The following is a 144,179-nucleotide window of genomic DNA, read 5'->3' as shown; positions in this document are numbered from 1 at the left end:
ACCCCCTTTCAAGGTACTTTACTTTCTTCTGTTGGAAAATTATTATAATATACCAGTTTTGTAGTACAAGGCATTTTGTTGCCACCAGTTAGAAAATTGTTGCCCTAGAATACAAATCTATGATGTTTCTGAAGTGAATGTTGCCTTTAAATGTAGCCCTTCACACAGTGCACCACTTGCGCATCTAAACATGGCACCCTTGAGTGACCACTGATTCATACGGTGCCTTATGGTTTAGACAAGCTTTCACGAAAACGATGTAATTAGCCTTCACCATACCCTGTAAAATTCGTAAAAATAATTATCTTAATTGTAGAGATGAAGCAACTGAGGCTCCAGTTGTTTAACACATGCCAAAGATCACATAGCAAGGACATGGGAAACCATTCTGAACTTTGACTTTCATTTATTATAATTCCTATTCCTTGAATTTCATATCATTTGTGATATCAAGTGAATGTCTCCATGATTTCAGTCAAGTCATCGATAAAAATGTTCCTAAGGTCAGGCCTGCTAGAGGAAGAAGGGTGTCTTTTGAATGACTACTTCATGCCAGAAATTTATTTGCTATAATCCCAGTCTCTTGAGAAAAGTCATGATATCCATTTTACAGATAAGGAGACAGATGGGTTAGTAAATTGCTCAAATTCCCAAAGCCATCAAATAGTAAGTGCAGAGGTGGACTTTATATCCAGTTCTGTCTGAGTTCAAGACGCTGTTTTTCCTTCTTTACACCATTCCATGTCTCACAAGGTAAACCTCAAATAGTTCTGGATTTTGGACTTCCTATTATTTCTTATAGGTCAGTATCATATTTTGCTTGTGCTTGGTTGTCTCCCTCCTTCCACCCTTCCTGAATATCATTTTAAAAATCAGAGTTAAATAGAGCCTGCAATTGTAACTGTTTTTTAAGATACACACCTCCCCTGCCCCCTTTGGTGAATATTTGCAATTATGAAATCAGAATTCCTCTCTTGAATACTTCCCAAGAGTCTTTTTCCATTTAGAGGACTACTTGCTGATTGATAGTAGGCACTCAGTGAAGATTTTTAGAATTTAATTTAAGGATTCCCAGGGAGCTAGCATACTTGATAAACCTTATAGCCACAGGAATTTTAATTTTATTGTTGCTAACATTTATAATTTTTTTTTAACAGATTATTTTTTACATTTATTTATTTATTTATTTTTGGCTGTGTTGGGTCTTCGTTTCTGTGCGAGGGCTTTCTCTAGTTGCGGCAAGCGGGGCCACTCTTCATCGCGGTGCGCGGGCCTCTCACTGTTGCGGCCTCTCTTGTTGCGGAGCACAGGCTCCAGACACGCAGGCTCAGTAATTGTGGCTCATGTGCCTAGTTGCTCTGCGGCATGTGGGATCTTCCCAGACCAGGGCTCGAACCCGTGTCCCCTGCATTAGCAGGCAGATTTTCAACCACTGCGCCACCAGGGAAGCCCTGTTGCTAACATTTGAGAATACATTTTACTTTTTAATTTTTTTTTTGTTTTTGTCAGTTTTTTAAACTGAAGTATAGTTGATTTATGATATTATATTCATTTCAGGTGTACAGCATAGAGATTCAGTATTTTTACAGATAATACTCCATTAAGTTACTACAAGATAATGGCTATAATTCCCTGTGCTGTGCAATACATCTTCGCTGCTTATCTGTTTTATTTATTTTTTTATTTATTATCCATTTTATACATATCAGTGTATATATGTCAATCCCAATCTCCCAATTCATCACACCACTCCCCCCCAACCACTTTCCCCCCTTGGTGTCAATACATTTGTTCTCTGCATCTCTGTCTCAATTTCTGCCCTGCAAACCAGTTCATCTGTACCATTTTTCTAGGTTCCACATATATGCGTTAATATACAATATTTGTTTTTCTCTTTCTGACTTACTTCACTCTGTATGACAGTCTCTAGATCCATCCACGTCTCTACAAATGACGCAATTTCGTTCCTTTTTATGGCTGAGTAATATTCCATTATATATATGTACCACATCTTTATCCATTCATCTATTGATGGGCATTTAGGTTGCTTCCATGTGCAGGCTATTGTAAATAGTGCTGCAATGAACATTGGGGTGCATGTGTCTTTTTGAATTATGGTTTTCTCTGGGTATATGCCCAGTAGTAGGATTGCTGGGGCATATGGTAATTCTATTTTTACTTTTTTAAGGAACCACCATACTGTTCTCCATAATGGCTGTATCAATTTATATTCCCACCAACAGTGCAACAGGGTTCCCTTTTCTCCACACCCTCTCCAGCATTCATTGTTTGTAGCTTTTCTGATGATGCCCATTCTAACTGGTGTGAGATGATACCTCATTGTAGTTTTGATTTGCATTTCTCTAATAATTAGTGATGTTGAGCAGTTTTTCATGTGCTTCTTCGCATTCTGTATGTCCTCTTTGGAGAAATGTCTATTTAGGTCTTCTGCCCATTTTTTGATTGGGTTGTTTGTTTTTTTACTATTTGAGCTGGATGAGCTGTTTATATATTTTGGAGATAAATCCTTTGTCTGTTGATTTGTTTGCAAATATTTTCTCCCATTCTGAGGGTTGTCTTTTCATCTTGTCTGTAGTTTCCCTTGCTGTGCAAAAGCTTTTAAGTTTCATTACGTCCCATTTGCTTATTTTTGTTTTTATTTCCATTACTCTAGGAGGTGGATCAAAAAAGATCTTGCTGTGATTTATGTCAAAGAGCATTCTTCCTATGTTTTCCTCTAAGAGTTTTATAGTGTCTGGTCTTACATTTAGGTCTCTAATCCATTTTGAGTTTATTTTTGTGTATGCTGTTAGGGAGTGTTCTAATTTCATTCTTTTACATGTAGCTGCCCAGTTCTCCCAGCACCACTTATTGAAAAGACTGTCTTTTCTCCATTGTATATCCTTGCCTCCTTTGTCATAGATTAGTTGACCATAGGTGCATGGGTTTATCTCTAGGCTTTGGCTTTCTATCCTGTTCCACTGATCTGTATTTCTGTTTTTGTTCCAGTACCATATTGTATTGATTACTGTAGCTTTGTAGTATAGTCTGAAGTCCAGGAGCCTGATTCCTCCAGCTCCGTTTTTTTTCCCTCAAGACCGCTTTGGCTATTTGGGGTCTTTTGTGTCTCCATACAGATTTTAAGATTTTTTGTTCTAGTTCCGTAAAAAATGCCATTGGTAATTTGATAGGGATTGCACTGAATCTGTAGAGTGCTTTGGGTAGTATAGTCATTTTCACAATATTGATTCTTCCAATCCAAGAACATGGTATATCTCTCCATCTGTTGGTATTATCTTTAATTTCTTTCATCAATGTCTTATAGTTTTCTGCCTACAGGTCTTTTGTCTCCCTAGGTAGGTTTATTCCTAGGTATTTTATTCTTTTTGTTGCAATGGTAAATGGGAGTGTTTCCTTAATTTCTCTTTCACATTTTTCATCATTACTGTATAGGGATGCGAGAGATTTCTGTGCATTAATTTTGTATCCTGCAACTTTACCAAATTCATTGATTAGCTCTAGTAGTTTTCTGGTGGCAACTTTAGGATTCTCTATGTATAGTATCGTGTCATCTGCAAACGGTGACAGTTTTACTTCTTCTTTTCCAATTTGTATTCCTTTTATTTCTTTGTCTTCTCTGATTGCCGTGGCTAGGACTTCCAAAACTATGTTGAATGATAGTGGTGAGAGTGGACATCCTTCTCTTCTTCCTGATCTTAGAGGAAATGCTTTCAGTTTTTCACCATTGAGAATGATGTTTTCTGTGGGTTTGTCATATATGGCCTTTATTATGTTGAGGTAGGTTCCCTCAATGCCCACTTTCTGGAGAGTTTTTATCATAAATGGGTGTTGAATTTTGTCAAAAGCTTTTTCTGCATCTATTGAGATGATCATATGGTTTTTATTCTTCAGTTTGTGAATATGGTGTATCACATTGACTGATTTGCACATACTGAAGAATCCTTGCATCCCTGGGATAAATCCCACTTGATCATGGTGTATGATCCTTTTAATGTGCTGTTGGATTCTATTTGCTAGTATTTGTTGAGGGTTTTTGCATCTATATTCATCAGTGATATTGGTCTGTAGTTTTCTTTTTTTATAGTATCTGTGTCTGGTTTTGGTATCAGGGTGATGGTGGCCTCAAAGAATGAGTTTGGGAGTGTTCCTTCCTCTGCAATTTTTTGGAAGAGTTTGAGATGGATGGGTGTTAGCTCTTCTCTAAATGTTTGATAGAATTCATCTGTGAAGCCATCTGGTCCTGGACTTTTGTTGGAAGATTTTTAATCACAGTTTCAATTTCATTACTTGTGATTGGTCTGTTCATATTTTCTATTTCTTCCTGGTTCAGTCTTGGAAGGTTTTACCTTTATAAGAATTTGTCCATTTCTCCCATGTGGTCCATTTTATTGGCATAGCGTTGCTTGTAGTAATCTCTTGGGATGCTTTGTATTTCTGTGGTGTCTGTTGTAACTTCTCCTTTTTCATTTCTAATTTTATTTATTTGAGTCCTCGCCCTCTTTTTCTTGATGAATCTGGCCAGTGGTTTCTCAATTTTGTTTATCTTCTCAAAGAACCAGCTTTTAGTTTTATTGATCTTTGCTATTGTTTTCTTTGTTTCTATTTCATTTATTTCTGCTCTGATCTCTATGATTTCTTTCCTTCTGCTAACTTTGGGTTTTTTTTGTTCTTCTTTCTCTAGTTTTTTTGGGTGTAAGGTTAGATTGTTTGAGATTTTTCTTGTTTCTTGAGGTAGGCTTGTATAGCTATAAACTTCCCTCTTAGAACTGCTTTTGCTGCATCCCATAGGTTTTGGATCGTGGTGTTTTCATTGTCATTTGTCTCTAGGTATTTTCTGATTTCCTCTTTGATTTCTTCAGTGATCTCTTGGTTATTTAGTAACGTATTGTTTAGCCTCCATGTGTTTCTGTTTTTTACGTTTTTTTCCCTGTAATTCATTTCTAATCTCATAACATGTGGTCAGAAAAGATGCTTGATATGATGTCAATTTTCTTAAATTTACTGAGGCTTGATTTGTGACCCAAGATGTGATCTATCCTGCAGAATGTTCCCTGCGCACTTGAGAGGAAAGTGTAATCTGCTGTTTTTGGATGGAATGTCCTATAAATATCAACTAAATCTATCTGGTCTATTGTGTCATTTAAAGCTTCTGTTTCCTTATTTATTTTCATTTTGGATGATCTGTCCATTGGTGTAAGTGATGTGTTAAAGTCCCCCACTATTATTGTGTTACTGTCGATTTCCTCTTTTATAGCTGTTAGCAGTTGCCTTATGTATTGAGGTGCTCCTATGTTGGGTGCATAGATATTTACAATTGTTATATCTTCTTCTTGGATTGATCCCTTGATCATTATGTAGTGTCCTTCCTTGTCTCTTGTAGCATTCTTTATTTTAAAGTCTATTTTTTCTGATATGAGTATTGCTACTCCAGGTTTCTTTTGATTTCCATTTGCATGGAATATCTTTTTCCATCCCCTCACTTTCAGTCTGTATGTGTCCCTAGGTCTGAAGTGGGTCTCTTGTAGACAGCATATAGATGGGTCTTGTTTTTGTATCCATTCAGCAAGCCTGTGTCTTTTGGTTGGAGCATTTAATCCATTTACATTTAAGGTAATTATCGATATGTATGTTCCTATGACCATTTTCTTAATTGTTTTGGGTTTGTTTTTGTAGGTCCTTTTCTTCTCTTGTGTTTCCCACTTAGAGAAGTTCCTTTAGCATTTGTTGTAGAGCTGGTTTGGTGGTGCTGAATTCTCTTAGCTTTTGCATGTAGGTAAAGCTTTTGATTTCTCCATCGAATCTGAATGAGATCCTTGCCGGGTAGAGTAATCTTGGTTGTAGGTTCTTCCCTCTCATCACTTTAGGTATATCATGCCACTCCCTTCTGGCCTGTAGAGTTTCTTCTGAGAAATCAGCTGTTAACCTTATGGGAGTTCCCTTGTATGTTATTTGTCATTTTTCCCTTGCTGCTTTCAATAATTTTTCTTTGTCTTTAATTTTTGCCAATTGATTACTATGTGTCTCGGCGTGTTTCTCCTTGGGGTTATCCTGTATGGGACTTTCTGCGCTTCCTGGACTTGGGTGGCTATTTCCTTTCCCATGTTAAGGAAGTTTTTGACTATAATCTCTTCAAATATTTTCTGTGGTCCTTTCTCTCTCTCTTCTCCTTCTGGGACCCCTGTAATGCGAATGTTGTTGCATTTAATGTTGTCCCAGAGGTCTCTTAGGCTGTCTTCATTTCTTTTCATTCTTTTTTCTTTATTCTGTTCTGCAGCCGTGAATTCCACCATTCTGTCTTCCAGGTCACTTATCCATTCTTCTGCCTCAGTTATTCTGCTATTGATTCCTTCTAGTGTAGTTTTCAGTTCAGTTATTGTATTGTTGATCTCTGTTTGTTTGTTCTTTAATTCTTCTAGGTCTTTGTTAAACATTTCTTGCATCTTCTCGATCTTTGCCTCCATTCTTTTTCTGAGGTCCTGGATCATCTTCACTATCATTATTCTGAATTCTTTTTCTGGAAGATTGCCTATTTCCCCTTCATTTAGTTGTTTTTCTGGGGTTTTATTTTGTTCCTTCATCTGGTACATAGCCCTCTGCCTTTTCGTCTTGTCTGTCTTTCTGTGAATGTGGTTTTCCTCCCACAGGCTGCAGAATTGTAGTTCTTCTTGCTTCTGCTGTCTGCCCTCTGGTGGATGAGGCTATCTAAGAGACTTGTGCAAGCTTCCTGATGGGAGGGACTGGTGGTGGGTAGAGCTGGCTGTTGCTCTGGTGGGCAGAGCTCAGTAAAACTTTAATCCGCTTGTCTGTTGATGGGTGGGGCTGGGTTCCCTCCCTGTTGGTTGTTTGGCCTGAGGTGACCCAACACTGGAGCCTACCGGGGCTCTTTGGTGGGGCTAATGGCAGACTGTGGGAGGGCTCACTCCAAGGAGTACTTCCCGGAACCTGCTGCCAGTGTCTTTGTCCTCACGGTGAGACACAGCCACCCCCTGCCTCTGCAGGAGACCTTCCAACACTAGCAGGTAGGTCTGGTTCAGTCTCCTATGGGGTCACTGCTCCTTCCCCTGGGTCCTGATGCACACACCACTTTGTGTGTGCCCTCCAAGAGTGGAGTCTCTGTTTCCCCCAGTCCTGTCGAAGTCCTGTAATCAAATCCCACTAGCCTTCAAAGTCTGATTCTCTAGGAATTCCTCCTCCCATTGCCGGACCCCCAGATTGGGAAGCCTTACGTGGGGCTCAGAACCTTCACTCCAGTGGGTGGACTTCTGTGGCATAAGTGTTCTCCAGTTTGTGAGTCACCCACCCAGCAGTTATGGGATTTGATTTTATTGTGATTGCGCCCCTCTTACCGCCTCATTGTGGCTTCTCCTTTGTCTTTGGATGCGGAGTATTTTTTGGTGAGTTCCAGTGTCTTCCTGTCAATGATTGTTCAGCAGTTAGTTGTGATTCTGGTGCTCTGGCAAGAGGGAGTGAGAGCACGTCCTTCTACTCCGCCATCTTGAAGAATGTAAGTCTGCTTATCTATTTTATACATGGTAGTTTGTATCTCTTAATCCCATACCCTAATTTACCCCTCCCCCTTCCCTCTCCCCACTGGTAACCACTAGTTTGTTTCCTATATCTGTGAGTTTGTTTCTGTTTGGTTATATACATTCGTTTGCATTATATTTAAGACTCTACATATAAGTGATAATATACAGTATTTGTCTGTCTGACTTATTTCACTCATCATAATATTCTCTAGGTCCATCCACATTGCTACAAATGGCAGAATTTCACATATGAGAATACATTTTAAAGTCCTAATTTCCTCCATTTACTTAACATATATACCATGAAATGAGGGAATTAAAAGTGGAAATAGCTTTAGTGATTATTTCACCTCCTTCTCGCCTTAATTTTACAATGAGTTAACTAAATCAAAGGGATTAAATTATTAAACCAAAAGCATGCAGCTAGCTAGTGAAGACATCAACATTAGAATATAGAAATATGGGTTCAATTTAATAGAGATAAATATATCTGAACTTTAAAGCTAAAGTGGACATTTGTTTTTATTGAAAGCCTGAAATCCACTCCTCCTTCTTTTGGTAACAGAACCCTATTTTTTTTCTTAGAAAATTACTCTTCCCCCACTTTCAGTTAAAAGGTTGAGTTGTGCTAATTCAGTCTCCAGCTCCACAGATGGGCATGTAACACAGGCCTGACCAGTCAGAGTTGTACATTCTTTATTTGGTTCAGAGATGGGCATGTGACCCATCCAGAGCCAATGAGACTCAATCCTGGGATTCCCGTTGGCAGGACAGCATCCTCTGGTTACTGAGAGGATAGGACACTAGCCTGGAACTGCAGGCAGCCGTCTTGCCATTTTAAGGGGAGTATTGCATAATAATGGAACATCATAGAGGAAAACAAAATCCAGAGATGGCAAAAGACCAATCCTGAAAACACTGAGACCCGGGATCTAGATGTGTCTGAAGTGTGAATACACTTGGACTTTTCAGTTATTTGACTAATCACTTTGTTAGCCAATAAATCATCACCCTGTTTTTTGTTTTGTTTTTTAATTGCCTAAGGATGCTTGAAATGGGATTTCTGTCATTTACAACTAAAAGAAACAATGAAAATGTGATCAAAAGCTAATAGATAAGGATAGGATTGGGGAGACATGGCCTAATAGTTATTTGTATGGAAGAGGCTCTTAGGAGAAATTCTTATTCATATTAATTTAAAATTGTTTTCTTGAAATAGATGACAGTAGGTCTGAGTTCTATACTGAGGGGCCAAAAGAAGTAATGTAAATTTACTTCTATATGGCAGGGATATTTTTAACTTCTAGAAACAGCGATGATATAGTCTCCATCTACAATGCACTGGTGATTTCTTTCTTGGAAAATTATTTTCAGTTTTGTGTAATGGTTTTTAAGAGAGACAGGGACATACAATAGTTTCTCAGGAGGGGGGTAACTAAAATAGTATGGGATCTTAAAATCACACCGTTATTGAAGGACTAGTTTAGCCAATGGAAAGGAAGGCTTAGAAGAGAAAAAAAAAAAAAGCTCTTTTCACAGATTTTGACCCCTGTCAATTGGAAGAAAATATTTTTTATTTCATTTGGCAGAACTAGGAATAGTGGTTAAGAGTTTTGGGACAGCAGATTTTAACTCAATATGAGCAAAATTTTTAACCAATATGCTTTTTCCACAGTGACTGTCATGGGTTACATATGAGCCCCATGTATTTGTTATTTTCTTGGAAGAACAAACTGACACAAAAATGTTTCACTGTTTAAACAGAGTCCCTCCCCCTTCCCCAGTTAATAACTGAGAGCAGACTGTGTTTGTCTGTGCATCAGTATACTGTATGGTCGGGGACAATGTTAGGTAAGGGTGTTATATGTTCAGTACATGTATGAATAAAATAATTGTTTTTTTAAATCTATCTTCTCATTTCAAAAACAATGTTCTACCTGTCTTAAGACTCTGTGAATGATTATATAATTGACTTCAGTTAGCAAAATATTAACGTATATGTCTAAGCTACAATGATAAGTATTGCATGGGCCAAAAAGTTTGTTCAGGTTTTTCTGTAACACGTCGCCCGAATGAACTTTTTGGCCAACCCAATACATAGTGGGACCTGACCTCTGTCTTCTAGGGAGGAATTAAATGTAGCCGTACTCAATTTCCATATAATTTATACAAACTATTCCTATGTCCTGTCACGATGTATCATATTGATGAGTTTACTTCCCTCAATAAAGCACTTCAAGGAGAAGTACTATGTCTTCTCAGATTCCATATGAAAGTACTGGAGGTTCTAGCCAGCTCAATAGGATAAAAAAAAAAAAAGAAATAAAAATATAAAGATTAGAGAGGAGGACATAAACTGTAACTTTTAAAAGAAGATATGATTTTCTACTTAGAAAAATTGGATCTATATACAAATAAATAAAATGAATAAAAATTTTAAAAGGTTGCTATATATAAGATGATAGATCAATTACAAAAGTAAATTGCAGCAAACAGAATATGTAGTGTAAAAAAAAAAAGAGGGCTTCCCTGGTGGCGCAGTGGTTAAGAATCCGCCTGCCAATGCAGGGGACATGGGTTCGAACCCTGGTCTGGGAAGATCCCACATGCCGCAGAGCAACTGGGCCCATGAGCCACAACTACTGAGCCTGTGTGTCTGGAGCCTGTGCTCCGCAACAAGAGAGGCCGCGACAGTGAGAGGCCTGCGCACCGCGATGAAGAGTGGCCTCCGCTTGCCACAACTAGAGAAAGCCCTCGCACAGAAACGAAGACCCAACACAGCCAAAAATAAAAAACAAATAAATTAAATTAAAAAATGAGAGAACATTTACAAGTGCAAAAGAAAATATAAAGTACCTTGAACAAATCTAATAAAAATGATCAAGGTATTTCAATAAAACTTTATTGAAAATATCAAGATCTGAATAAATTGAGAGAAATACAATACTCATAGAGCACAAGATTCTATATGTCATAAAGATTTCAGTTCTCCACAAATGAGAATTTCTCCACAAATTGAGAAAGAAATTCAATACAATTCCAGTCAAAACCCAAGAGTTTTTCATGAAACTAACAAGCTGGTTCTAAAATTTATATGGAAGAAGAAGGTCCCAGATTGTCAAGATGCTCCTGAAGAACTATGTGGTGGAACACATCATACCAGGTACCAAGGCTTTAATACATCAACTGTAATTATGACATTGTGGTATTGGCCCAGAGTAGACACAGAGACCAGTGGAATAAAATAGTGACCTTAGAAACAGATCAGCACAAAAAAGAGAATTTGATATATGACAGAGCTGGATCGGTGGGAAAAATAGGAACAGGTTGATAAAAGTTTCTGAAACATCTAATAATCCATATGTAAAAAATGAAACCTGAATTCTATCTCACATCATACCCAAGAATTAATCCTAGATGAGACTTAAGTATAAAACAAAATTTTAAAAAGCTTTAGTCAACCAAGATGTCTTTCAGTAGGTAAATGGATAAACAACTGTGGTGCATCCATGCATTGGAATATTACACAGTGATGAAAAGAAATGAGTTGTCAAGCCATGAAAAAACAGGGAGGAAATTTAAAAGCATGTTGTTAAATGAAAAGAACCAATCTGAAAAGACTACAAACTGTGGGATCTCAACTATATGACATTCTGGAGAAGGCAGATCTACAGAGGTGGAGATGCGGGAGGGAAGGATAAATAGGTGGAGCACAGAATATATTGAGAGCAGTGAAACCATATTGTTTGAATATATTGAGAGCAGGAAAACCATATTGTTTGATACAGTAGTGATGGATACATATCATTATACATATTTCAAAACATATAAAATGTACAACACAAAGAGTGAACTCTAAGGTGAACTATGGACTCCCAATAATAATAACGTGTCAGTATTTGTTCATTAATTGTAACAAATGTATCACACTAATGCAAGATGTAAATAATAGAGAAAACTGGTGGGGTGGGAAGAGAGGGGTTTGTGGTAACTCTTTGTACTTTCCAATCAATTTTTCTGTCAACCTAAAACTGCTCTTAAAAAATCTATTAATTAAAAATTTAGGAGATAATAGAAAATAAGCTTATCTGTGAATTATGGGTAAGATAGATTTCTTAAATAAGATGCAACAATAAAGAAAAAGGTTGAATATGTGACTAAATTTAAATTAAGATCATTTACTTAAAAACACCATGAAAAGAGTGAAACACAGGCTACAGCCTGGGAGAAGATATTTGCAATAATTATGACTGAAACATGTTTAGTACTGCTATCCAGAACATATAAAATACTCCTAAAAATAAAACAGAAATAGATAAAACACAAAACAAATTATAGAAAGATTGGCAAAAAGCATGAATAGATATTTCAGAGAAGAGGACACATGAATGGTCCCTAGACAAATAGAAAGATGCTAAACTTCATTACTAATAAGAAAAAATAATAAAAGGACCTAACCTTCACCAGTCTGACAAAAACTTAAAAGGCTGTCAATACCAAGTGTGTTTCTAGTTTTTTTTTTTTTTTTTTAGCTTTTTAAGGAACCTCCATACTGTTCTCCATAGTGACTGTATCAATTTACATTCCCACCAACAGTGCAGGAGAGTTCCCTTTTCTTCACACCCTCTCCAGCATGTATTTTTTGTAGATTTTTTGATGATGGCCATTCTGAATGGTGTGAGGTGATATACCTCATTGTGGTTTTGATTTGTATTTCTCTAATGATTAGTGATGTTGAGCGAAGATGCGGCACATATATACAATGGAATATTACTCAACCATAAAAAGGAACAAAACTGAGTTATTTGTAATGAGGTGGATGGATCTAGAGTCTGTCATACCGAATGAAGTAAGAAAGAGAAAAACAAATACCATATGCTAACGCATACATATGGAATCTAAAAAAAAGGTACTGATGAACCTAATGGCAGGGCAGGAATAAAGACGCAGACATAGAGAACGGCCTTGAGGACACGGGGTAGGGGGAAGGGGAAGCTGAGACGAAGTGAGAGAGTAGCACGGACATATATACACTACCAAATGTAAAATAAATAGCTAGTGGGAAACAGCCGCATAGCACGGGGAGATCAGCTTGGTGCTTTTTGACGACCTAGGGGGTGGGATAGGGAGGGTGGGAGGGAGGCACAAGGGGGAGGGATATGGGGATATATGTATGCATATAGCTGATTCACTTTGTTATACAGCAGAAACTAACACAGCACTGTAAAGCAATTTTACTCCAATAAAGATTAAAAAATACCAAGTGTGAGTGAGGATGTGGAACACTGGGAGTTTCATACACTGCTGGGGGGAGGGCAGCTTGGTACAACCACTTTGGGAAACAATTTGGTCTCATCTTGTAATGTTGAATGTGCATTTAGCTTATGATCCAGCAATATTCACTCCTAAATCTATACTACAAAGAAATTCTTATCTATGTTTACGAGGGGTTGAGAATATTTATATCAGCATTGTTATGGTTTTATGTTAGTGGTTTTTTGTTTTTTTTTGGTATTTTAAATTTTTATTTATTTATTTATTTATTTATTTATTTATTTATGGCTGTGTTGGGTCTTCGTTTCTGTGCGAGGGCTTTCTCTAGTTGCGGCAAGTGGGGGCCACTCTTCATCGCGGTGAGCGGGCCTCTCACTATCGCGGTCTCTCTTGTTGCGAAGCACAGGCTCAGTAGTTGTGGCTCACGGGCCTAGTCGCTCCGCGGCATGTGGGATCTTCCCAGACCAGGGCTCAAACCCGTGTCCCCTGCATTGGCAGGCAGATTCTCAACCACTGTGCCACCAGGGAAGCCCTATGTTGGTGTTTTTAAAAGCAAAAATCTGGAATCCATTGTTTCCAGATATCAAACGAACCAGATAATTTTTAATTAATTTATTAATTAATTTATTTTTGGCTGCTTTGGGTCTTCGTTGCTGTGCGTGGGCTTTCTCTAGTTGTGGCGTGCGGGCTTCTCATTGCAGTGGCTTCTTGTGTTGTGGAGCATGGGCTCTAGGCACCTGGGCTCAGTAGTTATGGCATGCGGGCTTCAGCAGTTGTGGCTCATGGGCCCTAGAGCGCAGGCTCAGTAGTTGTGGTGCACAGGCTTAGTTGCTCCGTGGCATGTGGGATCTTCCTGGACCAGGGCTCGAACCCATGTCCTCTGCATTGGCAGGCGGATTCTTAACCACTGCTAATGGTTAAATTGTTAATTTGTGATAATTAATTGTTAACTAATTGTTAAATTGTGATATAGTTTATATAAAGGAATACCACACAGCAGTGAAAATGATTAAGGTATTTTAACCACATCCCTATATGGATGAATTGCAAAAACCTTTTGAGTGTTAAAAAAACCCACAAGGAATGGGGAATTCTTGTACAGAGGTCAAAACCAGCTAAACCTAACAATTATGCTTAGGGATATATACATACATGTCAAAGTTACAAAAAGAAGCAAGTACATACTTAATATAAAATTCAAATAATTGTCACCTTTGTGAGATGGTAATTCATTGAGAAGGGACACATAGGACTTTTTACGGCACTGGCTTTCAAATATTTTGTTCACTTATTCCCCTAAAGAATTTTGAGAAACTGTGTATTTGTTCATACATTTTAAAATTACCATCTAAAAATGTTCATTATAAGTTGAAAGAGTTGCAAAGAATGTAATTTCCAGTGTGTTGTAAAATTTGACATTTAAAAATAAAACTGTCATGTCTTGCTTTTAAAAGTATTCAATAAGATATAAAACTATAATAATTTTATACTATTACCAACAACCATTTAAAACATACATAAACAAGCTCTTTAACTTGTTAAAGAATATGGGGAAGGGGAGGAGGGATGAGTTAGGAGTTTGGGATTAACATATACACACTACTATATATAAAATAGATAACCAACAAGGACCTACTGTATAGCACAGGGAACTATTCGATATTTTGTAATAACCTATAAGGGAAAAGAATCTGAAAAAAATAGATATATATTTAGGTATAACTGAATCACATTGCTGTACACCTGAAACTAACACAACATTGTAAATCAACTCACCCTCAATAAAACAAAACATTAAAATATGTAAATCTTCCCTTTTTCTCTTTGAATAATATTTCTATTCTACTTCCTCCACAAGCTTTTGTCCTAATATATCTTTATGATTGAAACTCTTCTCTTGATTATCCTATCATGCTTATCCAAAACAAAATATGCGTATAAATGTAATCTTAACATTTATCTCATTTTCTGAAGTCATAAGGCTCCAAGATTAAAAAACATTACCTTTGTAATTATTATTAGTACCCACTTTATCAAAAATTCTTAAATATGTTATAAATGTTGACAAATAATCATTAAACACAAAAAGTAAAATTTATTGGAAATCCTTTTTTTTTGCTTATTTATTTATTTATCTATTTTACATTTTACTGAAGTATAGTTGGCTTTGGAAATAAATCCTTTTATAAGAAGAATCATGATCTTACTTCTTCTATGCTTTTAATAAAGAGAATGGTTTATACTGGTAATAACTGGTGGGACTAGCAGTTATTTCATATACTTTTTAAAAAATTATTATTTATTTATTTATTTATTTATTTGGCTGTGTTGGGTCTTCGTTTCTGTGTGAGGGCTTTCTCTAGTTGCGGCAAGCAGGGGCCACTCTTCATCGCGGTGCGTGGGCCTCTCACTATCACGGCCTCTCTTGTTACGGAGCACAGGCTCCAGATGCGCAGGCTCAGTAGTTGTGGCTCACAGGCCTAGTTGCTCTGCGGCATGTGGGATCTTCCCAGGCCAGGGCTTGAACCCTTGTCCCCTGCATTGGCAGGCAGGTTCTCAACCACTGCACCACCAAGGAAGCCCAATACTTTTTTTTATTAATAGGAGATAGAAAATAATAAACATTTCATAGGATGAAATAATATGAGGATTCACTGTAATTACAAAACATTCATAATATAATTGATAAAATGGGTTTTAATTACTACATTGAGTACCACATACCAAAATGGAAAGAAGTTACATAAAAATTTTATCTTTGGATTTTACCCAAAGTTATCCTGATATTTTTGGCAGTCCCAGAAAACATTCCAGTAACACGGAAAAGAAGCAGAATCATTCTGCTTCTTCAGCTGATCAAGATGTTTTTACTTCCAGCAAATGACACACCCTAGGAAAGAGTACTGAAAATAGCTGAAAAGAAATGCTTGTTTTTAAATATATGAAAAAATAAAGCCCAAGTTTTCAGTGTTGAGCATTTCTTATCCATGCTTTCTTTGTTTTTCTCTCCCAGGACTCTTCCTCATTCTTTGAAAATAAACTGGGGAAGAAAGGTAGAAAATTATCATTGCCAGCCCCATCCTTATCACTACCATAGATCTGATTTCAGAACATCTTGACAGGAGCCACAATACTTGATTCTAAAATTCATGCTTTACCATTGACAGAAATATGCATAAAATGGGAAACACAGAAAGGCCTGTGGGTGTATGGTACCTTGCTTAATCCTCAGGAGACCTGGCCCATTTGGAGATGAGAGGGGTTCACACCCAGGACCCTGGTGCACTGTGAGATTTGCAATGGGTGCTTTGGTCAAGTGGGAGAAGGACTATTGGGAACTCAAGAGTTCTCAGGCAAATTGGGTTTAGGAAGAGTATATATGGAATTTGGGTATCTAGAGATAATTTACTTAAACTGGTGGATGCTTAGGTACCCCCAGAAAGTCCTTATGTACCTGAGTTGGGGTGGGGGGGTAAGGGCGGTACAAGCCTTGGTTTGGAGAGCACTGTTGATGGTATTCCTGATGTTCTATTTCTTAAAAGAGTTGTGGGAACATGCATATATCTTTAATTTGGTTATTTTAATTTAAATTATATATATATGTGTGTATATATATTATTACATTTACATATATAATGTATCTCTCAATAAATATAGTTTAAAAAATCTACAATGGTTGCAGGGCAGTTTTATTTCTCATCCACATACATGGAAACTGCAGCCCAGGAAGACTGAATTCATAGCTGTGACAATTGCCGGAAAATCTAAAATTTTCACAGCTGGCAGGAGAATCTCTTTCAGGGAGAAAATTATCTTTATGTAGGAAAATAATAAGTCCTTTTATAGGCTGGATTTTAAAGAGCTTGGAAGGAAAGAGATAGTTTAATTGTTTTACATTAAAAAATGAGGGAATTCAGATAAACCCTCACACATATGGTCAAATGTTCCTCAACATGGATGTCAAGACTACTCAATGGGAAAAGGACAGTCTAAGATTGTGTTGAGAAGCTGGAAATCCATCTGCAAAAAACTGAAGTTGGATCCTTATCTTACACCATATCCAAAAATTAACTCAAAATGGATTAAAGACATAAATGTAAGACCTAAAACTGGAAAACTAGAAGAAAACATAGGGGAAAAACGTTACGACATTGGATGTGGCAATGATTTTTTATATATGACAAAAAAGCACAAGTAACAAAAGTAAAAAGGGAGAAATGGGACATCAAACTTAAAAACTTTTGTGCATCAAAGTACACAATCAACAGAGTGAAAAGGCAACATACGGAATGGGAGAAAATATTTGAAAATCATATATCTGATAAAGGGTTAATAGCCAGAATATACAAAGAACTCCTACATCTCAACAAAAAATCAAATAACGTGACCAAAAAATAGGTAATGGGCTTAAACAGACATTTCTCTAAAGATGATGTAAAATGGTTAACAAGCATATGAAAATGTGCTCAACATTACTAACCAGCAGAGAAATGTAAATCAAAACTGCAGTGAGATTACCTCACACCCATTCGGATGGCTACTACTGAATAAAGACAAAACAGAAAATAACAAGTGTTGGTAAGAATGTTGAGAAATTGGAAGCCTTGTGCACTGTTGATGGGATTGTAAAATGGCACAACTGCTATGGAAAACAGTACGATGGTTCCTCAAAAAATTAAAGAGAGAACTACCATATCATCCAGCAATCCCACTTATGGGTATACATCCAAAGGGTTGAAAGTAGGGTCTCAAAGAGATATTTACACACCCATTTTGATAGCAGCACTATCACCATAGCAAAGAGGTGGACACAATCCAAGTGTCCATCAACAGATGAATGGATAAACAAAACATGGCCTTTACATATAATGAAATATTGTTCAGCCTTCAAAAGAAAGAAAATCCTGTCACATGCCACAACATGGATCAACCCTGAGGACATGAAATAAGCCAGTAACCAAAAGAAAAATATCGTATGATTCCACTTATAGGAGGTATCTAAAGTAGTCAAAGTCATAGAAACAGAAAGTAGAATGGTGGTTACCAGGGGCTAGGGGGAGGGGAAAGGGGAGCTGCTTAAAGAGTGTAGGCACTCCTCTGCTCAAATCCTTGCAGTGGCTCCCGATCGAAATCAGAGGAACAAACAAAGTTGTTATGATGGCCCCCAAGGTCCCCATAGGCTGGCTCTGCATACCTCTCTGGCCCATCTCCTCCCTCTCTCCCCTCAATCGCTCTGCTCCAGGCTTCCTGGCAGCCTGTTGTTTCTCCACTCTGCCAGGCCTACTCCTGTCTTTGGGCCTTTGTGCTAGACAGTTCCTCTTTCTGGAATATTCTTTGCCCAGAAATCTGCCTGGCTAACTCCTTAGCTGCTTTCAAGTCTTTGTGTAAACGTGATCTTAATGAGGTCTACCCTGGCCACCCTATATAACACTACAACATATGTAACCTGCATATACATATCATATACATATATACATATATATATATTTAATGTTTTTGTTGTCTTCCCCTGCTAGAGTATAAGCTCCATTGGGGGAGGTATTTTTGTCTGTTTGTAGTTTAGAATAGTGCTTTATAAATAACAGTTCCTCAATAAACATCTGCTGAATGTCAACTCAGTCTTCAAAAGCAAAAGCCCTGTTTCCCCAAGTGAATCTGGGGAATGTTAATTCTGAAGGATGCACCATGAACACACAAAAAATGTCCTGTGGTCAACGGAGCTTGATGTTCCTTTCTTAGAGACTGCCAACAGGAGCGCCTGCTAGTATGTTTTTGAGATACTCTGAAATAATTGACCAATAATGATGGAAATTGTTTCAAAGTAAATGAAAGTTGCAGAAATGGCACAATAGGAGTATAGGAAAGGCTTAGGGAATAGGGACAAATACCTACTTTAGTCCTATAAATAACAGACTACAGTGTACACTCAGCATTTAGGGCTGGCCAGCCTAATGTGCTGACACGGAGAGCCACACAGGCTCTGAACAACAGACTGGGTCATGAGGATTTAAGTGAGAAGTCATGAGGACCACTGGCTGCACTGATTGCCAGGAAACCATCCATCCCTTCATTCTAAAGCACTGTTGTGCTTGACACTATCATTGGGCCTAGGAATCAGGCAGCAGAACAAAGAGTGAAGAGTAAGGTAAAAATATGAGTTGAGGGAGCGTCCAAGTGGCCTCTGAGATGAATATGAGATCTAGGATTAAAGGATTAATGCTGGGCAGCTCCCTGAAGCCTAAGATGGCAGCGGTCTCAGCAACGACACCCACAGTGGGGCTGGGGCACGGGATGGAGAATATCAGGACACCCAAAGCATATCAGGACACCAAGCACATCAGGACACCCAAAAGAAGTAAGAAACAAAACAAAACAAAACCCTCTGAATATCCGACATAGATAGCATAGAGCTTACTTAAAAACGAAGTACAGTCGGCCCTCCGTACATATAGTTTGCATACAGTACTACGTTTTCCATCAGCACTAGGTTGAATCCGCGGAGGTGGAGCTCGCAGATAGGAGAGCCTACTGTAAGACTTGTGCTTCCACGGATTTTGATGTCTGCCGCACGTCCTGGAACTAACCCTCCCCGGATACTGAGGGACAACTGTACTTGACTTCTACAAGAACTCCTTAGGCATTCAGCCAAAGCCTAGCGATTTTACAGAGTTCCCTAACTCATAGGAGAACCAAAATAGCAGTCAAGGCAGCAACAACCGAAATATGAGAGGAGATTGAAACACTAGAAAGTAGACAGAGTAATTGAAAAAGCTGACCCCTTTGGGCGTAGTTTAGTGTACGGACAAATTCTTGACAAGCCAGTGGACTCCCAAGACATTACTCTATTGCAGGATGGGTGCTTGACTCATCAGCAAAAACTCAGTAATGGTCACGAACTCCATTTAAGTATGCAGGGACATGTGCGATCCATTTTAGAAACCTCTCCTTCCCCAAAGACTAAAGTTAAAAATAAAATGTTAGCTTGTAGAGGGCAAGCTCCGCTGAGCAGAGTTAATTAATATTTTTTGAACAATTACTTGATGATGGGTTATTTCATATATAATTTTTCCTTCAGTCCTTACACCAGCCAAAAGAGACGGTAAGTCTTATTTCCACATTATAGAGGAGGAAGCGGAGACTTGAAGCAGATAATTGATTTGCTCAAAGTCACAAAACTAGTAAAAAGCAGTACTGGTTTTCAGGTCCAGTTTTGCTTTGCTCTAAAGGCTGGGTTCTTTAGATTTTCATTACCTGTTTCTCTTCTACATTTTAGCCTCCAATCCTGCCCACTCAGAAGTTGTGCAAAATCGTATTTATAAATATTGTTCTGTGTATTTTTAGTTAATGGTGTTTTGTTAGCGGGATTTATTTCTGCATTTGTTTATCCGTGACTAATTTCTGCTTTGTATTTCTCATAACTGGTTTCTTTCAGAGGTTGGCATATTATTTTGAATTCTTTTGTCTTTAGACATATCAGCATCTCCCTGATGTAAGTACAGAGGTTAGCAGGCTGAGAGGATTTGTGTTGATTTATCTTGAATGACTGAATGATAGTATTCTCAGGGGAAAATGTTATAGTATGCAGCAGTAAGAGCTAAAACTGGTAGGTGTTCAGTTATATTAATTTCTTAATTTTCTGAACATGAACAAATATAAAAACAATGTTTAACTGTGACCTCAACTCAGGAAATACGTTAGGCAGGTAGGAGGTAACAGATGCCCCAAGCAAACGCAGAATGGTTGAGCTAAAATGTGACGGAGTAGGGCACTGATTGCAAAATCTAAATTCCCTACGGTTTTGTGTGGGTGATGCTTAAAGAAACTGCTTAAAAAGCAAGAGTGATACCCATCGTGGGTCAGTTCAGACCATTCTCCGGATCAGATCTCAAATGTTAGGCGTGGGGGCTTCCCTGGTGACGCAGTGGTTGAGAGTCTGCCTGCCAATGCAGGGGACACGGGTTCGGGCCCTGGTCTGGGAAGATCCCACATGCCGCGGAGCGGCTGGGCCCGTGAGTCACAACTACTGAGCCTGCGCGTCTGGAGCCTGTGCTCTGCAACAAGGGAGACCGCGATGGTGAGAGGCCCGCGCACCGCGATGAAGAGTGGCCCCCACTTGCCACAACTGGAGAAAGCCCTCGCACAGAAACGAAGACCCAACACAACCATAAATAATAAATAAAATAAAATAAATGTTAGGCGTGGAGTTAAATGTTCTATGCAGGCAACAGTTTCTGCTGTTTTCCTGAAGGTGGACTCCTAGTATAATAAAAAGATTTCTGTGTAATAAAAAGAACAATGGAATAGCCAAGTTTGAATCCTACTTTTGCTGTTTACCAGCTGGATAAGCTAGCTGCAATTTACCAGAAACTTCGTATTCTTGTGAATAAAAATGGAGAGGGTGATGACATAATAATAAAAGTGATAACACCTGCCCTTTCAACCTCATAGAATTGTTGGGAGGCTCAAAGGGGATGTTATAAATGAGTGTGCTCTGTGAATACACAATATCATTACACGAATATGTGGTATTATTATTATGGTATTTTATTTTTACGTGGGTTATGTCATTGTAGATGGTTTTAATTAGTTTTTGTCGGTGATTATTTTTGATTGAATCATGAGAATTTATCTTCTTGAAGGGTTACACCTTTGTAAACTTTGAGGCTGATTTTAATTCAATTTTGTTGTTTGAGTATCTTTGGCTGGGTCTGGATTGGCACGAGACTGGTGTTGAATTTTTATCAGTCGACAGTATCATGCTGCCTCCCTGAAATATGCCAGATCCTTTGTCAGGTCTTTTTGTCTGGCCTTTAATTTTAGGCCAGTCATCAAGATAAGCACTGGGTCTTCTGGTTGACTTCACATTCTGAGTACAGCTTCAGAAAGGAGATTGGAAACTTGACCTTGATATCAAGCCTCATCCTACGCAGACAGAAAACAGGTGAGACGGAGTGCCTGTAGTATCACCCCAAGCCACCTCATTTTTGAACAGTAAACACAGTGCTTTGTCCGCAGGAATGACAGGCCTGTGGGTGTATGAGTGGGCCTCTTGATAAAGAGAGAAATGTTTTGTTTTAGAGGAGGCAACGTGGCATAGTTAGTGACTGAGTGCCCAGGTTCTGGAATCAGGCAGGCATGTTTTATTCAACCTCCCTAAACACAGCCAAGATACTTAAACTCTCCAAACTCCAGACTTCTCATCTATAAAATAGAGATTATAATAACAACCACGTGGGTTATTGTCACTGGTAAATGAGAGAGCTTTTTAAAAGGTATATCTAACATGTAATAATTATTATTATGAATTGACCTCTGATGGAAACAGAGATAAAGGGGAAGGAAAAGAGTGATGAGTCCATGGTACAGCTCTTATACATCTTAGAATCATGTCCCATCCTCCAGAAGCCAGCTGAATTAACCTATAGTGTAACTGATCCAGTCTCTTGATGCTGCATCACCTAATAGTTCTTTAACATTAATTGTACTACAGTATCAGTAAAACAGAATTATTAAGATTTAAGTTCTGTGATGTTTTGTTTTCAAGATCTAAGCGTAGTTCCTCCATTTTTAAGGGAAAATTTTAGACTAGATGATAATCTGTGTTTTGTTGAGCAGAAGAAAATCCGTGTAGGGCTAATCTTCTGTTTTTAAACCTACACCAATGTGAAGACTAGTTTTTGAAGTCTGAAGAGCATAGCTTTGTGGAAAATTATGAGTGGTCTGAGCATTTGCTTCATAAATACTACCCAAACTGGCCGACTTTTCTTTTCTGGCAGTTCACATTTAAGTGTTGATTTTTTTTTTTTTTTTTTTTTTTAACAATGCTTTCAAGCTCCTTCTGCCCTCAGACACCTCATGTAAGCTGTCATTTTGCTCAAGATAAGAGGAACATTGCTTCAATTCTGGTCAGTTTCTAGAACTGTGTGATATTTAATGAGCCTGTCTAGCCTAATTGATCCTCAAGCATATGTCTGTGTGTGTGTGTGAGAGTGTGTGTATATGTATGTGTGTGTGAGTGTGTGTATATGTGTGTGTGGTGTGAAAAGCAGATTGTCATCTGGTGGTGGTGGCCTCCTATAAAATCTCCATGGGGACAGGGAGTGGTGGGGTCATGTTTTTTGCTCCTCAACAGGGGACATGAGTTGAGAAACTCTGGCCCGGCCATTTAAAGTTCTGTGCAGCTTTTTGGTGATGAAACTCTTCCAGAAAGCCAGGGTGAGGCCCAGCCTTGGAGGGGAAGTTGTTGTGACTGTCTGACAGGCCTTCAGTTGGATTTGAAGCTGGAGGCCACGTTGATGACAATGTTAGTTCTGCCCCGAAGTTACTGGCCCCCTGTTTGGTCGGATTCTCCACCAACTAATCCGTGGCTCTGTGGCAACTACCAGCTCCCAGGAAACTACTGATGCAAAGCTTTGGGCTTGGTTACCTGGTGAAGCCTAGGGATTGACACCAACTCAGTTTTCTTTGCTTTTTGTTTTTTCCTACCCATCTGATTTCCTGCTTTCCTGAAAGCCTTCTTCATCAGCGAGCATACAACAGTTCTTGGAAAGGATCAAGACTTTATGATTCTCAAAACCTATTAATCAACTGAAAGTTTTCCAAGTGCCAGTGATACACTTGGGTGTCTGAGGACAGAGAAGTGAAGGGGCCAGGTACCTCTTTTTAGAACCGGTTCTGGCAAAAGCTGATCAGAATGCACATAACAGTAGCGCCGTTTCTTACAGGGGTAAAAAGAATTCACAGTCCAAAGGGCCGGACATTAATGGTCAGAAGCTAGCAGTCCTAGTGTCTGCGCCTGTGAGACACAGACCGTGTCAGATCAGGGTGGAGGAAACTATATCTTGCCCACAGGCTTGTAAGGAGAGAGAGGAGGCTGGGTGCTGGGGTGCTGGCTGGAAGCCCTGGGGTGTCCTTGGGCTTCGAGCCCCTGGCAGATTAACCCTTTGCCGCAAGGACTGCGAGGGAGAAGCCTTGCAAGGAAAGCGCAGGAAATCTTAGCCGGCGCGGGGACCGGGAGGGCCGGGGTGCCGACGCTGCGGCGGAACCAGAACGGGGTGGGGTCAGGGTGCTCCCTGGCGCAGGGAGCCCGCCGGGGTGACCGGGGTGGAGGTCGTTTCTTGTGGCGGGGAGGGAGGATGGGGAGCTCGGGAGAAGGAAGAGCAGAGGCTCCTCCCGCCCCCGGGGCCGCGCGCACCAGGCGCCGGGCTAGGCGGCGGCGCCCTTGTCGTCGCTTTCCCTCTCGGGTCGGCCCGGGCAGGGCGGGCCGGGTGGCGCTCGAGGGCCGGGCTCCGAGTCCCCACTTTTCCTCCCTCCCTTCCTCCCTCCTCCCGGGCAGTCCCGGGCGGCCGGGCCAATGAGCGGCGAGAGGAGGGCAACGGGAAGCAAGCGCTCTCGGCCGCAGCCCTCCTGCCGCGCCCGCGGCCACTGCGCCAACGCCAAGTTTGCGCCCCGAGAGTTTGCGCTGGGTCGCGTCCTCCGGCTCGCCGCTCGGTCCCCGCGAGCCAGGCGGCCGCGCGGCCCTGGAGACAGCCGCCCGCGCGCACTCGGGCGGGAGGACGCCGAGCGGGGTGGCGCGGCCTGGGGCCGGGGCTGCCGCCTCCCGAAGATGCAGGATGGCAGCAGAGCCTCCTCCCAGCCTCTCCTACCGCACCACGGGCTCCACCTGTCTGCACCCGCTCAGCGAGCTTCTGGGCATCCCTCTGGACCAGGTAACGGCGGGCGGGCGGCCCGCGGGAACCCTCCCCGAGCCGGAGCGGGCGTGAAGCCTGCGGGGGGGGTCGGGGGGGGATGTTATCTACCTCCGTCCCCGCCCCCATAGCAGATTTCACTGCTACAAACTAGACAGGTGGAGTTTTGTTTGTTGGTTTTCGATTGATGTTTTTCTCCTGTAAGTGTGAAAAATATTGGTTTACCTTGCACAGAAGGTTCGAATAAACTTTTTTTGTTTTGTTTGAAGTTTTGGGTTTCCTCGTTTCCTGTAACCCAGGGCTAAAACATTCTGATAAATGACTCAAGTGTTTCTTTCATCAGTGTAGTCAAGTCTTTATTATTTTTAAGTTAGGTGAACCTACTTAGAAACTGAACCTGAGTGATCTATAAGCAAAAGCCTGTAGCTTTTGAATGAGAGACCTGGGTTTTCGGCAGTGAGGCTTGTGAAATCGGGTTGACAGTTATTTTGTACCACCTGTGATCAACATCGGCTAGGGAGGAGGGACACAGGATGCTGTGGTTTTCCGAGGGCCTTAGGTTATTCAGTCAGTCTACCCTCGGGGGTCCAGGCTTCCTTGTAGGACAGGTTAGTGGGAGAAGAGAGGCACTGTTGCAGGTATTTGGACCGTCCAGCAACTGTCTGCTACCATTAAAACTGAAAATGGCAGCACACAACAGTAATTCCAGGTACGAAATTTTCCCGAGGGTTGAGGTTATCTTAACCCCTTTTCTTGTCTCTTTAGGTGCTGCAGGCTAGATAGGCCCTGTATTTAGCAGTGAGTCAATAAGTATACAGTTGACCCGCGAACAACACGGGTTTGAACTGCATGGGCCCACTTATATGTGTATACTTTTCAATAGAAAATACTACAGTACTGTACCGTCCGAGGTTGCTTGAATCCGCAGATTCCGAGGGACCACAGATACAAGGGGCCGACAGTAAATTATAGACAGATTAACCCCTATGTAGTTCAAGGGTCAGCTGTATGTTATTTAAATGGAATTGGGTAAGGCATGCTGGGGGAGGCCCCGCTAGTGATCTTTTAAAAAAATTCTTCTTTCCTTCAAACAAGGGTCTCCCTGCTGCTCTTTCCACTCACATTCCCTCAGCAACGAGGAAGTGAGACCTAGATGTTTCCCTGATCCAGATGCTGTTTACTGAGCCACCCTCCCACCTGGCTCCCTCTGAGCATCTGATTCAGAACTCCACCTGATCTGACTGTCGGCCGTCAATTGTCAAATCCAGACGGTCAGGAAATTGGGAGAGGTATCAGCTGCTAACGCCTGTTCTTGTAGTGAGGGTGTAGTGATTGCCAGGGACCTGCAAAGGCAGAAATAATAGCAAATTCTTCAGCCCTGAAATGAAATATAACTCAGAGCTGAATTTCCTTCAGGGGAGTTTGTTGGTACTTACCCCTCTACTCTCCATCACAATTTATTTTAATTGCATTTTCCATTTTCAGCAATTCAGCACAGCTAGAGAGAAGAGGAATCCAGGGAGGTTTTTTTGTATGGAAAGAGTTAGATTGTTAATGAATCCCAGAGATCGGCGACTGAGAGGTGCCTAGGATGATGTTATTAAGTGCTTTGTAACTGCGTCCACCCTCATCCTCCATCTCCTGGATTTCTGGCAAAGGAATTCTGGTTTTCATTTATAAAAAAGAACAAGAGAGCCTGTGGGATGTTTAAGGCTGGAAGGGAGGGATTTCTGGGATGAACCGAAGGAAAAATGTGGGTGATAGGCAAGGAAGGAGCACCTGTGATCTCTTAGATTTTAGGAAACCCCACTGCCCTCCAGCAGGGTCAAATCTAAGCGACTCTCGGTGGAAGAAGCACTTAAAGGGCAATGCCCCAGCTGGCTCATTTCAGGCCGAGGGAGAATCCCAAACCATAAATAATGTGGTTTGAGGCTAAACTGTGGCTTGAGAGTTTGGAAGCTTGATGTGTTTTTCTCCCTCGCACTTTCAAGGGCTTTTTAGTTGTTAGACTGACTTGGGGGTAATTTGTGCTCTGCCAGAAAACTTCCTTTATGACTGCTGGCTGGTATTCTACCCTCCCGGAGCCTCAGTGTCTTCACGTGTAAAATGGGAGACGACAAAAAGACCTACCTTTTGGAGTCGAGACATTTTATATAGATGTAAAATGCCCTATGGTTCTTGTATCAGACAGGGTCCTGGCAGGAAACAATTCAACTCAATGGATAGCAATGAAGAAACTTTCATGAACTACTTAGAGAGGTGTGGGTGGCATTAAGGGAACCAATAAAGGATGTTCAGGTACCAAGACCTGGGCAAGGGAAAGGGGAGAAAGTCCTGTTGCTAGGATACAGGGGGGAAGTAGAGAGAGAACCGCAGCCCTTCTGCTCCCCATCCCCTGGCCCTTCCATCTCTTGCAGTGGCCCCCAGTGTGTGGCTGGCCTGGGGCACCTGGGCGATGTGGTCTGCAGGGGCTTCCCCTGGGGCACAAAATTGGAAAGAGAAAAGTGGAGCCACGTCTGGAGGACAGTCCTAGGATAAGAGCCCAGTCCGTGATACATGTTTGCTCCTGGCCCATTAAAGAGTGACTTTTTATTGGCCTGCGATTTGCTAACAATGATAAAACATATACCTCAAGTTGCCCAAGTGGTTCTTCATATGCCACTTAAAGATAGTGAATCCTTTTCTTAATGTCTTAACATTTCACACTTATATTTGTAATTTCTGTATTGATTGCACTTGTGAGAATGTCTTTGGCTTCTGGGTCTCCCTGTGTCAAGTTGTTTATTATTTGCAAAACCTGAAATATCTGTTGAGCATTCTACCATGTGAGTGAAGAACTCTTTTTTAAAAAATTTTTATTGGAGTATAGTTGATTTAAATGTTATGTTAGTTTCAGGTGTACAGCAAAGTGAATCAGTTATACATATACATATATCTACTCTTTCTTAGACTATTTTCCCATATAAGTTATTACAGAGTATTGAGTGGAGTTCCCTGTGCTGTACAGTAGGTCCTTATTAGTTATCTATTTTAGAAATAGTAGTGTGTATATGTCAGTCCCAATCTCCCAATTTATCCCTCCCCCAACCCTTTCCCCCTGGTAATCATGTTTGTTTTCTATATCTGTGACTCTGTCTTGTAAATAAGTTCATTTGTACCATTTTTTTTAGATTCCACATATAAGCGATATCATATGATATTTGTCTTTGTCTGACTTACTTCACTCAGTATGACAATCTCTAGGTCTATTCATGTTGCTGCAGATGGCACTATTTCATTTTTTTTTTTTTATGGCTGAGTAACATTCCATTGTATACACGTACCACCTCTTCTTTATCCATTCGTCTGTCAATGGACATTTAGGTTGCTTCCATGTCCTGGCTATTGTAAATAGTGCTGCAATGGACATTGGGGTTGCATGTATCTTTTCAAATTATGGTTTTCTCTGGATATATACTCAGGAGTGGGATTGCTGGATCATATATATGGTAGCTCTATTTTTAGTTTTTTAAGGAACCTCCATACTATTCTCCATAGTGGCTGTCTTTAATTATTTTTCATCTGATTCTTCCATTTATCTGTTCTGTTAGCTTATGGGGGGAGCCTGTGTGCAATTGTGACTATACTCAGGAAAAGTCTATGGTTTTAGTTTCCAGGGACTTTTACTAGCCTGGCCTCCTCCTAAAGATGTTAAAAGCAAAATCATCTTATTTAATTAGAGACTAGAGCACAGCAGTTCAGATCCAGAGTATAGGAAATGGATGACTTAGGGGCCTTCACAGGTGCCTCACAGATGAGTTTGTTGAAAACTGCGTTTCTAGAATGAGTTTCTTTCGAGCAGATGTGGAGCTCGGGCAAAGAACTGAGGGTGACTATTTTGTTTGATTTTTTTGTTTAAATCATCTGCTCATGCCCTCTCCACTCTGTTTTGGTCGTGGGGTATGGCATGATCTCTCTTTAAACTATCCTAGCCTTTGAAGTTTGCAAAATTGACTCAGCTACCAGGATAGACGCGGTAATACTGACATTCCTAATTTGTGTGGTACACGGTCATATCCTAGGAGCTGTGCAAGAGGAGAAATTCCTGGCTTTAAGGAATTTGCAATTTGGTGGTGGGGAATGCTGAGTGCCAACGCTATTTTTACCAACTGGAATCCCCCAAATTTGTTTTTATTTGCATAAACTATCAATTCAGTATGAAATTAGGATTCTTTGTCTGGATTTCGATTCCACCACCACCCCCACCCCCGCCCAGTTTAGCATCAGCAGAAAAAGGGGCAAAGGAAAAGTAGACAAGGAGATAAGAATCCAGGAAATGGTTTTTGAGATTAAAGCAGTCCAGGTTTAGGCCTATTTATGTAAGCTTGTGTTACAGTTTAGAAGGCAAGATCAGTGAAGACCAGCTCTGAAGGCCTGACCCTCTCGACTCATGGTGATATCAGCAGTGGGTTTTGGTGATTCCACCGGGGCCTCTGACCACAGTTTCTATACCTGCCTGGAGCTTTCAGTCACCTGGTTGGTTCTTTTGCCTGTTCGTGGAAAGCCCAACCCTCAATTTTCTCTTCTTATCTAAGTCTTGCCCTTGGTTAAAAGCTCAGCTCACATTCCACAGTCATTATTAAATCAATTAAATATTTATTTAACACTAGTAGTGCCAGGGACTTGGTCAGGTCTCAGAAATAAAGGGATTAAAAAAAAAAAATCAAGGTTTCTATCCTTGAAGAGTTTATACGCCCATAGAGGAGACAAAAGACCTATAGAAGTGCTATGTCCTCACAGACCTATGTAGGTACTAATAGAGGTTTGTAGGTGGTACCTTAGTGGAACAGAGAAGGGAAAGCCACAGGACACCTTGGACTCTTGTGGAATTTACTGTTTACCTTTGACACGGTTTATATTTGACACTTGACACAAAATGTTACCTTATTTTGTTAGGTATCCTGCCTGGTTTATAATACTGAGTTTCAAACTAATTTAAAATCTCCTTGAAGTCTAGGTTTTATCTATCCTGGTATTCCAAGCAAGTAGTAGCGTGCTCAACAAATGCTTATCATTAGTAGCAATATATGTCAATGCTAATGATATACATTATCAGACTTTCATATAGAATCTTGTTTTTAAAGTGGAGAGAGATGGATCTTTGTGGGAGAGGTGGGGAGGGTCCTCTACCGAACATTCCCCCTGTTGGTGCTGCCTCCAGGCTGTACTCTTGGGTTTCTGACTTGAACAATCTACTCTCCACCCTGGGGCTTTCCAGCTGACCCCAGCTCAGGATGCATATGGCAGGTCACAGAATGTCCGTCCTGCAGAGATCCAGTTCATTAATTTTTTTGGCCTCAGTAGTTCCTACAAGGCTAGGTCTCCTCTCCCCACTTAATTTCCTTTTCATTGTCTGATAGTGAAATCATTGGCTTATGGGAGGAACATCATTTGGTTAGACTACAAACAGCAAATACTGAGTTTCTGCCGTGTTCCAGGAATTCCTGGGACTGGGTGAGGCTGCTACCATTCAAACATGAATAAAATAGGGTCCATCCTCGAAAAACTCATTGTTGGGTGGGGTGGGGACACAGAAGTCAAGAAGTGTTGCTCCTGTGTGGTGTGGTGCCGGGGCCAGCAGCATCAGCCTTGAAACTTGTTAGAAATGTTATTCTCCGCCTGGCACCCTGTCTGCTGCTCTGGGGGCAGACCCAGCCAGCGGGGGATTTAATGAGCCCTCTAGGTGGCGCTGGGATGCCCAAAAGTTTGAGAACCACTGCTGTATACAGATAATTGGGATACAAATTAATTAAGTGCAGTGGAAGTGGGGGGCGGGTGGGGGAGATGTGGTTGTCAGAGAGCATCTCACAGGTGGGGAGGACCACGAATCGGGTCTTGAAGGCCAAAGAGGTATTTGTCAGGCAAAGTGGGTAGAAAGAACAGCACGTACAGAGGTGGGGAGGTGTGAAAGTGTGCACTTCATTCAAGGAACTGAGTCCACTGAAGTGGCTGGTGAGGCTGGTGAAGACTTTGGGACTCTAGGTTGGGGAGGGAGGCCGGGGTCACATCATGAGGAAGCTGGGAGGCTCTGGTGAGATGTTTGTACTTCATCCTGCAGACCAGGGGGAAGCAAACTATGTCTATAAAGGGCCAGACAGTAAATATTTTCGGCTTTGCAGGCAGTACAGCCTTTGTTGCGACGACTCAACTGTGCCATTGTGCCGTGAGAGCAGCCATAGACAATATGTAAATCGTTGGGCCTGGCTGTGTTCTCATGAAACTTTATTTATGGACTGAAATTTGAATTTTATGTAATTTGCACATGTTGTGAAATTTTCTTCTTTTGATTTTTTTCCCAACCCTTTAAAGATGTAAAAACACGTAGTTAACATGCAGGCCACACAAAACAGGCAGGGACTGGATTTGGCCTGAGGACTGGAGTTTGAGACCCCTGTTATAGACTGATTTTCCTCACATTTGGTGGATGGACCATCACCAGTGTCTATTGCCAAATATGCTTCTGGGATTTGACTCAGACCTAGTGAATCCGAATTCATATCCAAGTGATGGGGCTGCCCAGGTGATTCTTGTGCTACCTGAAGTTTAGAGGCATTACTGCCATCAAAGGGAAGGCATTGAAGGGTTTAAGATGTGAACGGATTTTCATTTCATGAGGTGGGGCAGGAGGTCATGGCTGAAGGATGCAGGGATGGAGGTGGAGCGGGGGCTTTTGACAATGAGTGGGTGTTTAGAGTAGTCTTTATGGGGGAGCAGAGAATGAGCAGCCTGGCGTCAGTTTAATGGGTTGCTGAGTATAATCAACGCCCTGAAAATCAAAAATTTCAGGATTTGTGCCAATGTGTGGTTTTTGTCTTTCAGCAGCTCCTTCTAGGAGCGAAAGTAAAATAAATAGCTGGACGTGTGCAGGGAAGGTTGTTGGAACGTTAAGAAGTAAGGGTGTTGCAAGATGCTGACAAATAGTTGGAGGTGATGGCAGTGGAAAGGGCAGCATTTGGAGATTGGAGGGACTTTGAGGAGCAGGTGCAGGGGAAGTGAGAGAGCCGGGGGCCGGACTATTTAAGTTGAAGATTCCTAGTGAAGCTTCCCTGGGCAAGGATGAAAGTCAAGGTGTGGACATGGGAGAAGGGGTGAAAGTCAATTCAGTTTAGCAAGCCGCGGAACTGGGGGATTTTTTTTTTTAGAAATTTTAAAAAAATTTTTGGCTGTGTTGGGTCTTCGTTTCTGTGCGAGGGGCTTTCTCTAGTTGCGGCGAGTGGGGGCCACTCTTCATCGCGGTGCGCGGGCCTCTCACTGTCGCGGCCTCTCTTGTTGCAGAGCACAGGCTCCAGACGCGCAGGCTCAGTAGTTGTGGCTCACGGGCCTAGTTGCTCCGCGGCATGTGGGATCTTCCCAGACCAGGGCTTGAACCCGTGTCCCCTGCATTGGCAGGCAGACTCTCAACCACTGCGCCACCAGGGAAGCCCAGAACTGGGGGATTTGATTGATCGTCCTCCTAAACATTGAAGCTGCCCAGGTGACTGGGGATGTGGGGTGGAGAGAAAGACTCTGTGGTACCTAAACTCTCCAGGAATGTGGAGGTAGACTGGTAGATCCTGACAATGAAGAAGGACCAGAGAGGGTATGACAGGCTCTGCTATCAGGCACTCAGCCAGCCCCTCTCCAGGGCGCATCTCATTTAATGTTAGGACCCTGAGTGGGGTCTGGAGGTAGGTACTTCCTGGCTGGAAGGATGGTGCTTCTCAAAGGGCGTTGGAAGAGCTCTGTTAGCCCCTTTATCAAAGGAGGCAGCAGCTGAGCCTGATGAGCGGGGGCCAGCCTGCTCTGTTCTTTCAGTCCCACCACCCCCGTTCCCTCCAACCGACACCATCCTAGGGCCCAGTTCACACTTGGCACTACTTAAACACTTTATTGAATAAATACAGTACCAAACAAAATGCGTTCAAATGCTTTCTAAAGAAGTCAATTTTAAAGGTCTTTTATTCAGGTTAATGACAAACACAGTAAAGACAGATACGCTACTTTCACATAATTGGCTGACTTTATACAGCACTTATATCTTTTAGTCCACAAGTATATTCTAAAATGACAGAAGGATGGTGGAAGAAAAATGGTCCAAAGCAGCAATGGGGGAATCTGGAAAAGCAGTGACTTTCTTCTCTCTCCTTGCCGTTTGTGGTGGTAAAATGGGAAAGCAAACGCGTGGGGGCGGACAGTTCTCCCGCAAGGCTAAGAGCGGAGGGAGAGAGCTGGGAAGACACTGAGGCTTCCGGAGCAGAGCAGAGGGAGGGCTTTGAGGAGGACCTCGGCAGTGGGAGGGAGGTCGGTGGTGGGAAGATAAGTCGTGGAGGAGGAGGAGGAAGTCGGGAGCCCATGACTGCAAGCCTGCGTGCTGGGCAGGAGGCTCAGGGATGAGCGGCAGGGTGGGTGCTTGGCAGGTAGAGGTGTCCCCTGGGGGCCCAGAGCCCTGGTAAGGCCGCGGCCAGCGACTGACCCTGAGCCTTGTGGTCCTTCCTGGAGCTGCACACAAATAGGGTGGGCAGCCTGGGAGCTGGGCAGGGGCACAGGCAGGGCTCGCACCCACGACTGCCTCTGCAGACTTTGCTCTAGTCACTGACCTGCGTCCCAGCCACTGCTTCCCTGGGCACTGTACCATCAGCACAGCGGATGAGTTCTTTCCTGTGCCTCAGATGCACTGCGTCTTTCACACCTTCCAGCTTCTGCTCACACTTTTCCCTCTCCCTGACATTAGTCCTCATCCTCATTTCCTTTTTCATCCCCTCCTGTCTGCTCTCTGTAACCCTGGCCTTGCTCTCTCCTCTCCCCTTGTAGATCATCCCCCCGCCTCCCCCAGGGCCAAATGGATCCGATTTTATTTTCTTTGTTTCTCCATAGCACTCTCTCCATACTGTATGTGCTTCTTTTTTTGGTGGGAGGGATTATGTTTATTGACTTTGTATATGCATATCTACTTGTCTGCATATTGGTTATGTGTGTGTTTCTGTCTTTTTTTAAAAATTGAAATATATAGTTGATTTACAATGCTAGTTTCAGCTGTAGAGCAAAGTGATTCAGTTATATGTGTATTTTTCAGATTCTATTCCATTGTAGGTTATTACAATATATTGAATATACAGTACATATATTCCCTGTGCTATACAGTACATCCTTGTTGCTTACCTATTTTATGTAGAGTAGTTTGTATCTGTTAATCCCATACTTGTAATTCATCCCTCCCCCCCTCCCTTTCCCCGTTGGTAACCATGAATTTGTTTTCTATGTCTGTGAGTCTGTTTCTGTTTTGTATATAAATGCATTGGTATTATTTTTTAGGTTCCATATATAAGTGATATCATGTAATATTTGTCTTTGTCTGACTTACTTCACTCAGTAGGATATACGCTAGGTCCATCCATGTTGCTGCAAATGGCAATATTTCATTCTCTTTTCCCGCATGGTGCCTCTTACTTTATGTCTCAGATACTTATCGTCTTTCTGCCCTGCCTGATTCTGAGAGGCTTCTCTCTGTAGTTGCTTATGGAGCACCGGATGCCAAATATTGGGCTAGAAGGGGGATACAGAGGTTAATTAGGCTCTCTGTCTTCTAGGAGACAAACCAATACGCACTTGGTAAATTACTTTATTACGTGTAAACTCTTGTAAAGCAATGTGCTCAATGCTCCAGAAAATGTGTACACACGGGCCTCAGCACTCCTGGGCCTGTCCTGGGGAAGGTGAGGGGAGCTTCCTGGGAGCTGCTGCTTTAGAAGGAGAAGGGGAAAGTGCAGGGGTGAGGCCTGGTAGGACAGGCAGAATATGCCAGGAAGAGGAAGCTGTTTGAGCAGAGGTACTGAGGCCGAGAAAAGATGACCTTTCTTCTTGGGCAGTGAGCGAGGCTGGATCTTAGTCATCTTGGTATGCTTATTAGTACAAAGGAAGAACTAAATAAATTTGGTTCCATTGAAGTGGAATTTTATTTACATAATTTGCACTGGAATGGATGACTAAGTGATGATAAAATTAGGAGCCAATTCTTTTTACCCACTGGTTAGGCCTGTTTATTATTTGGACCCTACACTTCAGATTGAATAGGCCTAATTTCTGATTTGAGAGTTAATTAATGGCCCAATTACTGATAGTTAAATGTGAATCTTGGGTTGTTTAAATATAAAATTCTCCATTCCCGTTTTCATTATGTAGAGTTGATAGATGCATTACTTACCATTATAAAGGCAGATATTAATATCATTTTTTTGTCCAGTTGTCTCAAGTGTGTGTGAACAACACGTACAAATTTCCTTTTGCAGTTTGAAGTCAAGTCACTTATATATAAAAAGTGCTGTATACCCAAGTACTCCCAAGTGTTTTTGAAACATGGCCTCTGAATTACATTTATAAAGAAAAATTTCATGGAAAGATTATATCTAAGGAGATACAATCTGGAACTATCTTTTTGGAGCAGCAACTTGTAAAAAGAATTCAGTTTGTGTAATTTAATAACAGTATTTGGTTGTATGCTTTTCAGAAGCTTTCTATTTTAAGTAAGTCAACCCTTTCAGTAAACAAGACAGAGGGAAAACTTGCTGCAGTCTTGTTAATGACAATTTCTAGTAGTTTTGCCAGGATAGCCGAAGGATAGAGAATAATCAGAGGGAAAAGTAACTTCAAGTAGTTTATACGGGTTAAAAATGTGCTTTATTAAAAGCGCACTATCCCATAGGGCTTAGAAACGTGATCATCTGCCACAAGATGAACTCATTAACCCATTTTAGTTAGCCAAAAGATATGCACTCGGTTAATCATTTACCAACTTCCTTATAATAGTGGGGCTCTGCCTATAACTTTGTTATCAGTGGTTAATCTTTTTTTTTTTTTTTTTTTAAATATGGAACGCTTCACGAATTTGCGTGTCATCCATGCGCAGGGGCCATGCTAATCTTCTCTGTATCGTTCCAATTTTAGTATATGTGCTGCCGAAGCGAGCACGGTTAATCTTTTTTGAAGTATGGTTTTGAAAGTCCACACAGCATAAAAGGAGCTCTAAGTGTTGAGTTAGGACTTCTGGCTGGGGGATGGTGCTGGGGATTTCGCAACCATCATATTATTACAGATATTCCATTCTCCAGCCTATTTACCAAAACAACAACACAAAGCTCGGGTTTGAAAGCCTCATTTGAAAAAGGAGCAGGGGTACTGGAAAAGTTTTGTTCAGGGAGTTCTAACTTCTTATTTCAAACGAGTCATTAAAAAATAGAGTGGTTGTCTCCCCCTCACCCCCATTTTTGTCTCATCCATCATTCTGTACTTCTCATTTGAAACAGTCAGCAGAGGTATACAACACAAGGTTGCTAAGGCCTAGAGGAAGTTGCTAAATTCAAAAGTCATTTTGTGAAATTTCATGAAGTGGTTTAACTGTGAGTGTCACTGGGTTGAGACTTCTTTCCTCCAAAGACTTTTTTTTATCCCTGGCATTATTTTTTGCTCTACCTTTTTAAAAATTTAATTTCATTTATTTTAAATATTTATCTGTTTTAATTAAAAAATGTTTGTGTTTGATTAATTTTTTTGGTTTTTATTTTTTATAAATACAGTTTTAAAAAATGAGTTTTCTGACTAGGTAGCTTATGTACTTAGTATCAAACCACAAGGCAGAAAAGGGGGTATAATGAAAGGTCAGTCCCTGTGGTGTACGCCCCCCTCACGCCCCCCTCACGCCGCCCCCCCAGTTTGCAGCTGCTCAGATCCGCTCCCCACTGGCGGCCAGTGGCATCCTTTCAGAGGTAGGCGAGGCAGCCATGTACACAGAATCTTTCTGTCTTTTCTGACACAAACGAGAGTGTACGGTTCTTCCACTCTTCGCCTTTTTAAAAAAACTTAACAGTGTCTCTTAGGGATTGATTCATATCTGCATCTACAGAGTTCTTGTGACGTTGACTTCCTTTCTGTCTTTTCTGAGAGTTCTGCTTCTCTGCTTCCAGGAACGGCCTTGTCCTTTAGCAAACGCTGAAAGACGCTGGTGGGGGTGGGTGATGGGTTTGGGGAGGGGTCTCCCACATTGGCATGGTCCCCAGGAACATGGAGAACATGGGGACCATGTACAGCGGGGCAGGTGGGGCGGCGGGATGATTGCTGAGCTCAGGGCGAGCAGAAGATGGGCTTTGCCTCCGATTTCCCCGGGAGGGAGAGCGTACACTCTGGACTTAGGCATGAGGACGTTAAAGATTCCCTTTCCCTTGTGCCCCAGGGATGAAAATGGCTCTGCCTCCTACTGGCCCGGTGTCAGCAGAATTTTTGGTCTCTCCATCTGCTGGAAATGATGCTCTTTAAGCCCAATGCAGCTCTAGAATTCTGTGATTCCAAGATCTTCAACAGGAGCAAGGAAGGCTTGGTTTTAGATCGTAAAGAAACACTTCTTGAGGGCAAAGCCCCCCTCCAAGGCTTTTTCTTTTTCTTTTTACTTTTCAGTGGATGTAGCTAAAAGGATTGTATCTGTATATTTTCCTTTCTTGTTTCTCCCGGTGAAATGTGTGCATTTCCATGCATGTTGGCTGAAGCAAATTGACCTTCAGGGCTCTGGAATCTCTCTTCTTCCACCTCCTCATTAGAGTAAGGTCAGAACGCCTTAGGAATTTGTGTGCTTTACTCTGGAAATAAGACCATGTGAAAAAGAGCTTCTGTTTCTTGTTTACTAGGGATGTTGAGCTGGTTTTCCTCCCTTCTCAGTTCCAAAAGAGAATTGCCCATTCACCCCCAAACAGTAAGTGTTAACCTGCCTGCAGGTTATTGAACAAAAGGGAAGCAAATCAATTTGTATATGAAATTCTACTCAGAGAGCTGTTTTCTACACATCATGGAGGGAAGAACAAAAAGATTTTTCATTTTCTTAATGTGTAGGGTCTGGGGGTGGAGTTTACAAAAAGAGTATAATAAAGGACTATTTTGTAATCTCAGCCTTATCGAGTTAACATTTACCTCAGTTTTACAGTGGGCCTAAGTTACAAAACTGAAGTTGACTTATGTGTTTATCTTTCTACTGAGGTATTGAGAGCCTTTATAGATATCTTTATCTGATGGCCAGTTTTGTTATCTTAGTTTGAAAGAAGGGCGAAAGGAGGCTATAAACTAAAAGTAATCATTTCATCAAGATACCAAGTGGGGCCCAATTTCACTGTCATAACCAATAGTGAATTATGACTGTGCATCTTAGCTAGTGGAAACGGCAGAGAGAATTAGAAAGACGGTAGTGGGCTGTAAAATGATTTAGAAATTGACCACTTACAAGTTTTTAGGAGAGCTGGAAAACCATCTCTTGTGTGCTTGGCAACCCTCAAATATTTATTAGAGTTATATGTGTTGAAATTTGATTCTCTGTTGCAAAGTTTCTAGATGATATGGAGAAGTTAGAAATGAGCAGGAAAAATGGTTCTAAGAACAACTGGACTGAAGGTTCCTAAACAAAAAAGGAAATGAACTTGAGTAAAAGAGCTGACAAAAGATGGCAAGAGCCACAGACTGTGGAGTAGCTGTCAATGAGGACCATAAAATGCCGGTTAGGTAACCATAGATGGGGTATGCCACTGATGCGTCTCATTTCCTGAAGAAGGCCTTGAACTTGATGGCCTCAGAGAAGTCCTTTGTTGTGTCACTTTGTAATTATCCCTCTTTAGCACGAGTGAAAATACTAAGTGTCTCACCAATATTTCACGAAGCGACTTGCACCTCATCTAAGGTTTGCCCTTTGCTTCATAATAATAGATCACATTCTATGGTAATTAAAAAAAAAAAAAAACCAAACTTATTTTGGAAAAATTTAAAATTCACAGAAAAACTGTACTGATAGTACAAACAGTTTTTATATATGCCTCCCCTGGTTTTCCTCAATGTTAGGTACACTTGTCAAAAGTAAAACATCAACACTGATAGATAACCATTAAATAAATTCCAGACTTTTTGAATTTCACCAATTTTTCCACTAATGTCCTCTTTCTAATCTAGGATTCTGTACCTTACAATTCACCCATTTCAAGTGTACAATTCAATGTTTTTTTAGTATATTCACAAGGTTGTATAACCATTGGCATAACCAAGAGAAGTCTCAGGAGACATGACAAGTGAATGCAATGTGGTGTCCTGGATCGGGTCCTGGAGCAGAAAAAGGGCATTGGGTAGTAAGGAAATCTGAATAAAGTATGGGCTTTAGTTAATACTAGTGTATCAATAATGGTTCATTAACTATGACAAATGAAAACTTTATATGTAAGATGCTAATAAAGGAAATAGGTTGTAGGATATATGAGAACTCTCTGTATTATCTTTGCAATTTTTCTGTAAATCTAAAACTGTTCTGAAAAATAAATTTTATTTAAAACATGATGCTTTTTACTTTAAATCAGGGATTATTAGTTGTGCTATGTCTGTGAACATTGGGACCAGCGTGCTTTTAGAGAATTTTCGAGTCAGAAGAATGGAAAGAAAGCACACAATTACACTGGTATGTGTTTGTGCTTTAGATTCACTTTTGCTTTAAAGTCAGATTTATTAAAATCATTGCATGCATCTAAGTCACTTTCAGTAAAGATATAAAGGACTTTTGGTTCATCCTGAATCCTCAGGCTCCTCATCAGGTAATCTTCATGAATGAATAGTTGTTTAGTAAGATAAATATTTCTCTCCCTGTAACATCAAACAGCAGAACCACCCCTGTACAAAACTCTCCAGGCATTTACCATTGCTCAATGAGATATTTCCTCATTGTTTTGACCATAGAAATACTATTCTGCATCTCAGTTGTCCATTCAACAGGACCATTCTGAGTGTATATTGCTTAAGCCACAAGAATTCATGCAAAAATCTTCTCAAGGGATTATGGAGTGCAAGCTGTAAAAAGTGACTAAATTTTAGACCCAGGCTGTGTAATGAATGTTTGTTTCCTTCTGAGTTCTGTCCTGTGAACTTACCTTGCTCTAACATAGTAGGAACAATGCTGGAATAGACTTTGAAGAGCTGGGTTCTAGGCTTAGAGCCAGTCTTTTGTAGATGTGTGACCTTGGACAAGCTATTTAACCTTTCAGAGCCTGATTCCTTATTTGTAAAATAAGCTAATATATATACATTAGGGGTGTTTGTGTATTTCACATGAGGCAGGTGATCCATAGGGAAGATTTTAATAAACTGCTCAGTAATTATGTGGATGTTGTTTGCTATCATTTCCCCATCACCACCTTCATCACATTTTTGAAGCTCATAGGCAAAAATCCTCATGTCATAGCACTGAGCTTAAGTGAGGTGAGTGTAGGTGGCGTTTGCAGGGGAAGTTGGGTTTTCAGTTAGAATCTGGTGAAGAGTAAGAAAGACTCGACTTTGGGGATTCTATGGGATGAAGGAATTTCATACTTCAAGGCAGAAAAGATGGGGCAGAAGAAGGCAGTGAGTAAAGAAAGGAGTGACAGCTGGAAAGAAAACTTTTTTTTTGACTGTAGTGAAATGGGAAGGTGGGGATCCAAGCTGAAACATTAGTAAATTTAGTGAACCCAGGAAGTGAGAAAGAATCTCGCATAGGAATGACTCTTTTTATCAGGTAAACATTACCTGTGTTGGAATCAGATAAGGTGAGAGGGAAGGTGAGAGCTTTTGAACCTAGTTCCTATGAGGAGGATTACAGAAGGAAGAAGAGGTGTTTAACTTAAAGAAGAAAAGCCTTAGACAGGATACAATAGTAGTTTTCAGACATTTGAAGAAAATAATTATGATGTGTCCTCTGCAGAATTAAACTCAAGGGATGGAAACTTTAGGGAGGTAGGTTTCAATTGTCAGAAAATTTCTTATTAATGAGAGTTGTGTAGATAAAAGAATTGATCATCATTGGAGTTCATGAGTCCCCCATCCCAGGCAGTATTCAAGCAGAGGCTGTGTGGTGAAGACTCCTACTGTCAGGGTCTACTCCCTTCCTTCCTGATGTCCCTCCCTGCTTGCCCTGAGTTCTTTCTTTATCTAGCTGCCGGTCCACAGTGATCCTAGTTTTAGTATTAATTGACAAGTAAGTCAGTGGTTTAAGGAGTGACCTTTCTCAATGGGCATTTAAAGATAGAAAGATCCCTAAATGTTAAGCAGTAGAGGAATAGTTAGATTGAATTATGGTATACTCAAGCTGTGGAATTATATACAAGTATTAGAGAAAATAAAGTCAGATTGAAAGATATTCATCATATTGAGTGAAAAGAGCAAGTTGCAGAACAGTATGTATATTATGATCCCATGTCCTGTTTAAAGTAAAAAAAATAAAATGCTCTCTCTTTCATCTATTTATCTATCTGGTTTTGGAATGATAGTCACCAATGTGTAGCTAGTGGTCACAGTGACCTTGACCCTCTTAACAGTCACCCCGATTGCTGTGGAGGATAAAGGGGACTTTTAAATTTTTACATCTGTGTTTGCTTAAGCAAACATAGTATTTGGGTATTTAAAAACATTAAAAGGAAAGATCTTCAAGACCCAAAGGAATGAAATAATTGTGCAAAATATCAGGTGGTCTGGTGGTTGTTTTGGGACTCTCCCAGTCATAAATCCAATGGGGTTGCAGAGGGGGGTATAAGAGTGTCTTGGCGAATGGAACTACTTTTGACAGAAATGGAGAAACTGGAAACAGAGGTTGACTAAGAGGTGAACTAATGACTTCTGCTTGAGCCATATTAAGATGAGAGCAGGATTTCAAAAAAAAAAATGCCCTGAAGGCAGTGTGAGGCATGAGAGATCAGAGCTGGGGAGATGGAGATTTGGAAGTCATTGGCATGGGTTGGGGTGGGGTGGATGAAACCAGGAAAAGGAACAAACTCACTGAGGGCGGAAATGAGATGAGACCACAGCAGAGACTTGCCCTGGTAAACACTCCCCACTGAATGCCCGTGGAGGAGCCCAGAGAGAGGGCAGCATTAAAAAGGTAATTTAGTAGCACAGAAATAGGTGAGGGTGGGAGGGGTGTTGCAGGGCCCTCAAGGGAGGAGGAGGGTTGAATTTTTTGAGAAAAATATTGTTTGGGATGGTGGAGAAGGCAGTTTTAGAAAAGTGGTGAAGAGGGAAAATGATACAGTGTTTAGGGAAGAAATGGACATATGTGTAGACCATTCATAAGAGAAATCTGATGGCTTTGAAGAAGAGAGATGAGACAATGGCAGGAAGGGCCAAGGGGAGGTTTGTTTTCAGTTTTAAAGTTAGAGGGGAATTATCCATATCTAAAGACAGAAGCGAAGAAATCACAAAACCTGTGGAGAAGAAGTTGACAGAGACTTGATGCAGAGTGGGTTAAATGTGAGAGGGGACAGGATCCAGCACATGGTCAGCTGAGGACACGGAGACAAGGTCCCCTCTGCACCTGGAAGGGTGGGTGTGAGCCTGAATCACTTCAAGATGGAGACAGGAAGAAGCATGGGGTGCTCCTGCTGAATAGCCTTGGCTTTGGTTTTTCATTTGACTGAAGAATACCTGGATGAACATGTGAAAACAGATTTATCAGCATTTGTTCTTCAGAAAGAGCCGAGTAGATGGGAACCATCAAAAGGGTGGGACGGAGCTCAAAGTATCATAAGGACTTAAGGCATCCTAAGGACATAAGGTGTCATGAGGTGGCTCAAGTTGTCCTTGTTTACAGTGGTCACCATCAGAATCACCTGGGCAACACTTTAAACACAGGGATTCCTAGGCCCCACCCCTGATCTTTCTGAGTCAGAATTTCCTAAGAAGTCCCAGTCTAAGACTGAGGGAGTCTAAAGAATCGACCTACATCAGCAAGCAGGAAGACAGAGTAGTGGAAATCAGTGAAGGAGAACAGAAAAAAAGAATAAAAAGAAATGAGGACAGTTTAAGAGACTTCTGGGACAGCATCAAGCATACTAATGTTCACATTATACAGTTCCCAGAAAGAGAAGAGAAAGAGAAAGGGGCAGAGAACATATTTGAAGATATAATAACTGAAAACTTCCCTAACCTGGGAAAGGGAACATATATTCAGATCCAGGAAGCATACAGAGTCCCAAACAGGATCAACCCAAAGAGGACTACATCAAGACACATTGTAATTAAAATGGCAAAAATTAAAGATAAAGAGAGAATCTTAAAAGCATCAAGGGAAACACAAGTTACAGGCAAGAAGGGAGTGGCATGATCAAGTGGGATTTATCCAAGGGGTACAATATGGTTCACAAATCAATCAGTATGATACACCACATTAACTGAAGAATAAAAATCATATGATTGGGACCTCGCTGGTGGTCCAGTGGTTGGGACTGCATGCTTCCACTACAGTGGGCACTGGTTCGATCCCTGGTTGGGGAACTGGGATCCTGCATGCCGTGCAGTGCTACCAAAAAAATAAAAAATAAAATAAATAAAAATCATATGATCATCCTAATAGATGCAGAGAAAGCTTTTGACAAAATCAACATTCATTTATGATAAAAACTCTCAACAAAGTGGGTATAGAGGGAACATACCTCAAAATAATAAAGGCCATATATGACAAGTCCACAGCTAACATCATACTCAATGGTGAAAAGCTGAAAGCATTTCCTCTAAGATCAAGACAAGGATGCCCATGCTTGCCACTTTTATTCAACTTCTATTAGAAGTCTTAGCCACAGCAATTAGATAAGAAAAAGAAATAAAAGGAATTCAAATTGAAAAGGAAGAAGTAAAACTGACACTACAGATGACATGATACTCTACATAGAAAATCCTACAGATACCACCAAAAACTACTAGAGCTCATTAATGAATTTAGTAAAATTGCAGGATACAATTAATATACAGAAATCTGTTGCATTTCTCTATACTAACAATGAACTATCAGAAAGAAAAATTACAAAATTAATCCCATTTATAATTGCATCAAAAAGAATGAAATACCTAGAAATAAATCTAACTAAGGAGGAAAAAGACCTGTACTTGAAAAACTGTAATACACTGCTGAAAGAAATTGAATATGACACAAACAGATGGAAAGATATACTGTGCTCATGGATTGGAAGAATTAATATTGTTAAAATGACCATACTACCCAACTCAGTCTACAGATTTAATGCCACCTCTGTCAAAAAACCAATGACATTTTTCATAGAACTAGAACAAATAATTCTAAAATTTGTATGGAAAAACAAAAGGTGCTGAATAGCCAAAACAATCTTGAGAAAGAAGAACAAAGCTGGAGGTATCATGTTCCCTGATTTCAAACTATACTACAAAGCTACAGTAATTAAAACAGTATGATATTGGCACAAAACCAGACACACAGATTAATGGAACAGAATAGAGAGCCCAGAAATGAGCCCACACTTAAATGGGAAATTATGACAAAGGAGGTAAGAATTTACAATGGGGAAAAGACAGCCTCTTCAATAAATGGTGTTGGGAATTTTGGACAGCTTCATGCACAAGAATCAAACTGGACTACTCTCTCTCATCATGTACACAAAAAAATTCAAAATGGATCAAAGACTTAAATGTAAGATCTGAAACCATAAAAATTCTAGAAGAAAACATAAGCAGTAAGCTCTTTGACATCTGTCTTAGGCAATATTTTTTTGGATATGTCTCCTCAGGTAAGGGAAACAAAAATGAAAATGAACATATGGGACTACATCAAACTAAAAAACTTTTTCACATTGAAGAAAACTATCAACCAAACAAAAAGGTCACCTAATGAATTGGGGATGATATTTACAAGCAGTATATCTGATAAGGGGTTAGTAACCAAAATATACAAAGAACTCAGAAAACTCAACGTCAAAAAACCCAAACAACCTGATTAAAAAATGAGCAGATGTTCACGTCCCTGTTTGGGTCCCAAAAATGGGGGGCAGACAATCTGCATAGACATTTTCCCAAAGAAGACATACAGATGGCCAACAGGTACATGAAAGGATGTTCAACATCACTAATCACCAGGGAAATGCAAATCAAAACCACAGTGAGATACTACCTCACCCCTGTCAGAATGGCTATTTCAAAAAGACAACAAATGACAAGTACTGACAAGGATGTAGAGAAAAGAGAACCCTTCTGCACTGTTGGTGGGAACATAAACTGGTGCAGTCACCATGGAAAACAGTATGGAGATTCCTCAAAAAATTAAAAATAGAACTATCATATAATCCAGCAATTCCTCTCCTGGATGTTTACTCAAAGAAAACAAAAACACTAATTAGAAAAGATATATGCACCCTTATGTTCACTGCAGCATTATTTACATTAGCCAAGATATGGAAGTGACCTAAGTGCCTATCAATAGATGAATGGATACAGAAGATATGGTATATATACACAATGGAATATTACTCTAACACATATATATGGAATCTTAAAAAAAAAATGGTTCTGAAGAACATAGGGGCAGGACAGGAATAAAGACGCAGATGTAGAGAATGGACTTGAGGACATGGGGAGTGGGAAGGGTAAGCTGGGATGAAGTGAGAGCGTGGCATGGACATATATACACTACCAAATGTAAAATAGATAGCTAGTGGGAAGGAGCTGCATAGCACAGGGAGATCAGCTTGGTGCTTTGCGACCACCTAGAGGGGTGGGATAGGGAGGATGAGAGGGAGATGCAAGAGGGAGGGGATATGGGGATATATGTGTACGTATAGCTGATTCACTTTGTTATACAGCAGAAACTAACACACCATTGTAAAGCAATTATACTCCAATAAAGATGTTTAAAAAAAAAAGTTACAGTAACCAAAAAAAAAAAAAAAATGAGTTACAGGTATAAAATGTACAGAATGGGGAATATAGTCAATAGCTATGTAATATCATTGTATGGTGATGTAACTAGACTCATTGTGGTGATCATTTTGAAATGTATAGAAACATCGAATTATGGTATAAATGGAGCTAACATAGTGTGGTAGGTCAATTACACTTCAAAAGCAAGCAAACGATCTCATAGAGAAAGAGATCAGATTTGTTGTTATCAGAAGCAGGGGGTGGAAAGAGGCGGAACTGGATGAAGGTGGTCAAAGGGTACAAACTTCCAGCTGTAAGACAAATAAGTACTAGGGATGCAGTGTACCACGTGATAAATAGAATGGACACTGCCGTACGTTATATGTGAAAGCTGTTAAGTGAGTAAATCCTAAGATTTCTCGTCGCAAGGAAAAACTTTTGTTTCTTTCATTTTGTATCTATAAGAGATGATGGATATTCACTAAACTTATTGTGATAGTTGTTTCACGATGTATGTAAGTCATATCATTATGTGGTACACCTGAAACTTATTCAGTGCTGTATGTCAATAATATCTCAATAAAACTGGAAGGAAAAAAACCAGACTCAGTCTACACTTCAGGAGCTGCCTGGGATGCTAGGAGTCATTTAAGAGGAAGCATGCCTTTCTGGAGCATAAATACTTTGCACATTGTCTGAAGGTTTGTCTGAGCCTTTACTTCTTTAGGGGCTTGTTCTGAATTTTTGCTCTCTTAAGGATGTCAAGTCTCCCACGGTGATTAGGCACCTTGCTATTTCTAAGGCTGAGTTTGCGTTTGTAGGTGTGGATATGTGTTTGGTTGTTTACTGTTCTTAGCCTGCCGTGTCTTGTTCCCACAAAGACTCCAAGGCATTTCTGAGCACCCTGGAGTCCTTTTCTCTAGGTGCTCTTCCAGGTTCACAGGGTTGCCTCTTACGCCTCACACAGGCAGACCTCAGATATATTGGGGGTTCAGTTCCAGACCACTGCAATAAAGCAAGTATCTCAATATAGCAATTTTTTTGGTTTCCCCGTGCATGTAAAAGTTATATTTACACTATACTATAGTGTGTTAAATGTGCAATAGCATTATGTCTAAAAAAAAACCAACGTGCCCACCTTAACTAAAGAATACCTTATTGCTAAAAAATGCTAACCATCATCTGACTACACAAGGTTGCCACAGACCTTCAATTCGTAAAAAACATTATCTGCAAAGCACAGAAAAGTGAAGTGCATTCAGACGAGGTATGCCTGTATAGTGTTCCCATTTCACTTTTAAACTTAGGTAGAAAACCACTGCGCTGTTAAGTTTCTTCCTTTCTTGACCTGACTTATGGAAATTCTTCTTTTTCTGCTTGTTCTTTCACATTAATTAATCCAGGAGTCTAACTCTTAGTGCCGAGACTCTCTTTTCTTCCTTCTCTTCTTGCCGAAGGTAGAGATTGCTGAACCTCTTCTGGTGCTGTAAATTGTTTTAAATTTGTAAAATAAGAATTTGGAACTATTTTTGTAGGGGAAGTGGGAAGAAGAAAGTGAGCTCTATGGAACCATAGTAGACATTTGCCCTGGAGAACACTCCCCATAAACTGTGGAAGAGCCATTTAGATGCTTGTACTAGATGTGATCCCTATATTTTGTTATGGAATTTTCAGAATTATCCTAACAATTATTTGTTTCCCTTCCTCGTTTTAAAGACAAGAAGATCTAGGCTCATTAAGATTAGATCACTTGTCCAAGGACACCCTAGCTAGTTAGTGGCAGAACTGGTTGTCTGACACCAAAATTGATGCTCTTTCCTATATCACATGCTTACTATTTTGCTCATATCTTCAGAATTAATAAAATGTGGCCATGGTGAGAAGGCTAGACCTCTGTATTACATGGTCATTGAACACAGAGTTGCTGTTGGTCAGTGTTTAAACATTCCAGGAAGCTTGGGAATCCTTTCTCATGTCTCAGAAGGACGTTATATTCATATCTGAATGAACAAGTTGTGACGGTCCAAGATGTTTTAGCGGAAAAACATAGGAAGTTATTTTTATCCCAAAGATGTTTAGGTTTGAAATAAATGTTTCCAACCAACTTGGTAAATAGTTTTATAACCATATTTACAGGCTGCAGGTTTTGCTTAAAACTGAATGCCTTATGCTTTGCTTTCCACTTGTCAGAGTGTAGAACTTGTTTAATTAACTAGAAATTAGTCATTGGGAATAACTCAAGGTTCTATGTTTTTTCTTCTGAATTTCTGGTTAGTTTATTGACTTTCAGAAGTAGATGTTCTCTTTCTCATGTGGTTTTCTTAAGTCCCAGACTCAGATAGAGTTAAAAAGCCTTTACGTTGTCCAAGGTGTACCATGATGGAATATTGTGATCTGTGCTACTTCTTCAAAGGTTCCGCCAGGGCTCTGCTTCAAAGTGATGGCATTTCAGTCTGGCCTCATTGACCCTCCAGATCCAGGCCCGGCAGCCAGCCAGGGAAGAACTTGCCCGGCAAACTTGCTTCAAAGAGCAAGTGCTTATCTATTCTACACAGGGTCACACTATTGCCTCTCCTTCTGTTTCTCATTCCCTTACCCTAGACTGTAGGAAGGGTGGTGAAACTCAGGACACATGAATTTGTAAGTGGTTTCTCATTCACTTACCCTAGGCTGTAGGAAGGGTGGTGAAACTCAGGACACATGAATTTGTAAGTGGTTGGACCTGGAGAATGGGGACAGTAGGAATATGTATGCTAGAAGCATCACTGAAGATGGAACACTTGTTGGTACAGCCACTATGAAAAACAATGTGGAAGTTCCTCACAAAACTAAAAATAGAATTACTGTATGATTGAGCAATCCCACTTCTGGGTATATTTACAAAGGAAATGAGATCACTATCTTGAAGAGATATCTGCATCCCCATTTTCACTGCAGCATTATTCACAATAGCCAAGACATGGAAACAACCTAAGTGTCCAATGACAGATGAATGGATAAAGAAAGTGTGGTTTGTATATGTACAATAGAATATTATCCAGCCCTCCGCCCCCCCAAAAAAAGGAAGTCTTGCCATTTGTGACAACGTGGATGAATCTTGAGGGCATTATGCTAAGTGAGATGAGTCAGATACAGATAAGCACCGTATGGAAGCTTCCGGCAAACTCCAGCCCTCTTACCCACATTTCCTTCCTCCCAATCATTTATTGATGTACAATAGTAGTTAAAGGCAGGGAGTCAGAGCTGGTATTAACTCCCTGTGAGGGCAATTGGCTAACCCTCCCTGCATTTTTTAAAAAATGTTTTATTTTATGTTGGAGTATAGTTGATTAACAATGTTGTGTTAGTTTCAGGTATACAGCAAAGTGATTCAGTTATACATGTATCTATTCTTTTTCAAATTCTTTTCCCATTTAGGTTATTACAAAATACTGAGCAGAGTTCCCTGTGTTATACAGTAGGTCCTTGTTGGTTATCTATTTTAAATATAGTATTGTATACATGTCAATCCCAAACTCCCAATCTACCCCCCCTTTACCCCCAGTAACCATAAGTTCCTTCTCTAAGTCTGTTTGTTTTATAAATAAATTCATTTGTATCATTTTTTTAGATGCTGCATATAAGTGAGATATTTGCCTTTCTCTGTCTGACTTACTTCACTGAGTATAATAATCTCCAGGTCCATCCATGTTGCTAAAAATGGCATTATTTCATTCTTTTTAAGGGCTGAGTAATATTCCATTGTATACATGTACCACATCTTTTTTTTAATAACACCTTTATTAGAGTATAATTGCTTTACAGTGGTGTGTTAGTTTCTGCTTTATAACAAAGTGAATCAGCTATACATATACATATATCCCCATATCTCCTCCCTCTTGCGTCTCCCTCCCACCCTCCCTATCCCACCCCTCTAGGTGGTCGCAAAACACCGAGCTGATCTCCCTATGCTATGTGGCTGCTTCCCACTAGCTATCTATTTTACATTTGGTAGTGTATATATGTCCATGCCACTCTCTCACTTCGTCCCACCTTACCCTTCCACCTCCCCGTGTCCTCAAGTCCATTGTCTACTTCTGCGTCTTTATTCCTGTCCTGCCCCTAGGTTCTTCAGAACCTTTTTTTTTTTTTTTAGATTCCATCTATATGTGTTAACGTATGGTATTGATTTTTCTCTTTCTGACTTACTTCACTCTGTATGACAGTCTCTAGGTCTATCCACCTCGCTACAAATAACTCAATTTCGTTTCTTTCTATGGCTGAGTAATATTCCATTGTATATATGTGCCACATCTTCTTTATCCATTCATCTGTTGATGGACACTTAGGTTGCTTCCATGTCCTGGCTATTGTAAATAGAGCTGCAGTGAACATTGTGGTACATGACTCTTTTTGAATGATGGTTTTCTCAGGGTATATGCCCAGTAGTGGGATTGCTGGGTCGTATGGTAGTTCTATTTTTAGTTTTTTAAGGAACCTCCATACTGTTCTCCATAGTGGCTGTATCAATTTACATTCCCACCAACGGTGCAGGAGTGTTTCCTTTTCTCCACATGCTCTCCAGCATTTACTGTTTGTAGATTTTTTGATGATGGCCATTCTGACCAGTGTGTGGCGATACCTCATTGTAGTTTTGATTTTCATTTCTCTAATGATTAGTGATGTTGAGCATCCTTTCATGTGATTGTTGGCAATCTGTATATCTTCTTTGGAGAAATGTCTGTTTAGGTCTTCTGCCCATTTTTGGATTGGGTTGTTTGTGTTTTTTGATATTGAGCTACATGAGCTGCTTGTAAATTTTGGAGATTAATCCTTTGTCAGTTGCTTCATTTGCAAATATTTTCTCCCATTCTGAGGGTTGCCTTTTTGTCTTGTTTATGGTTTCCTTTGCTGTGCAAAAGCTTTTAAGTTTCATTAGGTCCCATTTGTTGATTTTTGTTTTTACTTCCATTTCTCTAGGACGGGGGTCAAAAAGGATCTTGCTGTGATTTATGTCATAGAGTGTTCTGCCTATGTTTTCCTCTAAGAGTTTTATAGTGTCTGGCCTTACATTTAGGTTTTAATCCATTTTGAGTTTATTTTTGTGTATGGTGTTAGGGAGTGTTCTAATTTCATTCTTTTACATGTAGCTGTCCCATTTTACCAGCAACACTTATTGAAGAGGCTGTCTTTTCTCCACTGTATATTCTTGCCTCCTTTATCAAAAATAAAGTGACTATATGTGCGTGGGTTTATCTCTGGGTTTTCTATCCTGTTCCATTGACCTGTATGTCTGTTTTTGTGCCAGTACCATACTATCTTGATTACTGAAGCTTTGTAGTATAGTCTGAAGTCTGGGAGCCTGATTCCTCCAGCTCCGTTTTTCTTTCTCAAGATTGCTTTGGCTATTCGGGGTCTTTTTTGTTTCCATACAAATTGTGAAATTTTTTGTTCTAGTTCTGTGAAAAATGCCATTCATACTTTGATAGGGATTGCATTGAATCTGTAGATTGCTTTGGGTAGTATAGTCATTTTCACAATGTTGATTCTTCCAATCCAAGAACATGGTATATCTCGCCATCTGTTTGTATCATCTTTAATTTCTTTCATCAGTGTCTTATAGTTTTCTGCCTACAAGTCTTTTGTCTCCTTAGATAGGTTTATTTCTAAGTATTTTATTCTTTTTGTTGCAATGATAAATGAGAGTGTTTCCTTAATTTCTCTTTCAAATTTTTCATTAGTGTGTAGGAATGCAAGAGATTTCTGTGCATCAATTTTGTATCCTGCTACTTTACCAGATTCACTGATTAGCTCTAGTAGTTTTCTGGTAGCATCTTTAGGATTCTTTATGTATAGTATCATGTCATCTGCAAACAGTGACAGCTTTACTTCTTTTCCGATTTGTATTCCTTTTATTTCCTTTTGTTCCCTGATTGCTGTGGCTAAAACTTCCAAAATTATGTTGAATAATAGTGGTGAGAGTGGACAACGTTGTCTTGTTCCTGATCTTAGAGGAAATGTTCTCAGTTTTTCACCATTGAGAATGATGTTGACTGTGGGTTTGTCATATATGGCCTTTATTATGTTGAGGTAAGTTCCCTCTATGCCTACTTTCTGGAGGGTTTTTATCATAAATGGCTGTTGAATTTTGTCAAAAGCTTTTTCTGCATCTATTGAGATAGTCATATGGTTTTTCTCCTTTAATTTGTTAATTTGGTTTATCACATTGATTGATTTGTGTATATTGAAGAATCCTTGAATTCCTGGGATAAACCCCACTTGATCATGGTGATGATCCTTTTAATGTGCTGTTGGATTCTGTTTGCTAGTATTTTGCTGAGGATTTTTGCATCTATGTTCATCAGTGATATTGGCCTGTAGTTTTCTTTTTTTGTGACATCTTTGTCTGGTTTTGGTATCAAGGTGATGGTGGCCTCGTAGAATGAGTTTGGGAGTGTTCCTCCCTCTGCTATATTTTGGAAGAGTTTGAGAAGGATAGGTGTCAGCTCTTCTCTAAATGTTTGATAGAATTCTCCTGTGAAGCCATCTGGTCCTGGGCTTTTGTTTGTTGGAAGATTTTCAATCACAGTTTCAATTTCAGTGCTTGTGATTGGTCTGTTTATATTTTCTACTTCTTCCTGGTTCAGTCTTGGCAGGTTGTGCTTTTCTCAGAATTTGTCCATTTCTTCCAGGTTGTCCATTTTATTAGCATATAGTTGCTTGTAGTAATCTCTCATGATCCTTTGTATTTCTGCAGTGTCAGTTGTTACTTCTTCTTTTCATTTCTAATTCTATTGATATGAGTCTTCTCCCTTTTTTTCCTGATGAGTCTGGCTAATGGTTTATCAATTTTGTGTATCTTCTCAAAGAACCTTTTAGTTTTATTGATCTTTGCTTTTAGTTTTATTGATCTTTGCTATCCTTTCCTTCATTTCTTTTTCATTTATTTCTGATCTGATCTTTATGATTTCTTTCCTTCTGCTAACTTTGGGGTTTTTTGTTCTTCTTTCACTAACTGCTTTAGGTGTAAGGTTAGGTTGTTTATTTGAGATGTTTCTTGTTTCTTGAGGTAGGATTATCGCTATAAACTTCCTTCATAGAACTGCTTTTGCTGCATCCCATAGGTTTTGGGTCGTCGTGTTTTCATTGTCATTTGTTTCTAGGTATTTTTTGATTTCCTCTTTGATTTCTTCAGTGATCTCTTGGTTATCAAGTAGTGTATTGTTTAGCCTCCATGTGTTTGTATCTTTTACAGATTTTTTCCTGTAATTGAGATCTAGTCTCATAGCGTTGTGGTTGGAAAAGATACTTGATACGATTTCAATTTTCTTAAATTTACCAAGGCTTGATTTGTGACCCAAGATATGATCTATCCTGGAAAATGTTCCATGAGCACTTGAGAAGAAAGTGTATTCTGTTGTTTTTGGATGGAATGTCCTATAAATATCAGTTAAGTCCATCTTGTTTAATGTGTCATTTAAAGCTTGTGTTTCCTTATCTATTTTCAGTTTGGATGATCTGTCCATTGGTGAAAGTGAGGTGTTGAAGTCCCCTACTATGAGTGTGTTACTGTCAATTTCCCCTTTTTGGCTGTTGCCTTATCTATTGAGGTGTTCCTATGTTGGGTGCATAAATATTTACAATTGTTATATCTTCTTCTTGGATTGATCCCTTGATCAGTATGTAGTGTCCTTCTTTGTCTCTTGTAATAGTCTTTATATTAAAGTCTATTTTGTCTGATATGAGAATTGCTACTCCAGCTTTCTTTTGATTTCCATTTGCATGGAATATCTTTTTCCATCCTCTCACTTTCAGTCTGTGTGTGTCTCTAGGTCTAAAGCAGGTCTCTTGTAGACAGCATATATACAGGTCTTGTTTTTGTATCCATTCATCCAGTCTGTGTCTTTTGGTTGGAGCATTTAATCCATTTACATTTAAGGGTGTTATCGATATGTATGTTCCTATTACCATTTTCTTAATTGTTTTGGGTTTGTTATTGTAGGTCTTTTCCTTCTCTTGTGTTTCCTGCCTAGAGAAGTTCCTTTAGCATTTGTTGTGAAGCTGGTTTGGTGGTGCTGAATTCTCTTAGCTTTTGCTTCTCTGTAAAGGTTTTAATTTCTATATTGAATCTGAATGAGATCCTTGCTGGGTAGAGTAATCTTGGTTATAGGTTCTTCCCTTTCATCACTTTAAATATGTCTTGCCACTCCCTTCTGACTTGCAGATTTTCTGCTGAATGATCAGCTCTTAACCTTATGGGGATTCCCTTGTATGTTATCTGTTGTTTTTCCCTTGCTGCTTTTAATATTTTTTCTTTGTATTTAATTTTTGATAGTTTGATTAATATGTGTCTTGGCGTGTTTCTCCTTGGATTTATCCTGTATGGGACTCTCTGCACTTCCTGGAGTTGACTGACTATTTCCTTTCCCATATTAGGGAAGTTTTCAACTATAATCTCTTGAAATATTTTCTCAGTCCCTGTTGTTTTCTCTTCTTCTTCTGGGACCCCTATAATTCGAATGTTGGTGCGTTTAATGTTGTCCCAGAGGTCTCTGAGACTGTCCTCAATTCTTTTCATTCTTTTTTCTTTATTCTGCTCTGCAGTAGTTATTTCCACTATTTTACCTTCCAGGTCACTTTTCCGTTCTTCTGCCTTAGTTATTTTGCTATTGATTCCTTCTAGAGAATTTTTAATATCATTTATTGAGTTTTTCATCATTGTTTGTTTGCTCTTTAGTTCTTTTAGGTCCTTGTTAAACGTTTCTTGTATTTCCTCCATTCTATTTCCACAATTTTGGATCATCTTTACTATCATTACTCTGAATTCTTTTTGAAGTAGACTGCCTTTTCCTCTTCATTTGTTTGGTCTGGTGGATTTTTACCTTGCTCCTTCATCTGCTGTTTCTTTCTTTGTCTTCTCATTTTGCTTAACTTACTGTGTTTGTGGTCTCCTTTTTGTAGGCTGCAGGTTCATAGTTCCCGTTGTTTTTGGTGTCTGCCCCCAGTGGCTAAGGTTGGTCCAGTGGGTTGTGTAGGCTTCCTGGTGGAAGGACAAGTGCCTATGTTCTGGTGGATGAGGCTGGACCCTGTCTTTCTGGTGGGCATGACTGCGTCCGGTGGTGTGTTTTGGGGTGTCTGTGAACTTATTATGATTTTAGACAGCCTCTCTGCTAATGGGTGGGGTTGTGTTCCTATCTTGCTAGTTGTTTGGCATAGGGTGTTCAGCACTGTAGCTTGCCGGTTGTTGAGTGGAGCTGGGTCTTAGCGTTGAGATGGAGATCGCTGGGAGAGCTTTTGTCATTTGATATTATGTGGGGCCGGGAGGTCTCTGGTGGACCAATGTCCTGAGCTCGCCTCTGCCACTTCAGCGGCACAGGCCTGACACCCGGCTGGAGCACCAAGACCTGTCAGCCACATGGCTCAGAAGAAAAGGGAGAAAGAAAGAAAGAGAGAGAGAGAGAAAAGAAAGAAAGGAAATAAAAAAGAAATAAAGTTATTAAGATAAGAAATTATAAAAATTGTTAAGAATTTAAAAAATTAAAAAGTAATAAAAAAAAGAAGGAAAGAAAGAAGTGAGCAACCGAACCCAAAAACAAATCCACCAATGATAACAAGTGCTAAAAACTATACTAAAGAAAAGAAAAAAGAAAAATGGACAGGCAGAACCCTAGGACAAATGGTAAAAGCAAAGCTATACAGACAACATCACCCAAAGGAGCATACACATACAAACTCACAAAAAGAGAAAAAGAAAAAAAAATATATATATATATATCTATATTTAAAAAAAAAACAAAGAGAGCAACCAAATCAATAAACAAATCTACCAATGATAATAAACTCTAAATACTAAAGTAAGGTAAACATAAAACCAGAAACCAGTCAGTCGCAGACAGCAAACCCCAAGTCTACAGTTGCTCCCAAAGTCCACCGCCTCAATTTTGGGTTGATTCATTGTCTATTCAGGTGTTCCACAGATGCAGGTACATCAAGTTGACTGTGGGGATTTAATCCGCTGCTCCTGAGGCTGCTGGGAGAGAATTCCCTTTCTCTTCTTTGTTCGCACAGCTCTCGGGGTTCACCTTTGGATTCGGACCCACCTCTGCATGTAGGTCTCCTGAGGGCATCTGTTCTTCTTTCAGACAGGATGGGGTTAAAGGAGCAGCTGATTCGGGGGCTCTGGCTCACTCAGGCCGGGGGGAGGGAGGGGTACGGATGCAGGGCGAGCCTGCGGCGGCAGAGGCCAGCGTGATGTTGCACCAGCCTGAGGCACGCTGCGTGTTCTCCCGGGGAAGTTGTCCCTGGATCATGGGACCCTGGCCGTGGCAGGCGGCACAGGCTCCCGGGAGGGGCAGTGTGGATAGTGACCTGTGCTTGCATACAGGCTTCTTGGTGGTGGTGGTGGCGGCAGCGGCAGCAGCAGCCTTAGCGTCTCATGCCCGTCTCTGGGGTCCGCGCTGATAGCCGTGGCTCGCGCCCATCTCTAGAGCTCGTTTAGGTGGTGCTCTGAATCCCCTCTCCTCGCGCACCCCACAGCAATGGTCTCTTGCCTCTTCGGCAGGTCCAGACTTTTCCCAGACTCCCTCCTGGCTAGCTGTGGCTCACTAGCCCCCTTCAGGCTGTGTTCACGCTGCCAACCCCAGTCCTCTCCCTGGGATCCGACCGAAGCCCAAGCCTCAGCTCCCAGCCCCCGCCCGCCCCAGCAGGTGAGCAGACAAGCCCCTCGGGCTGGTGAGTGCTGGTCAGCACCGCTCCTCTGTGCGGGGATCTCTCCGCTTTGCCCTCCGCACCCCTGTTGCTGCGCTCTCCTCTGTGGCCCCGAAGCTTTCCCCCTCCTCCTCCTGCAGTCTCCGCCTGCAAAGGGGCTTCCTAGTGTGTGGAAACCTTTCCTCCTTCACAGCTCCCTCCCACTGGTGCAGGTCCCATTCCTATTCTTTTGTCTCTGTTTTTTCTTTTTTCTTTTGCCCTACCCAGGTATGTGGGGAGTTTCTTGCCTTTTGGGGAGGAAGGTGATCTCCACTTCTTACTCCTCCGCCATCTTGAAGGTCTCCCCCGTACCACATCTTCTTTATCCATTCATCTGTCGTTGGACATTTAGGTTGCTTCCATGTCTTGGCTATTGTAAACAGCACTGCAATGAATATTGGGGTTCATGTATCCTTTCTAACCATGTTTTTCTCCAGATATATGCCCAATGCATATATTTGAGCAATGCAACTGAAACTACTTTTGCTTTTTTAAGGAACCTCCATACTGTTCTCCATAGTGGCTGTACCAATTTACATTCCCACCAACAGTACCTGAATGTTCCCTTTTTCCACACCCTCTCCAGCATTTATTGTTTGTAGATTTTTTGATGATGGCCATTCTGACTGTCATGTGGTGATACGTCAGTGTAGTTTTGATTTGCATTTCTCTGATAATTAGCGATGTTGAGCGTCTTTTTATGTGCCTCCTGGCCATCTGTCCTCCCTGAGTTTTAAGTCTTTTCATTTGTTTGAATGGAGATGATAATACCTGCCTCACAGCTTTCTTAAGAGGATGGAATGAAAAAATATGGAAAGTGCTAAGACTATAGAGAATAAAATTAATTTTGCTTATCCCTTGGTGGGCACTCTCCTAGGTGCTAGGCTTATAGAGATGAGTAAAACTTGTTCCTTGGCTGCAGAGAATTCAAACGTAGCTAGAATATAGGCACACACACAAAAACATTGCAATTATGTGTGCCAATTAAAATATTAGATACATATGGTAGTACAGAGGTAATATAGAGGCAGATACCTGGCTCTGTGTGCATGTGTGTGTCCAGAGATGGGGGTTGGAGGGTGGGAATGAAGAGATGGTTTCCAAGAGAAGGGAGTTAGGTAGGGAGTTGGGGGTCAGATGATGGCAGACGCTGGGCTGTATCTGAAGGGCTTTAAGCCTGGGAGAGACATGGCTGGGTTGTTCTAAGCAGTTCATTTGGTGGAGGATGGTTTGGGTAAGTATAGACGAATTGCTCACCACAAACTTTGGCGAGTCTTATAGTCACACAGGGGCTAGTTATCCAACCAGTGATCGAGGCCCAACCCTCAGCCTTGGCTTAGTGACAAGAGTCCTGCTCTCCAGGGTAACTGCCCATCCCTTGTGTGCCTGTCTGCCAGTGTGGGCTTACAGTCTAGTCTAGTCTACCTGCATTGTCCCAACTATTCTCTGCCTACCTGTTGTGAATGGCATCACTGTAGACAGAGTCCCGTCCTCCCCCTGCGCCACCACCTACCCCAGCTGCACAGTGACCAGGGATGCTGTGATCAACAGAGCTGCCTTTGGCAGCCAGGCTGGACTTCCCTGTTAACACCAGCCTCTAGATGGTCCCCAACATGCTCCCCTCCTGGGTAACCCTGATGCTAGGTCCCTGCCTCTTCCCTTCTGTCTTGCTGTGAATTATTGGCTATGGATTCCTAAGATACTCTTCAATTTAAGGAGAAGCGATGTCAAAGATTTTGGAGCTGAGTGGCAAGGCTTTGGCACAGGGCCTTGTCAGCAGTAGTAACAACTCTCCAGGTCCTGTTGTTAGCTTTGCTAATTAGTCTAGAGTCTTGATTTTTTGTTGGTGAACTTACACTTGATGGGACTCAGTGATAGACTCCAACCAAACAGAATGCCATCTTATCCATTCACTGTGACTAATACAACTGGTAAGCAGGATGGAAATACTGATGTTGGGTAGTCATTCTATTTATCTCCCATATAGGAGACTTTCTCTGCAAATTCAAAGTCGGATCAGAAATAAATGGAGTCAGCTGGGTGTGGGCATCATGGTCACGGTGATTGAGCCAGGCTGGCCAGATGGACCCAGTATGGCTGTACCTGAGTCAGCTGGTTGTTGTACCTGTTTACCTAGAGGGTGCTCACGTAGTCAACTCTTTTGTCTTTTTTTAATTTGTTTTTTAATGAAATCCTTGCAGACCTCCCCTCGCTGTAAACACGTTATCTAGATCATCGTACCATGGATTAGATTACAGTTTACTTTAGTTACATTCCAGCCTGGAGGACACGGTGGCCTGCCAGTCATCTTGAGTGAGAGAGTAACAGAGGGGACCAGAGGACGGGGAGTTCTCTTTGGCTGTAGCTATAGCTCAGCTCTCTGAAGAGGGGTGGGAGATAAGGTGGGGGCATTTTCAGTGTCTGGAGAGCTCTGTATGTCAACTGGTTCTTTTTATAAATGTAATACCAATTTTTTTCCATTCTGATCACCAAATTTTTCTTCATCAGTGAAAAATTCCCCATCATTTTTCATAGTAAATATTGGGGTTTGAGAGTTCCATTTTCATCCCTTCCTATGGGTTGTGAATCAGTTGAGAAATGTGCACAGGTGTCAGCTAGGGTTCTAGATAACATCTTTGCTAGTGAGAAAGCTCAAATGGAGAGCTCCTGCAACCTGAATTGAGTTGATTTATCCCAGTGGCGGGTGGAGAGCTGCACGGTGCTGCCTTGGGGGCTTGCCCCCTGAAGGGAGGGGCGGGGGAGACTGGGCAGCCTTTCACCAGGCGTCTCAGGAGAGAGGGCCCGAGGGTGGACCCTCAATGCATCGCTCCCCTCCTCTAGGGAGAGGAGGTTCTCCCTAATGTCCATCCTGCCGTTCCTCGTGCAGACTGAGTGAGGGGGAGGAGAACATGGAGGATGGTTTCTTCCCAAAGTTCTAGAGATGAGAAGTCTTTGATTATGTATGGGCCCAGGAGGAAAGGTTAACAGCTTGTAAAAGTTTTAGTAACCGAGCATTACTCAGATTCCCCTGACAACTCTAGAAGTAGGCCAATACTCACTCCCATTTTATAACTGAGGAATTTGAGTAGTTTGTCCAGGGTCACCCAGATCTATATAGGAGAGCAGGGACTCAAAACCTAAGTCCCCCAGACTCCAAAACTCAGGCCACCAGGTCACCTATGAGAAAACGTGTATGCTGTTATCCCTTTCTTAAATTTACTGTAGGTGTAAAATAGCCTCTCAGTGATCTGAGGTAATAGATCATAAATATACACACTTGTGCCCTTGAATTGTGTTCTGTGTTGGAAGCACACTCTCCACTTCAGATGGTCCCTCCTGCATCACCTGGTCCCCATGCAGACGTGTGCTCTCTCCTCTGGACGCCCGTGGGCTTCCTGTCTCCTGTATGTCAGGACCGATGATGCCTGTGCTTTGTGGTCTGTTGCACTTGCTTTACCCCTTTTTCTAGAAGGTGGGCACCAAAGCGCCTGTCGTTTTTGTACGTATGGTACCATGTAGCACAATGCCTGAACTCAGACGGGCTCTCTGGGATTAGTTTTTTAATTGAATAAATTTAAGTGACTACTTTTCATCTACTTTAGAGTTTAAGAGAGAAGAAAATATAATGGAGAGGAAAGGCCAGCAGTTGAAAACAGAATGAAGTGGGAACAGGAAGAGGAGGACAGAGGGAAACTGATAATGAGGAGGTGAAAGAAAAGAAATTTAAAAAAGAAGAAAGAAGTGACAAAGGCCCGGGATGTTGTGCTTCCTCCTCCGCCTGAGATGGTCCTACCCTTTTGAGTGGCTCTGATCACGCTTGTCTTAGTGGGGTGGGTGGGTGCTTAGGGAGGGGAATCACTACAGCAGTGGCCAGAGGTCGTTCCTAATTCATCCCTCTCTGTTGCACCACCAAGATGGGAAATGCCCTCAACGGGCAAGTCCTCTGGCAGCTGTGAAGCAGACAAGATTAAATTATCTGGTTTCTTTTTTTTTTTAATATAAATTTATTTATTTATTTATTTATTTTTGGCTGTGTTGGGTCTTCGTTTCTGTGCGAGGGCTTTCTCCAGCTGTGGCGAGCGGGGGCCACTCTTCATAGCGGTGCGCGGGCCTCTCACTATCGCGGCCTCTCCCGTTGCGGAGCACAGGCTCCAGACGCGCAGGCTCAGTAGTTGTGGCTCACGGGCTTAGTTGCTCCGCGGCATGTGGGATCTTCCCAGACCAGGGCTCGAACCCATGTCCCCTGCATTGGCAGGCAGATTCTTAACCACTGCGCCACCAGGGAAGCCCCAAATTATCTGGTTTCTATTTTTAGCCTGCTGTTACCACTGCCTAAAACTGATCAGTTTAAGGTAATCATTTGCTACTATTTCTATTTTAATTATGTCTCCTTAAACTCAGTTTGGGCGACATCAAACTGGTTTCTGGTCATTTCACTTTCTTTCATTCTTAGATTTTAAGTTCTAATGAACTTAAAATTCTATACCTCCAATTGGAAAACATTTTACAAGTTTGCATAAGAGATGCCATTTATTAACTAGAAGTTTTCATTAAATTCACTTGTCCATGGATACTGTATGTTTTGAAGTTAAAAAATGAAAATTAACAAATAATTGGTATTAAAAAATAATTGGTATTTGTTGGGTGGTAGAAGGGAGAGTTGGTGTCATATTTAAAGGCCAGAAATTTAAATAATGTTAGGGTATAACTCAAAGTGGAATTTTGTGGGCAGATTCACCAAATGCAGATGACCCTTGAGTTTAGTTAGCAAAATATCAGAGCAGCTGATTCTGTGAGGGGCAGAATGTGGGGTGCAGGCAATCCAGGGCCACTGGCGGTTATTGGAACAAGAAAGGGGTTAGTGAGCTGCCCATGAGGCCTGAGAATCCACACTGGGAGGCCCTGGGGAGATGGCAGGGGTGGGCAAAGGATGGAAGATGGCAGGGCCAGCGTGGGGAAAGATGGGCAGGAGAATCGGGAACATATGAAAATGGCCAGGAGTAAGAGCAAGGGGGATTGGAAGTGGTTGGAAAAAGGAATGAGGGGGAAATTAATACAGGTCGGAGGGTATTAAACTACATCAGAGGTTTGTCAAAAAGGGCCGAGAAGTGTCTACTTTCTGGCCAGTGCCAAGATCATCCGGGTAAGGCTCCACTCTTCAGGGAAGAAACAGCCTAGTAGTGGAGATGGCATGTACACAGATACTTAGGGGACTAGATAGGATGTGATGGGTGCAACAGGCTGGCATAAGGCAATTGCAGTGGCCGCCGAAGGGAGGGAGAGAGTCAATGCTTGCCTCTCCCTGATTCTTTGAGAGAAGCTACTGGCTTTTTCTTTTTTAAAATCCAACTCTTAGCAAGTCCCTGATACCAACGAGGCACCCACTGTAGGTTTGGTTTTCTGAGAGTGGCCGTTCGGTGGGATTACTGGGCTCTAACCATTCTATTGGTGTCAGTATAATGGATTTATTTCCCATGCTGTCGGTGTAGTCACCAGTGCCTTTACATGAAGTGGGTCAGTTCATCATTGCCTGACAGATGGCAGTCAGCCTGCTTCCCTAGGCTAAGTCACTTCATCCCAGCCAAAGCATTGAAAACACTTATAAGAATTTTTTGAGTTAGAAAGGATCTTATGGATCATTAGTATGATCTCCTGAGTTTTCCACTTGGAAAGCTTAGGACCTCGGGGGTTAGATGAGTTGTCTGATGTTCAGTATATAATAGTCGTTGACTGCAGCCCACGATGAGCCTATCTCAGAGCCAGTCTGCGTCTGGTCCAAGATCAGGGAATGGAGAGCCTCACTCTGACTCCAGGTGTCCTTGGAAGGGCCATCACATTTAGAACAACTAAATATTTCCCAGAGTCCTATGATCCTTCTCTAACACTGTCCTGTCTCTGTGGCATTAGCTACTTGCTAAGTATTGCAACCGTGGAATCTTCACAGAAGTAGGTAGCCATGGCAAGCTTAGCTTTTGCTCTAAAGAAAAATGGTGTCATGTGGGGTGGTGTTAGGAGTCCATTCATTGAATAAACAAGTCATGGCTGTGTGTACAGTACGTACACATTGTAGGGACTTTCCTGGTCATCATGTGCAGGTGCCCCTCTTCCTCTGCCTCTTCCTCTTTCCCCATAGAATTTACATCATTGGAAGCCAGTAGCAGGAGGCAGTGACTTCTGCCTTGTACTGTGGAATGGTCAGATTTAAATGTAAGACAAATAGAAAAACCACAGTAGGAGACAGGAAGTCGCATCTTGGCTTAGTAGGCTTCTGAGGTGAGTAATTTTTTTTTTTTTTATGTTTACACTACTGAAAAAAATTAAATTACATACTTTAGAGGATGAATGGGTTACATATAAAACCCAAAGGTCTTTTCCCTCCACACTGACAGGGAGTAGCTTTAATGCTCACCTGCACCTGTAGAACCTTTCAGACAACTGTGGGATGTGAGTCTTGTGAGTGACACCTGATGCCAGCTAATCTGCCCCATCAGGGACTTAGAGAAGCTGGCATCAGAGTAAAGGGAAGGAGGGAAGCAAGGTGATAGAGGTGGCGGCAGACAGGCTGAGCTTTGGGGGAAAAAACAAAAGTGAGAAAATAAAGTTTTAGAGAAAGCGGATGTTTTAGGATGATGCGTCAGAAGCATTTGCCAAGTTTCATAAGAAATCCAGTGTTGTGCTTCACTGTATTGTCCATATCGACATACCTTGGTGGATTTTTTTATAGCATACTTGTTATTATAACGTCCCCAAGGCAGGTCTGAACCCTTCTGTTTGCTGCACAAGTTCATGAAGCAGTAGAGAATGTAACTTCCTGAAGATCAAAGGCCAACTCACTGGCAAAAGGTGACTAAGCACCAGCCTATTTTTAATTGCTGAAACACCAACAATTAGGGTCTTTATTAGTGTTTTCATCTGGGTAGTGACTATGGACAGGTAATTCTTGATGGTAGGCTAGACTGTTAAAAAAAATTTCAGGGTTTCTACTATGTATGAGATAGCTTTGTAAACTGTCCAGTTCTATCCATTTTTATAGTAAATAATTATGAGGCTAGACATCTTTATCATCTTTGAAATGGAGTAAAAACTGATGGTAAATGCCAGTATCCCTTCTGCATCTTACTTTGGGACTGCTTAAAGCTTCAGCTTTAAAAAAAATGAGCTTTTAACCACAACGCTGCACTGTATTAATCCTAAAACAAACAAAACCAAAAACGCGCATGCCCTCATAATCAAGCTCCAAATAGCTCTTTGCCAACAACAGTTGTGATGTTATTGGGCTACTTGATATGTGTTGCAATTATATATATCTTTTTCAATATGTAATATTTTTTTCTTGAATTTCTCTTGAAGAGAAAAATACAAATTTCTCTTAAGAACCTAAGCTTAAAATTCTCCATTTAAGAGGAAGCAGTGTCTGTGCTACAGATAATTTCTCTCCTAGGGCCTTTCTGGCTATATTATTTTTATTAGTTAAAAAACATATTTTTGTGGGCTCTTAAAGGGGACCAGATTTTAGGGGAGGGAATGGTTTTTGGTTACTTCTCTGTTTCCCCTCCTTGCCCGCAGACATCTTCATTCTGCATTCTGAACTTACCAAGCAGCGGCTTTGCTGTGAACTCTCTTTCTTGACTGTCTTAGTAAATGATACATCCAGGGTTGATTAATTTGCCTCTCTTGGATGTCACTGCCCCTCTTCTGGTGTGTCCCCATCATATCAGACGTGAAAATAGAAATCGAAGGAATTTAAAAATAGTAACTAAATTTTTGCTTTGAAAATTCCTCTCCATAATTGGCTACTTGGTATTATTTTTATTCAGCGTGGATCCCATGAGTGGAACTGTTTTCAAGTACTCTTGACCCCCCAGTGTTGCACACAGCAGGGCACCTGGTGCTGTGCATGACACCAGGAGGGGCCGCCTGGAGGTGACCGGTGTGGCCGCGCTACACACCCTTCTATAGATTGGTGGCCTGGGCACCTGGACACGTGATACTTTTTTTTCCCTATTTCTCCCTCAGATGTTTTAATTTTCCTCTTTTGAGCATACTAAACAGCATGAACCGTATTATGAGGCTCAGTTTTTTTTGTTTTTTTGTTTTTTTTTAAATAATCTGCTATCTCTTTTTTTTTTAAAGATAGTATTCATCTTTTTTCTTTTTTTAAAAATTTATTTATTTATTTATTTATTTATGGCTGTGTTGGGTCTTTGTTTCTGTGCGAGGGCTTTCTCTAGTTGTGGCAAGTGGGGGCCACTCTTCATCGCGGCGCGCAGGCCTCTCACTATCGCGGCCTCTCTTGTTGCGGAACACAGGCTCCAGACGCGCAGGCTCAGTAGTTGTGGCTCACGGGCCCAGTTGCTCCGCGGCATGTGGGATCTTCCCAGACCAGGGCTCGAACCCGTGTCCCCTGCATTGGCAGGCGGATTCTCAACCACTGCACCACCAGGGAAGCCCTGAGGCTCAGTTTTTATCTAAGAACAAGTACGTCCTTACCATCTGGAAGAGGTGGTCCACTGACATCCATGTACATTGTGTATATGCGTATACACACACACACACACACACACACACACACACACACACGTCTTTCTTGGACCGCGATGGCTCTGGAGGGCACCACAAGCATTGCAATTAGTGCCATCACAGATTTGTGCTATCGTTTCCAAGGTTCCTTCAAACCCTTTGTTTTTTGTAAAACATGCAGATCTCTGCAGAGGTCCTGACGGTTATTATGAGTCCCGTTTTTCATTTGAGTCTGCAGAGGCCCCAGTAAGTGGCTGGCCCCAGGTTCCTGGGACAGGTAGCCTGTGGAGCTTGGTCCACAGGATGGAGAGAGAGCTGCTCCCCGGCCCCCCCCCCCACCCCCTGCCCCCCCAGCCTGGTGCATACTGTGATGTGTAGGACTGGTTGGTCCCTTGGGCTTTGAGAAGAGGTGGGTGGAGTGTGAGAACATCAGGGGAGATTGACCTTTGCCTTTCAACTCTAGAGACAAAAGAAGTCAGCAGTCTTCCAGTCAGCAAAGCCTGGGTGTCATTTTGCCTTTACTCACATAGCTGTGACCTGCCGTAAAGCCAAGAAGGGAGACGGACTAGTTAGAGTCATTCTTTGGAGCCACCAGTTGTGGGCACCACTGAGTGATACCTGTTGTGGCTGTCTTAGTATCTCTCCTTTCTTTCCTAGGTTTTCTTTAGCTTTCTTTTTTATGCCTTTTCTCATTCATTCATTTATTCTACAGAGATTAAATGCTTATCATGTGCCAGGTACTGTGCTAGGTGCCAGGGATCCAAAGAGTAATAAGCCACTAGGTTTCTGTCCGTGAGACCCTCACATTCTATTCGAAAAATAGACTGTATCTAGAGTTTCAATTGTTTACACTATTCTGCCAATTCTAGGACCTCATCTGAGTTTTAGAGCAGTCTTGTAAGAAGCAGCAGTTAAACCATATCCTTTTTGTCTTTTCCCTTCTTGTTTATTTCCCTTCCCCAACATTTTTGTCTTTCTCCTTTCTCTGTACTTTAAACCCAGTATTCCTAAATGTTTACTGGCACCGCCTAGTTCTTCATGTAATACTCAGATTTAAAGATTTGTCCGATTTCTGGTCTGTCTCTTCTAAGTCAAACAGAATTTTTAATCTCTTTTGTGTCCTCCTACTTATGAACAGCCAAATGTATTCTGACTTTATTTCAGGTATTTTCCAAAATGAGTCATTAATCATTTCTGATGAAATGTTTCCATTCAGTTGTGGTGTCTTTTAAAAACCAGTTTGAATCTCTATGATTATGTTATGGAATTTTAAGATTTAAATCCTGGATTAACTTTCAGAAGTTTTTTTCTTGTATGGGAACAGAGGTCTAGAAAATACCGGTTTCTATTACTCAGAGACCACAAAATTCCAGTTTTGTGTGACATGGAGGAGAACTTGCCTTTTCTTCATAGAGTCCATCCAGGAAGCTAAACCGTGTTCATACATTTCTACACTTTTGGCCTTTTTTCCCATATGTTTTTGTGCATCCTATCATACTGAAATGTTTATTAAATACACGATTGATGATCTGTAGATCTACACCAAGGTGTTATATACATATATATGTATATGTGTGTATACATACACACACATATTTTACATTTAAGTGTTTGCAGGACTTTTCACTGTAGTTCTGGGAATTTACTTTTCTTGGAACAAGAGAACGGTATTTGCTAACTACAGATTTGGAAAGGCAAGCAAGCTGATTTCACATTCTGTTTGGTTTAAAGAGCAAAAGTTGAGAAAGCAAGGCAGCAGATCCTCTGATTTTCAGGTAGAGTGTCGGAAAATTGAGGCATCCCTAGGAATCAGTTTCTCATAGCAGTTTATACCACAGCATATTTATTATCTTCTCTTTTGTTTTCCTTCTGTTCAAGAATGTATAAGGATCCTCTGCTGTTAGCAGTGCTGCTGGGGTTGGATTGATGGGGTTAACTGTAATGTTTACTGTTGAAGTTGGGAGGAAGCATTAGATTGGAAAGAGATCGTTGTGTTCGGTTTGTATTAATTTCCTCTAAATATATGCACATGAAATAACATTGATCATTTAAAAAAGTGACACCTGTGTGTATCTCAAAGAAGAACACTTCTGATGACGTCACCCGTGGCTCCAAAACAGTCCATCCTTGCACATCAGCTTTTTAGTAAATGTTTTCTGAATGCCTGGTAGAGGCCTGGAACTGTATTCCTTACAGAATAAAGAGTAAGCATGGCCTTCAGAGCCCTTTAGTACTTATTCTCTGCTCTGCCTTTCCTTTACCTACCTTTTCTTATCCCCCTAATGTGCTGACTAACCTCCTTTGCTCCTGAGCCTTTCATTCATTCATTCATTCATTCCAATATTGAGAACCCAATATATAGCAGGCTCTATGGATACACTGATCAAAAGGATAGACCTGACCTCTGCCTTCTTAAAGCTATTGCCCAGGTAATGAGATCATTACAACACAGTGCGAAAAGTGCTGTGACTGCAGAAGCTTGGGTGCTGGGGAGCAGCAGAAGGGAAGACTTCCTGTAGGAGGTGACTTCTAAGCTGCAATTAGAAGGATGGAGGAGGAGGGGAGGGAAGGGTGGGCATGGTCAGAGGCTGGGAGATTAGTTAAATGGCTTTTGAAGTTGTCCAGGTGAAATGAACGATGGCCTGAATTAAGGTAGATGTAGCGAGGGAAGCAAATGGATTTAAGAGAGACTTAGGAGGTAGAATTGATATAGTGAGGAGATTGATTCCATTTATGGGATTTAAGAGAGAGGTACAGTTCTCTGATTTCTGGCCTGAATAATTGGATGGTTGAAGGGCCCACCCTTAGATAAGAGGCCTGGCAAAAAGGGCTAGGTGAAGTGGAAGATGTTGAGCTGTTATGGACCTTGTGAAATTTAGGTGTCTGTGGTTTATCCAAGTGAGGATTCCAGTAGGCACGGGGGTGTATGCCTGGGAATTTAGGAGAGACATCTGGGTTGCAGAAAAAGATCTGGAAGTCATCGGCTGGTAATTGGAGGCACAGGAGTAAGAGAGATCCTTTGGCATATATTGGCAATAACTCGGCATGGGAAGCGATGCTGGCCTGGGATGGCCCCCAGAGGGCACCGTCTTAGCAGGGGTGGGCGGCAGGGGAGCAGCTCTCAAAGGAGAGGGGTAAGGAGTGATCAGAAGGTAAAGACAACCGAGGGAATGTCAGGGAGTCAAGAAGAAAGAGCACAGGATAATGCACTGTGTCAGATGTTGCTGAGAGCTCATGGCAGGCAAAGACTGGGTAAGGTTCATTGACTTCAGCAAACAAGGAGATGGTTGGTGACTTGGTCAGAGTAGTTGTTTTGGAGTGTTAGGGATATGTCGTGATTTATGGCATGAAGGGGAGGTTAAGAAATAGAGTCTGATTTTAGGGGTTCTTTGTAATTAAATTTAAAAAGTACAAATCCTTCACCCAGTCCCTCCCTATGACTCTATAGGTGGGAGAATTAATAAGCACCAAAGAAACGTTTGCTTACTACTTGAAAATTTTTTTTAACCTGTAGTTGGTCATTTGTTTCCTGCCTTTGAAAACGGTTGTCTTGTTTCCTGTTGAGTAGGCTAAGGTTTTTTTTTGTTTGTTCGTTTGTTTCTTTAAAAAGGGATACACAGTTCCTTTGACTCTTAGTCCAAATTGGAGTTTCCCTTTTATTATAAACATATTTTAGAGAAGGTGATTACATAATAGAAACTGGAAATAGCTTAGTACTTAGGGACAGGCAGAATCACAGATACTCCTATTTTGTTGTTCCCTGGTTGTACAATGGCCACTAGGCCTTGGGTCTGTCCACTCTTGGAATTGTGGCATTTGTGTTGCATCCCGTCTGGCTCCCCAAGAGCTCTGTTTTATAAAAGCTAAAAGGTGATATGTTTTATTTTCAACTTAAAACTGAATTAAAATTAATTCTGTGTCGAGACTTTTGAGAATTTCATAACAGTCTGAGATAATTGGTCACACCCTAGGGTGTTGCATAAGAAAATATAGCCCTGGTTCTGCATTTTCCCTTGTCCCCAAAGATCTCACTCACAGTATCATCTTAAATAGTAAGTAATATTATGGGTGATGGGAAAGCACATCCATCTGTGGAAGGCCCTTTCTTTGGAGTGGTAAAGTTTTTACTTAAGTCCACCAGGGAAGAAATTGTTCAGGTCAGGTTTTTTGTTTAGGAGGCAGTGATAGGTTGTTGGGGAAAGAGGTGATTTGGGAGTCTGTTTTCCTCTCTCTCGTTAAATAAACCTTATTTAACCTCTCCATTTTACCCACTGGGGAAACACTGATGATATTTGTACATACTGCCTCCCTAGGGACATGAAATAACCAAATACAGTGCGTGTGTGTGTGTGTGTGTGTGTGCGTGCGTGCGTGTGTGTGTGCGTGTGTGTGTGTGTGTGTCTAGTTACTTTTTTTTATAAGATGACATTATAGTATCATAGTGTGATTGATTCATGCTCCATTCCGGTTGGGCTTATGTTTATTGATTAATTCTACTATTTCAGATTGGTAATGTCTAAGAACTGTTAAATAATGAGGAGATTTTTTTAAATGTTAGAGTAATGAATGTGGCCTCTTTAAAGTACTCAGTTGAATCTCACTTGGGAGAGAAGATGGATGAATTGCATTTTTACATTTAGGACAGCTGCTGACCATATAGGAGCTTATTATGCATTTGGTAGGCCATAAGTGATGGGGGGGACGTTCATCATTTATATGCTTTTTACTAAAGGATGTGCAGAGAAATTGATCAACTCTAATTAGTAATTTGAGCTTTTCTTCTTGTTACTGTGTTGGGTAAACAGCTTGATGGGGAAAGAAAGATAATATTTAGCACACTTTGAGCATTTCATGCTAGACAGGCACCCTGCTCATCACTTTACATGTATTAACTCATTTAATTCTATGAGAGTAGCTATATTATTATCCTCATTTTACAGAAGAATTGGAGTACAGGTTAGATAACTAGCTAAAGTTGTACAGCTAGGAGGTAAGTTAGGGTGGGATTCAATCCTCGGTAGTCTGGCTCCAGAGCCTGGACTCTTATCTCTGTACTCTGCTAGCTCTCATTACAGTGTGCCCTCCTTTGTCTGCAGATCTGAAGTTGGTTGAATCCGTGGATAGAACCTGAGGATAAGGAGGGCCAACAGTCCACAGATTTTGGTATCTGCTAGGGTCTTAGAACCAATCCCCACAGATACTGAGGGACCCTGTACTGTTGATTAAATCTGAGTGCTTAATTGATCTGCATCACTCCCTTTTTACTATAATGAAAATGTTAATCCAGTGGCTAATAAATTCACTGGCCAAAGGCCAATAATAAATGAAAAGATGCTCAACCAGTAGTCAGGAAAATGCAAATTGAAATTAATATACTACCAGTTCTCTACCTGATCGGAAAGATTAAACAGATTCATAGCATCTGCTGCAGGCAAGGGTGTGGGGAAAGGACACATGCTCATATGTAGCTGGCGGGAGGGCCAGCAGTTATTACAAAACTGCTTAAACTTTTAGAGAAAGTAACCAGGTCATATTTATTGAAATTTTAAATAAATATTCTGTTTGATCGAACTCCTAGGAATTTATCTTAGAGACATAAAATCACCAGTACATAAGGATGTATGTACAAGGATTTTTTTTTTTTTATGGTGCTATTTGTAATGGTCCCAAACTGGAAACCACTTGGCAGTTGGAGGATGCTTGCATAAATTATGTCACATGCATAATATTGGCGTTTTGGGAAACTAATCAACAAAACCCTTTTCTTCCTCTCCTAGATGTGGAACCAATTAGGAAATAAGACCCAAGAGACAGCCAGAGGGAGATCAAAATATTATCTTTATTAGTGATAAAGCTGATTGACCAAAAGTTTCCTGTTTCTTTACCCTTGAATGAGAAAGACTTATGCCCCCAACTACTGGTACTGATGGGAGAAGGGCAGCAGGGCAGGGAGCACAGAGCAGAGAATGTCCTTGTCTAAATGTAGACTGGCCCCCAAAGACAGAAGTCCCAGGGGGCTGAACCAGGCATGCCCAGTGTCTCCTCTGCGATTCACCAGTTGGCTAAGTCATTCTTCCCTCACTGGGGAGGAGGAAGCAAGGGGTCAGGGTGGACAGAAGGTGGAAATTCTCCTTTTGTATTTTCCCTCCTAGGGAATGGAGTGGAAATTATTTTGTCCTTATGGAAATCTACAAAGTGGGGAGTGTTCCCGTCTCCCCCAACACGTATTTTGGAATATCATGCAGCTTTTTACTTTTTAAAGTATAAACTAGCTCAATGTGAGCAGACTTGGAAGATGTCTATGATATTTTGTTAGTGAAAAATTGATTTGCAGGCAATTTTTATACCGTGATTATATTCAAAGGAGAAACCGTGTATATGGGTATATTTTTGCAAATAGAAAAAAGTATTTAAAAACATACTGTAGTTTGCTAAGAAGAACGGTGGAGAGTGTGTGTGGAAGGTTGGCAGTGGGGAAACTGAGCTTTTTCCCTGCACGTCTCTGTATTTGTTCATTTGTTCAAATGAGCAATTATTAATTTTATAAGAAAATGAAATGTATATTTGAAAGTTGCTACCATATATATATTTTTTTCAGATTACTTTTCCATTATAGGTTGTTACAGGATACTGAATATTGTTCCCTGTGTTGTACAGTAACTATGAGCTAGATCTTAAAATTTCTTATCACAAGAAAAAAAAGTTGTAACTGTGTGTGGTGATGGCTGTTAACTAGAATTACTGTATTGATCATTTACAATACATGCAAATATCAAATCATTGTGTTGTACACCTGAAACTAATATAATGTGATATGTCAGTTGTATCTCAATAAAAAAAAGAAAAGATTATAAAGTCATCTGCAGACGTTGCACATGCTTGTTCAGTGGTGTTTTCTACAGCAGCCTGTTTCCCCTCCCCTCTTTGGCGGTCCAGGGATCCTTCCTCAGAACTTATTTCTAGATGGGCCTGTCTGACCCCCTGCACCCTGTTTTATTTCCATCCCACACCCAAGGCTGGTGGGGAATTTTGGGAAGGTGTGCTGGCCTCCTTAGTTCTTGTCCCAGTCTGATTCTCGGTGACTGTGTGACCCAGGCTGAGTGAGTGGGCATCTCTGGGCTCCACTTTCCTTATCCGGAAAATGAGATGTTGGAATTACATGCGAAGATTGAACTAATTGAATCATTCTGGGGTGGCTGAGTGGAGGGACTCTGGACCCAGTATCCCCAAGTTTAAATTCCAGTGTTGCCACTTACCAGGTGTGTGATTTTTGGGAAAATTTCTTAACCTCTCTGTGACTTACAGACAGAAGGACTTAGAGCAGTGCTGGGATATAGTAAGCACCCTAAATACTAGCTATTATTATTATTATTATTAATAAGATTTTAACTGGCTAACAATGGAATTCATTCTAATGGCGAAATGATATCTCCAGAGGATGTGGGTGACAGCGTGCTTGTGGACAAGGTTTTTCAGGATTCCTCAAGGAGTCCTGAATTCTCTCAAGTCTTCCCTGCACAGAGGTATCTCCAGGCGAGGAGGGGGCCCCAGCTTACGCTGAGACACAACATCCCTCACAGTTTGGTTTGGGTCTTGCTAACTTCCCACCTGCAGGAGCAAGGAAAATGAGGTCTGTTTCATACCATGTCTCTGAATAGAGGATTTTTATTGGGAAGTGTTAGAGGTTGAACTGTGTTCCTGCAAAATCCAGATATTGAAGTCCTAACCCCCAGTATCTCAGAACATGACTGTATTTGGAGATAGTGTCTTTAAAGAGGTAACTAAGTTAAATGAGGTCATTTGGGTAGGTCCTAATCCAATGACGGATGTCCTTATAAAAAAGAGGAAATTTGGTGACAGACACGGACAGAGGGAAGACCCTCTGGGAGGGAGAAGACGGCTGTCTACAAGCCAAGGAGAGAGGCCTCAGAAGAAAACAACCCTGCCGACATCTTGAATTCAGAGCCTCCAGAATTGTGAGATAATAAAGTTCTGTTGTTTAAGCCCCCCAGTCTGTGGTACTTTGATATGGCAGCCTGAGGAAATTAATCCAGGCAGCTACTAAATTCTCCCTGTGACAGTATTTCTGGGGAGAATGTTTGAAGTTGAGGGGAAGCAGTACAATGTAATGAGTGAGGACTCAGGGCAGGTTTTAAACCCTGGCTGTGTCACTCACTAGCTTTGTGAATTCAGCCTTTGTTTTTCCTTCTCCTACTGTGTAAAGTGGGAGTAAGCTACTTCATAAAGTTGTGAAGCTGAAATTACATCATTTATGTAAAGTTTATCACTGTGCCCAACACTTGGTAAGCACTCAAAAAAAAAAAGGCATTTATTGTTATGATGAGACAGAATATCAACTAGAAGTTTGTGTGGTTATACATTACACACATTGATTATCAGTCTTAAATCATATTTGTTCATCTACAAGCTTGGAAAACACTGGCTTATTACAGATTTGAAAGCATTTCTTGCTGGCATTCCAAGGAGTTTAGATTTAAAGTATAACAAGGATGTCTTTGAAAGTGCAAAGTAGCTAAAGAGTATGGGACAGCCACTTTTTGTTCTGTGGTACAGAAGGGAATAGCATTTTTCATACTTTCCTGGGCCACACGCATTTGTAGGAGGCGGTGCACAAAAAGCACTGTTTGTGGAGGAGGGACAGCCCGCCTTTAAATAAGGAATTGCTTAATTAGATTGGTTTTGTCTTGGAACATATAAGGCAGCATTGCTGAGAAGAGCATTCCAGGCCTGGACAGTTGCCTCCGTCTCATTGGTGAACCTCTGGTAAATCACTGTAGCAGGGAAATCATTTTGGACTGTTAATCTTTGCTGTTTGTTAAAAATAGCCTGCTTGCATCTCTTCATTAGGAAGAAGGCAATGTTTTGTGCTCCTGGCAAAGTTTGGTTTTTTTGGGAAGCATATGAAGGCCACGGAACAGAAATCCCCAAGAAATGCCTTTCTAGCAGCACATGAGAGCAGAAAGATTGAAAACTTACACTGGAAAATTGCAGCTCAGTGTGACTGGGCTTTGGTGAAATAAGAAGTCAAACCCTTGGGTACGTGACTTTGAAATCTTGCGAGAGCAGTGAAAATTGAGCTCTTGCTGAATCCAAGTTATGTTGGATAAAAACAGCTGTGCTCTACTGCTTCCTTCTGTAGAAAGGCCCACATAATTGTTTAATTGTGGAGGGCATATTGTCGGAGATCACGAATAAAAGTGCAGCTTTCTTTCCTGCTCTAGAGGGAGGGCATCAGTAAAAAAATAAAAACTTGGCACACCTTCCTTTTTTTTTTTTAATTTTAATTTTTTTACTAAGGCAAAAACAAAATAATTTTGTAATTTTAGAGGTCTAGTTAGTAACAAAGTTGTCCCATAAAAGTTTATAAATATACAATTGAAATATGCAAAACAATTTACATGTTTTAAATGAAAATACAGTGGTCTGTGCTATTGACAGAATGTAATATTCATATATGAGTTTAAATAGTAGAATGGAACTTGAAAATAACTTGCCGCTTGGCATGTTTATTTCAAAATAGTAAAATTTAAGAAATGGAAAAGAGGTTTTAAAAGTGATTTTTTAAAATTAAATAGTGCATCCAGTATAGCATTACTAGAACAAATATGTTTATAAGTACATTTATTCATGTAGTTTCTAATACTAAAAGTAAAAACTTGACTCTTTGACTACTGTGCAGAGTGATATCGAGAATTAACACTTTCCTTTTAAATGTGAAGAGTTTATTAAGTGTAAAGGTACCTATTTTCATCTTCTCTGGCCATGCACATCACGGTTACTCCTGACATTTTGCTGCCTGTAAAAAGGGCGTTTTTCTTTAAGGTGAAACTTTTTACAAGTTGACTTCTATTTATGCCTAACTCCTCCCTAAACTTTATTTACAGTAGGTGCCAATAAATGCAACCCTGAGGATAGAGTAGAATTAAATAAGAATTGTTGTGAGTTTCTTAGAGTGCCCTGATTGTGTGTAGGGTGTGTGTGTGTGTGTGTGTATGTGTGTATGAGAAATTCATTATGGAAATTATATTATGAGTTGAAAAAAAATTTACAAAGAATTTGCCTGGATTCCTGTCATGTTGATAAAACAGCCATATTAAATTTTACATGTTATCTTTGCCTTTTTCCATATGCCATTATTGTTTTTTATTTTAAACATGGTTGTACATGTCCATACAGTTTTATATTCTGCTTTTTATTAGTTACAACAAATGTTTTTCATTTCATTATAGGTGCTTTGTAATGCCCATTTTAATACTATTATACTGAACGGGTTTACCATTAATTACTATCCCTCTATTATCCTATATGTAGGTAGATTTTGCTTTATTTTGTCTTGTAAATAATGCCTTGACATTTTTTCAGCATTAAGCTTTTTATCAACCGATGAATACATTTCCAGGAATTGGTCAAAAGTATGACTTGTAGCAAATACTACCATATTCCTTTTGAAAAGGATTATAGTGCAAGGTGCATCCTTTGTTTTATATGTTAACCAGCGTCTTTACTAATTGTTGAACTTTTAGGTTCCTTCTTCTTGCTACTAGAAATAATACTGAGGTGTACTTTTTTTGTGTGTAAAAATTTGGTGCACATTTCTAATAGAGGTAATAACAGTGGGTTTAAAATTTACAGCCACAGACAGATACGCAAAAATGGAACTTTTAAAATTTCTCCCTGCTAAACTTAATTTACCTTTCAAGCTAAATTGCCAGTTTTAGGCAGCTCACCTCCCATTTAAGGCTGTAAAGGTTCGTCTCCCTCTGCACCTGGGAATGAGAAGCAGACCTTCCCCCTGGCCTTGGCAGGCATTGGGTTCCCGTGCCATTGGAACCTTGCTGGCCTCTGCTCAAGAGGAGCCCATCTTGTGGTCCTCGGGAGTGCTTCTCTACAGGGCTGGCCATCTCCCCGGGCTGCATTCTGAGAAGCTGGGCAACCCTCTCTTCTTCTGTGATAACCTGCATCCTTCCTCCAGGCTTCTCTAGGGATTCCATCCATTTCGATGGTCTGAGCATCTTTGCTCTTACCCTTTTGTCCCCATGTCTAAGTGCTAGTCCTGCCCCACGGAATCCCTCCTTCAGATCCCTGGCCAAACTCTTTTATCAACTTTTGTGCCGAAAAATAGCTCTTATATCATTAAGAGCTTTTCTTCCCTCTAGGATTATGGTAGAAACTCCAATGCTTTAAATTCTTCAGTTTTGCTCCTGATCTGTGAAGATAAGCTTTCAGGATTAAAAAGGAAAAAGAGATCTTTCCTAAATTTCTGGAGACTGCTTTGACTTTCAGATTTACCTCTGCTTTAGGTTTAGAAGACTCTAATCAGGAACTGGAAAACCCAGGGGTTGACTCTTTCGTCCTAGGCTGCATTGCCTCTCCCTGTGGAAGAAAGGGTACGTGGAAGACTCAGGCAGCTGCCTGAATGATGGGTGGCAAAGGGCATCAGTCCAAGAGCAGCAGGGAGGAGACTGGGGAAGCCGATTCTTAACAGCCCAACAGTGGTGACCGCATATTGAGTTTAATCTGTGCACAATTTGTGTGTTAACTTAGTGGATATAGAATAATATTAATAGCAAGTGCCTGTCAGTGCCAGGACTGTTTCCAGTGATTTTCTACATTAACTTCTTTAGCCCTCAAAACAATCTGAGAAGTAGTAATACTGTTACTGCCTCCATCACATGAACCAGGAGCCAAGACGAAGTGAGCTTTGTAGCTCTTCAACCAGTAAGTGGTGAAGCTGGGTCTTGCAGCCCAGTAGTCTGCCTCTGCTGGTAACCGCTGGTTCTGTTGCTGGTCATGGGCTGGGAGGCCACAAGTACTTAATTTGATTATTATTGACGGGAAATCCTTTTCTCTTGCATTTGTTATAATTTGGTTCTCTTCTTTCAGGAGTTTGATCATTTCATAAAAGGTGGTTCTTTTCCTGTTTAGGAAGGCATCATCCCTTTATTGTTTTGGTTTTTTTTTCTATACTTACGTATATACCCTCACTAACTTAGCTGTTTCTCTGATGTGGATAAAGAGACTTCCGTTTCAACTACTTGGAATCACTAGGGTTTAAACTCTGTATCATCTCGGGCCAGTGATTTGCTTTCCAGAGTTGTGTAGTTTTAAAAACCTGTTTATTAGGGAAAAGGGCAAAAATATGTGAAAGTGGAGAGATGAGTAGAGTGAACTTTTCATGTGCCCAGCCCTCAGCCTCAACAGTTTGAAGCTCATGGCCAATCTTGTTTCATCTATGCCAGGAGTTCTTAACCTTGGCACTACTGACATTTTGGACTGGAAAATTCTTTGTGTGGGAGGCTGCCCTGTGCCTTGCAGGATGTTTAGCAGTATCCCTGGCCTCTACCTACTAGATGCCGGTAGCCCCAACCCCCCACCCCCTTTCTGATTATGACAACCAAAAGTGTCCCCTGGGGAGCAGTTCATCCCTAGCTGAGGACCACGGATCTATGCTCACTCCACTCTTCCCATCCCCTCAAGATTGTTTGGAAGTAGATCCCATACATTAAATCAAACCCATTTTGGGATATATTTTTAAAATATAATGTCTCCAATTTTGTTAGTCCATTAGAGAGGAAGGGAACAAAGATCTAAGTATGTTCCTATACAAATTGTTGTCACGGCAGCTAGCCACTCTTGGCTGCAGAGATGGTCATAGTTCCTACCAGCTACCAGTATTGATATGAACTAGGAAACACAAAGAAATTGGTATTGTGCTCCAGCCTGTACATTTTTAAAAACCGTAGTAAAATATACATAATGTAAAATTTTCCATTTTACCCATTTTTAAGCATATAGCGCAGTTCAGTGGCATTAAGTACATTCACGTTGTTATGAAACCATGACCACCATCCATCTCTCCACTCCTCAGTCCCTGGCAACCACTATTCTACTTTCAGTCTTGATGAATTTTACTCTTCTAGGTACCTCATATAAGTGGAATTAGATATTTGTCCTTCTGTGTCTGGATGATTTCACTTAGCATAATATCTTCAAGGTTCATCCATGTTGAAGCATGTGTCAGAATTTTCCCCATTTTAAGGCTGAATAATATTCCACTGTATGTATATATACCACATTTTGTTTATCCCTTCAACTGTTTATAGACATTTGGGTTGTTTCCACATTTTGGCTATTGTGGTTAATACTGCTATAAACATGGTGGGCAAATATGTCTTCAAGACCCTGCTTTCAGTTCTTTTGGGTATATACTCAGGAGTGGAATTGCCGGATTGTATGTAATTATATTTTTAATTTTTTGAAGAACCACTGTTTTCCATGGCAGCTGCACCATTTTACATTCCCACCAGCAGTGCACAAGGGTTCTAATTTCTCCACATCCTTGCCAATGCTCATTATTTTGTCTTTAAAATAATTACCATCCTAATGGTGTGAAGTGGTGTCTACTTGTGGTTCAGCCCGTACCTTTTAAGATGTACCTCTGGTAATTGAAAAGCAATTCTGCGAGAACCAAGTGCTGCTATTGTGTATTTCTACTTTTACCTTGGAACAGTTTGCCCTGAACCCTCAGCTAGCCATCTGTGACTTACTCCTGGGAAGAGGCTGGGGGAGTGTGTTGTGTTTGTATATAGGGGCAGGCTTTTAATCCTTATTGAAGTGTTGCATTTGCGCATTTACCATGAACAGTTAAGGGAAAAGATTCTGGTTAGATATGTATGGAATCAGAGACCATTAGAGCTGGAAGAGGCATTAGAGACCAGTTCATAAAAGGAAATTGAAACCCAGAGCATGTAAAGCTCCTCTTCTTTTTTTTAAAAATTATTAGCACCTTTAATTAATTAATTAATTAATTATTTATTTATTTTGGTTGTGTTGGGTCTTCGTTTCTGTGCGAGGGCTTCCTCTAGTTGCGGCAAGCGGGGGCCACTCTTCATCGCGGTGCGCGGGCCTCTCACTATCGCGGCCTCTCTTGTTGCGGAGCACAGGCTCCAGACGCGCAGGCTCAGTAGTTGTGGCTCACGGGCCTAGTTGCTCTGCGGCATGTGGAATCTTCCCAGACCAGGGCTCGAACCTGTGTCCCCTGCATTGGCAGGCAGATTCTCAACCACTGCGCCACCAGGGAAGCCCCAAGTTGGCTTTTTAGTGTCAGGACTAGGGCATTCAGTTGGTTACATATGACATTATGGTGACTAAATAATGGCAGTTTGCTTCAATGGCTAAGTGAGTCTTCTCTTTCTCCTTTTCAATTGCTGGGGTGACAAGATTAGATGTAGTTTTCCCACAGTGAGGCCCTCTCTTCCTTGGAGATAGGTTTGAAGGGGTCTTGAAGACGACCAGCCCAGCTCAGGAGACCTGAGGAGCCCTGGGTTGGCTGAGTGATGGCAGTCAGGCTTTGATCACTCTTAAATCTCTTCCACTTCATCCTTGCCTCAAGCTTGCACGGTCCCACCTCCCTGTCCTGTATTTGTGTTTTTCATTCTGGGAAAGCCCAGCTCCTAATGGGTGCCTCTGTAGGTCTCTCTCTTTATACTTCTAGTCTAGGAGGTCGCCATCCTGCCTGCATATTAGAATCACCTGAACACTTTGAAAAGGCCTGACGACAGGCCAGATAAATCAGAATGGTTGAGGATAGGACCCAGGCATTATTTTTTAATTTTTTAATGTTCGTAACATCCCTCAATTTTCACCTGTTTCAACAGTTTTCCTGATTGTCTGCCTGAATCTCATCCCTCCTTAAGCATGAACTTCTTGTCATTTACTTCGGATCTAAAGGCACACAATGTTAATGTTACTTTACAATTACTTGTAGGTTATTTGTGTTCTCTTGCCAGTTAGATTATAAACTCCTGAAGGCAGGGATCATGCCTTTTTTCTCCTCTGTCCTATTGGCTCTCAAACTTGAGTGTGCATCACAATCACTTGGGGGGCCTGATAAAACACAGATTGCTGGGCGCACTCTGGGAATGTCTCATTTAGTAGGTCTGGGCGGGGCCGGAGAGTGTGCGTTTCTAACAAGTTTCCAGGTGATCCTGCTACTGCTGGTCTGGAGACCATACTCTTGAGAACTGCTGCTCTAGCCCCTGAACCATTCTTCACGTACAAGGATGCTCAGTAATTACTGGCCAGCCAAAAAGAATGGAGCAAATTTCCCCTTGCTTGCTCTTCTGAGTAACTATGTTCTGCTCTCGCCGTGGGCTGGTCTGCAGGCTGAGAGAATGAAAGAACGTGTGACTGATCGTCTACAAATAATCATAACTTTGACTTTCTAGTTGCCAATTCCTTTACATTCTGAACCTTGCTAAGACAGTTATTTTTCTATTTGTGTATATGTGTGTGTGTGTGTGTGTATGTGTGTTGTTGGTTGTGCATTTAGGCTATAAAGAAATATGACCACATCATGCAGGATAGGATCCCCGTTCACCTCCTGTCTTTGAAGGTAGAAATTGAGCATGGGCAGTAGTAGGAATAAGTTTTTGGAAAGACTGGTGAAGAGTGATCTCCAAATAGAGGGGAAACTCAGCACAGTCAACTTTAAAAACAAAAAATTCTCTGAAAGTGTTATTTTCTATGAATTGTAAGGAGTTTAAAGTATTCTTGTTATTGGGAAAACAAATGAGCTTGGGTGGAGCTGACGTTGGCTACTTCCAGCCCTACCTTGGAGCAAACCCTGATGAATTTCACTAACAGCCGCAGTTTTTTGTAGCATGAAAAACTCTCGAGGCTGAAGTTGAGGGTTTATTCAGATACTCATATCCTCCGTCCGTTCTAAAAGCAAATTGATACCGAAGTTTTCATTCTGAATACTCTGAAAAGCTTAAACTGCTTTTCCAATGTTAATTAATGGTTAAACCACTTAATGTATTTTGGTTTTGTGTTAAATCAGCTGATCTTTTCTAAGGGTATTGGGGAATTATTTTAGTTTCTTTTAGGTAAAATATTTTTGAGAGAGAGATCACTGAGATTTTTCTAAGGAGATGTGGTGCCTATTTTGCATAACTGGATAGTTTTGGTGTTGAAAGTTCAATGCAGGGCTGGTTCTTACTTTGTGGGTCTTTAGTGGTGCACCTTGGATTTGAGCAATGTTCTTGCTTATTTCCTGTTAATTTAAAATGAGAAAAATTAGACTCAGAAAACAGCTGATGATTGTTTTGGAGAAGCATTTGTTTTCTGAGGTACCAATGAGGGAAGCCTCATGGATTTGATTCATCTGCATCTCGAGAAGAACATAACGCTGGGTGGTGGGGGAGGGGAAGACACCCAGCAAAGTGATCTCACAGTCTGATAAGGCCCCTTCCAATAGAAAGTCTCCGGTTTGTTGGTGGGAAAGCAGCTTTGGCTAGTCTCAGAGATTGGAGAAGAAAGTTTTGGGTTTGTCACTTCTTACACCAGATGAGGGTATGGTTATCTTTTCAGTCTCTCGCACCTCCTCCAAACGAATGCTCTACTGAGGAAAACATCCAAGTCTGAGATGCACCTTGACGTAGAATCTGAAAGAAGTAGGGAAAACTCACACACAGGCCAAACAGTAAAAGTCCCAATTCTCTCTTTTTTTTCCCATACAGGTGAATTTTGTGACATGCCAGCTCTTTGCTTTGTTTGCTGCTTTCTGGTTCCGCAGCTACTTGAGTCCTGGTAAAACCAGTCCTGATGTCCGGCATGCGTTTGCCACCATTTTTGGCATCTATTTTGTCATCTTTTGTTTTGGCTGGTGAGTATGAGCCTCTTGAATTCTAATATTTATCATTTGGTTTTGTAGCGATATTCTTGGCATTTCCCAGGCACTAAGGAAAAAAAAATGATATTTACTCATATTCTAAAATGTTGGGGATGTTGAGAAATCTCCATTTACTGTAAGAAACTGGAACCAATAAACGGACTCTATTAGAAATCAATTCAGTGAACTTTTCTTAAAATTAAGACTTCTGCTGATCTCACCCTGGGTCATGTAAATGGAATGTTCTAAGGTTTAATTTTCCCAACGAGGGACCTTTCCTAACTGTTGTAGATATTGGTGTTTTTCTTGCATCACTGCTAGAGATACTGGTGTTAATCCTGCATTTAGAGTAGAACAATAGTTTTCGTGCTGGTGTTAGGGAATGTGTCATTCTTTAACAGAGAAAGCCTGTGGTCTAAGACTTTCTCTACTAGGAAAGCTGGGCAAATCCCTTGGGAGGGGTACTTCTTGGGGAAGAAGTTTTAGGAATGAATATTTCTAGAAGTACAACTTAAGGGAATTTGTGACTTTGTTCAGGGTAGTAGATTATGGCTCTTCCTCCTTCAATGAAAATTTGAGAAAGGATGATGAGTATTTTGGTATCTGGGGCAGCTCAGTTTTGGTCTTGATACTTTAAAATTGAAAGAAAGAACTCTCTTCACTGCAGTTGGCAGACTATGTCATGCCTTCCTAGTGTCATACAGTATCTTAATTACACAGAACGAAAATACTTGATTTATTTTCTCCTACATAAACATGGGGTAACTGATCACTTGCTTTTTTGTGGGAGTGGAGGTGGAGGTGCAGTGTGGGTGGCCAAGAGGTATGTTAATATGAAATATATTCAGTGTTTCCCTTTCCTCCCCATGATGTTCTACAGGTACTCTGTGCATCTTTTTGTGCTGGTGTTAATGTGCTATGGAATCATGGTCACTGCAAGCGCATCCAATGTTCACAGGTAAGACCCTGGGAATGAATGATGCAAGGTGAGGCTTTTCATGATCTTTGAAATATATTTCTAGGATGAAGGGATGCCCTCCCCATTTGCCACATGTGGCGTATCCTAAGTGCTCTGGGATATCAGAAAGGAGGGATGGGAAACCTTAAATGCTAGGAGTCTTCAGAGAAAGCTTTACGGAAAAAAAGTGTGATGTGAATTGGGACTCAGGTGAAAGAGAGTTTGTCAGAATTAGGCAGCCTCATTTGTGATAGCACCAACCTGGAAGCAACCCAGATGGTCACACTCTGGAATACTACTCAGCAATAGAAAAGAATGAATGATTGCTACACACAATGCCATGGATCAATCTCAAAATCAGTATGCTGAATGAAGGAGGACCCACAAATTCTGTTCTCAAAAATGCAAGCTAATCTGTAGTGACAGAAATCAGATCAGAGGTAACCAGGGGTGAGATGGCTCAGGAAGACGTGAAAGGAACCACAAGAGGCATGAAGCAACCTGGGGGGTGATGGATATGTCTGTTATCTTGAACTTGGCTGAGGTTTTCTGAGTATGAAATAGGTCAAAAATTTTGTATACTTTACATATGTCCAATAAGTGTTAAAAAAAAAAAAGGAAGAAATATTCTTACTATGCTATTTTGACTTCAAAGTGCAGATGTAATCTAATTCTCCTTTGAAGGCTACATGCTTGAACAATCCAGGGAGATACCTGGAATAGCTGTTTTGCACTGTCTCTGTTTCCCATGGTCTTTCTGAAACCTCAGAAATAATTCAGCCTCTCAGTAACACTGGAATGGAAGCTCTGTGGGAACAAAGACTTTTCTCTCCTGTTCACTGTTATAGCCTCAGAGCCTAGAACAATACCTGGCACAAATAAAGGCTCAATAAATATTTATGGAATGACTGAATATACTTGAAAAGAGCTTCACCCTTCTATGGCTTCCTTTCTGATGGCTTCTCTTAAAAAGCAGATGCCTTATTTCAGCCTCAGAAAGTTCTTTGATTAATAAGACTATTAGCACAATTGTTTTCCTTCTTAAAAGTACTGTAATTTAATTTTTGAGTGTATAATCTTGTAATTACTTCCAATAAATTTCTGATTTGTAAGGGAAAATATTTTTGCCTGCTTTTAACTTGGATAGTCATTCAACTTTGTATTCAAAGGAGCTCTGGAAATTTGAATTCTAATCATCTCTCTTCTAAGTGCCCTCCTTGAAAGGGATAGAGTCATTCCTTCAGAAGGGAAATAGGAAATCCGTATTTCTATAATTTGGTACGAAAGGGTTTTGGAAATGCTTTGTATTATGACAAAATGCTTTTTTCACTGAGAGGTAAAGATGCCTGGCTTTTCCTGCACTTGATGTTGGAAGCAATTAAATGATTTATAAAAGTGTTGTTGCATCTCTAGAACACATTTCCAACTACCTTACCAGTTGTAATTTGTCAGCTTTCCCCACACTTGTGTGATGTTGGTGAGGTGCGGTCTGTTTTGCAGAGGGTCAAGCTGCATTTCCAGGTTCTCTGTGTTAGTCTCCGGCCAGGAGTGGAATCTTCCAGCTTTGGCAGAGACCTTTACAGACAGGCTCTGTTTCCCCAAAATAATGTTGTGGTAGCAGAGAGCCATGTCATAAGACCGCAAAGAAAAAAATGCCAGAACAAGTTCTTCCCCTCTTTCGTTGCTTGTGTGGTTGCCAATACTGCAGAAATAGGGAGTGGTTCACATTTCCCGATGGATAGAAGTTGTTTCCTATTGCCTCTGGGAAAGAAAACGAAGCTGGAGTCAGGAAACCTGGCTCTTTCCAGCAGTGTGGGTTTGGAAAAGCCAGGCAGCTTCTTTGCATGTCAGGTTTCCTGCCTATGAAATGTAGGGTTTGTGGTGGTTTGAGCTTAAGTTCTCTTCAAGACCAGGATTTCTGGGTTCTTTGTGAATTGTTTTCCTCTTCCTTTCACCGAGTTATGAGTCCTGTCCTATGCATAGCTGGGAATAGGAGGGGACAGTTAATATTTGCAGCTATGTGGAACTAACCCATTTCAGGACTGATTGTTGTTATTCAGGATTTATCTAGAGAGTTCTTGGGGTACCGTTTCTGTTTCCTTCCCAAGCCAGTCTGTTGGGCAGAAATCACAGGTGGTCACTTACCTCATATGAACCAACTGGAACAGAATATAGTATCTCCTGGGATGGAAGGCCTCATGTGGGAACTTGGTGATGCAGTTTCCAATTTTGGAGTACTTGCTTGGTGCCAGGTGCTAGGCTGAGCACTCATAAATATATTATGTTTCATTATTTTGCTCTATAGACTCTTATTTAGTATATCACTTAATATACTATTACACTTAATATTTCCTATCATTATTGCTAATATATTCTTTCTAGCACAACTCTATAGGATACAGATTTTTTTCCTGAGATGGAGAAAAATGAAAGCTCAGAGTTGGGGAAATAGATCCATACGTATGATTTTAACATTATAATTATATGTGTTAGCATGTAGCACTAGAGAAATACAGGCAGTGGAGCAGTGAATTGTGTTGCGAGTGGGGGTGGGATGGATAGAGCAAGACCATGCCAGGTGACGTTGGAGCTGAGCGTCATCAGATAGTTAGTTTCCAGATAGACCATAGGGGGGAGCAAAGAGTTGCAGGCAGAGGAAGGAGAAAGATTCCTGGCCTGAAAATGCAGGATGTAATTGTGGAAAGGGAGCAGTCCACTGTGCTTTAACACAGGGTGGACATGGAACGTGGCTGGAGATGAGTCCAGAAGGAAAAGTAGAGCTTAGCACGCGAAGCACCTTGGATACTGTGTTCAGGAGTTTTGATGTGATTAGATAGTGGGATCCACTGGAGACTTTTAAGACCAGTAACATTCATTTATTGTTTGTTCACTCAACACACAGTAGGTGGCAGTGGTGAATGAAACACACATGACCATCCTTGCTTTCATGGAGCTTTCAGGCTTGTAAGGGAGACGGTAGTTAATCAGATTATCACCTATCTTTATGTGTACAAGTTGATGAATGTTCTGAATGGCGTGTGTGTGTGTGTGTGCATTGGGGGTTTATACTATAGGATGGTCAGGACCAGTCTCTGAAGGAGACCGGGAAGTGAACATGAGTAGGAGGTAATTGAAGCCTCAGGCATCAGCAGGGAGGGTCCTAAGCAGACCACTGGGAATGCTAACACCTAAGGAGTCGATGGAGGAAGATGAGCTGAGCAAGAGCCTTGGAAGAATTGACCAGAGAGCTGGGAAGGAAACAAGGAGAATGGAAGCCAAGAGAACAAAGTGTTTCGGGAAGGGAGTGGTTGGCAGTATGATGATGGTTTGTATTTTAGGAAGATCATTGTGTAAACAGGATGGTTTGTGAAGAGGAGAATCTGAGCGAAGGACCTTACAGGCCAGCGGTTCCCAGCTCTGGCTGCACGTTGGGATTATACCTGCTAGGTGCACCCCATCCCAATGAAATCAGAGTATCTGGGGGTGGGGCCCGGTGCTCCCCAGGTGATTCCATTATGCTGCCATAGTTGAGAACTACTACAGTGGTCCAGGTGAGAAAAGATGAAGGGCTCAGAGCAGTGGGTGTGAAAGTGAGGAGAGGGGATGGGCTGGGATGGAGAGGGACCAGATAGGACTTTGTGACTAATTGCGTGTGGAGGGTGAGGGAGAGAAAGAAGAGAAAGTTGATTGAGTGGGTGCACAACAATCTGATCCTCTGTGTTTTTGGTTCCAGATACTCCTTTTTTGTAGCGATGGGCTACCTTACGATATGCCACATCAGCCGAATATACATCTTCCACTATGGCATTCTCACTACAGATTTTTCTGGGTGAGTATCTTAATTTGTGTGGGGACAGTTGGACTGCTGACTCAGTCCAGCAGCCCCTTGACTGCTGAGTCCCTTGACTCGGTCCCTTGGGGTCTGTAAAGATCAAGTATGCACGTAAGAGTCATCGGCAGCTCATTCAATCAGTTGGTAAGACTCTGCTAATGAGGTTGAGGTTGAAGATTTGATTGCTCTGTAGGACGGTGAGCTCTGCTGTGTTGTTAGGCAGGGGTCGCAAACTATGGCCCATGGGCTATATATCTGTCCGGCCACCCGTTTTTGTAGTTACACTGGAACATACCCAGGCACTTACTCATTTATGTGTTGCCTCTGGCTGCTTTTGCACTACAGTGGTAGAGCTGAGTAGTTATGACAGAAATTATATGACCCACAAAAGCCAAAATGTTTACAATCTTGCTCTCTACAGGAAAAGTCTGCCAACCCCTATTCTAAGGCCCTTAACACAGAGTTGGTGTTTATCTCTTACTGGTTAATAATACAAAATTCTTCCATACTAGCTGATGAATAGCTGCTACCCTGAGCCCCTTGAGTGCCCCCTGGCTGCCCTGGCCCCCTCCCCAGATCCCCCAGACTTCCAGCGATGAGAAGGGCAATGCCTGGCACAGCAGGGGTCTCCATACTTCTTCTAAAAATTTTGTCTGTTACCATAGCCTTAACCTGGGGGCCACCCCTCTCCTGATTGGTCCCTGGGTGAAGACGACGGTGGATCAGTGAAAATTCTGTTGCTCTGTTGGTATTCGTTTAGGAACAACTTTTTATGAATCTTGTGGAATGGGTACTAAAGCAGAGCTACTCCTCATGACACATTGTATATTATCCACGTTACTTCCTTAGGAGTTTGGTTCTGGTCTCCACAGGCAGCCTGGAGTCAGGGAGAGCCCGGGTTCTCCTCTCCAGTTGAATTGCCTTTCATTGGATGAGTTGGTAGAGAATAGTCAATGAAATAAAGAGCTACAAATTACTGCCCATTGGTGTGAACTTTGCAAGTTGTGCAACTGTCCCACTGTGAAGAGGCTTCGGAAGGCAAAGTGTTGTTTGGGACACAAAAACTGTTGCATTGGGATTTCCATGACCGTAGTTTGGTCTAAGACTGGCTTTTTGGGCATCGGTTCCTCTTACCCTCGGTCCTTTCAGTTTTACCTTTTTCTCTTTGAATTGCCTCCTTTCTTTATTTCTTTCCTCCCAGATTGTAGGGCATAATTTTTCAATTTTTTTGAAACATGTTCACAAACTTCTTTACTTTTTAACAATGTGTATTGCTAACAAAATATGGAAAATATGGCAGCAACAAAGATAACAATATAGTCGTGAAGTTATAGCATTAAAAGTAATTTGATTTTATTTTTAACAATAACATACATGTGTCCTTTAGAGGATTAATTGTAATCCCTTGATTTTTTTTAATATATTTTTTAACATCTTTATTGGAGTATAATTGCTTTACAATGGTGTGTTAGTTTCTGCTGTATAACAAAGTAAACCAGCTGTACATATACATACATCCCCATATCTCCTCCCTCTTGCATCTCCCTCCCACCCTCCCTATCCCACCCATCTAGGTGGTCACAAAGCACCGAGCTGATCTCCCTGTGCTATGTGGCTGCTTCCCACTAGCTATCTATTTTACATTTGGTAGTGTATATATGTCCATGCCACTCTCTCACTTCGTTCCAGCTTACCTTTCCCCCTCCCCGTGTCCTCAAGTCCATTCTCTACCTCTGCGTCTTTATTCCTGTCCTGCCCCTAGGTTCTTCAGAACTTTTTTTTTTTTTTTTTAGATTCCATATATATGTGTTAGCATATGGTATTTGTTTTTCTCTTTCTGACTTACTTCACTCTGTATGACAGTCTCTAGGTCCATGCACCTCACTGCAAATAACTCAATTTCATTTCTTTTTATGGCTGAGTAATATTCCATTGTATATATGTGCCACATCTTCTTTATCCATTCATCTGTCGATGGACACTTAGCTTGCTTCCATGTCCTGGCTATTGTAAATAGAGCTGCAATGAACATTGTGGTACATGACTATTTTTGAATTATGGTCTTCTCAAGGTATATGCCCAGTAGTGAGATTGCTGGGTCATATGGTAGTTCTATTTTTAGTTTTTTGAGGAACCTCCATACTGTTCTCCATAGTGGCTGTATCAATTTATATTCCCACCAACAGTGCAAGAGGGTTCCGTTTTCTCCACACCCTCTCCAGCATTTCTTGTTTGTAGATTTTTTGATGATGGCCATTCTGACTGGTGTGAAGTGATACCTCATTGTAGTTTTGATTTGCATTTCTCTAATGATTAGTGATGTTGAGCATCGTTTCATGTGATTGTTGCCAATCTGTATATCTTCTTTGGAGAAATGTCTGTTTAGGTCTTCTGCCCATTTTTGGATTGGGTTGTTTGTTTTTTTGATATTGAGCTGCATGAGCTGCTTGTATATTTTGGAGATTAATCCTTTGTCAATTGCTTCATTTATAAAGATATTCTCCCATTCTGAGGGTTGTCTTTTTGTCTTATTTATGGTTTCCTTTGCTGTGCAAAAGCTTTTAAGTTTCATTAGGTCTCATTTGTTGATTTTTGTTTTTATTTCCATTTCTCTAGGAGGTGGGTCAAAAAGGATCTTGCTGTGATTTATGTTATGGAGTGTTCTGCTTGTGTTTTCCTGTAAGAGTTTCATAGTGTCTGGCCTTACATTTAGGTCTTTAATCCATTTTGAGTTTATTTTTGTGTATGGTGTTAGGGAGTGTTCTAATTTCATTCTTTTACATGTAGCTGTCCAGTTTTCCCAGCACCACTTATTGAAGAGGCTTTCTTTTCTCCACTGTATATTCTTGCCTCCTTTATCAAAGATAAGGTGACCATATGTGCATGGGTTTATCTCTGGGCTTTCTATCCTGTTCCATTGATCTATATTTCTCTTTTTGTGCCAGTACCATACTGTCTTGATTACTGTAGCTTTGTAGTATAGTCTGAAGTCAGGGAGTCTGATTCCTCCAGCTCTGTTTTTCTTTCTCAAGATTGCTTTGGCTATTCGGGGTCTTTTGTGTTTCCAAATAAATTGTGAAATTTTTTGTTCTAGTTCTGTGAAAAATGCCATTGGTAGTTTGATAGGGATTGCACTGAATCTGGAGATTGCTTTGGGTAGTATAGTCATTTTCACAATATTGATTCTTCCAATCCAAGAACATGGTGTACCTATCCATCTGCTTGGATCATCTTTAATTTCTTTCATCAGTGTCTTATAGTTTTCTGCATACAGGTCTTTTGTCTCCTTAGGTAGGTTTATTCCTAGGTATTTTATTCTTTTTGTTGCAATGGTAAATGGGAGTGTTTCCTTAATTTCTCTTTCAGATTTTTCATCATTAGTGTACAGGAATGCAAGAGACTTCTGTGTATCAATTTTGTATCCTGCTACTTTACCAGATTCATTGATTAGCTCTAGTAGTTTTCTGGTAGCATCTTTAGGATTCTTTATGTATAGTATCATGTCATCTGCAAACAGTGACAGTTTTACTTCTTCTTTTCCTATTTGGATTCCTTTTATTTCTTTTCTTCTCTGATTGCTGTGGCTAAAACTTCCAAAACTATGTTGAATAGTAGTGGTGAGAATGGGCAATCTTGTCTTGTTCCTGATCTTAGAGGAAATGGTTTCAGTTTTTCACCATTGAGAACGATGTTGGCTCTGGGTTTCTCATATATGACCTTTATTATGTTGAGGTAAGTTCCCTCTATGCCTACTTTCTGGAAGGTTTTTATCATAAATGGGTGTTGAATTTTGTCAAAAGCTTTTCCTGCATCTATTGAGATGATCATATGGTTTTTCTCCTTCAATTTGTTAATATGGTTTATCACTTTGATTGATTTGTGTATATTGAAGAATCCTTGCATTCCTGAGATAAACCCCACTTGATCATGGTGTATGATCCTTTTAATGTGCTGTTGGGTACTTTCTGCTAGTATTTTGTTGAGGATTTTTGCCTCTATGTTCATCAGCGATATTGGCCTGTAGTTTTCTTTTTTTGTGACATCTTTGTCTGGTTTTGGTATCAGGGTGATGGTGGCCTCATAGAATGAGTTTGGGAGTGTTCATCCCTCTGCTATATTTTGGAAGAGTTTGAGAAGGATAGGTGTTAGCTCTTCTCTAAATGTTTGATAGAATTCACCTGTGAAGCCATCTGGTCCTGGGCTTTTGTTTGTTGGAAGATTTTTAATCACAGTTTCAGTTTCAGTGCTTGTGATTGGTCTGTTTATATTTTCTATTTCTTCCTGGTTCAGTCTCAGAAGGTTGTGCTTTTCTAAGAATTTGTCCATTTCTTTGAGGTTGTCCATTTTATTGGCATAGAGTTGCTTGTGGTAATCTCTCATGATCCTTTGTATTTCTGCAGTGTCAGTTGTTACTTCTCCTTTTTCATTTCTAATTCTATTGATTTGAGTCTTCTCCCTTTTTTCTTGATGAGTCTGGCTAATGGTTTATCAATTTTGTTTATCTTCTCACAGAACCAACTTTTAGTTTTATTGATCTCTGCTATCATTTCCTTCATTTCTTTTTCATTTATTTCTGATCTGATCTTTATGATTTCTTTCCTTCTGCTAACTTTGGGGTTTTTTTTGTTCTTCTTTCTCTAATTGCTTTAGGTGTAAGGTTAGGTTGTTTATTTGAGGTTTTTCTTACTTCTTGAGGTAGGATTGTATTTCTATAAACTTCCCTCTTAGAACTGCTTTTGCTGCATCCCATATGTTTTGGGTAGTCGTGTTTTCATTGTCATTTGTTTCTAGGTATTTTTTGATTTCCTCTTTGATTTCTTCAGTGAACTCTTGGTTATTTAGTAGTATATTGTTTAGCCTCCACGTGTTTGTATTTTTTACGGATTTTTTTCCTGTAACTGATATCTAGTCTCATAGCGTTGTGGTCGGAAAAGATACTTGATACGATTTCAATTTTCCTAAATTTACCAAGGCTTGATTTGTGACCCAAGATATGATCTATCCTGGAGAATGTTCCATGAGCACTTGAGAAGAAAGTGTATTCTGTTGTGTTTGGATGGAATGTCCTATAAATATCAATGAAGTCCATCTTGTTTAATGTATGATTTAAAGCTTGTGTTTTCTTATTTATTTTCATTTCGGATGATCTGTCCATTGGTGAAAGTGGGGTGTTAAAAGTCCCCTACTATAATTGTGTTACTGTCGATTTCCCCGTTTATGGCTGTTAGCATTTGCCTTATGCATTGAGGTGCTCCTATGCTGGGTGCATAAATATTTACAATTGTGTCTTGGATTGGTCCCTTGATTAGTATGCAATGTCCTTCTTTGTCTCTTGTAATAGTCTTTATTTTAAAGTCTATTTTGTCTGATATGAGAATTGCTACTCCAGCTTTCTTTTGAAAGCATAAGTCATGTGCTTATGGAATGGGGTGGATTTGGGGTTTGACAGCAGGGGAGGATGGAAATCAGTTCCTGTCCATTCCACTTTCAGTGGCATAGGCATAGTCATGATAAATTTCCTTAGGTGATGTTTGTTCTCTGGCATTTTTTGGATCTCCTTGTATTAAGAAATCTCTGACTTTACACACAAAAGTGTAGACTGTTTGAATGAGAAAGGACACTTTTGTTTGGGAAAGGATACAACAAAAATGTGTCTGCTCCTGTAAGTAGAATGTGATTTAGATCCCTGATTGTGGAGTGACCATACTTTATCCAGTTCTTGGAGGGTATGTCTTTTTTAAAAAAATTATAGGGCATTATTAAGCAGCAGCATTATTTTTTTTCCTGTCACCATAAATGCACAGTGCCTCACTGATATAAATCCATCTTCTTGGATAATGTCAGAAATATAAATGGAGGGGTACTTACTGAAATTGACAAGATGTTTTAAATCACAAATGGTCGATAAGAGAGATTCTTTTCCAGTGTCTAGTCTCATTAAGAACATGCAAGCAACCACCAGTTCTCCTTCAGAATGGAATTTGTTTAACACTACTATTTATTTTAGCCTAAAAATCTTATTCAGGATTTTGTTGAGGAATCAAGCAGTGATTTGAAGTTGAACCTGGCGTTTTAAAGCAGCCTGATGTGATAGCTATTCTCTTTTGAGCATGCATGTGAACCTATGTGCTTAACATACTTATTTAGAGTAAGAGCACAGACAGGAATTGAACAGGATTGGATCATGTCAGTGTTTGTGTCCAATGACGTATATATGTTTTTAATTTGGGGGGAGCACATAAACTTGTACTTCAGATGATTCTGGGGATCGCAGTTTTATTTACCATTCTGAAAGTAATCAAGACTGATGTTAATGGTGAGGATGACACACAAGATACACTTTTATTTGTGCTGCTAATGTAGTTTGTATCAATACATGTAGAAGCCAGTGTCCTCCGTGTTTTCTCTGTGAATATGGGTTATTAACAATACTGGATACAGCTGATTTCTCAGCAGAAACTCTGCAAGCCAGAAGGGAGTGGCATGATATACTTAAAGTGATGAAAGGGAAGAACCTACAACCAAGATTACTCTACCCGGCAAGGATCTCATTTAGATTTGATGGAGAAATCAAAAGCTTTACAGACAAGCAAAAGCTAAGAGAATTCAGCACCACCAAACCAGCTCTACAACAAATGCTAAAGGAACTTCTCTAAGTGGGAAACACAAGAGAAGAAAAGGACCTACAAAAACAAACCCAAAACAATTAAGAAAATGGTCATAGGAACATACATATCGATAATTACCTTAAACGTGAATGGATTAAATGCCCCAACCAAAAGACATAGACTGGCTGAATGGTTACAAAAACAAGACCCATATATATGCTGTCTACAAGAGACCCACTTTAGACCTAGGGACACATACAGACTGAAAGTGAGGGGATGGAAAAAGATATTCCATGCAAATGGAAATCAAAAGAAAGCTGGAGTAGCTATACTCATATCAGATAAAATAGACTTTAAAATAAAGAATGTTACAAGAGACAAGGAAGGACACTACATAATGATCAAGGGATCAATCCAAGAAGAAGATATAACAATTATAAATATATATGCACCCAACATAGGAGCACCTCAATACATAAGGCAACTGCTAACAGCTATAAAAGAGGAAATCGACAGTAACACAATAATAGTGGGGGACTTTAACACCTCACTTACACCAATGGACAGATCATCCAAAATGAAAATACATAAGGAAACAGAAGCTTTAAATGACACAATAGACCAGATAGATTTAATTGATATATATAGGACATTCCATCCAAAAACAGCAGATTACACGTTCTTCTCAAGTGCACACGGAACATTCTCCAGGATAGATCACATCTTGGGTAACAAATCAAGCCTCAGTAAATTTAAGAAAATTGAAATCATATCAAGCATCTTTTCTGACCACAACGCTATGAGATTAGAAATGAATTACAGGGAAAAAAACGTAAAAAAGACAAACACATGGAGGCTAAACAATACGTTACTAAATAACCAAGAGATCACTGAAGAAATCAAAGAGGAAATCAAAAAATACCTAGAGACAAATGACAATGAAAACACGACGACCCAAAACCTATGGGATGCAGCAAAAGCAGTTCTAAGAGGGAAGTTTATAGCTATACAAGCCTACCTAAAGAAACAAGAAAAATCTCAAGTAAACAATCTAACCTTACACCTAAAGAAACTAGAGAAAGAAGAACAAACAAAACCCAAAGTTAGCAGAAGGAAAGAAATCATAAAGATCAGAGCAGAAATAAATGAAATAGAAACAAAGAAAACAATAGCAAAGATCAATAAAACTAAAAGTTGGTTCTTTGAGAAGATAAACAAAATTGATAAGCCATTAGCCAGACTCATCAAGAAAAATAGGGAGAGGACTCAAATCAATAAAATCAGAAATGAAAAAGGAGAAGTTACAACAGACACCACAGAAATACAAAGCATCCTAAGAGACTACTACAAGCAACTTTATGCCAATAAAATGGACAACGTGGAAGAAATGGACAAATTCTTAGAAAGGTATAACCTTCCAAGACTGAACCAGGAAGAAACAGAAAATATGAACAGACCAATAAAAAAAAAAAAAAATTCATTTGTAGAGGAATCTTTTAATAACAAGCTCCTGGGAGATGAAGACCTCAAAGAACATGATCTATAACAAAATGACTCTGTTTACCAGAAAAGACACCTTCACAAAGATGCCTGGCGACCTCAGTGGAAAGGACCATATCAGGAATTATTAACTAAACCGTGTGCAGTGAAACTTGCTCCCATTGACTCATGGATCCATATACCTCATTTTAAAAGTTTTCACAGTCCTGACTGGATCTCTCACCCTATTGGTGACTTCCAACTGAAGCTAACTGGAAACAAACAAACAAACAAAAGCTTTCCTGGGTCAGAAGCAGACAACACCTGAAGTAAACAACTCTCCCAAGAATACAGACCAGGCCAGAGTACTTCATGCCTGACATCTATGACATTGGGGAATTCTGTCTAATTTATGTGAGGATATGCTCCTAGCCCTATTACATACTGTGGGATTGCTACAGTGGTGGTTTTGGTGAAACTTTTGCAGGTGTTATAATTTTAGCAATTACCCAAGTGGCTGTTACTTTATTTTCCTTAATTTTCCTCATGTATAATCTACTATTAGTTGCAGTGATCCTACAAATTCTCAATATAATTAAATATTATCATTTTAAAAAAGTATATTCCTGCCACGAGAAGAACTCACAGAAGACATCTGGCATTTTCCTGATCCTTTTATAGCCCTAGCCCACTGGTCCCCAATATAATCTAATCACCATCATGTGACCTTTAAAATCCTTCCTGACTGTTCTACTGTTTCCTGTCTCTACCATTCATTCATGTACCTGGAAAGACAATGTTATTTTCCAAATATCTGTTTCTTGCTACTTAAGGAAATTTACCTGAGTGTTGGATACGTCATCATTTACCTACTGGGTCCTTTGCAAAAAATAATGACCCCATCACTGTGACCAATTTCACCAATGTACCTAACTTTACCATGGGTCATAAAAGAGAACTCTCAGAGATTGCTTATTGAGTTCAGGTCTGTACCCAGTCCTAGCCCGTCCCTTGTTTCTTCCCAACCCCATGGGAAACAATTCCAAGGGACAGTGGGGAACCTAGATGTAACCAGTCTAATGCTTATGACTATGATAAGTGTCAAAACATTTTTGCAAAAAAAAAAAAAAAACAAAAAACAATACTGGAACATTTACTGTTCTTCCCGGGAAAGCTCAACAACTGCTTGTAATAAAGCTGATAACTTGATTCCTTTTAAGTTGGTGATAGTGAACAGATTCCTTTTTGCTCACAGAAGGGTGCAAATCGAGTTTTCTTCTGAGGGAAGAAGCAAGAAGGAACCTTAATTCCTTTTGCAGGCGAGGCCAGATTCAGGCAGATAATTGCTCTCCCATCATGTTGGCAATTTGGGTTACCCATGTGTTTTTGAAAACATTATGAAATGAGAACTCATACACTGCTAGTGGGAGTATAAATTGGTACAACCGTTCTGGAAGGCAAGTTAGCCATAAATTTTAAGCAAGAATTTTTTTAAAGTTTATATCCTATAATAGGATAAATTCCTAGGAACTGAATTACCTTAAGGAAATCTAATTTATTCATAAGCGTGTTCAACTGTTGTCGATAATAGTGCAAAATTGCAAGCTCCTAATTGGTCCAAAAGAGGTGAATGATTAAATTATGGTACTAATATACATCCATTAAAAATGATATCTTCAAAGAATACTTAATGACATTGGAAAATGCTTACAATATAATGGAAAATCAAAACCACAAAACAAATACATGTATTAAGATTCCATTTTTATGAATGTGGACACGTGTAGAAAAAAGAGTGGAAGGAAATAATAAATGCTAAGACAGTGATTCTGTCTGGGGTTGGGGGGTGGTCTTTATTGGTGATTTTAATAATTGTTTTATTATTTTATATGATTATAATAATAAATTCTAAATGTTATTTAAATATATTTGAATGCATACTATGCATGCATATCATGGTGAACTGCAGCCTACACCAGTGGAACAATAGCCGTTTGTGTTCCTGGTTATCCTGTTGGGCATTCTAGAAGTATCACTTGCCCACATCCCTTGGAGTAGTGGAGGTCGTTGCCCTATTGTTCCAGGCGAGATGTTTTCCTCTGTTGGTTTATGATATCCTGATCACTCCATCTAACCAGCCCAGTATGTGCAAATAACTGGGTTCTGTAATATGAACAAAAGAAGAGATTTGCAAAGAGATTTCCAGATTAGTGTATTTCATGTTTCTCCTTCAGTCTGCTGCCAGCTTTTCAGTCATTAGCACCATCACTTGGAATTTAATTCTGAGGACATGAGTATAAGTTATACCAAGTATATTTGGTGGGTTCCTGTTAAAATGGAGAGCTGGTGATTTTGTTGTTGTTGAGTGCCAAAGTATAGCGATTAGATGGGTGTGAACAGATACCAGTGAACTCTGCAGTGAGTCCAGAGGAGTTTCCATTGCCTTCATTTGCAGCCCTAGGAAGCCTGGTGGAAACATGTACTTTCTTTGCTGTGACTCCAGGAGTCCCTTGTTTTCTTCCCCCAGGCTGGCATAGTTGATAGGAGTTTGGGAGCATTGTACTAAAGGTGTAATATCATCACCCCCGTCTTCAGTAATCCAGGGAGCAGGGGGATACTGGAGGGGCAGAAGCAACAGCCTCCTGTCCGTCCCTCAGCTCTTGGGTCTGGGCCATGGGCTGCAGTTTGCATTGTATCTTGGCGCCCCTAGTTGTTGTGCAAGATCCAGCCCCGTCCTAGATTGCGGCTCATTGGAAGTTTGTTGTACTTGGATTCTCCCATCCTGTCAAACTTCTTGCTGGCCTGCCTCCTTGCTTTCCTAGTATGTATGCATTGTAAGTGGATTTGTATTATAAGCAAAGAACTGATGAAAATATAAAGTATAACTTTTTGCGTCTAAAATTACCTGTTAGGGAAAATAAGATCCTTGAATGTCAGATTTGGCTTGATGCTGTCCAGCCAGCTGTGATTGGTTGGCTCTTTTGACACCTCTAACTGATGACTGCATCATCCCATTGTTCCATCCTAGCTTTACCAGGACAGAGAACTTAACCACTTAAGGTCCAAAGATTAAGGTAAAATACGCAGGTTATACTGGAATACTGCTCAAAACAGAGTTTTGCTTAGTGTTTTAAAAACAGGTTATCTTTTGTTGGGAGTTGATATGGGAAATGGAAATGGATGAATGGGTACCACTACTGGTAAATTGCCCGAAGTCTGTATCAGAAGGCATTGATTTTGTGTGTGTGTGTGTGTGTGTGTGTGTGTGTGTGTGTGTGTGGTGGGGAGAGCAGAGTGGCATAGTTCTTTCTTTTTACTTTAAACATATCTCCATCTGCCTGTTTTCCCTGTACTTTAGTTCCCCCTATATTTCTTTATCCAAATTAGACTAATAATTTTAGGTTCAGGAAGAAAAATTTTTCTTCAGCTTTTTTTTTTTTTTATCATGAAAAAAATTCACAGGACAAAAGAGAAGTGGCCCCCATCTCAACCCTGCTGGACTCAAACCTTGGTTTCTGATTGGTCAGGTGGTTCCCATAGATTCAAGGGCAGGGGCTTCTGACTGGTGAGTGTGTAAAAATCCAAGGACAGGGCCTACTTCTCAGGGGGTGGATAATCTGAGTACAGCTAAGCTTCTAAGGCCTCATTGTCCTGAGGAAGTCCTTTGGCTGCATCAAGGAGCCTTTCTGTGTCCTTCGTGTGCTTGTAGTATGTGCTTCTATCTCCTGGGTTTTGTATTTCTGCCGGAAAAAGCATGAATTCCGATCACAGACCAACAAACGCGTCTTAGATTATATTATGTTTTAATTGAAATGCAACATCGATGGTATTTGAGTGTTTTTTAAATTTATTTATTTATTTATTTATTTAGGCTGCATTGGGTCTTCGTTGCTGCGCGCGAGCTTTCTCTAGTTGCAGCAAGCGGGGGCTACTGTTCGTTGCGGTGCGCGGGCTTCTCATTGCGGTGGCTTCTCTTGTTGCAGAGCACGGGCTCTAGGCACGCTGGCTTCAGTAGTTGTGGTACACGGGCTCAGTAGTTGTGGCACACGGGCTTAGTTGTTCCGCGGCATGTGGGATCTTCTCGGATCAGGGCTCAAACCGGTGTCCCCTGCATTGGCAGGTGGATTCTTAACCACTGTGCCACCAGGGAAGTCCCGGTATTTGAGTTTTATCTTAAGTCGGGAACTCTATAGATTTGACTCTGAAATCTCAGTAAGCTGTGCAGTCTGAGTTTGGCATCTGATCTACCCATCGGTTTAAATAAATTGATCAGTGAAAAGCGTTCAGAATGGACTTCCTCTGAACAGGAGCATATGGCGCTCTTCCTTACACCCCCAGAAAAGTAAGAATGTAGAAGTTGTCTAACTCCATTTCCTTTTCTGCAAGTTGTCAGTATGTTGTGTTTTATAAGCCCATGATCACATGTGTGAGTCGCTTCTTATTTAAGTTGCTAGAAACTTCTTCAGATGTTTAAAACAGAAGCAATATATTATTAAAAGTATAGTCTGGATGATCGGTAACAAAATTTGATCTATAGCTTCTTATTTTTTCCCCCAAAAGGGAGATTTTTTTTCCCCTAAAGAATGATAACAATGTGGTTCTTACATAGGCCCAAAGGCACAGATTGAACATGGAGTAATTTTTACTTATGATTTATTCAGTAGTGTGTATTGCATTAGCCTGGGTTCTCTGAGAAGCAGACGCCAACGTGGGAACAGATGTATGAGATTTGTTGGGTGAAATACCTGTGGGGGAAAACAGGGAGGGCACTGGATGAGGCTGGGAGAGCCATCAGATTAAAATGCACATCTCACCCCTGAGATGGGAGAGGGAAGGAAGGAAGGGAGGTCTTGGACTGCAGTGCAGTTCTGAGCCTGTTTCAGCGAGTTCAAGGATAAGTCCTCGAGCTGGAATTCCCTGGCTGAGGAGCGCCACGCCTGGTCTGGGGGGCGTGGCTACCCTGCTGTGCTCAGTCATTGGCTGGACGCAGCCTCAGGGAGGCGTGGGAGGAGCCCCATCAAGGTGGTGGCGTCAGAGGATGCAGCTGCAGCCAGTTACGTACCCCCAGCAGCCAATCTGAGAGGTGCTTTCTCATGCCCACCACTTCTGCGAATAGACTCTAAATGCTTTGCTGAACATGTGCCTAATTATGGAATACATTAAATCTAACCCCAGAAAGAGGAAAACAAATGTTACATTTCTGTAGAGGCAGAAGGTCAGGCTAATTCCATGACACATTTCCTTTATGGATATATCAATTTTTTAGACCCTTTTAAAGTGAAGTTGTGAATTAAATCAAATGTAGGAACTTGGTTTGCAAATTGCATGGTCACCAGAATGTGTGTCTCAAAACACAAAAAATTTGTGCTGGGCTTTGTGTAAGGAAGGCTGGGTGTTTAAGTCCTATTAGTGATTCCTCAGGCTTACAACCTTACAGGGAAAAAAAGCACAAAGAGGCTTTGAAAACAAAAACAGTCATATTTGGCAACTACATTGAATGTAATGCTTAGTGTGAGTCCCTTTTGAGAAAAACAGCTCCCGGCATCTGTTATACATTCTGGGTCGGAGGTATTGTTGAGTATCAAGAAGATGGGCTGTGACGTTATATATTTGTTTGTAAGACGAAATTGCTCTTGTAGAAAGTTTTGATGTAATCCTTATTTCTAGGACCCAAACCTCGGTGTTCTGGAAGCAGTTATTTTTCTCACTATACAAGAGAGTGGTCAAAATTAGTGTCAGCTGTGAGCATGTCTTGCTGCCCTAGAATGACCACTTTGGGGGCTCCCTTGTCTGCCACCCCCCACTTCTCCCCAGTCCTGGAGAGCAAGTCACCCCTCCCTTCCACAGTCAGACAACTCACTCCCCCTTCTCTTCGCCTTACACAACATTAGGAAGCTTGTTTCAAACGCTGGCCACTGGACTTTTACAAATAAGATATAAAGTTGGGCGTAGGTGTTAAGATTTCAAAGGGCATTTGTTGACACTTTCTTTAAAATAGTTTATCTTATTAGTTTATATTGACAGTTTAAAATATTACATGCTTGTTATTTTAAAGAGATGGAAAATGGAAATGAGAACGAGAGGAATTAAAGAAAATGGACTCACAGAGAGGTGGCCGAGTGCAGTGGACACATCAGCCTTGGCCTAAAGATGGTTTGCGTCTGATCCCATCCTGCCACACCTGGGCATGGCCTGAGCTCAGGGCACAGAGGCTGTGCGGCATCCTAGGTTTATCCCAGAGATGCTGTCACAGGACGTTGACCAAACCTCAGCTTTCTATGTAAATGAGTCATCAGTCCATACGGGTCAGAGATGGCAAATTCAATAAGAAGCTATGAGAATGGAGATCAGATAACCAGGCTAAACTTAGAAGGTTTGAAGGAAAGTAGGGTAGTTGGGCAGTGGGATGTTATCTCGTCTCATTGGGCAAGGATAGAGCTATTAAAGGTACTAAGCTAGGCTAGATGATTGGAAAAACAGATGTCTTTTTTTAAATTAATTTTTTATTGGAGTATAGTTGATTTACAATGTTGTGTTCATTTCTGCTGTGCAGCAAAGTGAGTTGGTTATATATACACATATATCCACTCGTTTTTAGATTTTATTCCCATATAGGTCATTACAGAGTATTGAATAGAGTTCCCTGTGCTATTCAGTAGGTTCTTATTAGTTATCTGTTATCTGTTCTACATATAGTAGTGTGTATATGTCAAACCCAGTCTCCCAATTTATCCTTCCCTCCCTTACCCTCCCTGGTAACCACAAGTTTGTTTTCTACATCTGTGACTCTATTCTGTTTTGTAAATAGGTTCCTTTGTACCATTTTTTAGATTCCACATATAAGCAATATGATATTTGCCTGTCTTTGTCTGACTTACTTCACTATGACAATCTCTAGGTCCAACCACGTCGCTGCAAATGGCATTTTTCATTCTTTTTTATGGCTGAGTAATATTCCAGTGTGTGTGTGTGTGTGTGTGTGTGTGTGTGTGTGTGTACACACTACATCGTCTTTATCCATTCCTCCATTGATGGACATTTAGGTTGATTCCATGTCCTGGTTATTGTAAATAGTGCTGCAATGAACATCGGGGTACATGTGTCTTTTTGAATTATGGTTTTCTCTGGATATATGCCCAGGAGTGGGACTGCTGGATCATATGGTAGCTCTATTTTTAGTTTTTTAAGGAACCTCCATACTGTTCTCCATAGTGGCTGTACCAATTTACATTCCCACCAACAGTGTAAGAGGGTTCCCTTTTCTCCACACCCTCGCCAGCATTTGTTGTTTGTAGATTTTTTTGATGATGGCCAGTCTAACCAGTGTGAGGTGATACCTCATTGTAGTTTTGATTTGCATTTCTCTAATAATTAGTGATGTTGAGCGGCTTTTCATGTGCCTCTTGGCCATCTGTATGTCTTCTTTGGAGAAATGTGTATTTAGATCTTCTGCCCATTTTTTGATTGGGTTGTTTGTTTTTTTTGATATTGAACTGCATGTGCTATTTGTATATTTTGGAGATTAATCCCTTGTCAGCTGCTTCGTTTGCAAATATTTTCTCCCATTCTGTGGGTTTTCTTTTTGTTTTATTGATGGTTTCCTTCAAAGTGTAAAAGCTTTTAAGTTTAATTAGGTCCCATTTGTTTATTTTTATTTTCATTACTCTCAGAGGTGGATCGAAAAAGATCTTCCTGCAATTTATGTCAGAGACTGTTCTGCCTATGTTTCCAAGAGTTTTATAGTGTCTGGCCTTACATTTAGATCTTTAATCCATTTTGAGTTTATTTTTGTGTATGGTGTTAGAGAATGTTCTAGTTTCTTTTACATGTAGCTGTTCAGTTTTCAGGTGTCATTTTAATTGCAGCTTTACTGAGATATAATTCACATACAATGCAATTCACCCACTTAAAGTATACAATTCAGCAGGTTTTAACACATATGCAGAGTGAACTTACAGAGTGTAACCATTTTACCACAGTTAATTTTACAACATTTTCATCACCCACCCAACCCAAAGAAACCTGTATGCATTAGCTATCACTCCTCATTTCCTCCCAATTCCCCCAGACTTAGGCAACCAGCAATCCATTTCTCTGTGGATTTGCCTAGTCTAGATATTTCATATAAATGGAATCATATAATATGTGGCCATTTATGTCTGGCTTTTTTTACTTAGCATAGTGTTTTCAAGGTCTATCCATGTTGTAGCATGTATCAGTACCTTATTGTTTTTATTGCTGAATAATATTCTATTAGAGGGACATATCACATTTTATTTATCCATTCATCAGTTGATGGACATTTGGGTTATTTCTTTTTGGGCTGTTATGAATAATGTTGCTCTGAACATGTATGTACAAGTTTTTGTGTAGACATGTTTTTATTTCTCATGGGTATACACCTAGGAGTGGAATTGCTTGGTCATGTGGTAATTCTATGTTTAACGTTTTGAGGAACTGCCAGACTGTTTCTCAGGTAGCTGCACCATTTAATATTCCCACCAGTAATGTGTGAGGGTTCCAATTCTCCACCTCGTGGCCAACACAATCTGTGCTTTTGATTCTGGTCATCCTAGTGCTTGCGAAGTCGTATTTCATTGCGGTTTTGATTTGCATTTCTCTGATGGTTGATTACTACTGAGCATCTTTTCATGTGCTTATTCACCATTTGTATATCTTTTTTTAATATAAATGTCCATTCAGATCCTTTGGCCATTCTTAAATTGTTACTTTTGTCTTTTTATTATTGAGTTGGAAGTGTTCTTTATATAGTCTAGTACGAGTTCCTTAGCAGATATATGATTTGCACATATTTTCATGCACCCTGTGAATTTCACTTTCTTGGTTGTGTGTGTCCTTTGAAGCACAAAATTTTAAGTTTTAATGATATCCATTTAATCTATTTTTTCCTTTTGTTACTTGTGCTTTTGGTGTTACATCTAAGAAGTCATCGCCAAATCTAAGGTCATGAAGATTTATGCCTGTGTTTTCTTCTAACAGTTTTATAGTTTAGCTCTTATATTTAGGTCTTTGGACCATTTTTAGTTACTTTTTGTATGCTTTTTATGTGGATATCTAGTTGTCCCATCACTATTTGTTGAAAAGACTATTGCTTCCATTGAATTATCTTTTTTTGTGGGTGTGATTTTTTTTAACATCTTCATTGAGTATAATTGCTTTACAATGTTGTGTTAGTTTCTGCTACAGTGAATCAGCTATATGTATACATATATATGGGGATATAGGTATACACTGAATTATCTTGACATGCTTGTTGACATGGGTGTCACTTCTTAGGCTTGTATTTGATGGCTTTTTTCAAAATAAGATTGGTGCTATTTTTGGTCACTAAATGGTTTATTTACAGGCAGCTACATTTTACAAATGTATCTTTTACTATGTGTGAATGAAAGAGTTGCCTTTAAATAGAACAAAGCATGTTAGAGCATATTAGCATGAAGAAGCCAAAATACATATCCATCCAGGTGGAACCAGGGCACTGGTTTAGGTATCTCCCAAACCAGTGCTGCTTACACTTACATGTGCATTTGAATTCCATGGAGATCTTGTTAAAATGCAGGTTCTCATTTTCTGGGCTGGGAATGGAGTGTGAGAGTCTGTGTTTCTGACAAGCTCCAGGCGATGTCGGCAGTGCTGGTCCTAGAACTTAGCTTTGAGTAAGAACACAAGAGGGAGTTTCTACGGTGATCTTCTTGTTCACTGTTGCCTATCTACTTATTTAAAGTGATTTGGAAGGGAAAAAAAAATTGTTTGAATTCCATGGTTTTGTATTTTATTTCATAATTTTCAAGATGAAACACTACCATGCCCAGAAATGGAATAAATGTTTTCTCCAGTGGCAGTCCTGCCAATCTTGATTGTTTTCTATCTTCCTTTTAGGCCTTTGATGATTGTCACTCAGAAGATCACAACCTTGGCGTTCCAAGTTCATGACGGTGAGAAAAAGAGCCCTCCTTTTGGTTCTAAGAGTGAGCCTGACCTTCAGAGCTCTTCTTTTCTACTGTATACACAGTCCAAAGGTTAGACAAGGGCTGACAGATCTTGCCGTATCTTGTAAAAAAAATTTGCAGCCCACTTTAATCATAGCTTTTTACTTTCCCAGCTATTATTTACCATTTCCCTGCTGAATCCGTAGTCTTGGCTAAAATGTTTGTATTGAGAATGGTGGGTTTTCTGTTTAGCTTTACAGTGTTTTAAATTTAAGTTAATGTATGGTGCTCTCTGCCCCTCATTTCCAAATCCATTCAGAAGAAATGGAATCCTTTTTCTTTGGTTTAATCTCTGAGAAGCTCATGAGGTAATAAAAGGTTAAACAGCGTTGGCTAGTTAACCACTTTTTGGGGTGCGGCAGCTTGGAAAATTATCTAATGAGATTAGCCCAACCCTATAAAAAGCTGGGAAGAAAAAGAATCTTTTCTTTATATAAAACTGAACATTTTCTTCGCTCAGGCCCTTCCTGATAATGGCCAGAAAATGTGATTATTTCCACTGTTAATACTGGGTTCCAGGAAAGGAGGATGGCCCTTCCATCCAGGTGGAAGGTTTCAGTATGGGCTTAAGAGATGCCAGGTGCAATTAGTCAAGGTATCTTCTGCGGATGTGTACGGCTCTGGCAAATGCTTTCCGACTGTTGAAACTTCTTTATGTGTTGACGGGTTGGGAAGATTTAGTCTCTGCTAGTGAGTCTTCCTGTTTTTCCTTACAGCTGGGGAGCTGATTTAATTTCATTTTGACCCTGTTTATTCCTAGTTCATACTTGGCGATTTAGTCATTCTGTAGAGAACTGAGTAATTTTATTCTGAGGATGGAGTCTTTCTAGGGTGAGCAAATGTCCTGGTTTGCCCAGAACCAAGAGGTTTTCCAGGATATGAGATTTTTAGTGCCCACATTGGCAAAGTCCTGGGCAAAATGGGGTGAGTTGGTCGATATTTTTGTACCTGAAAACCATTTGGTAGTCGTTATAGACTCACATTAGCACCGTAAGTCAATAGCTAAAATCAATTTAATTCCTGGGATTGCCAGAGCTGTACTATTTGATGAGATCTTAGAAAAAAGTGAGTGTGATTTTTTTTTTAATTAACATTGCTTCTTGGTTTTGTTTTGTTTTTAATACATAGGCTTTTTGCCTAAATTTACTTTTTAAAGCATTCTCAGTTTACCCTGTTTTTTGGAACATCCCTTACATGCAGCAAAATGTTTATTTGCCTTTTTCTTTTTCTTTTTTTTCTTGTGTGTGGGAGGAACAAGTAAATTCCAGAAACACTCTGCCTTCTCTTAGGCATGTTTTTGAGTTGCCTTGATGGTCGGTAACCCTAATCAGTCTTAGCTGAATATACAGTTTTAAAGTCGACTTCTTCTGCTCTTAAGATGACAGTTCGGTTTCCTTGACTATTAGTTAACATACAGATTTTATAGGAAGCACAAATGTGATTTGGTTGGGAGTTTTTCTGGCATGGATGAGTTTTAAAAGAAGAAAAACCTCTTGATAATTCTTTTGTGTTTTCCGTGCATTCAGGGTTACGTTTCCTGTTTTTTTGGAAGAGGAAAGTCCCCTATTCCTTTCCCCATCCATTCCATTGCATTCCCAGCTTATACCAGGTATCTGCACCCAGCATAATCAGGAAGGCAGTTAGGCAGGTGCAGGCTGCAAAGGCAGGCTTATGTCTCTCATGGAGCAATGAAAACGTATACAGTGTGGTAAGGAGTGTATGAGGTGTGAAGGGTTCTCTGGGATCCATGTTCATACTGTGTGAATTAAAGCGGGGTAACCCCTGAATTCTCCCCTCTTCATAAGAACCTATAGAGACTTTCCTCCTCACACGTGTCCTTATAGGCAGCCCTTTGATCCACTGAAAAAAAATGGAGAACGGGGACTGTTTATGATTGATGAAACAAAAACGAATCACTTCTTTCAAATGAGTTTTTATAAGCCTCTTTAAGGATTAAGTTATCTACTTCACTTAAAACATCTTATTTCTCAATATTTCTTTTCATAGGATTAGGTCGAAAGGCTGAAGATCTTTCCACTGAGCAACATCAGCTTGCTGTAAAGTAAGTTTGACAGAATATTCTTGAGCCCTTTGGGTATCAGTATCCAGAGATATTCCTTAATATTGTTTATTGAATGAATCTGCTATTGATGGACACTTGGGTTGTCTACCAGTCTTTGGCTCTTATAAATGGTAAGCCATGATAACCTTGTCCATAGGTCATTTTAAATGGGTTTGGGTATAGCTGTGGGATAGATTCCCAGAACTGAGAGTGCTAGATCAAAGGGTAAATGGCTCTGTATTTTGTTAGTTTTACAGGATTCTCCTTCAGTGGGGTTGTTCTCTTTATTCCAAAATTATTTTTATTGGGCACGTGTCTGAGGGTTGTCAAGAAACAGTTGATTATCAGTGCCTATCAGTATGATTATGCTGGCATGAAGAGAGATAGGAAGTGGGGTTGGAGAGATAAATATGGGCTGGGGAATAGGAGGAAGGAGGAAGCTGAAGGCTGAAGGTGGACTTCGCGAGTGTTGATGTGTAGTAGAAAGGGGATGGGTATCAGAGAGGAAGGGAGGCCGTCTAAAGCAGGAGAATAACACTGACAGAGGAGCAGAAATGGCTTATGGGGTAGCACGTGGGGGAGAGTGGTGCAGCCATGGTGGAGGGTTCCCACCAGAGAGCAGCGGGAAATAACTGGGATATGTAAGAGAGGGTCCCAGCTCCATTCCTTCATTAAGAAATTGGGACTTGGAAGCAACGTAGAAAGTATCATTGGAAGAGTCTAATGAACCAAGTTCTTTGCTAAGCATCATGGGGGTATAAATGCTATAGGGCATCATTCCAGCGACTGGTTAGCAATGGCATTTGAGGAAGTCTTTCCCCACAATTCTGTCCTACTTGAAGAGCATGCCCTTTAAAAGGCCCTTAAAACATGAGACAGAACTGGTCTCTAGACAATTTTTTCCTGCCACTACCCTTGTCTGTTGTCCAGGACCTCGTGCCTGGATGCCAAAGCAGACAAGAGGCTGTTACAGCAGTAGTTTTGTGTGGCCTCAAGTGGAAACCGGTTCTACCCTTTTCTCTGGTAGACAGACAGCCAGGGTTGCTGAGAAAGAACATTTCCCAACCTCAGGGTTGCCTTTGGCCCACTCCTGGCCCTCCGCGTTTATAGCCGTGGGTGGCCAGCAGAGGGCGCCACGGAGTGCTGTGCCTTCTCTGCGCCACCCACCTCAATAACTTCCTTTCAACTAGATTTCTCCTTAGACGGATTTTTAAAGAACCACAACAAGGAAGGATCATGCCGCATTTAACAACCCACAAAGACAACACCTGTGTTTACGATCGGCATATTTGCAAATATGAGCGAAAAATCAAAGACTGAAGACCCTTTAACTTTTTACTTTATTTTCGCAGAGCAAAACCCTCCTTTTTGGAATACGTAAGCTACCTTCTCAACTTCATGAGTGTCATAGCGGGCCCTTGTAACAATTTCAAGGAGTATATAGCCTTCATTGAGGGGAGACATATACACATGAAGTTGCTGGAAGTGAACTGGAAGGAAAAAGGCTCCCACAGCCTGCCAGAACCTTCTCCCACTGTAAGTTTTTAGTGCCAAGTATTTACCCAGAGGTCCAGAAAATAGAGCTTTGCTGCCAGGGCTGACTGTCACTTTTAATTGTTCTAATTAAAAAGCCAAACAGTTTACCAGAAATCTTGGCCGATAACATTTTCCCCCTGTTTGTTTAAAATATCAATATTGGTATTTATTTGCAGTAGTTCTCTGTGTTGGAGCAACAGATGTTTATTTCACAGAGAAGCTCATTGGCTGGGAATATTGAAGCAATTAACCCATTTGTCAACCAGCCAATATTTAGTGCCTACAATGTGCCTATGACTGTGCTTGTTAACACATTCAAATTTATGAGTGTTTTCTCTTTATGAATAGAAATTCATAGACAGCCAAAAGATACTATGTCATAAATGGTGGAGGAGGAAAGAGTGGGACCAGAATAAATGTGCTTTTTATTGCAGATCCTGCTTTTACGGCAAGGAAAACCAGTTTTACACTGGCATGCCTGTAGTTTGGTCATACTGACTTTGAGAGAGTTTAGGTGGTTTTTTTAAATAATATTTTAATTTTAATCTGAAGTGTATTAACCTCAAATTAGTCAACATGCGCTTAATTCACTGAACGTTACAAATATGCTGAATTCATCCAAATCAAATATCCTATATTTAAGGGAAATCTGTAATTAATTGAAGGGATGGGGAACATTGGAAAGGGAGAAATTGAGGATAATTTAAATAGTTTTAAAGTGCTACCATCAGGCACCATTAAGTACTTGAAAATTTAAGTGATTGATTAATAAAGCATGCATTTTTGGAGAGTTTTGACACATTTGGGTCCTCTGCACTTTATGATTACTTAGATGTCTCGGCCCCAGCGGCTTTATTGACATAATCTAGGAGTGAGGCCACCGTGGCTGGGAGACATCAAAGTAACCACAGGTGTTTCTAGGGAGTATCTGTCACAGGAGTGCCACATTTCACATACTTGTATTTGGAAAATAATATTATTAGAGAGTCTTCACATCACCCTCCAAGGAGACTCTCGCATTTTTTGTGCACAGAGAACATGAAGCGGTGAGGTTGCACTTTGGCTTAGGACACACAGATGGGAGGGGCTGGTGCACACAAGCTGCTGGCCCGTCAGCGGTGTCACCATAGTTCAGCGTGGTGCGCGCTTAACGGGGAGGCCAGCCCAGCTCTCAGTCCCTTGTAAATATTCACGCGCTGAAACCCCAAGCCGCCCTCTGGAGGAGGTGCTATTGCTATCCCTATGTTACAAGTAAAAGAAGTCTGTTTTTATAAAGTTGGGAACTATAATTCTGTTGATGTTTGGAATGTCAGGGGAACCAGGCAAAACGACTCCATCCAGAGGAATTTAAAACCTCTGTATAGCTTAACCCCAGAGCAGACTACATGTAAACCATCCAGAAAGGTTTTCTAAAGCTTTCTACTACCTGCCCACGTCCTGGCTCAGACATGTAATCATGTGCACATAATCCTTCCCAACTAAGCCTCTGTGCTCCTTGCTGGCGATTCAAACCCATTTCCTTGGCTCTGCTGGCTGCAGGACCGCAAGGCCAATGGTTCTTTCTTTCTGATGGAAGATCGCCACCCTGTAATGTTACTGATTTCTCTTATGTTTTGGGTAATAAAACCACCTGCCCTTTGTTGGTAGAATGTGCTGGTAAAAGTTTTCTTTTGTTTTAGATCCATCCACCTCAGGTGTCAGAGGTGTATTCTGCATCTAAATATAGCACATAATGCCCATCATCCAATACGTGCCCTGAGGAAGAATGCCTTTTGCCACTCCTTCTGGAGAATATTGCCAAAGCAGCTTTGAAATGGCTTTGTTCTCAATGTGCCTTTGCTGAAATTGTTTTCCTCATACCAGTGTCTTCTGAATAGTTACCTCATTTTTCCCCCCATTTTCAGAGAGCCGTGATACACAAATTGTGCATGACCTTGGTGTCTCTCCTTTTGTTTTTGACGCTTACGAAGACCTTCCCTGTCACCTGCTTGGTTGACGACTGGTTTGTTCATAAAGCAAACTTTCTGACCCGACTCTGCTACTTATATGTTGTCATGCAAGCCTCGAAGCCCAAGTATTACTTTGCCTGGACGTTAGGTGAGTTTGTTGGAGGGTGCTAAATGAATGAGGGAAAAATGATACTCCTTGGATGGCTTGGCCAGAGCAACATTTGGATCACCTAATCTGAAAAAAGTCCAGTGCGTGATGGAAGGCAGTTGAGCCGGGGTCACTTTCTACCTTGCAGACTAACCGTCTTCTTTCCCGCAGCCCATAAACTCAATTATCTGTGATAAGGAGGAAGGAAATCCTGGCTGTTGTTATTAACAGACGTCAAAACCTGGAAGCTGCTGCTTCTACCAATCAAACTTGGAAAGCTAGGGAAAAATTCCGGCATGATCTGGCTTTCTGGTAATTTTTCTGGGTTGTCTGTAATACAGGATACACACTGACTTAATTTTATCAACACATGTGCTCATTTAGGTTACACTTCTTCTTTAAGAAATTGTTGGTTAAGCTTTATGCCTTAGAAAGAAACTGATTTCAAGTGACTTTGTTTTAAAGGTAGAAAGTTCAACTTAATTTGGTATTATCACACTTTTTTTTTCCTGTGAGATAACTTTAGTCAATATTAAGCTTTCATCTCTTTCCTTTTAAATAATTTTAGACCAGAAAAGTTGAAACCTTTGCTAAAGTGAGCAATAAACCTTCTGTTTGCTTACCAAGAATGGTAAAGTGTTTTGATAAGGCATGGTAACCCTATCTATTTCACATTTGGAACCCTTTCAGGAATGTAAGTTTAACACCTTAGCTGCCAGTGACCTGGGGCTTGATGTCAGGGAACAGTGACTTGGTTTATGAAGTCAAATAGATTATTAAACAGTTCCTAGTGCTTAGTCCATATTTCATAAGGGCACAGCACTTAATTGAGTTCTCTTCTCTCATTTCATGCTCCACGTTTATAGTCCCCAAATCAAGTTCGTAGCTACTGTTTTTTTTTCATTTATTATTTTTATTACGGTGAAATATACCTAATGTAAAAGTTGCCATTTTAACCATCTTTACTGTACGATTTAATGGCATTAAGTTCATTCACAGTGTTGTGCAACCATCATCACCACCATCCATCTCCAGAACTTTTCCTGAAACAGAAACTCTGTCCATTAAACAAAGCAATAACCCCCCATTCCTCTTTCTTCCCTGCTCCTGGTCCAAATTATTTTTAAAGGTCACAACGTTCAGAGACAAGTTCAGTCTAGTGCAGTATTTATGTTACACTTGACCAGAGAGAGACTTCAGAGCTTTTCCAAAATCTGCCGTGGGGGAAATTTTGTTTCTGGTCCCATTCAGTTTAATTCAAGGAGTTTTTTTGTGGAGTACCAGTCCGTGTGCTATGAGGAACTCAAAGGTGAGTAAGATATCTCATCCCTCAAGATCGTTACAGCCTGTGAGGACACAGATGCATACACCAATGAGGCAATACACGTCAGGAGCTGTCCCAGTAGTAGGATTACAGAGGGGATAATGTACATGGACTGGTCCTTGGGGAGGGCTTCCAGAGTCTCCTTGTATCTGATTCCTTTTTCTGCAGATGCTTTATTATTGAAAAATAATTTCCTTCATAGGTAGGCATTAGGCCTACTATGGATGGAATACTGGGCATATTTTTCTATGTGAAGTAGAGTTTTCGCTTTGCTCCAACCTTGAGAGAGAGAGAGAGAGAGAGAGAGAGAGAGAGAGAGAGTGTGTGTGTGTGTGTGTGTGTGTGTGTGTGTGTGTGTAATAGAATCTCACTCCTTTCCTAACTTCTACTTCTTCACTTTTCCTCCTTTTCTTTTCCCCTCTCCCTCCCCTTCCCACTCCCATATTCTGTATCCCAGGGCTTATGGGCTGGCTCCTGGACTAAAGCAGCTCCTGATTTAAGGAGGAAAGAAAGGCCATTCCGTAGTCTCATAGGGAAAGTCTAACACGAGGTGGGTTGTGCTGGCAGGGACCTGGGTGGGGAGGGGCTTACGGGGCACAGGGGTGTCTGCCATCAGTCTGCTCGTTGCGGAGTGACCCCAGATATTTGGAATAGAGGAGTGACCCCTTCCACGGACAGCTTTCTCCGTGGACTTACCTCTTTGTCTATTCTCCCCCACTGCCCTTTCTTTGTTGTTTCTCGTAGCTTCAGTAGAAGCACTTCATTACTTTGTATGGCCTCAATTTGAAGTTTGTTGTAGTTTAGATTGCATGGGCTGGTCTGAAATTAACCTTTGTATTATTTATGAGTAAAGAAGCAATGAATAGTGTAACAGGGAATGTTTAAACTGCTTAACTGAATAATTGTTTTATCCAGCTCCTTCAAACACCATTTACATATAATTGATGTACTAATTATACATGATTATAAATTTAATCCTTAAAGCTGGCCTCTTGATGAATCTCAGCTGAGATGCACTGTGTAGGCCTAGTTCTAGTTACCGTTTCTATTGAAAGAGTACAGCTATTTTCTTTGGACTTAGCATACGAGGCTGGTTGGTTGTTTTTCTTCTACTAATTCGTACTAATTAGTGAGACTCAATTTTAGCCCAGGCTGTGTTCTAAAGATCACAGATTCCAAAATATGGGTGTCCAAATGAATTTATCTTCAGTCATATGTTAGAGCCGTGTACAATGCAAGCGAAGCCAGTTTTAGACTGGTGAAATTAGAACCTCTGACTGCTCTAAAGCAAAAACCAGTCTTGGATACAGGGTAGCAGAATGCGCTAAGGGGAGCAGGGAATTCTGACCTCATCTAAATGCAGCAGTTCCGAGAGTCGCCACTTCTGGTTCTTACATTTATCTTTCAGATGACTCCTAGCCACTCAGGCTGTGGAACCAGAGTTCTAGTATTCAGATTCTGGCACTGTTTAACATTAAGATCACTCAGGTGGTAACATTACTATGCTTTAGTCTTCTTAATAGCAAGATGGGGGTGGTAATAATAATGGTGGCAGCTAACCATTCTTGAGTGCTGACTTGGGCCAGGCCCTGTGTTATGCACTCTACATATATTCAATTTGGTTTAATCCTTTCAACATCCCTTTAAAATGGGTACTGTTATTACATCCATTTTCTACTCAGGGGAATAGGTTTCTAGAAGTTAGATAACTCTCCCAAGGCTGTGAATGGACCCTGTTCCCAAGTGGAGAAGGGAATCCAGGAGACCTGTTATTCCCACCCTGAACCACCATCTTGCTCACAATGGTGTGATTAAATGAGAAATGTCTGTGGAATGCTTTACAGAATCCTGGGAAAATAGTAAGGACCAAAAAAAAAAAAAAAAGTCATTAGTCTTCTGTTTTTTTTTATTTTTATTTTTTCAGATCTGACGCTGGAGATGGGAGAGGGAATTCCAGGGTTGCTATGCTGGTCCCAGCATGGTCAGCCCCAGCCCTGTTTTCAGTTGTCAACACAACCCTCAAGGGCTTGTCCTCTCCTGGTTTAGTTTATTTCTGTCATTCACAGTTTGTGCCCACACATTTTAAAACTCTTGGTTTCTTAACTGGTACACCCTGCCTTTGTTCTTCTTTTTCTTTTCCACTGAGTTTCCCTCCGGTCGGCTTGGGAGAAAGAGGTATTAGGACTCGGTACTTTTCCTCCTTTCTTCTAAAAGAAACCAGATCATTTTACAGTGAAGCTAAGCATAAGATAAGCGATATTAAATCATCAACGATGCCAAAAGGAAAGGAGGCATACTTAGAGCGGCTGCTTTTTCTTCAGAAGTCCAGCTTGAGTTGGACCTGAACTCCCATAGAAATGGAATGAACAGAGCTAGCGAAGGAAAGTTTTCTCTGAGCTCTCCCCCAGATCTCAGACTTTATAATTTCATTAGTTTATTTTTCTTAGGAAAACATTCTAACAGACTGAACTTGAAAGAAGATAAGAGAAAAAATTAGCCTCTTGGCTATCATAATACAACTGTGTTGATTTCATCAGATCTCTCTTTGAGTGTAAAAAATTCCATTAAGGAATTGAGTAGAACTGAAATACAGCCGGGGGACATTTTCATAGAGTTCAGTGAAGTGACATAACGATGGACACAGGAGCTTTTGGACCGACTTTGTGGGTAGGGTGGCTTTGGTCGTTGTGTTCACATGTGGCCTCTATGGCAGCTGGTCCCAAATTCACATCTCTAGAACCGTTCTTTTTCTTAGGTTCTAAATTTTTCTAACTGTATCTTGGCTGCCCCAACTGATATCCTACTGGCATGTCATGCTTAACATGTCCAGAACATCTCCATTTTCTCTTTCAGAGCTGGTTCTCCTCCTGATATAATGATATCAGCCTGTGTCCCGCCATCTTTAATGACAGCCCTTGGACGGAGTCCCCTATATCTTCTGGTCTCTGAGCTTATATGTATTTTCACCTTTTTCCCTTTCTCCCCTTATATCCAGTTGGTCACTAAATCTTCCTGTTTCTTTGCTTTGCTTCTTCATTCCTCTTTTTTTCATTTTGCATTCTATGAGCATCTAGCACCTTCCTTCTTACTTAGCAGGTGCTCACTAAATGCTAGTGAATGAATAAAAATGAATGAATAAAAGTTGAGGTCACCCAAGAGCCAAAACTGATTCATAATGGTACCAGGTCCTTTAAATTTATTTTGGTTTCTTTTCCAAGGAAACTGTCTCTCTTCATCTCAAAACTAGACAGACATTTAGTATCTTTTAAAGCAGCAATGTGACTTTTGTTCCACATCCTAATGTGTTGTTTTAAAAACCATAGCTGATGCAGTGAATAACGCAGCTGGCTTTGGGTTCAGCGGAGTGGATAAGAATGGAAATTTCTGTTGGGATCTGCTTTCTAACCTAAACATCTGGAAAATTGAGGTGAGTTTATCATGCTTTTGAATCAAGCTGCCATTGTGAATAAAGCAGGTGGTTTGCTGTGAGTGTGGTATCCATAGAAGTTTATCATCAGTGTGCAAGGAAAAGCTGCTATCAGGAAATGCTGGCTCCAGCAGGCTTGGGGACATTTTGTATCTTGGAACTTCTTTCCTTTTTTTTTTTCTTTTCTTTTAAGGTGCCTACTTTCTTGGCAGTATTAATGGTTCAAGTAATAACAACACACGAAAAATCTGAAAAAGAGCCAGGAAAATCTTTTTGTTGCTTACATTCCTGTTCTATCAACTAGAAAGTACAGATATCATTTTCTCTTGTTCACATTCTCCTTTCGTCAGTCAAGGGTACAGACTAACAGTTGTATTTAGATTTCAATATTGCCAGTGTTCTCGGTGGTTCCTTTAGAAACATTTATAATGCATTCACTTTTAAGAATTGTAATTGGTGCACAGCTTTTAGACCACTAGAATCAGTGTGGTTTTTCTTTTTCGCTGGCTTTGTTCTTGGACCACAGTTCTGGGTATGTTTCCATCTCTAGTGATGGTCTCTCTGGGGCCACATCCTTCTTGGTTTCCTTGGCATTGTCATCCCTAGGAGCTGAAAGAAATGCCAAGTCTTGGGCCCTTTTCCTCCTGGCAGCTGGTTGGGAGGAAGGGCATGATTCTCAACATACCGAAGTGTTGGTTCTCCAGCCAGGTGACTCATGGTTGCTGGTGGTTGATTTTCCACCCGCCACAGGGCAGGCAGAGTGCCACTGGAGAGTTTGGGCAGAAAGGGGATGTCCGTATAGGGCAGGAAGCCCAGGATGTGGAGACTGACCGCCTGCCACCCACATTTGGTGGAAACGAGGCCATCAGGGGACCTGTGTTCTGGGTAAAGGGCTGAGTTATGTATTTATTATAAAAGAAAACCGGAAGGAGAAAGTTTGTATTTCCAATAAAGTTGATATAGAGCAAGGAGCTAAAGAATACCAAGGAAGTCTGTCTTATTTAAGGCACCTTGAAGCTGTGTGTATAGCATTTTATTAGCCGTAGAAGGTGTCTAAATGGATAAATAAAACTCCGTAGGGTTTTGACATTAAAAACTCATAGTACAAAAGTCTGTCTGTCCGTCCATCATTGGTCTGATATCTCTCTCCCTTCCTTTCTTCCTTCCTTCCAAACATATTACATTAGGCCAGTGTGTGGCCTAAGATTTTCTTACGGTTGAAACAGAAAACAGTGACATTTGCACTTTTCAACTTCGTTAGGAATTCTGGTTCTTAAATGTTTACTTCATGCTTTCTACCACCAGCCTTTATTAAGTCTTTTTTTTCTTCTTTTTTCTTTTGAATGAGAAAACCCAGTTGACGACTTATTTTGGAATCTCTCTTCCTCAATGGTTGATTTACCTGCATCATTGCCAGTTGGGTGATGTTTGTTTTCTTTTCTGTATTGTGACTCCTTCATGCATAAAATCTCCTTACTATTCTAGATACAATTGGAAGCATTTGAACCTGTGCAGCTATTTGTAGAATAACGTCACCAGACTGAGCTGGTTAACAGATGGCCACAGAATGAAAAGATGACAATTAAATTCAAGCCGTCTCCGTAATGGCGCTAAATTCACATGATGAAACTTTTCCGGTGGCAAATCCCATTTTAGAGTATTTAGTTTTAAAATTCAGATGACTTAAATTTTGTGTTTCACCAGAATGGAAGGAAAACCTACAAAACATTCCTTCAGTCGTCCTATAATTTGAAAATAGATTGAGAAAAATTGAGACTTTGTGAGCCAAGTTTTAGTTGCAAAGTAAATCTTATAAACCCCAGAAAATTTGACTGTGTGCGATGGAACAGCGGATCTGCTCCTGAGTCAGTAGTCACTGTTGAAATAGCACGTCTAATCTGCCGCCAGGGAAATTCTGGGGAGGACTTTCCATTTCTTGGGGTATTTTTAAAGCTAATGATAGGTGTTATTTTCTCCTTTCTAGACTGCCACAAGTTTCAAAATGTACTTAGAAAACTGGAATATTCAGACAGCTACTTGGCTAAAGCGGTAAGGAAAACAAAAACGACCTCATTACTCATGGCACTGGGATATGTTTAGATGGGTGTCATTAGATGAACAGCGATAGTCTGCCAGTGGTAACCTCATCTGACACTTGTGTTTGGTATTAACATCTATGCTGTGTAAATGAAAAAGTAGAAATACAGTTAATTTGAGAAGGTCACAATGTAGCATATTTATATCACTGTACCAAATACTTCATACTGCCATTACTGTGTACCAGGTACTCATTTAATCCTCATAACGATCCCATGAGGTGTTGGTAATTATTATCCCCATTTTACAGATGAGGAAAGTGAGGCACAGAGGGGTTATGTAACTTGCCCAAAGTCACATAGCTAATGAGCAATAGATATGAGCCCATATCTCATAGATAATAGATATGAGTGTCTCTCCAGAGCCAGGCCCTTAAGCTCTATGATGTGCTGCCTCTTATCTAGAGGAGAGCCGATTGCTCAGATGTCATGGAGGGTCAATGTCAGCATCAGATCACTGAAGATTGCTGTGTTTATTTCATCCCCCGTATCGAAAGCTTTATGGTACCCCAAATGCTTATGCTTTTCAACTTTGTATTTTTGTTGTTTCTCTGTCCTTTTGTTTTTCTACACATTCCAAAGTTAGAAACATTAGTTATTGTGGAACTAATGATATGCTATCCTTGAAGTGGCAAACTTGAGCTTGTGAATATTCCTATCACATGAGTGCAGGGAGAGTATAAAAATATTAAGCTGTTGATTCTGCTGTTTTTGATAAGTAGCATTTTTCATCAGTTAAAACATCGGGGTAAAAGAAGAGACAATGTATAATAATTCCAACAAAGTAAACTCATGCAACTACTCTGAACATGCAGTTTTTGAAAATTTGCCCTTAATGTTATTGCTATTCATTTTGCAAGTCATTTTAGCATAAACCTCTTTCTGTATATTGAATAATCCCAATGTATGGAGAGTCCTACAATCTCCACTAGGAGTTCGTTCTACATAAACATTTTTTATGTGACTGAACATACATGTGGGCACATAAAAAATGAAAAAAAACTATTTAAAAATCATTTTAGAAAATGGAATATTTCATTCATACAAAAAGATACAGAGGGTAAGAAACAAATACCCATGCCAACTACCTCTCATTTCAAAAAGAAACGTTACAAATGGAGTCCCATCCTGTGTTTCTTTCCTCAAATGCATTCCCTTTCTTCCTATGAAGAGAGAGCCGTAGTCCTTAGTTTGGGTTTAACTTGGTTACTTTTGACAGCCCAGCCAGGCTGGATTGGTGTTAACTGTTGGGATTTCTGTTTTACTTTTCATCTGGGCTCGCATTTAGGAAGCCATGTAGTTGCTCCTACGGTGCCACTGGCAATCCGTAGACTGAATTTGGCAGGAAGTCCCCTGTCACGTCGTTTTAATAAACAACCAAGAAGCCAAAGATCTCCAGGGTATTTGCTGACAGTTTCTAGAGTCTTACAGTGTCCTCACTCTTTAAGGCAAATTCATGGATTGGAATCCAGTAGACACTGAGGACTGAAGAAGCCATGTAACTGACACGTTGATTTTGTGCTGGAGTCATGGCCGAGAGAGATGAGAAGCCTGCAGTGATGAGTTAGATGACGTTGGGGCCAGCGCGGAAAAGTAAATTAAGTTAGACGAAATAAGGATCTCACTTCTAAAGACCCTTACCCTGATTCTAAAAGTTTTAGTGCCAATGGCACTTATTTATCCATAAGTATCCCTGGTAGATTAGGCCATTGGTGGAATAAGCTTCTATAAGGCAGGAGCTCTCGTTGGGGAAAAGTGACCACTCTGACTTTTATTGATATTGTGTGGTGGGGTCCAGATCATTTAGTCCTACGGAGGTTAAACATTCATGCATCTTACAAAGAGATTGAACTGTGAATGGCCCGTCTGGGAGTGTTTAAGAAAACTAGAGCTCAGAGCTGCTTGGATTGTGCTGCAAGTGCCTGAATAGGGTGAGGCAGGCACGCCATCAATATTGGATCAAATGATTTCTGCATGATTGGTTCCAAAATGATGCAGGTGTAGATGGAAGTTCCTGGTATGTTTGACCTGTGGCCCGTTGTACCTTCCTGTCTTCACAGAGTGTGCTATGAGCGGGTTCCCTGGTACCCCACAGTGCTAACCTTCATCCTGTCTGCCTTGTGGCATGGTGTCTACCCTGGATACTACTTTACCTTCTTAACTGGAATCCTTGTCACGCTAGCAGCCAGAACGGTAAGCTCCCTTTGGCTGTGGGGTCTTTTCCTTAGTTAATCAGATGCCTGTGTGTTTGTTGTCTTTTAGGTCCCAGCAGAAGTGGTGTTGGGGGTGATGGTAGGAGTGATGTTTTGAAAAATCAACAAAAGTCTTCCCATTAGAGAAATACTTAAATATATTGGAACTTATGGTCATAAAATGGTTAAGCATTTTATTTTTATATTAGTTGCGGGGGTGTTTGCAAAACAAAAGGACTTTTAGGAACAATGTTTAGTGCCTTAAGAGATGAAAACATTTTTAATCGTTAAAGGCTGTAAACATACAGTCTACTAATTACAGGTGACAATGATTATTAATTAACGTAGGCTCTGTAAAACTTCATTTTGCTTATACTCTACTTAATTTCTCTTTTCATTATCCTACACCTAAAAATAATTTGGTTTCTGAGCAACTGGTAAAATTGCAGCCATAGGAACTGTTCTCTTAAAGATTGCTCTCAGCTCTCGTGTTGGATCCAATTAAATTAGTTTGTGTAAAGTCCTTTGTGAATTTGATAAATTTGGTCCTCTAGGTTTTGGGGGTAGCCTTCAGTTTGTCCTAGACTGTTCCTGCCATTTGCTGGCTGTAGAGCAAGAATAATATGCCTTTAAAATATGCCTGTCCTCAAAGAATGAGGTGAACATGTATATAAGTAATTACAATTCACTGTATTCTAACTGTCAAATACAGAGCTTTGAATTTTATTTCATTTCAATACTTGATAATGATTGTGGCATTCCTTATTCAGGTGCCAAGAGCTTTTAATGAGATTTGTTGAGCTGTATTTTAGATGTGGATTTAGGAGCCCCAGCACAGCTATTCATTCATTCTTTTTTTTTATTTTAAAAATATATTTATTGAGTGCCTAGTACGTGCCAAGTACTGTGATGGGTACTGGAGAAGAAATGGAGAGTAGAACAGATATGGCCCCTGCTCCTGGTCTAGTGCTGGGAATAGAAATGGATAACATCTTCATATTTGTTAAATGGAGAGACAGGTAGAGTGGGAATTCTTTTCCGTTTCTTTCAGCTATTCACTCATTCTTGAATTCATCTGTTCTATTAATATTTCAGGAGCCCTACTATATGCTAGTAGGTGCTGGGCTATTGCAGTGAACAAAAGTTCCTCGCCCATGGAATTTTTTAGTTAGAAGAAGGTTTGTGGGGATACATGTGTGAACAAGATGGATAATTGATTATTCTGATTAGCACACTTTAAAGTACATATTTTACGTATTTGTGCATTGAAAACAGAAGACATTTTCTTTTCTCCTGTACATATGCTAACTTGGATCACAAAACTAAAAAACAGATGGGAGGACAAACTTGAACAAAGGCCAGAATTTTGTTAATACTTTCAGAGTATTATTTCTTAAGATGTCTTTAGTTGATTTCAATGGGTATAAAAGGATTAATTTATGTAAAGCCTCTTGGGTGACCTGGAAATGTTTTTCACAAATAAGTTAGGTAAGAGATGGAGGGAAAAGGGTTGATAGAACAGTATTTCCATTTTTTTTCCAAAAGGAGAATGAACTCAAACAGTCATGAAGTGTCTCAGGCCCGGGAAGTTACCTAGTAAAATCTCTTACATGCTTCTCAGTCCTGCCCACAGGTGGACCTCTAGCCTCTGTCCTGAGGAACTCAGAGCCGAGGAGGCGCCCTCAGCTTCCCAGGCCGCCCTAGGAAGCCTTTCCTGCTTTGAGGCTGACCTACCTATAAGCCAGCCATTGTTTCAGCTCTGTCTTTGGTTCTGGCATCTGGAAATCAGGTGTCTTTCTGGAGCCAAATCTGTGTCAAAAGACCTACAAATGAGTATCCTTTGACCCAGCATTTTCCATCTCAAAGAATGCTGTTTTCTTGTCTGGAAAATAGGCATACTGATGCTTACATGATAGGCCTGTGGGGAGAGTCCACAGAGATGATACCCATAAAGAATTCACACAGGCTTGGCACACAGTAAGCACTCAGTAAATCGTAGCTCATGTTATTATACTATTATATTATTACTGTTATTCAAAGGAAATAATTAGGAAACAGTGCAGAGACTTTTCTACAAGAGTATACATCACAGAATTGTTTACAATAGCAGGGGATAGGAGACTAACTTTCCCATAATTAAAATTGTATCAGATTAATATTTAATGACATAGAAAAACATTCATGCTATGTTACTAAATGAAAGAACAGGCTAAACATATATTGACGCCACTGGAAACGTAAATATGGATATATATGAATATAAAAGGACTTGGAAGGTATATGCCAAGTTTTTCAACAGTGCTTTTCTCTGGGAGATATTAAAGAAAAAAAAATCTGATTCTGCTTAGTTGTTCTTTCAACATTTTTCTACAGTGAATGAACATATATTTTTTTAATAATAAGAAAAACCATAGTGGTATTTTTAGTTGAAAATAGAACTCAGATGGTTGGTCGTTTTTAGCTCCTGTGTTCCTGAGGGGTATTACCTGCATGCATGGAGTAAAAGTTTCTATTTTTTGCGCCCCCCCATCCACCATGACTTCCTTGGTGAGCAGGTGAGGAACAACTACAGACATTACTTCCTTTCTTCAAAAGCCCTCAAGGTTTTTTATGACATAGTCACCTGGGCTGTCACTCAGCTGGCCGTCTCTTATACAGTCGCCCCCTTCGTTATGTTGGCCGTTGAACCCACCATCAGTTTATACAAGTAAGTTTCCACTGTTCTCGATTGCTCTATAGTAAACTTGTCTCTTCTCTCTGTGTTTGACTTAGGAGTTGGCAAATTGAATCAATCAGTACTGACAATCTCTATGTATGGTTTCGATGGGAAAATATCTAGAGAAAGCTTTAAGAGGAAGTGTCTGTCCTGGAGATGCCAACAGACAAATAGTAATACAGTGAGCAGAGTTGACAGGTAGCCCTTCAGCCACGCCTAATGTAAGTAAGAGATGCTTATGGCAGTGAATTCTGAAGGGATGTATCCAGATTACAAACTCAGAGGGTGAGTTCACTGCCTTTGCCTCTTTTTCCTGGGGTTAGGCTATGTTGGAGGCCGTGGGGCACTCAGAGAGGGACAGAAGCGAGGGACAGAAGCAGGCCACAGCTGGGGCTGGGTTCAGCCTACAGACAAGAGGCCTTTAGGGAAAGGGTGTCAGGCCCTTATATTCAAACACCAGCCCTCCAGATGAACTGCAAACCTCTTTGTGCTTACCTTTATTGTTTCCCTCTTTTGTTGAATTAGTCGTGTTTCTCTACTCTTGGAGAAATGGTTGCATGACCTCTGGCAAGTTATTAACCTCTTTTACCAGTGTTTTCTCAACTGTAAAATGAAGGTAAGAATAGAATTCACCTCCAAGCACCTTTAGGTGTTAGGATTGAATGAGGCAAACGTGCAAGGGGCTCAGCCCAGTGTCTGGCATGTAGTCTGTACTCGATAAATACCAACTTGTGTTATTTACTGATTCGCAGAGACTTTTGCAGATTGAGTTTGGACCATAGCTACAGTCAGAAAAGTGGCTTAGAGATAAACATGCAAACGTGCCTTATTGTACATCAGGGATTGGACTCACTGGTCAGGAATGATCAAAGAAATTTTACTACTTGGTACAGGTATCAAAGTCTAGGATGATTTTTTTTTTCCAGGTTATAGGAAAGGAAGGTAGAGGGAAGTACACCATGCTCCTCAATGAAATCTGTTTCTATAATGCCGATTAGGTCCCAGGAGTTATGTCCGTATAATATGGAAGTTGAGCTGGTTTATACACAAATTTTTCTAGACAAGGGATGCCAGAATAGGGGAAAAACAATGAAATCTTCAGCCAAAAAAAGCCCTCAGTTCAGCTGCTACAGCGAACTAGGAGCCATGAGTGCCCGCCCGCGCTGGGCTCCCTCTTCTCACAGGCGCCCCGCCCAAGCTGCACCATCTTGGTTTACCTCCTCTGCACCCTCCCTCCGGGCAGCCCCACTTGCTCACAGCTCTGTTGTCCTTTCTCTTGTCTCAGCGCCCTCTAGCCAGCATTTGCCCTTCATTATCTGGGACTGTTATTGCCCCCTGAAGCAGCCTTAGCCCAGCTGAGCTATCTGCCTGGCTGTCCAAGTTTCTGGCTTGGGTGCTCATCGTCTGTGTTAGCGCTCTGGTTACAGAGTCTCATAGGTTTTGAGTTGTCTGCTTCCGTCTTCATAGGTTAACTTGTAACCCTGGGCCCTTCTCTCCCTTTTCTTTGGAGGTGCCCGACCCCCTCCACACTCCCTTACTCTAGGGGAGAGAGCTGCTAGTGAGGAGATGACTTTATAAAGAAATGGAACGGTGAAATAAAAAATGGTCCATTAAATCAGATTTTTAAAAAAGAGGTACTTGTTTTTTTATAACAGGCATTGAAGCACATTGACTTGCATTCCTGAGTAAGATGGATGGGGCTGAGGGTTTCCTCCAGTGTTTGGAAAATCTAAGTCCCTATGAGGACTAATAAACAGGAACTGGAGAGAGACAGAAAAACCACCCTAGTCCTGGTGTTTCAAGCACATGATGTTGCCAGACGCAAGATTTTTTTCAGGAATATATGTATCATGTTGTAGCAGAAATGCCTGTATTTAACTCAGTACCATTTAATACCTACAGTATGCTGGGTACTTTTCTAGAAGCTGGGGGATGGGATGGTGAGCAAAAGGTAGAAATCATTCTTACTTCCATGGAAGAGATAGCTTGGTGGAAGTGACAGGAAATAATTGAAAAATTTATTAATACCCACTAACATCATACTCTGAGTGAATGGTACAAAGATTTATGATGTAACAGGAATCTGCTCTTGGGAGAAAGCAGCGTTTGAGTCCTGGAGTCTGAGGGTGCTGAGAGTGGTGGATGGAACACTGTGGGCTGTGTTCCAGACCCAGGGAGCAGCATAGATAAGCCCCATTGTGATAGGAGGAAGCCCCGAGAAACATGAGTGTGGGCAGAATATAGAATCAATCCAAGGTATAGAGCAGTGAGCTGAGAAGAGACAAGGGTAGGTATCAGTGTCCCTGTTTATCATATATGGAAGTGGAGGCTCAGAGAGAGTGAGCAGTTAAACAAAACTCACACAGCAAGGCCCAAGTTTCAGATGCAAAATTTTTTCTTCTTTTTTAAACAGCAAGAGCAGTAGTGCAGTTACTAAAAATTTCTCTAGGAGAAGCTATTTTGGATGAATGTTACTGCTAGGGGAGTAGCACAAAATGGTGATTTGTTTGTGATCACATGCATTTAACCAACTAAGCATGCTAATTTCTATATTTAGGCAGGAGTTCTAGGGAAAGAATTAAATCATTATCAATCCAGATCACTCATGTAGATTTCCATTTCTTTTTAAAAACAATCTAGTTTATTATTTTTTTTAGAAAACACCTTTGTTTAGGGTGAAATCGACATTTCTGTCACTTCTGTCAATTACAAGCAATTCAACCTAATATGTTGTTTTCATAGTTGCTTATGTATATAATTTAAGTTCCCTATCTAGATCAGCTCTGTCCAATAGAAGTTTCTACAATGACCAAAATACCATCCAGTATGTTGGCCACCAGTGCATGTGGCTGTTGAGCTTTTGAAATGTGGCTAGTGTGACTGAGGAACGGAGTTTTCAATTTATCTAATTTGAATTTTAACAGCCACATGTTGCCAATGGCTATTATAGATTGCCTCTCAAAAAAAGTTTTCAGAATCTTTCAAAAACAATTATTTTCAGAAACTCTTAAGAGAATCACTGAATCTGGCAAAAGAAAGTAAAATTGAATCATCTTTTTAGTCGAGGTGGCTCTAGATGCATTCCAGATCCGTTCCTCACTAGGGGATAATTTAAATAACTGGCAATGAATGGCAGTTGTATGCAAATCCATTTCTCAGGATACCCTTCCCTGATTGACATTTAAATGTTAGATGGGCTTCATTTTTCTGTGTAGTCACTTTTCAATGTACAGTGACTACAAATCCCAGCTTTAAATTTCTTAGTCTAATTTTTTTCCTTTAAGTTGTAAATGAGCCCCAAGTGAACATGTAAATGTATTATGAAAGAACTTGTGATTCCAAAAAGATGGTGGAGTAGAAGGACTTGAGCTTACCTCCTCTTGTGAAAACACTGAAATCACAACTAACTGCTGACCAACCATCAACAAAAAAGACTGGCATCTACCAAAAAAGATATTTTATATTCAAAGACAAAGAAGAAGCCACAGCGAGACGGTAGGAGGGGTGCTTTTGCAACATAAATCCTATACCCATCAGGTGGGTGACCCACAAACTGGAAAATAATTATATCACAGAGGTTCTCCCACAAGAATGAGAGTCCTGAGCCCCACGTCAGGCTCCCCAGCATGAGGGTCTGGCATCAGGAGGAGGAACCCCCAGAGCATTTGGCTTTGAAGGCCCGTGGGGCTTGAGTACAGGAGCTCCACAGGACTGGGGGAAACAGAGACTGCACTCTTGGAGGGCGTGCACAAGTTTTCATGTACACTGGGACCCAGCACAAAGCAGTACCTCCATAGGAGCTGGGGCTGGACCTACCTACGAGCCTTGGAGGGTCTCCTGGGGAGGCAGGGGTCAGCTGTGGCTCATTGGGGGTGGGGTGGGGCAAGGACACTGGTAGCAGAGGCCCCAGAGGATATTGATCAGCGTGAACTCTCGCAGAGGTTGCCATTTTGGCATCAAGACATGGCCCTTCCCACCAGCCTGCAGGCTCCAGTGCTTGGATGCCTCAGGCCAAACAACCAGTAGGGTAGGAACAGAGCCCCACCCATCAGCAGACAGTGAAAGTGCATAAAGCCATACTGAGCTCACAGCCACCTCTAAACACACCCCTTGACATGGCCCTGACCACCAGAGGGAGAAGACCCAGCTCCACCTACACGTGGGCAGGCACCAGTCCCTCCCGCCAGGAAGCCTGCACAAACCTCAAGACCAGCCTCACCCACCAGAGGGCAGACACCAGAAGCAAGAGGAGCTACGATCCTCCAGCCAGCAGAAAGAAGACCACAAACACAGAAAGTTAGACAAAATGGGACAGCAGAGAAATATGTTCCAGACGAAGGAACAAGATAAAAACCGACAAGAACAACTAAATGAAGTGGACATAGGCAGCCTACCTGAAAAAGAATTTAGAGTAATGATAGTAGAGATGATCAAGATCTCAGAAAAAGAATGGAGGCACAGACGAAGAAGTTACAAGAGATGTTTAACAAAGAGCTAGAAGATTTAAGAACGAACAGAAATGAACAATACAATAACTGGAATGAAAAATAAAGTAGAAGGGATCGATAGCAGAATAACTGAAGCAGAAGAACGAATAAGTGAGCTGAAATACAGAATGGTAGAAATCACTGCCGTGGAACAGAATAAAGAATGAAAAGAGATGAGGACAGTCTCAGAGACCTCTGGGACAACATTAAATGCACCAACATTCACATCATAGGGGTCCCAGAAGGAGAACAGAGAGATAAAGGGCCTGAGAAAATATTTGGAGAGATTATAGCTGGAAACTTCCCTAACATGAGAGAGGAAACAATCAAGTCCAGGAAATGCAGAGAGTCCCATACAAGATAAACCCAAGGAGGAACACATTGAGACACATATTAATCAAACTGACAAAAATTAAAGACAAAGAAAAAATATTAAAAGCAACAAGGGAAAAGTAACAAATAACATACAAGGGAATCCCCATAGGGTTATCAGCTGATTTTTTTTTTTTTTATCAGCTGATTTTTTTCAGCAGAAACTCTGCAGGCCAGAAGGGAGTGGCATGATATTATGTAAAGTGATGAAAGGGAAAAACCTACAACCAAGAATACCCTACCCAGCAAGGCTGTCATTCAGATTCAACAGAGAAAAAGTTTTACAGACAAGCAAAAGCTAAGAGAATTCAGCACCACCAAACCAGCTTTATAACAAATCCTACAGGAACTTCTCTAGGTGGAAAAGAAAAGATCACAACTAAAGTCAAGAAAATTAAGAATGGGAAAGCTCATCAGTAAAGGCAAACATAAAGTAAAGGTAGGAAATCATCTGCACACAAATATGATATCAAAACCAGCAACTGTGGGAAGAGGAGAGCACAAATGCAGGATATTGGAAATGCATTGGAAATTAAGTGACCAGCAACTTAATCTTGTACATATATAGACCACTGTATCAAAACCTCATGGGAACCATAAACCAAAAATCTACAATAGATACACACACAAAAAAAGAAAAAGCAATCCAAAAACAACAATAAAGATAGACATCAAATCACAAGAGAAGAGAACAAAAGAGGAAGGGGAGAAAAAAAGACCTTCAAAAACAAATCCAAAACAATTAACAAAATGGCAATAAGAACATTAATATTGATAATTACCTTAAATGTAAATGGATTAAATGCTCCTACCAAAAGACATAGACTGGCTGAATGGATACAAAAACAAGATCCATATATATGCTGTCTACAAGAGACCCACTTCAGATCTAGGGACACATACAGACTGAAAGTGAGGGGATGGAAAAAGGTATTCCATGCAAATGCAAATCAAAAGGAAGCTGGAGTAGCAATACTCATGTCAGACAAAATAAACTTTAAAATAAAGACTGTTACAAGAGACAAGGACACTACAAAATGATCAAGGGATCAATCCAAGAAGAAGATATGACAATTGTAAATATGTATGCACCCAACATAGGAGCACCTCAATATATAAGGCAAATGTTAACAGCCATAAAAGGAGAAATCGACAGTAACACAATAATGGCGGGGGGGCTTTAACACCCCACTTTCATCAATGGACAGATCGTCCAGAGAGAAAATCAATAAGGAAACACAGGCCTTAAATGACACATTAGATCAGATGGACTTAATTGATATTTATAGACCATTACATCCAAAAGCAGCAGAATACACTTTCTTCTCAAGTGCACATGGAACATTCTCCAGGATAGATCACATCTTGGGCCACAAATCACACCTTGGTAATTTTAAGAAAATTGAAATCATATCAAGCATCTTTTCCAACCACAACACTTGAAATTAGAAATCAATTACAGGAAAAAAAACTGTAAAAAACAAACATGGAGGCTAAACAATATGTTACTAAACAACCAATGGATCACTGAAGAAATCAAAGCGGAAATCAAAAAATACCTCGAGACAAATGACAATGAAAAGATGACGACCCAAAACCTATGGGACACAGCAAAAGCAGTTATAGGCGAGAAGTTTATAGAAATACAGTCTTAACCTCAGGGAACAAGAAAAATCTCAAATAACATAACCTTACACCTAAAGCAACTAGAGAAAGAAGAACAAAGAAAACCCAAAGTTAGCAGAAGGAAAGAAATCATAAAGATCAGAGCAGAAATAAATGAAATAGAGATGAAAACATTAGCAAAGATCAGTGAAACTAAAAGCTGGTTCTTTGAGAAGATAAACAAAATTGATAAACCTTTATCCAGACTCATCAAGAAAAAAAGGGAGAGGACTCAAATCAATAAAGTTAGAAATGAAAAAGGAGAAGTTACAACTGACAGCACAGAAATACAAAAGATCATAAGAGACTACTACAAATAACTCTATGCCAATAAAATGGACAACCTAGAAGAAATGGACAAATTCTTACAAAGGTACAACCTTCCAAGACTGAACCAGGAAGAAATAGAAAATATGAACAGACCAATCACAAGTACTGAAACTGAAACAGCAATTAAAAACTTCCAAGAAACAAAATTCCAGGGCCAGATGGCTTCACAGGTAAATGCTATCAAACATTTAGAGAAGAGTTAAACACATGTCCTTCTGAAACTCTTCCAAAAAACTGCAGAGGAAGGAACACTCCCAAGCTCATTCTATGAGGTCACCATCATTCTGATGACAAAACCAAAGTCATCACACACACACAAAACTACAGGCCGTTATCACTGATCCTCAACAAAATACTAGCAAACCGAATCCAACAACACATTCAAAGGATCATACACCATGATCAAGTGGGATTTATCCCAGGGATGAAAGGATTTTTCAATATCCACAAATCAATCAGTGTGATACACCACATTAACAAACTGAAGAATAAAAACCATATTATCATCTCAATAGATGCAGAAAAAGCTTTGGACGAAATGCAACACCCATTTATGATATAAACTCTCCAGAAGGTGGGAATAGAGGGAACTCACCTCAACATAATAAAGGCCATATATGAGAAACCCAGAGCCATCATCATTCTCAATGGTTAAAAGCTGAAAGCATTCCCACTAAGATCAGGAACAAGGCTAGGATGTCCATTGTTGCCACCTTTATTCAACATAGTTTTGGAAGTCCTAGTCATGTCAATCAGAGAAAAGAAGAAATAAAAGGAACCCAAATTGGAAAAGAAGTAAAACTGTCACTGTTTGCAGATGACATGATACTATACGTAGAAAGTCATAAAGATGCTACCAGAAAACTACTAGAGCTCATCAATGAACAGTAAAGTTGCAGGATACAAAATTAATACACAGAAATCTCTTGCATTCCTATACACTAACAACGAAAGATCAGATAAAGAAATTGAGACAATCCCATTTATCATCACATCAAAAAGAACAAAATACATAGGAATAAATCTACCTAAGGAGACAAAAGACTTGTACTCAGAAAACTATAAGACACTGATGAAAGAAATCAAATATGACACAAACAGATGGAAAGATATATACCATGTTCTTGGAATTGGAAGAATCAATATTGTCAAAATGTCTATACTACCCACAGCAATCTACAGATTCAATGCAATCCCTACCAAATTACCAATGACATTTTTCACAGAACTAGAACAAAAAACTTTAAAATTCATATGGAGACACAAAAGACCCCAAATAGCCAAAGCAATCCTGAGAAAGAAAAACGGAGCTGGAGGAATCAGACTTCCTGACTTCAGACTATACTTGCAAAGCTACAGTAATCAAAACAGTATGGTACTGGCACAAAAACAGACATATAGATCAATGGAACAGGATAGAATCCCAGAAATAAACCCACGGACCTATGGTCAATTAATCTACGACAAAGGAAGCAAGAATATACAATGGAGAAAAGACAGTCTTTTCAGTAAGTGGTGCTGGGAAAATGGGACAGCTACATGTAAAAGAATGAAATCAGAACATTCTCTAACACCATATGCAAGAGAAACTCAAAATGCATCAAAGACCTATAAAACTCTTAGAAGAAAACATAGGCACAACACTCTGACATAAATTGCAGCAATATCTTTTTGGACCCACCTCCTAATAAAAATAAAAACAAAAATAAACAAATGGGACCTAATTAAATTTAAAAGCTTCTGAACAGCAAAAGGAACCATAAAACAAAAAGACAACCCATAGAATGGAAGATAATATTTGCAAACAAAGCAGGTGACAAGGGATTAATCTCCAGAATATGCAAAGAGCTCATGCAGCTCTACGTCAAAAAACAAAACAAAAAATGAACAACCCAATCAAAAAGTGGGCAGAAGACTTAAATAGACATTTCTCCAAAGAAGCAATACAGATGGCGAAAAAGTATATGAAAAGATGCTCGACATCACTAATTATTAGAGAACTGCAAATCAAAACTACAACGTGGTATCACCTCACACCAGTCAGAATGTCCATCATCAGAAAGTCTATAAACAGTAAATGCTGGAGAGGGTGTGGAGAAAAAGGAACCCTCCTACACTGTTGGTAGGAATGTAAATTGGTACAACCACTATGGAGAACAGTCTGGAGGTTCCTTAAAAAACTAAAAATAGAACTACCATATGATCCAGCAATCCCACTCCTGGGCATATATCCAGAGAAAACCATAATTTGAAAAGGAACATGCACCCCAATGTTCATTGCAGCACTATTTACAATAGCCAAGACGTGGAAGCAACATAAAATGTCCATTTACAGAGGAATGGATACTGAAGATGTAGTACATATATACAGTGAATACTACTCAGCCATAAAAAAAGAATGAGGGCTTCCCTGGTGGCACAGTGGTTGAGAATCTGCCTGCCAATTCAGGGGAGAAGGGTTCGAGCCCTGGTCTGGGAAGATCCCACATGCCACGGAGCAACTGGGCCCGTGAGCCACAATTACTGAGCCTGCGCGTCTGGAGCCTGTGCTGCGCAACAAGAGAGGCCGCAATAGTGAGAGGCCCGCGCACCGCGATGAAGAGTGGCCCCCGCTCGCCGCAACTAGAGAAAGCCCTCGCACAGAAATGAAGACCCAACACAGCCATAAATAAATAAATAAGTAAATGAAAAAAAAAAGAATGAAATAATGCCTTTTGCAGCAACATGGATGGACCTAGAGATTGTCATACTAAGTGAAGTAAGTCAGATAGAGAAAGACAAATATCATATGGTATCACCCATATCTAGAATCTAATTTTTAAAAATGATACAAATGAACTTATTTACAAAACAGAAAGCCTTACAGATATCAGAAACAAACTTATGTTTACCAAAGGGGAAATGTAGATTGGGGGGATAAATCAGGAGCTTGGGGTTAACATACAAACACTATTATATTATAAGATATCAATTGATAACCAACAAGGACCTCCTGTATAGCACAGGGAACTCTACTCAATATTCTGTGATAACCTATATGAGAAAAGAATACAAATGAATATATATATATATATACTGAATCCCTTTGCTGTACACCTGAAACTAACACAACATTGTAAATCAACTATAATCCAATAAAATTTTTTAAAAAAGAACGAAGTTGTCTTAGCTCAGGCTGCTATGACTAAATACTATAGACTGGGTGACTTAAACAGCAGATATTGTGTCTGACGATCTTGGAGGCTGGGAAGTCCAAGATCAAGATGCCAGCAGATTTGGTTTCCGATGAAAGCTCTTTGTGGCTGGCAGAAGGTTACCTTCTCACTGTGTCCTCACATAGCAGAGAGAGAGACCGAGGGAGACAAGGACAGCAAAAGAGATGGGGTGAGGGACAGTGAGAGGGACACAGAGAAAGATGGCTCACGCTCTGATTTCCCTTTATTTTCTAATAAGGGTACTAATGCTGTCATGGGGGCCCCACCGTCATTTCCTCATCTAAACCAAATTACCACCCAAAGTCTACTTCTGCAAATACCATCAAATTGGAAGTCAGGGCTTCGACGTATGAATTTGGGGGAGGACACAAACATTTAGCCAGAGCAGAACCTTTCTATGAAATCATTTTCAAAAGCAAAATCTCATGTTGTTGTCTTTAACTAGATAACACTTTATTAAATTCAATGTATAAGAATGTTAGAATTTGTGTAGGAATTTTTGTAGATAGAAAACTCCTTGAGAGTAGAACTATGCTTTATTCATCTGTGTATCTGGAATACCTAGTTTAGTCCTAGCATGCTCTATAAATGTTAGCTGAGTTTTTCCATAACAAAAAGATGGAAGTATTGCTTAAAATTTGAGAGAAGTATGGAATGTCAGAATAGGTTACTAAACCTCCCTGGGAAGTTGAAGTTTTTTTTCCCTTGACTTCCAGAATATTTGGCTTTAATCTAACAAAATTGCTCCAGTGTAGATTTGGCCACATGTAAAAGATTAAGGCAAAATGCAAGAACAAAGTACATTTTACGAGAGCAGACTTTGAAAGCTGGAGTTCCCTCTGCCTGGGGTGTGCCTGTGAGAATCCCAGCTTACGCTTGCTGAGCCAGTGTGTTTATCTGTAGAGCTGTTATTCACTCTCATTAATGTCCTGGTTTAAATAGTAAATCAGACGGTCACTTACCTGTGGCTATTCACCCCTCTGCTAATTACTACCATTATGTGTATACGTCTCTTCTTTTCCATTCCCAAAAGAAGGGGTGGGGTCTTTGCCTTTTGTAGATCCCAGTTCAATGCTTCGTACATCCTAGGCAGTAAATGCTTATTGAAAGAAGAAATGAAGATATGTTTGCTTCTGCTGGAGCTTTTAACTATTCTATAGACCTGACATTATGATCACAGAAGCTGGGGAATGATATGTAAATCAACTGTGGGTCCCCTGCCCCTTAACATTATTTTCCTTTGCTCTTCAAAAAGCATTGGAGAAAGTGTAAGTTCAGTTTTCCCAAATGGATATAGAACAATTTTATAAAAGCTGTTTCTAATTACTTGCATTCATTGATGTGTACAGTATTTATTGAGCATCTACACTGTGTCCAGTACCACACTTATGCAATAAGTCCACAAACCTCATAAGCAAAACTTGTTTTAGTTTGGATGAAAATCGAGTTATGGAGTAGGCTTTTGAAATCTGGATTCTTCAGGCTCATAATATATACAAGAACCCCTGACACTTAGTGGAGCACATTGGCTAAAGTGTCAGTTGCATTTGTGTTTGGGGTAGGGCTTCAATTTCATTCCATGCATCCTTAGACTTTTAATATGGTGGGTTTCTAGCTGTCAGGTTTGATTCTCTCGATCTGCTTATTACATCAGTGGGACATCGCCATACGTCTGTCTGCAGATGGGCTGGTTGGTTTGCTCTGCCCAGCTTCGTGGTTTTGGTTCATCCCTGGCCCGCTTACCCACCAAAGGGAGTTATCTGTGGAGTGGATCAAGGCAAGCCTGAGGGCAGTCAGGTCCGCCAGTACCAAAAGGTGATGTAATTGCTTCATGTGACATTTCCCACATACACCCTTGTTTGAAATATAATTTGTGTGTTTATTCCTAGGTCCATGTACTTTTACTTACACATTATCAGTCTCCTGATCATACTATTCCTGCCAATCAAACCACAAGCTCATAATCAAAGGCGGCCTCAGACTCTGAACTCTGTTAATAAGAAAAAAATAGATTGATACCTCCAAAAAAAAGAAACAAACAAAAGCTGAACACGTAAGACTGCAAATCACTGGACAGAGGAGATAAAAAGACTCCAGAGTTCTCCAGTGACTTAGAGGTGATGTTTACATGCATCTATTTTGTTTTGATTTTTTAAGTGCAGGGAGTATTTTTATAAAGCTTTTTTTGTACCATTGAATCAGCCATGTCCAGTTGATTTAATACTTTCTAGGACATTTGAGTCGTATGGAGGTGTGTGGAGAATGTGCTAGAACTGCAGAGACAGTCCATTCTGGGCTAGCTGGGTCTTCACTTTTCTGGCATGATCTCCAACCACTGAAATCTGGACGTTGGGAACCCGGGCGTCTGCTCCAGAAGTTAGAAGGTAAAGCTGAGATGACTTGTCTTCCAGAACATATGCAAGACGGTTGTTCCTTGGGAAGCCCCCCAATACTTTGCCTTGTGACATTACTGTTCTCAAACACATTAACTACACTCAGAAGACTGCCGGGGAGGGACCGTGTGGAGGGAGGTTTGCAGAATACTGAAAATTCAATGAGCCTGGAGGACTAACTGTGAATGGACACTTGAATGGATTGGAAGTCAGGCACGTGCCCTGAAGGTGGCTGCGTTTCCTCCCAACCCTCCCCGCACCAGGGATGTAACCCTTCTTTCTTCTGAAATGAGCCAAGATTGGAAATCAGAAAGTCTCCTGTCCACATACCAGAAGTCTCAGAGGGGCTACTGTTTTCCAAATGTTTTCCATTGCATATGTGCCTTCTGCTTGCCCAGGCATGGCCCTGAGAAAACACCCAGATTTCACATCATTAAGGGAGAGGGATGTCTTTTTATAAATATTTTTAAAAGTAATTTAAAGTTATATTGAAGTTTGGGAAGAAGAGGCAGATATTTCTCTTTTTTCCCCTCACTTCTCAGAGGTGTTCATGATCACAGCCATGATGTTCACTTGGGCTGGTTTCCATTTTTTTCAGTTTCATAGCTGATTAAATCTGACATTGTTTTAGTTAAATCATCCTATTAGAAAGCAGAGATTGAAAAACGGTTTTCCTTTCTATCTTTGTAATGAATGTGCTGTGGCTCCTTTGGGAAACTTCTATTGGGTGATATTCTATGTGGGAGAAGGAAACATGGCATTAAATGTTGTGGAAAATAATAATGATAATAATAAAATATATGCTACAATGTTGTACCCTCAATCAAATACCTTGGGAGGAGAGAATCTGTTCAAATCAGATGGTGAAAAATGAGTTTCTTACTAAATCAATACTGCATTTCTACATAAAGGAAATATTTCTAAAAAGAATTGCTTTTTGTTTGTGTCAGACTTGCCGTTCTGAAGCATGTGTGTGTATTTTGTGTGTGTTTTAACAAATGTGTACAAGGTTTTACTTATTATTTGAGCATCACACGTTCAGTTTGTACTACATGTCAGGTGCTTGGATGTTTTTGGTTTGATTTCTGATCTTCGTTCCTAACAGTGCAGGTAGGATTAACCTCCTTTTACAGATGAGGAAACAGAATCAGGAAGATGGCTGCTAACCGCCCCACAGTCACAGACTTAGTGCTTGAGCTGAGATTTGAATCCAAGACGGTCCCAAGAAAGCCACTGGCCATGGATCTTTCTATGAGGTGTCCTGCTGGTGCATCTCTTTGGACAATGAAATGTGAAACGATGTGCTTGTCCCTTAAAGAGTTTGTGTGGTCCTGGTGCTGCTCAGAACCAGAGCTCTAGTCCTTATGTGAGACGATGGAAGTTAAGAAGTAGCACTTTTGTGCCAGCGTAGGAGGCTCACCCCAGTTTAACCAGGGAACCTTGTGGCAACCCTACTTTGCTGTCCCGGGAGGAATATTAGATAGTGGATAGAGGGAAGAGAATGTAGGTGCCTAAAATCTGTCAGGGTCTGTCTCCAACAGGAATATTTTGAGGTCCAAGACCAAGAAAAATACCCATCTTGCACACCAGCAAAAAATGGTATACATCACCATTGGCATGGACTGTGTGGAATAATCCATCTTACAATGAAATCTTTGAACTTGCAATATGATTTACGTCTGGGGTTCTCTGTATTTAATATCTTCATTTCTGAGAGAAGAACTTTGGTGGCGAGAGGAGAGGTGATCATTAGGGAGACCAGCAGTCCTGCTTTGCAGAGACTCTGCCAACCTCTCAGTCCTGGGCAAACAAGGACCACTGGTCCCTTAAGAGACCACTCAGAATCAATTACTCATTATGGAATGGAAGTAAAGCCTATGGAATCTGAGCTTACAGATTCTGTATTTCAGACAGTGCTAGGTCCTGGGACACCCTTTTCATATTATGAGGCCTTATTCAGTACTAAAAGGACAACACCTCCAAGAGCAATTAGTACCTTTTTTCCCCTGAGAACATTTAACCATAGAAAAAATTTCAATTTAGGACCAAAGTTTAAACAGAAGATTGGGACTGTTCCTATTGCCTTAGAGTTCCTAGTTGTCCTAAACATAATATGCATTTAATAAATATGTTTTGGGTTGATGAGCTTGCAGTTTAAAAGAAATACGTTTTAGGGTTTGTTTTTGAAAAGGCCAGATTTAAAATATTCTATTTTAGCTCAACATCGCTAATCATCATGGAAATGTGAATCAAAACCACAATGAGATTTCACCTCACACCAGTCAGAATGGCTATCATCAAAAAGAACACAAGGATAGAAAACCCAGAGATAAACCCATGCACCTATGGTCACCTAATCTATGACAAAGTCGGCGAGAATATACAATGGAGAAAAGATCGTCTCTTCAATAAGTGGTGCTGGGAAAACTGGACAGCTACATGTAAAAGAATGAAATTAGAACACTCCCTACCACCATACACAAAAATAAACTCAAAATGGATTAAAGACCTAAATGTAAGGCTGGATACTATAAAACACTTAGAGGAAAATATAGGAAGAACACTCTTTGACATAAATCACAGCAAGATCTTTTTCAATCCACCACCTACAGTAATGAAAATAAAAACAAAAATAAACAAACGGGACCTAATTAAAAGCTTTTGCACAGCAAAGGAAACCATAAACAAAACAAAAAGACAACCCTCAGAATGGGAGAAAATATTTGCAAACGAAGCAACTGACAAGGGAATAATTTCCAAAATATACAAACAGCTCATGCAGCTCAATATCAAAAAAAACAAACAACCCAATCAAAAAATGGGCAGAAGACCTAAATAGACATTTCTCCAAAGAAGACATACAGATGGCCAACAAACACATGAAAAGCTCCTCAACATCAGTAATTATTAGAGAAATGCAAATTAAAACTACAATGTGGTATCGCCTCATACTGGTCAGATTGGCCATCATCAAAAACTCTACAAACAGTAAATGCTGGAGAGGGTATGGAGAAAAGGGAACCCTCCTACACTGTTGGTGGGAATGTAAATTGGTACAGCTATTATGGAGAACAGTATGGAGGTTCTTAAAAAACTAAAACTAGAGCTATCATATGACCCAGCAATTCCACTCCTAGGCGTATATCTGGAGAAAACCAGAATTCTAAAGGATGCATGCACCCTGATGTTCACTGCAGCACTATTTACAATAGTCAGGACATGGAAGCAACCTAAATGTCCATTGACAGAGGAATAGATAAAGAAGATGTGGTACATATGTACAATGGAATACTCAGCCATAAAAAGGAACAAAATAGTGCCATTTGCAGAGACGTGGATGGACCTAGAGATTGTCATAGAGAGTGAAGTAAGTCAGAAAGAGAAAAACAAATATGTGGAATCTAGAAAAATGGTACAGATGAACTTATTTGTAAAGCAGAAATAGAGTCACAGATGGAGAGAACAAATTTACAGTTATCAAGGGGGGAAGGAGAGGGTTGGATGAGTTAGGAGATTGGGATTGACATATATACACTACTATGTATAAAAGAGAGAACTAATGAGAACCTACTGTGTAGCACAGGGAACTCTACTCAGTGCTCTGTGGTGACCTAAATGGGAAGGAAATCTAAAAAAGAGTGAATGTATGGATACATATAACTGATTCACTTTGCTACACAGCAGAAACTAACAACATTGTAAAGTGACTATACTCCAATAAAAATTAATGAAAAAAAAAAAAGAACACAAGTAACAAATGTTGGCAAGAAGGTGAAGAAAAGGGAGCCCTTGTACACTGGTGGTAGGAGTGAGATTTGGTGCAGTCACTGTGGAAAACAGTATGGAGGTTTCTCAAAAAACTAAAAGTAGAAGTACCTTATGACCCAACAATTCCACTCCTGGATATATATCCAAAAAAACCCCAAAACACTAATTCAAAAAGAAACAAGCACCCCAGTGTTCACAGCAGCATTATTTACAATTGCCAATGTATGGAAGCAACCTAAATGTCCATCAACAGATGAATGGGTAAAGAAGATACACACACACACACATACATATATACATATGTATGTACACACACACACATACACTGGAATACTACTCAGCCATAAAAAAGAATGAAATTTTTCCATTTGCAGCAACATGGAGTGACTTAGAGGGCATTATGTATGCTCAGTGAAATAAGACAGAGAAAGACAAATACTGTATGATATCATTTATATGTGGAACCTAAAAAATACAACAAACTAGTGAATAAAAAAGAAAAGAAGTAAACTCACAGATATAGAGAACAAACTAGTGGTTACCAGTAGGGAGAGGGAAAGGAGGGGCAACACAGGGGTAGGAGAAAAAAGGGGTTATTATGGGATTATATGAAATCATGTATATGAAACTTTTGAAAATTGTAAAGCACTATAGACTTTAAAGAATATTTCATTCAATTACAAACATTTCTATTTTAGTTTTAAGGTTACCATAAAGAAGAGGAACATTATTCAGTAGCTGCAAAAAATCAGTAAGTGCTTCAGTCTGAGATTTTGACAGGCTAAGAGAGAAAAAGGCAGAAATCGGGAGGACAAAAGAGGAGTTGGTGGGTGGTCCCAGAATGGGGTGGGTGTGCCCTCTGTACTGTGCAGGCTGAGGGCAGTGAGCAGAGGGCCCTTCTGGACAGCCCTTCTCCACCCTGGCTGCACATCACAACCACAACAGGAAGTTTAAAAAGAAGTGATCGGGCTTCCCTGGTGGCGCAGTGGTTGAGAGTCTGCCTGCCAATGCAGGGGACACCGGTTCGAGCCCTGGTCTGGGAAGATCCCACATGCTGCGGAGCAACTAGGCCCATGAGCCACAACTACTGAGCCTGTGCGTCTGGAGCCTGTGCTCCGCAACAAGAGAGGCCGCGATAGTGAGAGGCCCGCGCACCGCGATGAAGAGTGGCCCCCGCTTGCCACAACTGGAGAGGGCCCTCGCACAGAAACAAAGACCCAACACAGCCATAAATTAATTAATTAATTAATTTTTTTAAAAAAAAGAGAGAGAAAATGCCAGAATTTAAAAAAAAAAAAAAAAAGTGATCAATGCCCAGCCTCGCGAGAGACCACATCTTATCTCTTCTTGTCTCCAGCACTTGTCATAGTGCTTGGCACGTAATGAAGATTCAGTAAGTGTTCATTGAATGAATGAGGAATTGAAAGCATGTTTAATGCGTTGTTGGGTTTGACAGTTTTGATGGAGTCAGTTTTTGTGCTGGGAAACATCTTTTCTGCTTTTCAGAATTAGTTTTTGAAATAAAGGCATGTGTTTTCAGGGAATTCTGAAAGCACATTATGTGAAATAGCCACTCAGGCAGGCAGTTTACATAGTCTGAAAGCCCCCTGATCTGCCCCTCCATTAATTAATGCATTTTCTTATTTATCAAATTTTGTTGGGTCTGGAATGGGTCTGGCATTCTGCTAGGCACTGCAGGTAAAGATGCTTAAGACCCATTCTCTGCCCTGGAAGAGCTCACAATGTGACCAGAAAGGCAAGATCCAGAGCATGTGCTGCAGGAATACCTGGGGGAATCCCAGCATGCAGAATGACAGAGTGATTGGTCGCTGTATCCTTGTTTTTCCTGTAAGTTTGGAGCTACCTCATCTCACAGTGCCTGAAGTTTACCCAGCACAGCAACATCATCACTCACCAGCCTCTTGTCCGGGTGAAGTTAAGCCTGCCCTTATCCTGAAATTGGACGCTGCCTTTGCAACAAATCAGTACCAGTTAATGCAGTGGCCACCCAAAGGAGCAGGCTGTGCTTTCAGTTGCCCATAGAGATAGTGGGGTGGCTAGTCCCCTCCTGGAAGGATCTTTAGTGAAGGTTCCAGGCTCAGTGAATGATGTGATGAGGCCCAAGAGGAAGGGCATTTGCTGAGAGAAGGCCCAGCCCACCTGAGCTTTGTCTAACTCCCTAAACTTACATAAGGCTACAAGCTCCAGGAACAATCGCAAGCCACCGTCCCACCCCCACCCCTGGGCTACAGGAGTGGTTGCAAGCCGCTGCTGCTGGACTCCTGGACTCCAGGAGAGGTCTTGAACTGCCACCATTTCCATTGTGTGCTCTGGGGGTACACGTGAGCTGCTGCTGCCGCCAAAAACCCCAGGACAGAGCACCAATCACCTCGTCTGCACAGTCCCTATCAAGCGCATAATGGTCAGCACACACCGAGGAAAGGGACAACAGACATCCACACTAAAAACAGCCCTCACACCAAAAATATTAAAGCTACACAGGGACACTCCCACATATATATAACCCTCTAAGACCACAGTAGATAACTGTTTCTCCTAAACCCCCAGAATAAGAGAAATATAAATGAAGAAGCAGAGGAACCACTTCCAGTTAAAAGACCAAGAAAGAACTTCTTCCCTTGAAAGAACAAACAATGTTCTTCCCTTGAAAGAACAAACAATGAAACAGACCTCTTCAGTCTAATAGACACCAATTTTATAAAGGAGATAATGAAGATACTGAAGCAATTAAGAAAGGCTATTGACAGAAATGCAGAGTACTGTAAAAAGGAACTAGAGACTATAAAGAAGAACCAAGAAAAATTAGGAAACTCATTTGCTGAGACAAAAGCTGAGCTAAAGGCAATGAATAGCTGAATGAATAATGCAGCAGAATGAATAAGTGACCTGGAAGATAGAATGATGGAAAGTACCCAATCAGGACAGTAGACAGAAAGCCAAATGAAAAAAAATGAAAGAAAATGATACAAATGAACTTATTTACAAGATAGAAACAGACTCACAGATTTAGAGAACAAACTTATTATTACTGGGGGGAGGGGGAGGGGAAGTGGAGGGATAGATTGGGAGTTCGGGATTGACACAGACACACTGTTATATTTAAAATAGATAACCAACAAGGACCTACCATATAGCACAGGGAACTCTATTCAATATTCTGTAATAACCTATATGAGAAAAGAATTTGAAAAAGAATAGATACTTGTATATGTATATCTGAATCACTTTGCTGTACACCTGAAACTAACACACCATTGTTAATCAATGATACTCCAATATAAAATAAAATTTTTTTTTAAATGAAAGCAATATGAGACCTATGGGATAGTATAGAATGTGCCAATCTATGCATAATAGGGATTCCAGAAGGGGAAAGAGGAGGAAAGGGGAATGAAAATGTATTTGAAGAAATTATGGCTGAAAACTTCCCAAACCTAGACGAGGAAACATATCCAGGTACAGGAAGCACAGAGGGTCCCAAACAAGATAAACCCAAAACAGACCTACACCAAGGCATATTATAATAAAAAGGACAAAAGTTAAAGATAAAGAGAGGATTCTAAAGGCAGCAAGAGAAAAACAAAGGGTTAATTACAAGGGAACCCCCATAAGGCTATCAGCTGATTTCTCTACAGAAATGTTGCAAGCCAGAAATGGAGTGGCAAGATATATTCAAAGTCCTGAAAGGGAAAAATCTGCAACCTAGGATACTCTACCCAGCAAGACTATGATTTAGAATAGAAGGAGAGAAAGAATTTCTCAGACAAGCAAAAACTAAAAGAATACAGCAATACTAAACATATCCTAAAAGAAATATTTCTATTCTCTAAATAGAAAAGTAGTAAGAATCTATAGGAAAGAGAAAATCACAATTGGGAAGCAAATCACTTAAATAAGCCAGTACACAAATCAAAAAAAAAAAAATCAAAAAATTTCTGTGAAAGTGAAGATAACCACAGTGAACAGCAAAAGGATGAAGGTGAAGATGTGAAAGAGGACATCGGAATCATAAAATGTGGGGGAGGAGAGTAAGAAAATGAGAAAACGTAGGGTTTTTTCATTTCCTAGAAGGTGTTTGAGCCTATATGACTACCAGTCTAAGGCAACTAGATATAGGAAGTGGTTAACAATACTTGAAAAACAGGGTAAACACAAGTCAAAAACATACAATAGATTCACAGAAAAACAAAGAGAACATAAGTATAATACAAAAGGAAATCATCAAAGCACAAAAGGAAGAACAGAAAGGGTCACAGAAGAAATGTAACATCAATGGGAAAATAAGGTTTAAAATGGCAATAAATACATATCTATCAATAATTACCTTAAATGTCAATGGACTAAATATTCCAATCAAAAGACACAGGGTGGCAGACCGGATAAAAAAAAAAAAAAAGAGCCTACAATATGCTGCCTATACGAGTCTCACTTTAGGGTAAAGGACACACGTAGATTGAAAGTGAGGGGATGGAAAAACACATTTCATGCAAACAGAAATGACAAGAAAGCAGGGGCCACTCATATCAGACAAAATAGACTTTAAAACAAAGGTTATAAAGAAAGATAAAGAAGGACACTATAGTAAGTCCCCTACATACAAACCTCCAAGTTATGAAATTTCAAAGATGCAAACATGCGTTCACATGTCCAATCACATAAGTTAGTTCACGTGTCTGGTGTACACTGTCACATGTGTGCATCCTCTACAAGTGGTTGTGCCTTTGTGTACTTTATTGTACAGTACTGTATAGAGTACAGTAGTACAGTATCTTTATTTCAAGCCCAGGATGTCCAGAAGCAAGTGTAAAAGCAGTGGTGATGTAGCTGGTACTACTGTACTTTTCAAGGTACTGTACTGTAATACTAAAAATGTTCTCTTTATTTTTTGTTTGTTTTTTATGTATTATTTGTGTGAAAAGTATTATACACCTATTACAGTACAGTACTATATAGCCAACTGTGTTAGTTGGTTACCTAGGCTAACTGTGTTGGACTTATGAAGAAATTGGACTTATGAACATGCTGTTGGAATGGAACTCATTTGTATGTAGGGGACTTACTGTACATAATGATAAAAGGATCAATACAAGGATTTTACTCTCATATATATACAATATATATACACCTAATTTAGAAGCACCCAAATATATAAAACAAATACTAACAGACATAAAGGGAGAAATTGATAGCAATACCATAATAGTAGGAGACTTTAGCACCCCACTCACATCAATGGACAGATCTTCTAGAGAGAAATTCAATAAAGCAACAGATATGCTAAATGATACAATAGAACAGTTAGACTTGATATTTTCAGGACACTACATCCAAAAAAAAAAAAACCCCAAACCAGAATACACATTCTTTTCAAATGCACATGGAACATTCTCTAGGATTGAGCACATACTAGGGCACAAAACAAGCCTCAACAAATTTAAGAGTACAGAAATTATCTCAAGCATCTTTTCAGACCACAACGGCATGAAACTAGAAATCAACCACAGAAAATGAAATGAGAAAAAAACGATTACATGGAGACTAAACAACATGCTACTAAAAACCAATGGCCAACAATGAAATCAAAGAGGAAATTTTAAAATACCTTGAGACAAATGACAATGAAAACACAACCATACAAAATCTATGGAATGCAGCAAAAGCAGTTCTTAGAGGGAAGTTCATAGCAATACAGGCCTTCCTCAAAAAACAAAAATCTCAAATAAACAACCTAACTTACCACCTAAGAGAATTAGAAAAAGAAGAACAAACAAAACCTAAAGTCAGCAGAAGGAAGGAAATAATAAAGATTAGAGAGGAAGTAAATAATAGAGATTGAAAAAGCAATAGAGAAAAATCAATAAAACCAAGAGCTGGTTCTTTGAAAGGGTAAACAAGATTGACAAACCTCTAGCCAGGTTCACCAAGAAATGGAGAGAACCCAAATAAACAAAATAAGAAATGAAAAAGGAGACATAACAACTGATACTGCAGAAATACAAAAAATCATAAGGGAATACTATGAACAATTATATGCCAACATATTCAACAACCTAGAAGAAATAGACAAGTTTCTAGAAACATAGAGCCCACCAAAATTGAATGAAGAAGAAATAGATAATTTGAACAGACCAATCACTAGGAGTGAAATAGAATCTGTAATTTAAAAACTCTCTACAGACCAAAGTCCAGGACCAGATGGCTTCACAGAAGAATTATACCAAACACACAAAGAAGAACTTATACTGATCCTTCTCAAACTCTTCCAAAAAACTGAAGAGGAGGGAACACTCCCAAAGACATTCTATGAAACCACCATCAACCTAATACCACAACCAGACAAAGACACCACCAAAAATGAAAATATCTTTGATGAATATAGATGCAAAAATTCTCAACAAAATATTAGCAAACTGAATCCAATAACACATAA

General features: G+C 40.4%; 1 protein-coding gene and 1 non-coding gene across 3 annotated transcripts; one reads left to right on the top strand and one right to left on the bottom strand.

Annotated features, from left to right (window-relative positions):
• Window positions 1–24,260: 24,260 nt before the first annotated feature.
• On the top strand, window positions 24,261–134,851 carry MBOAT1 (membrane bound O-acyltransferase domain containing 1). 2 transcript variants are annotated; one of them, XM_059940686.1, is made up of 13 exons: window positions 24,261–24,532; window positions 81,010–81,155; window positions 82,042–82,119; window positions 85,853–85,948; window positions 103,939–103,994; window positions 106,056–106,110; window positions 107,463–107,646; window positions 109,551–109,743; window positions 114,391–114,494; window positions 116,479–116,543; window positions 118,651–118,783; window positions 121,338–121,489; window positions 133,457–134,851. In XM_059940686.1, the coding sequence occupies exons 1-13, from the start codon at window positions 24,437–24,439 to the stop codon at window positions 133,581–133,583; spliced, it is 1,485 nt and encodes a 494-aa protein (XP_059796669.1). In that variant the 5' UTR covers window positions 24,261–24,436; the 3' UTR covers window positions 133,584–134,851. The 2 variants fall into 2 exon arrangements, with proteins under 2 accessions (XP_059796669.1, XP_059796670.1); XM_059940687.1 differs by lacking the exon at window positions 121,338–121,489.
• LOC132375524 (U6 spliceosomal RNA) lies at window positions 35,388–35,494 on the bottom strand. The gene has a single exon (XR_009506068.1). It is a non-coding gene; the product is annotated as a U6 spliceosomal RNA (small nuclear RNA).
• Window positions 134,852–144,179: the final 9,328 nt, after the last annotated feature.

The sequence above is a fragment of the Balaenoptera ricei genome, chromosome 11 (genome assembly GCF_028023285.1).
Source record: "Balaenoptera ricei isolate mBalRic1 chromosome 11, mBalRic1.hap2, whole genome shotgun sequence".
NCBI classification, from domain to species: Eukaryota; Metazoa; Chordata; class Mammalia; order Artiodactyla; family Balaenopteridae; genus Balaenoptera; species Balaenoptera ricei.
Note: the sequence above shows the minus strand (reverse complement) of the source record. Positions and strands in the feature narration are given on the sequence as shown.

What these genes read in the sequence shown, in the direction of transcription:
- MBOAT1 (XM_059940686.1), top strand. Translation starts at nt 24,437, where the DNA reads ATGGCAGCAGAGCCTCCTCCCAGCCTCTCCTACCGCACCACGGGCTCC. An exon ending in CTCACTACAGATTTTTCTGG is followed by an intron (nt 85,949 to 103,938) that starts GTGAGTATCTTA and finishes TCTTCCTTTTAG; the next exon opens with GCCTTTGATGATTGTCACTC. An exon ending in CCCACCATCAGTTTATACAA is followed by an intron (nt 121,490 to 133,456) that starts GTAAGTTTCCAC and finishes GTTTATTCCTAG; the next exon opens with GTCCATGTACTTTTACTTAC.